Source organism: Mercenaria mercenaria, chromosome 2 (assembly GCF_021730395.1).
Source record: "Mercenaria mercenaria strain notata chromosome 2, MADL_Memer_1, whole genome shotgun sequence".
NCBI lineage: Eukaryota > Metazoa > Mollusca > Bivalvia > Venerida > Veneridae > Mercenaria > Mercenaria mercenaria.
Window position 1 is genome coordinate 1,196,402 of NC_069362.1, and position 144,179 is coordinate 1,340,580.

The 144,179-nt window shown below is 34.8% G+C and overlaps 1 long non-coding RNA gene across 5 annotated transcripts; it reads left to right on the plus strand.

The window, feature by feature from the left end:
• Window positions 1-38,211: 38,211 nt before the first annotated feature.
• LOC123532910 (uncharacterized) lies at window positions 38,212-98,191 on the plus strand. Of its 5 annotated transcripts, XR_008368054.1 has the most exons (13): window positions 38,212-38,610; window positions 39,664-39,810; window positions 40,581-40,745; window positions 41,399-41,512; window positions 50,368-50,530; window positions 50,833-50,927; window positions 68,584-68,652; window positions 69,789-69,857; window positions 79,375-79,500; window positions 90,530-90,674; window positions 94,622-94,712; window positions 95,359-95,469; window positions 97,023-98,191. It is a non-coding gene; the product is annotated as an uncharacterized LOC123532910 (long non-coding RNA). The 5 variants fall into 5 exon arrangements; XR_008368050.1 differs by lacking the exon at window positions 94,622-94,712 and having other exon boundaries at window positions 38,236-38,610; window positions 79,375-79,505; XR_008368049.1 differs by lacking the exon at window positions 94,622-94,712 and having other exon boundaries at window positions 38,238-38,610.
• Window positions 98,192-144,179: the final 45,988 nt, after the last annotated feature.

Genomic DNA, 144,179 nt, shown 5'->3' on the forward strand with positions numbered 1-144,179 from the left:
TACAGGTTTTTGCAAAATGTAAAGGATATATATTCGACAGAACCACCTTTGCACATATTGTACTGTTACGGTAAACATCAAGAATTGTTTGACGACATGGAAAGGTCTATTCCACACTTTTATAGTAAACAAGGACTGCCAACGGGTGAATAAGTGGACGACTTTACCCGTAACAAGAGGCACAAAATGATTATTATCGATGATCTCACGCACAAAATCTTGTATCCGGGAGGTAAACTCGCCAGGACTATTGCCATGAATACGTGGTATATGGTACTCATGAAAATTTTGAGAGATGTATCGCAAGTAGGAATATTGGGACGATAAATCTACACTGGTAAAACAAAAGGGCTCATACCCACAAAAATCCGTGTTTCGTGATTAATGCGTATTCACACACTGCTATTTCATCCTGTCTACACTCGAAATTACAAAAATAAACTTTCGGATGTGATCTTCTTTCGCCGGTTGGGCTCTTAAATAACACACATGTCCTTCTAACACAAAGCGTAACAACACGAACTACAAATATACTCACCGCACTGGTGTTTCATCTTTCTTAGCGTTGATCAAATCTTAAAACTTTGTAGCATGAAGGGCTATTCCACAATTTTAATCGCATGTGACGTTCCACTGGGTTTTCCTTTGTTTTTTTTTCCTTTCTTTTTGTATAGAAACCTTGTTTTTATTATGTTTTTGTTACACTCTTCCTGATCTACAGTCCATAATTACACTCTCCGCAAGTCCCTTCATTTTCCGTTTGGGGGGGGACATTGTCTGTTTTACCCGGATGAAACAGTGTATGTATCGCATTAGTATCTTTCTTTGTGCTCGTAATGTTTTGCGCAATTTTCGCAAAAAATAACATGCGCAAAGAAACCGGTGAATACGCTGATACCATTAGGATTGCCCATCCACTAAGTAATAATGTAAATGCATGGGCGTTCGTCGGACACTGTGGCTTTTTAATCATTTAATTGGCCAGCGTGGCACTAACCACCAATCACTCGTACACCAAGGACTTTTCAAACCCGTTAAATCTTCTAAACCTCGCTGGTCTTGACCAAAGAAACTCCTGCAATTCACTAATGGATATTGCATATTGTTGTTGTTTACTTACGATTCTTCTATTTGTGAGGACCTTATAATAACTTTCTGGCACTTTTGATGTCTAGTACAGCTGGAGATTACTTTCTTTGTCGAATTTTGGTTATTCTTCCATTCATCTTGAGGTAACATCTTTAAAAAATGCCCAGCTTACTCCAATCGCTCTTGCCATACACAACTGGACCGTCCTTTTCTATGACTTATTGATGTATTTAAACTTTAACGAGTTTATTTTTTTTCCTTGAGTTTAGGATATCATCATCTAGTCCTCCGATTGCTAAAATCAATGAATACTACCTATATTTCAAAACTTCATCATTGCAATAGTCATCATCACATTATCGCATTAAGTTCGTCCCTAGGGTGGAGGGAACGACGATCAATAGGTAATTCCTTGTGATGTATAACAACACGCCCAGGAAACTTTACCAGCCAAATCGCCCCGGCTTCCTCTAACTATGTCCGTCAAATATTTAATGGAGACCTTGTCCCACATTTTCTAGTCTCTCATCTCAATACTGTTCATTGATCTTGACTTGAAACGTAAGATCTACAGCAGCGCTTTTCCATACGTCTTTCCCTTTTCTTCGTATGGTATCTGAATCCTGTGATTCGGTCTATGGGAAGGGACCGGCTAAGCTCTTCTCTCCGCCCCTGTATCCCTGGTGAAGTAGGTTCCACATCCCAGCGTTTATACATGTTTGCTATCTCGTTCATTCTTCATCAAAGAGTAAACGCTTTAATACACTCTTCATCTTCTCCATCTTTCTTACTTATTCCAGGCCAACTCCAAATCGTTTGTGTTCTGGTCGTTGGCTCTCCAAAATGTAGAAAGAATTATTCAACTCTTCGTCGACAAAGTCATACCGTAATTGTGGGTACCTCACTGAAACAAACGGAACCGCACCCCGGGGAATCCTGTATCCCGCACACGCGCAAAATTCATCACACATCTGCGTCGTGAAAGTAATCACCCATCCATTCTCAACATATTTTATGTGCCGGAAGAATTATAAAGCTATACTGATTTAACTGCCTCGTGCGCGTTCTTATATACTCGCCATAAAGCCTCGTTTTCAAAAGGAGGATTGTATTTTTAGTTTGAACGTCATTAAATCTCAATTCTGATTGGTGCACTTAAAATAGTAATACTAGATAAAACGTAAAAAACAGAACAAGAGCACTACAACACTTGTTTGCAATGATCCTGTTTATAGTGCAGATAAAAACTCTCCCTAGCGGTTTTTTATACTTAGATTGGAAAACAAGTCGATCCGTGCTATCGCTTGTCAAATTCTGCTCGCTGGTTGGGCTGTTAGGTAGCTTAGTGTAATAACTGGAGTTATAATACCAGGAAAAATAACATTCGATAAAGGGATACTGTTAGAGCTTTACGTATCACACGGTTTATGGCAGTATGAACGATTAACTTTTGGTATTTCTGTTTCATTATTGTATCAGGATTATTAAAGAAATTACTGACATTTTGCTATAATCATTTCTAAAATTATGTATAAAGCGTAAACGCGCTGTTTATACCAATATAATAGATTGATATATATATAATGATAGTAATTATAAATATATATATATATAAATAAAAATTATATGTACACATAGCGCGGAGTAGACGTAAAGCGAAACTTTTTTACTGCCAGTGTATTGGTAGAAGTGTTACCGCTTGTCCAAAATTATGTTTCCTGATTGGCTGATGAGTAGCGACGAGTATATAATGAAGTTCTACAGGTAAAAAATATTAGATTACAAAAATCTGGTATAGCGCACAACACTGTTTATGCTAAATGAACGGGATTTTTATTTTTTAAATTAGGTCAATTTGGTTTCATTTTTGTAACAGGTTTATTAAAGAAATTATTGACAATATGCTATAATCTTCTATAATGATGTCTAAAAGCGTTTAACGCGCTGTTTTAAAAATAATATGTACACAATAGCGTGGAGTGACGTAAAGCGATTATGTGTCATAAAACCTTGCGAGGTGTATTGGAAAAAAATGTTACCGCTTGTCAAAATCTGCATCTAATTGCAGTGAAACCGATATTCTATACAACCAACCTAGATGTTAGGCGGTATGGATCCGACAGGAACTTGTATGAATAATTTCGTTAATTTAAATCGTTTTCAATTTCGTATCTGGTTTTATTAAAGAAATTATATCATTTCTATAATTATATCGAAAATCAATGCGCTCATAACCGCGCTATGTAAAATCATCGTATTTGGGTACGCTATAGTACGGGTTTAAAGAGCCTGTTCAAAAAACTTTATATGCTCAGATCATTATCAGACATACCGATGTCATTTACGGTAAGATGCGAATAACGCCTGACTGAAATCTTGTATCCGCCGCAAAATTTATCTGCGCCGGTGAAAGTGTTAAACGTTAAAGTCAAAGTGTTCCATTCACCGTATGAATTCCAATGGATGACGGCTGTGCACTCTCTTATATACAAATCGCTCTCTGAATTCGCGATGTCATACGCCAATAAATGAGCGATGATTGTTTAAAATCTCGACGTTTCATTGGCCAAAACGACTTTATTGCGATGTTTCATTGGTTCGTTTCCCGGGCCCTTCTGATTGGCTATTTTATGTTAGAAACGAAGGAATTAACTGTATTCAAAACAGTGGCGTACAAGTGTTGGTTCATTTCACGTGGGATATCGAAGAGTTAAAACATCGTTGAGTGGGTAATATGTTGTCTTATAATTTTCATTTATAAATAGATATTCTGGTATAGTTTTTATTTTTAACGATATGGTCACCATACGTAAATTTATTATACATTTTCCTTCAAAAGTTTATACTAAATTCTTTTTTACACATGCGTATAGTTTGTAATCGTGTTTACTCTCCGAGTGTAGGCCTGAACCTCAATGTGCGCGAACACGCCCTAATAGTACAATAACATACCTAGTAATTCATAAATACGTCATTTTAAACTTAGACTTCAAAATGGCCGCCGCACATGCGCCCTTGATATGAATACTATAAACGCAAAAGATTTACTATTAATAGTAACTAGTCATCCAAGATGCGCCCTTTTGTTACAATTTAAAGAGCGCTTTTACACCCTACCCTCATTCAAGTCTGGTATCTTCATTTCATTCAGATATGGAACGTAGACAATGCAGAAACAACGTAAACTGTGTATAAGTACGCAAAATCGTCTATTTAGATTTTCCTTCAAGACGATACATGATTAAAGTCATACTTTGTTTGCAATGATCTCACAGTACATAACAATTAATTAACTCATTAAAAGGAATGAAGACTGATTTAACAGCACCATTTTGTTACCTCCTTTCATTATATAGTCATTTATATCAACATATTTTTTAATTATTATAATAGGCCCTTATTTTCTAGACTTTCAATGTTAATCCTTATTACTATCGAGATATTTTACTGTATCCTATGTACAGTGGGAGCATCAACTGACAGATTTTACCTTCAAGGTTGGCCACAATTTCTGTGCATTTGCACTGTAACTTGATACCCCTAGAAGCTGACAACCTCATTAAGCATTACAATCGAAGTAAGTCAAACAACCGGGGCTATTCAAATAATAACTAAGTTGGGTAAATGCAAGTTTTTCGAAGCTGATGTTAAGTCAACACACGTCAAAGACTATATGATATTGTAACCCAGATGTTATTCAAAGGCGCTAATCTAAATAGTTCCGTAAAACTACATGGTCCGTGAATTAACTGAGACCAGTATATTTTCTTTATTTCCCCTGGATATATATATTCCGGAAAAAAAAACTAAACTACATTCATTTTGACGTGGTGTATAGAATGTAAACATATACATCAACTAAAACCCGTTTGCTTGTAAGAAGCATTCGACCGAAAGAGCTCAAAATAAAGACTTTTATTTAAAAAAGATCGAGAAAGAGTTAGCAAATAGTTCAATCTTAAGGACACTTATTCTTGTATGCCAGGTATATGGCTTATGGGGATGATGTCTGCGCATTACGGAAATCGGCCAATATACAAGACTGGAACCATTGAAAAGATCTTGCTTATGTTAACACAATCAGCTTACTCTCTACTATTGTACTGAAAACATAAATTGCATGATATTTCTTACCTTTAAAGCAAACTAATTCTCACCTTTATAACGTGTTTAGGAAGCCTGATTAAATTAGTGCTAAAGCCGGCTTAAATTATGGCTAAACAAACTAAAGTGACAAGAACAGCTTGTCCTAGTCAAAATATTCAATAAAGTGAGAGACAGGCATTTTGTTATTATTTCGTCTCCATAAACTTTTAAGTAAAATTTGGATATTACTGAAATTAAAAAATATAATTGGCCATCTGATCAATGATAATTTTATAGGACAAAATGGCGGAAAACCAAAATGACGGCCAATTATGATATTTCTAATAGAAAGGGTAATATATTACAATTAACCGAAATATGTGGTTTCTATGTTAGTATTTGGACTACATACTTTTTAGTAATCTTTGGGTATGCTGAATCCAAAAATAATGTTGGCTCCTCTGACAAATGAGTTTACTAAGTTAAAAAGGCAGAAAACAAATGGCCGCCAAGTTATATTTTTCCTAATAGAAAAGATATTATTATTACAATTAACCAGAATAATTGTTTCTTAACAAAGTGTCTCAAATAACAAATGAAAGAAACAACACTTTTGTTCAAAAATAGATACTTTTTAATCCAAATGTGTGCTCTGTTTAGAAAAAAAAAACTAATAAACTTTAACCAGATTTTTTTATATTGTTTCAACACTCAAATTGTTATATTTGCAGAGCTATTTTTGATACAGTACACTAATTTTTCAATGTTAGGATCAGTTCACAGTTATAAAACTGTTATCATAACTTATATCCAAAATCATATAGAATGAAAAATTGAACCAAAGGTATGTCGTTTTACAGTCCCATTCATAAATAAATTTAACTCCCACGAGTCATACAGCCGGTAAAGCTTTAATCGCCTTGACCTACATCAGTGCATAAATCGCCAGACTTTTACATACTACATCTGAGATTCCTACATCCTCGAATGTACACTTGCAAGCAATGACCTCTATACAAGCATGAGGAATCGGATCAACGGGTAATAAGAACTGGCTTACGTGTAGTCTCTGCCACCCTTCCATCCCATGTCGGAAATTGCGCAGGATCTGGATTAGGAAACATTGCCTTGGTTCCATACCATAAGACTTGGTAATGACTCTTTTTAATGTGAAATGACATCACTGGCTGGGGGGGCAAGAGTTCAGGACTTGTAGACCTGCCACACATAACATTTCGAGCTCTGTCAGTACTAACAGTATCTTGCCATACATCTTGCAAATAAAGTATTCAACCAGTATTTCATTAACTTCAACAGAGAGTTGTCCTTATCCGAGACCTTCTAACAGTTTTGCATTGCCTATAAAAGACCTTAAATGCAAATCTTTTAGAGATTCCCCAAATACGATGTTGAGATCCACAACCAGTGAATGCCTGGAAGGCAAGTAAATATTCTAACAATTCAGTTATTGAAATTTATCCAAACACTGTGTTGACTTGAATGTTTTTTTGCTGTTCCAGTTCCGTTCCAGACACATCCCATGCATTTATTTTCCTGCAGAGGGCACAGAAAGAGCAAAAACAAATCCTGTACTCATGAAAAGACAACAACAGTGTTGCAACTTGATCGTAACCGGCAGGACAGCATGAAGAATGATTCATGTGTCACTTTCTTCATTATTAGCTTTAATTCATCCAAATTTAGGTCCCTGACATTGCTTTCAACAATGTCTTCTTCCTGAAAACCACAATGAATAACCAGTCTTTTCAGTAGGGGCTTGCATGTTTAGCTCCTCTGATAAAAATCTAGCCAGGCCAATTTTATTTGCAGGAAGTGCTAAAAAGTTACTCCAGACTTTTGGTAATGGTACATCCCTACTTTCAATTACTCACCTCACTGGTTGATATGTCTTTGTGCCTTGTTGTCCGGTGTTTGATTTTGCAACAGCGGGTGTTATGTGCTGTGTGGCGGCCGTAAAAAGTCGACCCGACTTCATCTCAGTGTTGTTATATTTTCTGGTCCTTCGGGATCATTGATTTCAACTCATTTATATTCGAAGATTGAATACCGCTTAAGCCGGTGCTAGGAGCGTGGGCAGTGTTGCCTATCCATTCTGCTCAATGAACAGACTCAAACAAACCGAGACCTGCAATTTTCACTGTAGGTCTTTGTTTTCGTGCTTCCGATGGATCTTTTTTTCCCCAGATTTATATTTTCACTTCACAACAGCGGTGTAAGAGCTATGATGGCGGGCCGTAAAAAGTCGCCCCGACATCATCTCATGTTGTTAAATTTTCTGGACCTTCGTAATCATTGATTTCAAACTCCTTAGATAATAAGTTTGAAATACCGCTTAAAAGCCGGTGCTAGGGGCGTGAGCAGTGTTGCATTTTCCATTACTGCTCAAGAAACATAACTCAATCAAACCGAAACTGCAATTTTCACATGTTTGCTTTGTTCTCGGGTGCTATCCGAGGAATCTTTTTTCAGATTTTATTTACTTCAAACCGCGGTTTTAAGTGCAGTTGGCGGCCGAAAAAAAGTCGCCCCGACTTCACTCAGTGTTGTTTATATATTCAGGTCCCATCGGGATCAATAATTCAACACCCTCAATTAGATTTGAAGACTGTATACCGCTTAAGCCGGTGCAGGGGCTTGGGCAGTGTTGCATTTTCCATTACTGCTCATGAACAGACTCAATCAAACCGAGTCTGCAATTTTCACTGTTTGCTTTGTTCTCGGTGCTTCCGAGGGATCTTTTTTCCAGATTTTATTTATTGAGTGATACCTATATCGGTCAAACACTACATCTATTCTTTCATACTTGTTTTCCTTTGTTTAAAACTGCAACAACAAATAAATCAGCATACTGACTAAATGTTGTTTCTCCTTCTATTTTCAGACTTTGTTCTAACGCTTGGGTATCGACAATATATGCAGACTTTCCTTGTATGTTTATTCGGTCACTCAACTAAATATCCTTGACAAGCTCATCCAGCAATATGGATTTTTTGCCCATTGGTTTCGGAAATGAAAAAGTGGAACTGGCAACAGATTTTAATATGTCCTCCATATTAACATCTCTGCCTGCCTTATATCATATATGCTGTCACTAAACGATGTAGTGTATTTCGATCTGCTCTTAATATTTTCCTCTTTTTAACTGTTGACTTCAATGCTTTTTTACTGATGTACAAAGAAGCAAATGTAGATGGATTATTCTTTTTGATGTATCACCTAGCTGAACTTTTGATACATTATCACTGTTTTCAAACTGTAGTTTCTCTCTTACAAAATAATCAAGTTTTTCCTGGCCTAATTGCAGGGCAGACAGTAGTGACTTTTCTGTGGTATCAGTTACTTTGTCTTTAGTTGCTACATTCAGCAAACTTTTACCTTGCAGATGTGGATCAGCCACATAATATCTTTGTAATACATTTAGAACTGCTTCTACAGCTTGCTGATCCACAGCTTGCCTGCTCTTTGATGTTTCCTTATGCACAAAATGTCTTCGTCATTGACTTTTACAACACTTGGTAAGAAGTTTATAGAACCTCGGGTTGTACAAAAGCCCTCTATCAAAGCTAGGTTTTTCTCGATAAAAAAAAACCAAATTTTCCCCACTTTTCCCCCCGTTAATTCACCCCTAAATTTTTGATCAGGACCGCCTATTGAATTTTGAGTTTGACCTCAAAACAACAAAGTTGCCATTTCAAACCCCTTGCAACACTTCTTGGGGAAGCTGGTCATCGCCAGAAACTTTTCCCCAACGTGCATAATTCTTGATCAACCTAGAAAGAAAGCGACAGCCCAAAAACCATAAGGTATAGATTCAAAAGACCACCTTAAGCTCCGGAACATCAAAGCACGGAAACCTTTTCCAGGTATGCCCACCAAAACGGGAAGTTAGGATTTTGAGATTTTTAAGAGGTTTTTGGACGGACCACAAGATTAAAGTTTTTAACGGCGTTTGAAGAAGTCTTTGGAACGAGTGATGTGCTTAGCGCCGCGCTGGCCAAAAAAATGATAAGAACCCCAAGTTCCACAAGCCCCATGCTTTTTCTAACAAATGAGGCAATCACAGTACCCCGGGTTTTTTTTAGCGCGATTATTTTTGCGAAAAATGCCCAAACATTAAACCACAAAGAAAACCCCAAAAAGCGATACACACCTTTTCTAAAAACAGAAAAATTCTCAAAAGGGAAAATAGTAACTGCGGAGATTGAAATATACTGTAGACAAAGAGTGCTATCAAAAACAAAACAGTCCCAAATACAAAAGAAAGGAAAAAACAAAGGAAACCCCGTGGAACGTCCAATGCAAAATTGTGAATACCCTTCAGCACAAAGACCCCGGGTTTCTTTAGCGCCATGTATTTTTGCGAAAATGCCTAAAACATTACACACGAAGAAGAACAAACGCGAACACACGAATCATCGTAAAACAGACCAAAGTCCCAAAACGGGAAAAAGAAGTAACTTGCGGAGATTGGGAATATGACTGTAATCAAAGATTTCTATCAAAAACGAAACAGGTACCAATACAAAAAAAAGGAAAAAAAAAAAGGAAAACCCCGGAACCCGAAAAGCACAAAAGGGGAATGCCTTCATCTACAAAGTTTTAAGATTAATCAACGAAAGAAAGATGGGCACCATGCAGAAGTAATGTGTATTCGTGTAACAACTTTGTATTAGAAGGACATTTTTGTTTTTTGAAGGGGCCCCCCCGGCGAAAAAAATCACATTTCCCAATTTATTTTTTTTTAGATTTCGAGTGTACCAGGAAAATCAGTGTATGAAAAGGAATTTAAAAAAATGATTGTAAAGAATGCCAATTGCAACAGATATTAAATCTTTCTCCCCAAAAGCAAAATTGTTAACGTCATGGGCTAAAACCACCATCGCCCAATTTTTTAGTGCCAACTGTGTTCCAGAAGCATTGAAAAGAATTTACGCCGACTGAAAGTAAAAAAATGCGGGACCCCCCTTGCGACGAATTGACAGCCAATTGCCTGCTAATGAAGAGAAAGCCATGACCCGGGAAAAGCGGGGTTTTAGAGAAGCACGTTTTAAGGGAAAGGGTACCGCGGAAAAAAAAGGGCAAATGTTTTCTGAACACATCAATGTTTAAAGTTTGTTCACCCAATATAAAGGCTACGACGGGTATTTCCTTTTAGAATATCTTATAGACCAAAAACCCTAGACCCGAAAATAAAACATATAGCGATCCAAAAATTTTGATCACCGGGCGAGATTTACATATTTAAAGATTTTCATCTAATTTTTTTTCCATGAAATTATCTGCGTTACCGAAGCTTTGGGGTTGATGAATTGAAAAAAGGGTTGGGTTCCTCATTATTTTAAACAAGGAAAACCAAAACAAAATAGGCTACCCAAAGCAAATATTTCGGAAGATTTTTTGAGGGGAAAAAGAGAGATCATTTTTAGCATGGTTTAGTGAGAGAAAGAAATGATAGGTTTGATTTTAGAAAAGAAATGTTGGAATATTGTAGAAGCGATGTTGATATTTTGAGACAAGCGTGTTAAAAATTAGAGAATTATGATGAATGCTACGGTAAAAGAGAGTTTGAAATAAATGAGAAAGGGCAGGAAGACGAAAAGCTAGTACGGGCCGTTGATCCATTCGATTCCGTGACTATAGCTTCCGTATGCATGAACGTATTAAGAACCAATTTTTAGAAGAAGAATGGAAAGTAAAAATATTGGGTACCCGCAAAATTGTAGACGAGTGTATGTATGTTGACGAAAACGAATGGATCCGCGAAACCGTACTGACGGGAAAGGAAGTGAAGAGAAAAATGTTTGAACATACATTGATAGCGAAAAATTCCTCCCGGCGGTGACAAGATCAATACAGTAAAATCTCTATCGAATGGTTAGAATGGTTGGCGCATACTAAAAATATCAAAATTAAACAAGCCCATAAATATTTGCGAAAATTCTTTAATATTAACCGATAATAAATTAAGGATACTCGCGAAGAAACAAACACGAAGTATGAGTACCAAAGTTGCATCTACCACGGATGTAGAGATTGTTTCACTGGTAATCGCAAAAATATGTGTCATCCGCTCATCAATCAATCATTAGACGAACTATTCGCGTTGACAATGATCACTAAAGCTTACATAGAACAATTAGAAATGAAATACGTTTGTATTTGGGACCCACGAATTCAGAAAACGAAAGAATCAAAATTCTGAGATGAAACGTTCATTATAATTTAGATTAACAGACAGATTAGATCCTATGAAAGTTTCTTGGGGGACGCACCAATGCGGGGAACTCTACTACAAATTTGATGAAGGTGAACAAATCAAGTACTTTGGGATTTCACTAATTGTATCCTTGGGTTCAACAAGTATTGCCAGTATCCTGCGGGTCACCCCGTCATAATAACGAAAGATTTCAGTGACAAAAAAGAGTACTTTTGGCATCGCCAAATTTAAAAATTGTACCACGAAGGGGTTTCTAGACCATCCCGTTCTTCCAAATAGGTCAAAATGGCAAACTGAAATTTCCTTTTAGGGTTAGCACCTGCGCGGATACTGAAAACCAAAACCCTTGTGATTGCCCGATGATATAGAGCGGTAACTGGCACGGGTGTACCCGGAGATTCAGACCGCTTTTAAGGCTGGGTTATACCATTAAGAAAATATACGAAGTATACCACTGGGAGAAACTACTCAATATGACTCAAGCCAGCGAATGGGACTGTTTGCCAAATTTCATAAACCCTTTTTAATGTTTAAGGGGGCGCATATTGCTACCTTCACAGTTCATACAGAAATGCGGAAGGGGTGCATATTCAAGAAAATCGGTGTGGGAAAAAAAAAAAACAGATACCTAAACGATATAATACTGATGGACACCTGAATATTAGTATTTTGTGGATAAGGATGTGGTACTATGAAAGTTATAGAAAACAGAGTCTTTTTGGGAAAGTACATCAAACACAAAATATTAAGCTTTTGTATAGGAAAAAACAGGTTTTTTACAATAACAGTGTTTCCAAATAATGTTGAAGGGATAAAATTTTCTTTCTAACACACCAGGTTTGCTTAAACATGTAAAACTTAACGCCACGTCAGTTCATCTCGGATGGACGCCATATTTCTCATTGATAAAAAATGTAAACAAAAAATCAGAGTGGGATTAGCATTGCAAGGGCATAACATGACATTCTACACAATGAATACCTTAGAACAGGTATCTAGAATGCTACACAGGTCAGGCGGTTAAATGCATAACGTCGATCACTTGAAATTCATCTTGAAAAGGTGGTTTAATTTAGTTTATTAACATGGTTTTTAATTTCCCACGATTTCTCGGCGATTCACTGCAAATGTATTATCGCGCCGGACGAAAGGTAACTCTAAAAACAACGGAGACAACTAGGTGTCAGCACGTGTACGACTTTTTTAAAAACATTCGATGATTATAATGTCTTTTCAAATAATGAATCCTATTCAGATATTCATCTTAATATTAGAAAATTATTCATTTCTGTTGACATTTGACAAAAAATATTACTTACAGTGGACTACTTTGCGCATCAAACAGGTTTCCGCTTCAGTTGTGAGACACTTCCGTTATACTTTTTGACAACAATAACAAAACACAGAATGAATCATAAACGTCACTTATAAACAGACTCCTACTTAAATCATTGTAAGTAAAGTTGTTGTTACAATATTATTCATGTTCGTTACGTTATGAGATAAAGTTTATCTTGAACTGCATAATCCATTAATTGCGTTTAGATGATATTGCATTTACAACTTGTTTGATCCTGCTTTTAAGTGAATGACAGCATATCTACGTGCAACTCGTGCAAACAGAGTTATGAAAAGTATGGTAGAGAATCAAGGACAAATTAAAATGACATTAAATGAGGATAACTGTATATTCCCAGTTTTGATCATTGACATTCCTGCTGTGTCTTAGTAACTTTTGTGAACAAGATTAGAATGTTACTTTTGCACTTATACACATTGATTGGACTTCTCAACCAAATTTCATACCTTATTTTAGGGATTTTTAAGACAATACATTTTCAAAAGTTTGTTGAATGTGTTTTGATATTTAAGTGCATTGTACTTCATGAATACCAAGTTAAAAATTAATAATGGCAAAATTTCTAGGCCTTTATTGTAAGCAACTAGACTTCTGTAACGATAAATGTTTAATGTAAAAGGGAATATACTCTTTTAGTTTTGGAATTGGCATTCCTTGACCACCGTATCTTTCTTATGCACTACTTGTAAACAAACTAAATAATGTTTTTAGCTCACATATGCGAAATGAAAAGCAAGACAGTGAACATTATTTCAGATTCTTTTTTTAAATTAGAATCTGTATGACTTTGATAAATGTTTGGACAAGGTGAAGCACTATTATTTTCGCACCAAAAAGTTTTAATTGCTGATTTTTAAAATGTACACAAAAGTCTTATGTAATTCAACAATAACTTTCTTTTTTCGTGTTTCTCATATTTATTTTAGTGAGCAATCCTTTGTGAAACTTAAAAAGTTGAAACATATTCATTTTTTTTAAACCAAAACCTTGTAATTTTTTTGCATATAAATTTTTATAATCCCCCACCCAATTTTTTCTAATTTCAAAGTATGCGTCCCCTTAAGCAAGAGGCAAGCGGCACCCTGACTGGATACAAAATGAACAAGACATAATGAATTAAATAACACAATATATGGAAGAGGGGTTTGTTTCGTTGGATCGGTCAACCATCAGGAAGAATTCGGGTTTGAGAGCGCTGGCTAAACTTTGTCTCAATAGTTTTTGGAGTAAGTTTGGTCAACGTCTCAATATGCGCCAGAGTTCTTTCACGAAACGCAGGCAAAAACCTTTTCTTCCAATTGTGTTCCGATCCGACGAAACAACCGCCTATTTCAAACCCTTTCAATGACATTTTACGAGTAGAACGCAATTCAAACGAGACTGTCAACCCGAAATAATAAAACGAATATCTTTTAGTTATTATTTTTTATAACTTGTTGGCCAGACTTAAACTTTACAGTGTGCTCAAAAAGCTCGACTGGAGGGTATATTATTATGATACAGACAGTGTGATATATGTAAGTCGACCGGGACGGTATGATCCTCCATCAGGTGATTACTGGGAAACTTAGGGATGAGCTAGACGGGGTAGTAAAATTGTAAGTTTGTATCGGGCCCGACAAATTACGCTTTCCAAACTAGTAAAATCAAAGAGACGTGAAGGTAGGGGTTTTACTTTGAATTATAAAAATAGTCAGTTTTATCAATTGATAGTGTGAAAGACATTGTTGTCGATCCAAAAATTTGTTCCGAGCATTACAGAACAAATCCGCGTTTAAAATTTTGTAGAGATACGAGAAAAAGGAAATAGTCAATCGGAAAAAACAAACAAATATCAAGAGGGGTATACAAAACGTAGATAAAAATTTCAGACTTTGACACTGAACCGTACGATATTAGTTAGATTGATGTTAATACGTTTTAAAATTAAATTTTTGTGTAAAGGTTTTGCATCGTATTTTAAATTTTTGTATCTACGTTCAGCTTTTGCCCTTAACATGTAAATTACGGGTTTTTTCAGTGCTGTTTCAAAAGTGTAACAGCTGTTAAAAAAAAAATGTTACAGGCGTATAGATAATTGCCAAAGGTGATTCGGTTTTTGTACATTAACATATACTTTTCCATTGGGTCTGTTATAGATTTTGCCATCTGTGTTAGTGTTTCTGTGATCTTAATTTTAGGTTATGTCTACACTGTTTCAATATTTGTCTATGATGAGTCAAACAATTGTATAACTTTGTTATTGTCTTATATCATGAATAAAATCCTGTAAAAATATGATGAGTTTGTCATTTCATGGAAAGAACACCCATTCTCGCCTTAATCAACGTAAGAATATGAATCTCGCAGGTACTCACACCCCTGAAAGGGAAACGTTTATACGTTTTCCGCATTCTAATGAAGAAGAAAACAGGCCCATTAGTGATCGTTGGCATTGATTAGGCACTCGAGTACCTCAAGCTGAGATCGTGTAACTTTTGTCAATTATCATTTTTATGTGATCATCATAAACCTCCATCAAAACTTATCTTTCAAAAACGGTGCTAGCGAATTGTGGATCAGTCTACTCATAGTTGTACGGATACGCTTACCAAGTCCAAAACCCCAAGAAATAATGAAAACAATCATTACTTTTAACCTTCCTCCAGTAAAGTGTATTTGTTGCCAAACCGGAAGCGGTAAACGCAATGTTTTACAGTTTTTGCAAATTGTAAAGGATATAAATTCGAGAGAACCACCTTTGCACATATTATAACTGTACGGTAAACATCAAGAATTGGGTTTTACGACATGGAAAGGTCTATTCCACACTTTTATAGTAAACAAGGACTGCCAACGGGTGAATAAGTGGACGACTTTACCCGTAACAAGAGGCACAAAATGATTATTATCGATGATTTCACGCACAAAAACTTGTATCCGGGAGGTAAACACGCCAGGACTATTGCCATGAATACGTGGTATATGGTACTCATGAAAATTTTGAGAGATGTATCGCAAGTAGGAATATTGGGACGATAAATCTACACTGGTAAAACAAAAGGGCTCATACCCACAAAAAACCGTGTTTCGTGCTTAATGCGTCTTCACACACTGCTATTTCATCCTGTCTACACTCGAAATTACAAAAATGAACTTCGGAATGTGATCTTCTTTCGCCGGGTTGGCTCTTAAATAACACACATGTCCTTCTAACACAAAGTTACACGAACTACACATATATTCTCCGCACTGGTGTTCATCTTTCTTGCGTTGATCTAATCTTAGAACTATGTAGCATGAAGGGATATTCCACAATTTATCGCATTGTGACGTTCCACTGGGTTTTCCTTTGTTTTTGTTTCCTTTCTTTTGTATTAGTACCTGTTTATGTTTTTGATAGCACTCTTCTGATCTACAGTCCATATTACAATCTCCGCAAGTCACTTCATTTTCCGTTTTGGGACATTGGTCTGTTTTACAGATGACACAGTGTGTATCGCGTTAGTGTCTTTCTTTGTGCTTGTAATGTCTGAGGAATTTTTCGCAAAAATACATGGCGCTAAAGAAACCGGTGATACTGTTGATACCATTAAAGTGATTGCCATCCACTAAGTATATGTAAATGCATGGGCGTTCGTCGGAACTGGGACTTTTTATCATTTTATTGGCCAGCGCGGCACTAACCACCATCACTCGTACACCAAGGAATCCTTCAAACGCCGTTTAATCTTCTAAACTCGCTGGTCTGTCCAAAGAAACTCCTGCCAATTGACTAATGGCTATTGCTAATTGTTGTTGTTGCTTAAGGTCCTTATAATAACTTTCTGGCACTTTTTGATGTTCTAGTACCAGCTTGAGATTACTTTTCCTTTGTCAGTTTTTGGTTATTTCTTTCCATTCATCTTGGGTACATCTTTATAATTTGGCCCAGCTGACTCCAATCGCTCTTGTCATACACATCTGGTCGTCATTTTCAATGGCGAGTTTAGATGTTTTTTAACTGTAACGAGTTATTTTTTTCCTTTGAGTTTAGTGATTCTTCATCTAGTCCCTCCGTTTGCTAAATCAATGGATCCTACCTATATTTCAAAACTTTCATCATTGCAATAGTCCTCATCACTTTATCGGCATGAAGTTCGTCCCAGGGTTGGCGGGGAACGAAAATCAGATTGTGTAATTGTTGGTGATGTATAACAACACGCCCTAAATAGTTACCCGCCGAATCGCCCCGGGCTTCCTCTAACACGTCGTCAAATATTTAATGGAGACCTTGTCCCACATTTTCTAGTCTCTCTTCTCTACACTGTTCATTGATCTTGACTTGATACGTACGATCTACTGCAGCGCTTTTCGCATACGTTATTTCCCTTTTCTTTCATATGGTATACTGAAGTCCCTGGGGTTCGGGTCTATGAGAGGGACCGGGCTAAGGCTCTTCTTCGCCCCCTGTATCCCTGGTGATGTAGGGTTCCACACCCCATCGTTTATACACGTGTTTGCTATCTCGTTCATTTCTTCATCAAAGAGTAACGCTTTAATACACTCTTCAACTTCTTCCATCTTTCTTACGTATTCCAGGGCCAACTCCAAATCGTTTGTGTTCTGGTCGGTTGGCTCTCCAAAATGTTGAAGTATGTTATTCAACTCTTCGTCGACAAAGTCATTACCGTATTGTGGGTTCCTCAATTGAAACAAACGGAACCGCACCCCCGGGGAATCCTGTATCCCCACGCGCAAAATTCATCAGCTCATCTGCGTCGGTGAAAGTATTCACCATCATCTCAAACATTTTTTATGTTGCCGGTATGAATTATAAAGCTAGAATGATTTAACTGTCTCGAGCGCGTTCTTATATACTCGCCATAAAGCCTCGATTTCAAAAGGAGGATTGTACTTTTAGTTTGAACGTCATTAATCTCAATTCTGATTGGTCAATTAAAAAAGTAATACTGGATTAAACCGGTAAAAAACAGACAAGAGGCACTAAAACACTTGTTTGCAATGATTCCTATTTAAAGTGCAGATATTAAACTCTCCCTGCGGTTTTATCTCAGTATTGGAAAACGAAGTCGATCCGTGCTATCGCTTGTCAAAATTCTGCTCGCTGGTTGGCTGTTGGTAGCTTAGTGTTATATACTGGAGTTTTACAGGTAAATATCATTCGATTAAAGGATCTGTTAGAGCTCGTATCACGGTTTATGCTGTATTAACGATTAAATTTGGTATTTCTGTTTCATTTTGGTATCAGGTTTATTAAAGAAATTAATGACATTTTGCTATAATCATTTCTATAATTATTATAAAGCGTTAACGCGCTGTTTAAAATCAATATAATATATTGATATATATATATTATATGTACACTATAGCGTGGAGTAGACGTAATGCGAAACTTGTTTTAACCTGCCAGGTATATTAGTAAAGTGTTACCGCTTGTCAAAATTATGTTTCCTGATTGGCTGTTGGTAGCGAAGAGTTATATAATGGAGTTCTACAGGTAAAAATCATTAGATTAAAAAAATCTGGTATAGCGCACATCATGGTTTATGCTAAATGAACGATTAAATTAGGTATTTTGGTTTCATTTTGGTATCAGGTTTATTAAAGAAATTAATGACATTTTGCTATAATCATTTCTATAATGATGTATAAAGCGTTAACGCGCTGTTTTAAAAATATATGTACACTATAGCGTGGAGTAGACGTAAAGCGATATGTGTCTTAACCTGCTAGGTGTATTGGAAAAAATGTTACCGCTTGTCAAAATACTGCATTCTAATTGGCAGTGAAACGATATTTCTATTCAACTATATAGAGTTTGGCGGATTGGTCCGGACTGGTAAGTTGTATGAATAATTTCGTTAATTATTTCTGTTTCATTTTCGTATCGGGTTTATTAAAGAAATTATAATCATTTCTATAATTATATCAATGCGCTCATAAATCGCGCTATGTAAAATCATCGTATTTGTACGCAATAGTACGGGTTTAAGCCAGTCAAAATATTTTTTCTCTGATCAAATATTCAGACTTACCGTTGTTCATTTGACCCAAAGATGCGGAAGAGAACGCCTGACTGAAATCCTGTATCCCCGCAAAAATTTATCTGCGCCGGTGAAAGTGTAAAGGGAAAAGTCAAATTTTTCCATGTCCCCGGAGATTCCAATGGATGACGGCGGGCACCATTTATAAAAATTTTCGCCCCTTGAATTCGCGATGTCTTCCCCAATAATATGAGCGGTTTGGTTAAAATTTCGCGTTTCATTGGTCAAACGACTTTTTGGAATTTTTCTTTGGGTTCGTTTCCCTCCCTTTGTTTGGCTATTTTGTTTAGAAACGACGGAAAAATCGTTTCTAAAAAGGTAAAGATGGCGACAAGTTTTGGGTCATTTCACGGGGGATATCGAGTTTTAAACATCTGTTGGGGGTAATTATGTTTTTAAAATTTTTCATTTTAAAAAATAAAATTCGTATATTTTAAAATTTTAACGATGGAAAAAAAGTACGTAAAAAATTTTAAATTTCTTCAAGGGGTTTTAATAGAGTTTTTTTTTTACGCATGCTTATTTGTTATGTGTTACTCTCCGTGTGGGTTTGCCCCCAAATTGCGGAACACGCCCAGATAAGTATAAAAGACATTCCAAATTTTCAAAATACTCATTTAAATTTTAATTAAAAATGGCCGCCGCACATGCGCACTTTTTTTGAATTCTTATACCAAATGATTACTATTATAGTGACTAGGTCACCCAAGAGGGCCCCCCTTTTTTTACATAAAGAGACGTTTTTACTACTACCCCATTAAATCTGTTTCTCATTCATTCAACTGGAACGTAGACAAATGCGAAACATAACGTACAAGGACATAAAACCACTTTTTTTTTTTTCCCTTCAAGACGGAACATATTAAAGTCATCTAATTGAAATGAATCAACAGTAAAAACATTAAAAAATCAAAAGGGGAATAAAACTTTTAACTTCACAGTTTTTGTACCCCCTTTTTTATTTTTTGTTATTTAATTCAAATTTTTAAAAATTTTATAAATGCCCTTTATTTTCTGATTGAATGTTTTTTTTATTTTTATCGATATTTTTTTACTGTACCTATGTAAGGGGAGCATAAAAGACAATTTTTTCCTTAAAGGGGCCTAATTTCGTGCAGTGCACTGTAACAAATTTCCCCCCTAAAGCTGACAATCCTCATGAAGCTTACACGAAGAAGTTAAAACCAACCGGTTTTCAAAAAATAAATAATTGGGTAATGCTGGGGTTTTCAAAGCTATGTGAAGTCAAAAAAAGTCTAGACTTAAAAAATGTACCCGAGTTATCCAAGGGCGAAAGTTAAAGGGCATAGAATTTAAAAGGCCCGGAAAACACAGGGGGCCGGGAACATGAGAATCCATATATTTTTTATTCCCCGGAGGGAAATAAATAAAAACATAAAAAAAATAAAAAAACTTGTTCAATGTACGTCAACTTGTAATGGCCGCCTTTTTGGGTTAAAAAACTATAGGGGGGATTAACCGGAAAAAAAACTACTTTCATTTTTAGGGGTTTAAGAATTAAACATTACAAAACTAAAACCCGTTTGTTGTAAAAAGTATTCAAACCGAAAGACCCAAAAAAAAGAGTTTTTTTTAAAAAAATCAGAAAGATTTAGCAAATAGTCAATCAAAAGGACACTTATCGGAATGCCAGTATAGGCTTTTGGGGAATTCTGCGCATTACGGTAAGGGGCCAATATCAAACGGGACCATTGAAATTTGTTTATGTTATCAAAATCAGACTCCTAGCTTTTGTGCATACATAAATTGCATGTGAATTTTTACCTTAAGCAAAAATTCTACCTTTATAATTTTGGGAACCTGATTAAATTGGGGCAAACCCGGATAAAAATTAGGCTAAAAAAACAAAAGTGACAAAAACAGCTATTAGCAAAATTTCAAAAAAGTGAGGGGAAGGCATTTTTTTTAGTATTTCGTCCCATAATTTTTTTTTAGTAAAATTTTGGGGGATGCTGATTTCAAAAAATATTTTGGCCATTGAAAAATGTTTTTTTATGGGTAAAAATGGCGGAAAACAAAATGACCCCCAAAATTATGAATTTTTAATAGAAAGGGGGATTGTTATTACAATTACTGGAAAATGGGGGTTTCTTTTTTAGATTTGCCACATATTTTTTTAGTTTTCTTTGGGTATGTGAAAAAAAATACTGTTGGCCCCTTGAAAATGATTTAAAGGGTTTTAAAAGGCGAAAACAAAAGGCGCCAATTTTATGATTTTTCTAAAAATGAGTAAAATATTACAATTACCAGAATAAGTGGGTTTCTTTAAAAAAAAGGGTTAAAAAGAACAAAGAAAGAAAAACACTTTTTTTCAAAAATAAATCCTTTTAATCCAAATGGTGCCTTTTTTTAAAGAGAAAAAAACAAAAAATCTTAACCGATTTTTTAAATTTTTTAAAACTCAGTTTGGTTTTTTTTTTCGGAGCTATTTTGTACAGTAAAAACAATTTTTCAATTTTTGAATCAGTCCATTTAACGTTATCATAAATTATTTCAAAACATAAGATAAAAATTTTAACCCTAAGGATCGTTTACGTCCCATTTCATATTAATTTATTCTCGGTTAAAAAACGGGAAATGCTTATCCTTTGACTTTAACTTGATAAAACCCATCTTTTTACTCTACACTGAGGTCCTACATCCCGATTTTACATTGCAAGAAATGAACTCTATAAAGCTTGGGAATCGGATCAGGGGTAAGAAGAACGGCTAAATGTCATCTGCCCCCCATCCCATTTGGAAGGTGCGGAATCGGATTGGGAAAGTTGTTGTTCCCAAACCCAAGCTTGAAAGACTCTTTTAAGTGAAAATGACACCCCACTGGCGGGGGGCATTTTTTTTAGGATTGTAGCCCTGCCAAAATAACATTTCGAGCCTTCGACTAACAATCTTGGCCTACATTTGCAAAAAATATGCACAGTTTTTCATTACTTCACAGACAGTTTTCCATATCCGAACCTTCATCTTTTTGCTCCCTAAAATACCTTAAAAAATCTTTTAGGTTTCCACAGAAAAACGATGTTTTTACAACCAGTGAGGCAAAAGGCAAGAAAAATTTCTATCTTCAGTTATTGAAATTTATCCAACACTTGTTTACTTGAATTTTTTTTGCGTTCCAGCCATCATCCATTCTTTTTTTTTCCTGCAAGGCATATAAGAGCAAAAAAATCAGGTTTGGAAAAAAAAACAAAGTGTTGCAACTTGATCGTTTACTGCAGTAAAAAGCATGAAGGAGATTCTGTGTACTTTTCCCAATTTTTAGCCATAATTCATCCAAATTTGGTCCGACATTGCTTCAACAATGCTTCTTTCCCGAAAGCCACCCGGGGAAAAACCCAAAAACTTTCAGTAGGGGGTTTCAGTTTACTCCTGAAAAAATCTACCCGCCAATTTTTTCAGAAGGCAAAAAAGTTATCCAACTTTGGAAGGGACCCCTCTTAAAAATTTCTCTCCCCCGGTTGATATGTCTTTGTGCGTTGTTCTGGGTTTGATTTCACACCGTGTGTTAAGTGCTGTGTGGCGGCCCGAAAAAATCGCCCCCACTTAAAAGTGTTGTAATTTTTGGGCCTTCGGGATCATTATTTTAATCATTAGATTTGAAGATTTAAAACCGCTTAAAACCGTGTAGGGGGGGGGGCAGTTTTGATTTCCCTTTTGTCAGAACGACTCAAACAAAACCCATTGCCATTTCACTGTTTGCTTTTTTCTCAGTGCTTTCCCAGGGACTTTTTTTAGATTTTATTTCTTTACAACAGCGGGTTTAAGGCGTGTGGGGCCGTAAAAAAGTCGCCCCCTTTATTTTGTGTTGTTTTAATTTTTGGGCCTTGGGATCATTTATTTTAACCAAATTTTAATTGAAGATTGAATACCGTTAAACCGTGCTAGGGGGAGTGGCATGTTCCTTTTATTTCTGTTGAACAGACTCAAATTTAAAACCGAGTCTGCAATTTTCATGTTTTTCTTTGTTTTCCGGGGCTTCCGAGGATCTTTTTTCTAGATTTTATTTTCTTCACAACAGCGGGTGTTTTAATGCGTGTGGCGGGTGTAAAAATCGCCCCGACTTTATCTCAGTGTTGTTAATTTTTGGGGCTTCGGGGTCATTTATTTCAACTCATTTAGATTGAAAATGAAAACCCCTTTTACCGGGCTAGGGGGGTGGGCAGTGCGCATTTTTCCCTTACGCCATGAACAGATCAACAAACCCAGTCTGTAAATTTTTACTGTTTTTCTTTTCTCGGGGCTTCCCCAATCTTTTTTTTCCCGATTTATTTATTGAGTGATACCTATATCGTCAAAACTACACTATTTTTCATACTTTTTTCCTTTTTTAAAAATGCAAAAACAAAAAAATCAGCAACGCAAAAGTTTTTTTCTCCTTCTATTTTTTAGACTTTTACTAACGCTTGGGTATCGGGCAAAATATTCAGCTTTCCTTTTATTTTATCGGGCACTCAACTAAAATCCTGACAAGCTCATCCAGCAATATGGATTGTTTGCCCCTTGGTTTTTGGAATAAAAACTGAACGGCAACAGTTTTGATTTTAATTCCCCAAAACATCTTGCCTGCCAAAACATAATTTCTGTCACTAAAAAGTAGGATTTCGACCACTCTTAAAATTTTTCCCCTTTTTTTAAATGTTACTTCAATGCTTTTTTACTGAGACAAAGAACAAATTAATGGTTTTTCTTTTTTATGATCCCTAGCTGAAATTTTTAACATACATGTTTTTTAAACTTAGTTTCTCCTTTCAAAAAAATCAAGTTTTTCCTGGCCTAATTGCGGGGGATAGAACTTTTCTGGGTATCATTACTAGTTTTATTGCACATTCAGCAAACTTTACCCTTTCAGATGGATCAGCCACATAAATCTTTTTAAAATTTAGAACTGCTTCTACAGCTTGCTATCCCCCGTTGCCGCCTTTTTATGTTTCCTTTTGCAAATATGTCTTCGTCAGACTTGACATACACTGGTAAGAAGGCTTTGAAACCCCAGGTTGACGATAAAGACCCCTCTGTCAAACTGTAGGGGTTTTCCCTTTACCATTATTCCCATTTTTTTCCAATTTTTTCATCATCTTTAATTTTTTATCAGGGTCCACCTGATTTAATTTTAGTTTGACCCTTAAAAACAAATTCCATTTTTGAAAACCCTTTAAAAAACTTCTTGAGGAAGCTGATTTTAAATTTTCCCCGATAGACAGTTCCCCAAGGGGATAATTGTATGATCAACCTATGAAAAAAGGGACATGCACCAAAACGATTTTGGTATAATCCAAAAACCACCCTTAAACTGCGGACCCAGAAGCACGGAAACATTTCCAGGGAGCCCACCAAAACTGGGGTTAGGATTTTTATGATTTAACAAAAAGGGGCATGGGATTTTTATTGAATTTTTCAAATTTAGTTACAAAATTTTTCTCCAAACATTTTTTTCTAAATTTCCCATACAAAAATTTATGTCTCTTTTTTTGTAATTAATAATTGGAACAAATAAATCCAGAGACCTGTTTGTTATCTTGTCACCCTCATTCCTTTTTAGTGCTTTCCCCCCCAAACCTGACTGCGGCATAGACCCCAGAAGATTGGATTCAACCCCTATTTCATGTAAACCTGACCCCTTTTATGGCACCTATTTTTTTTAGATATTTTACTGATAAAATGAAACCACCCATTAGGTAAAGCTTGCCTTTTTTCAGCACGCCCCTTTTCAAATCCTAACTTTAAAATAAAAAGGGCCGGGACAGTTTAAAAATTTTATGTGCTGCCCCACTTTTTAAAAATGCATAATTTGAACAACAGGTTTTGTGCGAATCAGGGCTTGCTTTAAATCGGATGTAGCCAAATTTTAAATCAGTTTTTTTGAGGACGGTTGAAAGAGGGCAGGTGGCGAAACTTATTATTCCCCAAAAGGATGGGAAAGCCAATCGGGGTTCTTGCTTGTTTTTCGTTCTCTTCAGATTCTTTCAATAAAATTGTTTTTATCAACTTTTTACGAAAAACGGATACACAAAAATTTTAAAATTAAAAAAAATTAAATTTTACCAAAAACCAAATTAAAGATGTAATAAACAAAGCATTACTAAAAATTATAGAAAAAATACTATAAATTGTTCCCACCTGCAAAATATCCGCAAAAAGCATTTATTCCATGAAGTATTTTTGACACCCTAAACCGTAATGACAACAAAAATTTGCCGTCAAAAAAAATGTAAATTAAAATTTAAAGTTTAAAACTTCAAGTTTTAAAAAAAAACTTTTCAAAACATGATCAACCCCCGTTTAGTAACAAGACCTGGATTGTTTATATTAATTAGTTTACATAAGCCCTAATCTTAACTTGTAAAACTTAATTTTTCCCCTTTTTTATATGCTTGGGATAAAATGTTTATTTTTCTAAAAACTACAAGGAAAAAAAATTTTAACATGAACTTTTTCTATTAAAAGACAAAGCTATGAAATTTAAATTTAATTTCCCATTAAAGTTTCTTTAAAGATTTTTTAAGAAATCTTTTACAAAAAAATTATTTTATTTTAACAAAATTTTAGCAAAGCTTTTAAACTTTAACTTATACTTTTCTCTTTTTTCCTATTCTAGAATGAGGTTGAATATTTTTAAAAAAAAATAAAATTCCAAAAAACCCATTTTTGAGCCCCGAGTAAAATTTTTAACTTGTAAAAAATTTTCTGATAATATTACCCCCTTGTACAAAATAGAAAAACAAAAATTTTTCAAAACATATCTAAAAATAAACATTTGTATCATAAAATATGATCAATGGAAATAAAAATTGTAAAAACAGTGGTCATTTTTGCCTCTATCTTTAACCCTTTCAGACGCATTTGTTTGATAGCCAACATATATTTTTGCATTCAGCATACCCAAAATATGTAATAAAAGTATGTTGGACCAAATACTAACAAAATGCTCGTAACTTCTTAAATAAGCATATATCTGCAAAATCGGACTAGACTAAGCAACGTTTTTGTTATTTGTTTTTTATTTAATCATTTTTTGTCTTACAGTTATATCTCATTATAGCTTGATTTTTTAATTGGCAATGCATTCAGGAACCTAGCTTTTATAAATAATGAATTATGTCTATTCTGAACAATGATATCTCTTTATTGCTGGATTTTAGATAAGATAAAGTGTATTTAGGTCACACAAGGGGAATTATATATTCTCAGAACACATTTCTTATACTATAATCAGAATTATCTGCAATTAAAGACGTTTTCTTATAGGTCAGTTCACATAACACATTTCACATTTAATAGTGTGTCATAAGAAAGGTCTCCAGTCAAATATTTTAGTAATCCATCATGCCCATATATTGTTCTTTCTGTCTATATTCCTTTTCATTTATTAAGAATGTATCTGAACGCTTCTTTATTTTCTAATAAAATCTAGCAATGATCAATATTTCTGGTTTTATTTTGTTACTTAGATAAAATACTAAAATAAATTAACAAAAAATCTTGTTATTACTCTTATGAAGTTTTAAATAATTATTTTGTTTCTAATAAAAATGTGAGAGTTTTCTAAAAGGGGTGAGAATTGCTTTGCTGTAAGAATTACAATTTAATTGGTCGGTACATTACTCAACATGACAGAGCAATCAAAGTTTGTAAAAGAAAGGAAAAAAAACTGCATTACAATCAATTAAATGCAAAACACAGTAAATAATCAAATTAATCGTTAATATCAATAAAATTTATGATCCTCTGACAATTATAAGACTACATGTCAAGTCTAAAGGGGTTTAGTGGACTCTTATCTGACAAGACATGACGGAATGTTGTTTATTGTAGATTATGATCTCTGGTATTTGTGGGGGGAGGTGACCACTTATATAGGAGATTTTCTTTGCCTTTAGAAACTTTAAAACAGACAGAGATGAAGGAATTTTATAGAATGATAAAATAGACAAATTAAGAAGTAAAATAAAAAAGATGATCTATGGAAAATAAATATTGAAGTTTTTGAAGAATCTAGAGTGATCGTTAAATTACTTGGCCATCCTAACAATATCTCTTTCAAATATCTGCATAGTTATATGGCTCAGCTTTTATTATATTAAATGTAATGTATATGTAATACAGAACGGCTACCTTGTGCATTTAACAAAGGTTGTCCAATTAGCCAATAGTTGCGCAAATCACAGATTGGTTATTTACGTTAAGAGATTTACAATAACGCAAAGATTCTACGAAATAAACGATAGGAATTTGAAGTTATATGCTTTATTCAGTAACTGAATATAACAGTGCTTCTAAACTTTCAAAGATGTTATCAATTTGCTTATATGCAAAACAATACTGACAGCGGGACTTAATTGGATAAAAAATTCAAGTGTTGCTTTGCATGTCATACTATTTTATCATATCAAAAAGACTAATTTAACTTTAAACTTGAAATTAAAGGATGTTCCAGCTTCCTATTAAAGAGTATAATCATGCTTTAGTACTGCATAACGGAAATGTAGGCACTGATAGTATTGGAAGTAAATTATTAATTGTATATAAACGGCAGCTTCAGGTTTCAATTGACTGTTCTCATGGAGCATCACATTTTCCTTCATCTACTTTTCAAAAAGCTCTCAAAACGAAATGGACAGTTGGACAAGTAAATTTGGAAGGTACATGCGTTTACGACGTAAACTATTATTTTAAGATCATTCATAGCACATTCATTTTTAGTACCGTTTACACTGTAGAAGCTTAGAACATTTTCATTTGACCTGAAAATTACCATTTTTCAATTTTCAATGACATTTACACTGTTAAGGCTCATTTAAAATATCAATAACTTGCAGCCTGCAACATTTTCATTTTTGCCATATTTGCTTTTTTAGTTTGATACCTTTCTATTACATGTAACGTTTACATTGTGATCACTAAACGAAAATACTTCATCTCAGACCGAAACCTGGGACCTTTCGTACACAAGGCAAATGCTCAACTATTGCACCACATCGCTACCTTTGGGAGCAAAATAGTAAAAAACAAAAAAAATCTTTCAATATACTAAACAATTATAAGTGTCCAATATTGACTATCGGCTACCCGTGCCGGAAGTTGTCTGATCATTGTGTTCGAAGTACAGATATGCTGAATGTATCGTAACAAGGAATCAAATTAACTTTCATTTCTTCTGTTCAGTGTCCAAGGTACAAGGTTTTACAGCTAAATTTTAGCTTGACTGTTCATAGAATAACAAGGTCCAGTGTCGGTTCCTGCATCTGCATTAGATATTTCTTTGCCCCTTCTAAACTTAGATTTTTCATGACATAAGATATTCAATTGAAACTTGCTATACTGGTCATCATGACAGTGTACATCAGTGTGACAAGATGTGTAACTCTATCTTTAATATTCCAGAATCAGGCCCCTGTAGATTAGGGTTAAGATATTCAGTTGAAACTTGCTGTACTTTTTCAGAGTGACAATGCAAGAAGTTACAGTTTGTAGCCGTAATGTTCATTCCGCGAGATCGCATGCGCTGTAGTCACATGACCAGTAGCTGATCTAAATGGCGGCTGCAAAGGGCACAAAAATGTATTCTTTCTGCAGAATCGTATTTTTAGCTCACCAGAGCCAAAGGCTCAGGGTGAGCTATTAGGATGGGTCACCGTCCGGCGGCCGTCGTCAGTTGTCCGTAAACTTTTACTTCAAACGTCATCTCCTCATAAACCGCTAGGCAAATTTCATCCAAACTTCACAGGAATGTTCCTTGGGTGAAGCTCTACAAAAATTGTTCAAAGAATTGAATTCCATGCAGAACTCTGGTTGCCATGGCAACCGAAAGGAAAAACTTTAAAAATCATCTTTTCAAAAACCAGAAGCCCTAGAGCTTAGATATTTGGTGTGAAGCATTGCCTGGTGGACCTCTACCAATTTTGTTCAAATCATGACCCCGGGATCAAAATTGACCCCGCCCCAATCGTCACTTGATTTTACATAGAAAAATCTTAAAAAATCTTCTTCTCAAAAACCAGAAGCCCTAGAGCTTAGATATTTGACATGTAGCATTGCCTAGTGGACCTCTACTAAAGTTGTTCAAATCATGACCCCGGGGTCAAAATTGACCCCGCCCCAGGGGTCACTTGATTTTACATAAGAAAATCTTCAAAAAATTTCAAAAAATAAACCAGAAGGCCTAGAGCTTAGATATTTCACATGTAGCATTGCCTAGTGGACCTCTACAAAATTTATTCAAATCATGACCTCCGGGGTCAAAATTGACCCCGCCCCAGGGGTCACTTGATTTTACATAGGAAATTCTTCAAAAATTTTCTAGAAATAAACCAGAAGGCCTAGATCTTAGATATTTGACATGTAGCATTGCCTAGTAGATTTCTACAAAATTTGTTCAAATCATGACCCCCGGGGTCAAATTGACCCCGCTCCATGGGGTTACTTGATTGTACATAGAAAAATCTTCAAAATTTTCTAAAAATAAACCAGAAGGCCTAGAGCTTAGATATTTGACATGTAGCATTGCCTAGTAGATTTCTACAAAATTTATTCAAATCATGACCCCCGGGTCAAAATTGACCCCGCCCCAGGGGTTACTTGATTTTACATGGAAAAATCTTTAAAAATTTTCTAAAAATAAACCAGAAGGCCTAGATCTTAGATATTTGACATGTAGCATTGCCTAGTAGACTTCTACAAAATTTGTTCAAATCATGACCTCCAGGTTCAAATTGACCCCGCCCCATGGGGTTACTTGATTGTACATAGGGAAATCTTCAAAATTTTCTAAAAATAAACCAGAAGGCCTAGAGCTTTGATATTTGACATGTAGCATTGCCTAGTGGACCTCTACAAAAGTTGTTCAAATCTTGACCCCCCAGGGTCAAATTGACCTAGCCCCAGGGGTTACTTGATTGTACATAGGGAAATCTTCATAAATTTTCTAAAAATAAACCAGAAGGCCTAGATCTTAGATATTTGATATGTAACATTTCCTAGTAGACTTCTACAAACTTTGTTCAAATCATGACCCCCGGGGTAAAATTGGCCCCGCCCCAGGGGTTACTTGATTGTACATCGGAAAATCTTCCAAAAAATTTCTAAAAATCATCAGTTTGACATTTGAAACATGTAGCACATATTATTCTGGTGAGCGATCCAGGGTCATCATGACCCTCTTGTTCTGCTTTCTATTGATGTTTTTAATGATAATTTTTGTGACAGAGTACTCTAAAAATACTGAGAATGTTTGGCAGAAACTTCATGTTGCGTAAATCACTTTTATTTTATTAAAATCCGTCAAATAATGAGGAAACATTGCAAAGTACCTGCCGTCTATACGGTACCAAAGTCACACGCGTTGGCTTTTAGACTAGTTAGGTAACACAGTGCATAGAAAACAATGCCTCAGCAATTTTATCCCAGCAAGTATTTTCTCGGAAAAATATCGAAATTTGAACAAAGTAACGATCACAATAATTATAACACTACATGACTATTTTCATTATATGGTGACTTGCAGTTATTGTTAAATCATTTTCAATGAATGACATACTAATTTCTTTACTCTGTCATGTTTTGCAAGTATTTGTATATATGTATAAAATGATGGGTGGGGTAATGCCTATGTCTATGTCATGATCACAGGCACTTGGTTGCACTGATGGTATTTTTCCTGACTTGGCCTGTACCTAATGTTTGTTGGTTTTAATATGTGCAAGGGCAACTGAAAGGAAAAACTTTGAAAATCTTCTTCTCAAAAAGCAGAAGCCCTAGAGCTTAGATATTTGGTGTGGAGCATTCCCTAGTGGACCTCTACCAAATTTGTTCAAATCATGACCTTGGGTTCAAAATTGACCCCGCCGGAGGGGTCATATGATTTTACATAGGAAAATCTTAAAAAATCTTCTCAAAAACCAGAAGCCCTAGAGCTTAGATATTTGACATGTAGCACTGCCTAGTGGAGCTCTACTAAAGTTGTTCAAATCATGACCCCGGGGTCAAAATTGACCCCACCCCAGGGGTCACTTGATTTTACATAGATTTCTATAGGAAAATCTTCAAATTTTAAAAAAAAATAAACCAGAAGGCCTAGAGCTTAGATATTTGACATGTAGTATTGCCTAGTGGACCTCTACAAAATTTGTTCAAATCATGACCCACGGGGTCAAAATTGACCCCGCCCCAGGGGTCACTTGATTTTACATAGGAAAATCTTCAAAAATTTTCTAAAAATAAACCAGAAGGCCTAGAGCTTAGATATTTGACATGTAGCATGCCTAGTGGACCTCTACAAAATTTGTTCAAATAATGACCCCCGGGGTCAAAATTGACCCTGCCCCATGGGGTTACTTGATTGTACATAGCAAAAATCTTCAAAATTTTCTAAAAATAAACCAGAAGGCCTAGAGCTTAGATATTTGACATGTAGCATTGCCTAGTAGACCTCTACAAAATTTGCCCAAATCTTGACCCCCCCAGGGTCAAATTGACCTAGCCCCAGGGGTTACTTCATTGTACATAGGGAAATCTTCATAAATTTGCTAAAAATAAACCAGAAGGCCTAGATCTTAGATATTTGATATGTAACATTGCCTAGTACACTTCTACAAACTTTGTTCAAATCATGACCCCCCCGGGGTAAAATTGACCCCGCCCAAGTGGTAACTTAATTGTACATCAGAAAATCCTCAAAAAATTTCTAAAAATAAACCAGAAGGCCTAGAGCTTAGATATTTGACATGTAGCATTACCTAGAGGACCTCCACAAAATTTGTTCAAATCATGACCCACGACATCAAATTGGCCCCGCCTCGGGGGTTACTTGATGGAACATAGGAAAATCTTCCAAAAAATGTTTAGAAATAAACTAGAAGGCCTAGAGCTTAGATTTTGGTGTGTAGCATTGCCTAGTGGATTTCTACCAAGTTTGTTCAAATCATGACCCCGGGGTCAAGCTTAAATGCAAATCTTCATAGCAACCATTTAACCAGGTGATCGATATAGGGCCATCATGGCCCTCTTGTTTAAGATACGGCCTTGAAATTCGGATAACACGTACAGTTTTGCACACTGATCGTAAAACTGACTTTCATTGACCATGAATATTACCTTCTGACCTACTTTCTAATATTTTAACATCAGTTTGCCATTTTTAACATGTGGCTCATATTACTCAGGTGAGCGATTCAGGGTCATCATGACCCTCTTGTCTTAAAAAATCTTCTTGAAAACCACTCGGCAGAATTACACCAAACTTCACAGGAATGATCCTTGGGTGGTCCCCTTTCAAAGTTATTCAAAGAATTGAATTCCAGGAAGAACTCTGGTTGCTATGGCAACCGAAAGGAAAAACTTTAAAAATCTTCTTGTCCAAAACCACAAGGCCTAGGGCTTTGATATCTGGTTTGTAGCATCATCTAGTGGTCCTCTATCGAGATTGTTCAAATTATCTCCTTAGGGTCAAATATGGCCTTGCCCCAGGGATCAGATGGTTTGTATAGACTTACTTAGGGAAAACTTTAAAACTCTTCTTGTACAAAACCACATGGTTAAGGGCTTGGATATTTGGTATGTAGCATCATCTAGTGGTTCTATACCAAGATTGTTCAAATTATCCCCCTAGGGTCAAATATGGCCCCACTCCGGGGGTCTGAATTTTTACATAGACTTATATAGGAAAAAAAGTTTAAAAATACTTTTATTTGCAACCACAAGACATAGGCCTTTGATATTTGGTTTGTAAGTCTTATGGTCCTCAACGAAAATTGTTCAAATTGTACTCCTGGGTTAAAAAGAGAGCCTGCCATGGGGGTCCCAAATTTTAAATAGACTTGTATAGGAAAAAACTTTTAAAAAATCGTCTTGTCTGAAACTACAAGACCTAGGCTTTTGATATTTGCAATGATGCATTGCCTAGTAGTCCTCTAACAAAATTATTCAAATTATGCCCCTAGGGTTAATAGAGGCCCCACCCCGGGGTCACTTAGTTATTATATGGGTTATGTAGTAAAAACTATTTAAAAAATTATCTGATCCTATTTCCAAGACTATTTATTTATAATTACCTGATGACCCCAAAGTAATATGTCACTTGACTGACCTTGATCTTGTGACCTACTTTCTTGTTTTTTCAAAGATACAGCCTTGGAATTTGGATGACATGCACAGTTTTGCACACTGATCATAAAACTGAATTTTATTGACCATGAATGTGACCTACTGACTTTCTAAATATTTTAGCATCAGTTTGACATTGAAACATGTAGCTCATATAACTCAGGTGAGCGATCCAGGGTCATCATGACCCTCTTGTTAACTTACTTGTTCATAATTGCAATAGAAATTTTGTCTCTAGCCATTTTAAATGGAAAAAAAAAAGGTATAACAATGGCAGGTAAGGAAATGAAAAACTCATTATTTGCAGACGATGCAACATTTATAACAGATGGTTCAAACCAATGATTCTCTACACTTATCAGTGTCATTGAAAATTTTAGTCTCATATCAGGGCTTAAACTAAATTTTGAAATATCAACAGTGTTAAGAGCAGGTCCTTTGCGTTACTCTGAAAAAAATATTCTGTAAAATGAAACCATTTAAATGGACATCAGACCAAGCTACAACTCTAGGAATTGTTTTTACAAATAAAAAAACTGTACAAATAAAATTAAATTATGATAAAAAATTTGAAGAAATGTATGCGTGTTTAAGTAAACGGAAAAAAAATAAATTGAGTTTGTTAGGAAAAATAATAGTAATGAAGACGTTTGCTCTCCCAAAAATTGTTTTCCCCTTAACAGTGTTAGAAAATCCACCAGATAATTATTTTTCTGAATTGACTAGACGCCTCTACTCGTTTCTTTGGGATGGAAAACCAGACAAAATATCTCAAAAACAATTGTAAAAGACTATAAGGATGGTAGTCTAAAAATGATTGATGTGCAGTCATTTGTAAATGCGATAAAAGCTAGCTGGGTGAAACGAATTTTAAACACAGACAATAAAGGTGCTTGGAAATCATCTTATTTAGTGGAAATTAATAATTTCGGTGGAAAAATGCTTCATGGACTCCGATATTACTTCTAAAATTAAGAACACATTCCTTAAAGACGTTATTTCAAGCTGGTCTAAAATTAATTTTGAAAAAAATATTAAAAACGTATCCACAGAAATTATTTTGAATAATTTATTGATCAAAATATCGGGGAAAACTATTTTCTTCAAAACATGGTGGGAGAAAGGGATAAAAATAATTAAAGATTTGTATAGCTATGAAAATAAACGATTCTATAAACTTGAGGAATTTCAAAATCTTTATGGAATTGGAAATAAATAATCTTCATTACCATTCCCTTATATTAAATATTCCCTCTGCCTGGAAAGAAAAAAAAATCAGAAAAGGTAAATGTAAACGTGGGAGACGCACACTATCTTATTAATAAAATAATGCAGTTGAAAAAACCTAACAAAATCTTGTACAATAAATATTTAGAAAATAATAGTAACAATAAAATCATAACAGCAGAACAAAAATGGAACGAATGTTTTGTAAATTTAAATTGGAAGAGTATCTATTATATGATACCCTTTAAGACTACTACATTGTATTTAGGCTAAGTTGAGTATTTCAGTATAAATATGTTATGCGGATTATTCCTACCAACAAATTTCTTCATAAATGTAATATTGGGATTGTACATATATACAAAATTTTTGGTCAAACTTATTAAACTTTCTTTCACAACATAATTTGAAAATCGATTTAAACTTCAGTAGTATTAGTTTTGGCCTTTTTAACATCCCTCAAGCTCAAAAACGTTGTTTGGTAAATTATTGATAATTTTATCAAAATACTTTATTTTCAAAAATAAATTAACGTATATTGTCCCTAGATTTGAGAACTTTTTAATATTCTTTCAAGAAAGAAAGAGCTAGAAAGACACATTGCAACATTAAAAGGAAAACTTGAGTGTAGGACAAAATCCCCTGCAGACAAAACCCCCTTCGCTGATTTTTGCATAGGCGGACAAAACACCCTTTATGTTTTTAGCCCACCATCATCAGATGGTAGGCTATTCAAATCACTCTGCGTCCGTGGTCCGTCGTCCTTCCGTCCGTCAGTCCGTCCGTCCTTCCGTCCGTTAACAATTTCTCGTTATCGCATCTCCTCAGAAACTACTGGGGGGATTTTGACCAAACTTTGTCAGAATGATGAATTGGTACCCTAGTTGTGTCCCCCTGAAAATCAGACTGGTTCAACAATTTTTTAGTGAGTTATGGCCCTTTGTTTATTTCTATAATTTACATAGATTTATATAGGGAAAAACTTTGAAAATCTTCTTGTTCAAAACCACAGAGCCTAAGGCTTTGATATTTGGTATGAAGCATCATCTAGTGGTCCTCTACCAAGATGATTCAAATTATTTCCTTGGGGTCTAATATGGCCCCGCCCCGGGGGTCACATGGTTTATATAGACTTATATAGGGAAAAACTTTGAAAAACCTCTTGTTCAAAACCACAGGGCCTAGGGCTTTGATATTTTGTATATGACATCATCTAGTGGTCTTCTACTAAGATTGTTCAAATTATCCCCCTAGGGTCAAATATGGCCCCGCCCCGGTGGTCACATGGTTTACATAGACTTATATAGAGAAAAACTTTGAAAATCTTCTTGTCCAAACGACAAAGCCTAGGGCTTTGTGCATTTGTAATGTAGCATCATCTAGTGGTTCTCTACCAAGTTTGTTCAAATTATCCCCCTAGGGTCAAATATGGCCCCGCCCTGGGGGTTCACAATGGTTCATATAGACTTATATAGGGAAAAGATTTTAAAATCTTCTTGTCAATAACCTACAACATTCAAATTTGGACCACATGTATGGTTTTGAGTGGCAAGATGAACCTTTACATGAGTTGACCTTGATTTTGACCTAGTGACCTACTTTCACATTTCTGTAGCTACAGCCTTCAAATTTGGACCACATGCATAGTTTAAAGGTATAGACAGATTTTCAAGAACTGTAAATTTGTCAAGATCGGTTACAATACCTGGGCTAATGTCGAATAATTCATTAAAATAATGATCAGTTTGGGTAAAATCGCTTAACTCGGCGGTTCTTGCATTAATATCTCCAGCGAGCCATATATATTTATACTCACTACACATTGAAGTTATTTCATTTTCGAGACTATTAAGATCATCCTCATTTAAAAATCTAGAAATTTCAGGCGGTAAATAAACTGCCCCAATAACGGAATTTTCTAGATAATTAGTAAATGACTTATCAATAGAAATCCAAAGTACGTATTCAGAATTATTATCTAAAATTTTAATAAATGGTGCTATTTTTTCATGGACACATATACCAATGCCTCCCGATTTTCTCTTATACACTTGAGATCTGTGTTTAGCAAAATAAACATAGTTATCAATTTCAACAATATCCGACTGGTCAGTGTTAGTTTCTGATACACAAACTATATCATAATCTTTAATGAAACTTAAAAACTCAGGGTAAAGTAATCTACGTTTCAACCACCGCACATTTAACGCACAACATTTAATGTTTCTTACTGTCCTGGTAGTTTCCCCCCTAGTGTTCTAATGGTTTTGTGGTCTCGGTGAACGGGATTCTCTGTGGATTGATCATCGGCTGCTATCCAATGAAAATGATTCATGGGAACCGTTTGACTGCATAGAACTATTTGATTTACTACGCACCGTTGTGTCTGAAGCCACTTGCCGTGACGGATTACCTTGCGGATTACTGCGCGCAGGTGACTCATGCTTTGAAATGTCATTTTTGTTGATATGCGATGACAGGTCATTATGACCTAGCCGATTTTCCTGCATGATATGACTCCATTCCGGGAACGCATTGCGCACTACTCGTCCGTCCTGAATGATTTTTGCAGGATATACAAGACTTATTTTGCTTTTTGGATACATCTGTCTTCTAGATTTAACATCAGGCCAAAGTCTTTTCCGTGTGTTTACAATCTCTTGTGGGTAGTCTCTATTTATATTATAGTTGGTGTTTTTAAGCTTGTTTGCATTTGATAGTATATTTTGAATTTCTGAGCTGTCTCTAAACGCCACAATGATGGGTCTATTAGAATCTCGGCTAAATTTGCCAAGGCGGTGAGCTCTCTCCATACCAACTGAGGTTTTAATCTCTTAATGTGGTTTTCAGAAAAGTACCAATAACACTAAAACAGTCCTCACCTTTGGCCTCTTTAAAACCTCCAAATATAAGATTTTTCCTCCTAGCTCTGGCTTCTGAATCGATGGATTTGTATTCCAGTAGAGTTATTCTATTGTTTTGTATGTGCATTTCCGTTTCTATATTTTTTACTTTATCTTGCATATGTAAACACTGGTCAATTTTCATTTCAATTTCGGACAATTTACTTTTTGACGTGGTGACAGACTCAAACAGCACAACCATTTTATCGTCAAGTGACAATTGTTTAAATTCATCCATAAATATTCCACTCCCGCTTGTGCCACCCGTACTTTTCCTGTTACGCTTTTTACTATTTCCAGTTTTTGACCACTCGCTAACACCTTCACTTTCACTGAACACGAGGTCGCCATTGTCCGCATTGTCCACTGCCACGTCACCAAGTATTGAAAATTTATTCAAGGACATTATTTCCAAATTTGAGAGTCTGTTAATCCTTTCAAATGTTAGGTAACACTTTTTAGAAATTTAAAAATGCTTTTTAACAGTTTTTTGAAAAAAGATGACAGAGTATAACGAAATAAAAACTTCAGAAATATACAGGTCGAAAAATGTCTGCCATCACACCTTGACCGGAACCGGAAAAAAGCGGAACCGGAACCACAAAGCCTAGGGCTTTGATATTTGTAATGTAGCATCATCTAGTGGTTCTCTACCAAGTTTGTTCAAATTATCCCCCCAAGGGTCAAATATGGCCCCGCCCTAGGGGTCACGTGGTTCATATAGACTTATATAGGGAAAAGCTTTTAAAATCTTCTTGTCAATAACCTACAACATTCAAATTTTGACCACATGTATGGTTTTGAGTGGCAAGATGAACCTTTACATGAGTTGACCTTGATTTTGACCTAGTGACCTACTTTCACATTTCTGTAGCTACAGCCTTCAAATTTGGACCACATGCATAGTTTTGTGCACCGAAAAAAACTTTGACTTTCACATTGACCTAGTGACCTACTTCCACATTTTTGAAGGTACAGGCTTCAAATTTGGACCACATGCATAGTTTTGTGTTCCGAAATGAAATTTGACCTTGATTTTGACCTAGTGACCTACTTTCACATTTCTCAAGCTACAGCCTTCAAATTTGGACCACATGCATAGTTTTGTGTACCGAAACAAACTTTGACCTTGACATTGACCTAGTGACTTACTTTCACATTTCTGTAGCTACAGGCTTCAAATTTAGACCACATGCATAGGATTGTGTACCGAAACAAACTTTGACCTTGAAATTGGTCTAGTGACCTACTTTCACATTTCTCAAGCTACAGCTTTCAAATTTGGACCACATGCATGGACCACATGCACAGTGTTGTGTACGGAAATGAAATTTGACCTTGAGCTAGTCAATAAGTCTTGAAATTTGGAACACTCAAAAATGGCACATTGGTGGGCGCAAAGATCACTCTGTGATCTCTTGTGTTTCAGAGAACATGATGATTTGTTGGTGAATACGGATTGAAAATTATAAGTTTGAAAATGAAATAGAGTAGAACAGTGTTTGTGGTCTTATAAACCAGTGAAACCTAAAAAAGGTTATTCCATAACTCCGCATAATGCTGGTAAGTAAAAATTGACAGACTATCTCCATAGCTGAGGGGTTACATGCTCTTCACCGATGTGGATTACAAGTCCTGCTTTGGTGTAGAAATCTTTCAGTTGAAGAATCTGTCCTCGGGCTGGTACATGGAAGGTAGGTGGTTCTACCCAGGTGTCTCAATGAAGGTGGTTCTACCCAGGTGTCCAATGGGATAATACCTGCAGGCACACCTTATGTATTCCTCCAACAACATCAGAAGTTTGAAAAATACCAGTAACACTTTAATTCTGTGAATGTGACTCCGTTCACAATACAAAGAAAAAGAAACTTTCCAATGTAATGTTACTGAATATTCGTGAATAATCACAAAATTAGGTCCATGTCCATGTCAAGAGACAAGAAAAAATAAGTGTTCAGCAATAGACCAAATCAGTTATTACCATTTCTGGAGCCCCATCATGAAGTCTGGGAAAAAACTGTAATGACAGTTCTTGTACAATTCCTGTCAAAGTGGCTTGTGTTATGGTTCTCGCTGTGTAGGCAAAGAGCGACATGTACTCCGGTTCGTTTTATAGTCTGTTCCACTGATCTGTCTTAGCAGTACAGAGTTAATATGTAGTATGAAGGCATGGAAGAGTCTAGCGCGCCACAATAAATTAGTGGCTTACTACTGTTTGCGAAACCAGTCAAGCTTAGTCAGCTGTAGTTCAGTTGCCTAAAATGGCGGAATGCAATACCTTGTAATTATATCTATCCTTAGACCAAATTTTTAAGATTCTTTAAAAAGCGAATTTGGGACATACCATCAGTGCAACCAAGTGCCTGACTGGTCATGATTTCGTTCGGACAGATTGAGTTTTCAAAATTTCTAAAGCCCTGTCTATTGGATGTTGCTTGACAAAATAGATAAAATCCTTTTCTGTTGGATATTGCTTTACAGAATAAATACATCCTTTTTTGTTCGATATTGCTTTACAGAATAAACAAAAGCCTTTCCTGTTTGATATTGCTTTACAGAATAAATACATCCTTTCTGTTGGATATTGCTTTGCAGTTTCTATTGGAATTTTTACAGGAGAGATGGTATGGTACCATGAGAATCCAAAACTATGCACTATTGTATTCCATCATCTCAAGACGCTGGTAGAAATGTTGAGGGCTATATTTAGACATGACTTCAAGGAAGTCGTCAGCTAAGTAGACGCTCTTGGACAGATGGCAGGTTTGTTTTATGTACATTTATTCTTACATTTCTTTACTGGCACTGTGGGGCAGAGTGGCTGAGCGGTTAAGGTTGCTGACAGTGGATCGCTTGCCCCTCACCAATCTGGGTTCAAAACTTGCTACAGGTGTAAAATTCTTCTAGTGAGGAAGACATCCAGTTGGCTTACGGAAAGTCTCTGGTTCTACCCAGATGCTTGAGCATGATAGAATAATGCCTTGAGGAGCACCAGTCCTAGGATTTTTCTAAGGCATCAAAAGGTGGAAAAGTTTCCATATGACCAAGTTTGTGTCCATGTGACTCTAAACATAGCAAAAACAACAATAAAAAAAAACTGTTGACAATGTAAATTGATGCTCTGTAATTCTGACGATAACATACATTCAGGAAATAATCAATTGGCTGGCCATTGAAAGGTCAGTGGTTCTACTAAGAGGCCTATGAATTCATGAAATTTTGCCTGTTAGAGAACCTAATAGTATAGTCTTCCTTCACCATAAAAATTACATCATATATTGCCAGTTGACCTAAGTTAAATGGAAAAGGGACTTGTAATCCCAAAATAAAGAATTGCATTGCACTTGGAACTTTCATTGAAAGAGCATTTAACACTTTGAAAAAAACTTTTTATCATTAAAAATGAAAACAGTAAAAGACAAATGTCTTATCAATACATTTTGAATTATCTTATATCAAAAGTAATTTTATATCAAATTATTGTGCACTGAAAACGTACTTTTGTATTATATAACATGTTTATGATTTTACAGGTCTATCCGAGGGGCGATTTGAAAGTTTGAAGGAGGAGTTCTTATAGCGAGGGTTGGTGACAAATGAGTTGTTAAGTTACTCACGGTCTCCAACATTTCAGTCTTAGTCTGGAATCACAGGAAATCTTTATGGACTTGATGCTGAAGTTTGATCTCTGCTATCAGGTATATCTTGCATGGTATATTTGTATATGCTTAAGGTAGTTATGTAAGTAGGTGATGGATAGTTCTGGCTTACTTTCTGGTATTAACTTATCCATGGTCAGCACATACCTTGAAAAATCCTTGAATTTAATGTAGGTCTTTGAAAACATACTCCTTGAAAATGGATGAAATAGATAAACATCTGAAAAAAAAAAATGTGAAAAAGAATTTAATTTTTAAAGAAACATTTTGAATTTCACCCAAAACTTAAAAGCAAATAATGGTCTTTAGTCATTTATTGATCTGAAAACAGTCTTAAATAGCAAATTTAATAGAGCACAGTTACCGTTTTGGAAATAGTTGATAAAAGTTGTTGAAACTAAGTTTTCAATGTGTAGTTTCAAGAAAAATGTTCCTTGAAAGGTGCTTGAATTTATTCCATGTGACAAAAAGTCCTCTTTATATGCCTGGTGTTCAATAACTTTAGATTCCATAAGGCTGGTTGGAATGTGAAATTTAAGATTTTTTACTTTAGAAACATATAGCTTTGTTCCATATTCCTTGTGATGTATTTGTGAAGAAAAACTGTGGAAAATATTGGAAAAATATATCATAGATTTAGCTGTTAATAATGAGTAGGGTAATTGTGTATTATTTTCTTTGACTTCTCACAGGTGAAGAATCCTACAAGTGCGCCAGGAACTTTGGGTTCAAAACAAATTCTCCAGTTTCCATGGTTCCTTACATTTACTCCGCCTGAAGATTTTGCCACAAGATGGCCAGAAATGGTAGGAAAAGTTTTAAGTTCAAACTGCCTTACTGCGGGTAATGAATTATTTTCTAACTAAGTCAGGATGGATTAGAATGCCTCATTCCAGCAGCAGGGAAACCTTAGGTCAGCTGGACGGGGATCTCGTGATATTGGGCCTCTTTAGCTAAGTGGTTAACGTCCCAAACTTTTGATCAGTTGTCTGGCACTGTGGTGCTTTTGAAACCCCACAAGGAATGTAGAATTCTGGTTTGAAGGCTATCCATCTGGCTTAATATGAAAGGTTTATGGGTTTACCAAGGTGTCCACCTGGTGTCTGGAATAATGTCCAATTTATTTAAAAGAACATTATTTCGGACAAGGGTGGACACCCAAGGTATTTTTCTATCATTAAATGTAAGACAATCTTGAACTTTTTACATAAAAGCCAAGAAAACAAGCTCAGCTTGACATAAAACCTGAAAACACAGTATCAGAGGTGTCTAACAGTTGTGTTTCTTTTTCTTTAAATACATCTTTTTGATTCAATACCAATACAATATCAATACTCCCAATTGTATCTAAACTTATAGAAAGACATGTATCCAATCAAATGAAGAACTTCCTGGAAATAAATAATCTTCTCCATTCAAAACAATGAGGCTTTTGTTCAAACCATTCTTGTGAAACTGCCCTCACTAACATAATTGATGAATGGATTACTACTATAAGTAATAACTCGTATGTTGGAACTATTTTCTTAGACCTGACCAAAGCCTTCGATCTAGTAAATCACTCTCTGTTAATAGACAAATTAAAATTGTTCAACTTCAGTGAATCTTCTATAGCATGGTTATCATCATATTTAGAGAACCGTTCCCAAAAAGTTTGTGTAGCTGGTCAGCTATCTTCTGCCCAAGGTATTTCTGCTGGTGTACCCCAGGGCTCTGTTCTGGGGCCAGTATTGTTCATGCTATATATCAATGACCTTCCACTACACACAGGCAAATCATCAATTGACATGTTTGCAGGTGATACAACAATATCTGCCTCGGGTAAATCAGTAACGGAAGTACACAATACACTACAGGCTGACATAAATACTGTTGGAAATTGGTGCACTGATAACTCAATGCTTCCTAATACATCTAAAACAAAAGCTATGTACATCACTGCCATATATAACAACAATAAAATAACAAATCACACAACCTGTAATACTATTCAAATGCAGGGTCAAGCACTTTCATACTCATCCACTGAGAAACTTTTAGGAGTGCATGTTGATAAACATCTAAACTGGAAGTATTAGGTTGAACAGACCATGAAAAAATGCAATACATATTTATATCTTCTCTTACGAATAAAATCTTTCCTTAACTTACACTCCCGAAAGCTATTTTTCAGTGCCTATATTTTGCCACATCTTGATTATTGCTGCACTATATGGGGAAACTGCAGTGACAAGCTTCTAGAAACTGTTTTGAAATTCCAAAAACGTGCTGCAAGAATTATTCTTGACAAAAAATTTGATGCCCCATCTGCTGAATTATTTACAAAATTGAAATGGATGACTTTTTCTGAACGAATTAAATACAAAAAAGCAATCCTAGTATATAAATCAATTCATGATCAATGTCCTAATTACCTTACTTCAAAATTTACGCAAAAGCAAACATCTGATTGTTAACTTAGATCTAGAGAAAATGATGAACTAGTAGTACCTATGCCAAAAAAAAAAAGAAGGATTTTTTTCGCAAATCTTTGCACTACTCTAGAACAGTTATCTGGAATAATATACCTAAACATATATGTTCTTCAGACACCCTTGAGAAATTTAAAGACTGTACCCTCAGTGGCAATACTATATAATAAGGAAGACCCAAGGTGCCCCTCCGTGCATTATTTCATCACGAGCGGGCACCTGGGTAGAACCACCGACCTTCCGTAAGCCAGCTGGATGGCTTCATCACATGAAGAATTCAACGCCCCGAGTGAGGCTCAAACCCACATCGATGAGGGGCAAGTGATTTGAAGTCAGCGACCTTAACCACTCAGCCAAGGAGGCCCCTAATTGCAATTAAATGCCAGGAAATACTGTCTCTACCATCTCTCTCCATTTCCATTGTAAATAGTTACTCCAATTATTAAATATAGTGTCCTGTAATGTATATAATCTTTCATTCTCATATTACTTTTCTGATAACATATAACTTTGTGTGTTTTATTTTGTCATAATTTTATCCATGTTTGTAAATTGGCCTAGCCAAATATGTTATCCACTATAAATAAAGTCGTCACTAGGCCAAAGGACATAGTCACAAGGACCTGGAACAGTTAAACGGTTTCCGGATAATAACTCAAGAACGCTTTGGTCCAGGATCATGAAAGTTGATAGGGAGGTTGGTCATGACCAGCAGATGACCCCTATTGATTTTGAGGTCAGTAGGTTTAAGGGCAAGGTCACATTGACCAGGAACAGTTTAACTGTTTCCAGATGATAACTCAAGAACACTTTGGGCCTAGAATCATTAAAGCTGATAGGGAGGACCAGCAGATGACCCCTTTTGATTTAGAGGTCAGTAGGTCAAAGGTGAAGGTCACAGTGACTTGGAACAGTAAAACAGTTCCCATGCGATAACTTGAGAACATTTAGACCTGGGATCTTGAAACTTAAAAGTAGGGTGGTCATGACCAGCAGATGACCCCTTTTAATTTTGAGGTCAGTAAGTCAAAGATCAAGGTCATAGTGACTCGGAACAGTTAAAAAGTTTCCGTACAATAACTTGAGAACATTTGGACTTAGGATCACGAAACTTAATAGGGAGGTTGGACCAGCAGATGACCCCTATTGATATTCAGGTAGTAGGTCAAAGGTCAAGGTCACAGTGACTAGGAACAATTAAACCGTTTCTTGATAATAACTTGAGAACACTTTGGCCTAAGATCATGAAAGTTGATAGGGAGGTTCCTCATGACATGCAGATGACCCCTATTGATTTTGAGGTCAGTAGAACAGAAGAACTTTAGTATACAGTGAGCAGTTTATTTCTGATCCTTGTGCAATTACTGAATGCATCAAGAGGGGTATTTCGTGTTCTACAAGCTCTTATGTTTGGAGTAAATTTCAAGAATTGATTCAGCCATGAAAATAAAGTCTCCAAGAATATTAATGACTTGTGTGTTTGCAAATACAGAAGCTCTGGCATTTTTTGGGGTCTCAAATTCATACATGTGATCTCCCGCGCGGGAGGGTCAAAATCCCGATTTTTTCACCTTGCCTCCCGTCTCCCGACCAAAACCATATTTCTCCCGCTTTTCAAAAAATAAAAATCAGTATTATGACTGGGTTGATAATTACCGAGGAGTGCCAAACATGTTTACACAGTAAATCAAAGTGTCACCGACTGTTGTGTATTATACATGTTTGCCACACATGTTCCTGGAGGAAAGAGTTGTTTTTCACAGGTGAATTATTAATTGTTTGTTTTGATAAGGGATTAGACAAGCAGGGCCTTTTCCACCTGTCTCACGGGGCCGAATATCTGCCCATTCTCAATGCCAATTAAGCTCCATTTTTACCAATTTGAAGCAAAAAAACTCCCAGTCATAAGAAATAATTCTCAACTGAAATGAATTTTGATTATTCAAAGAAAAATTTTGCTCATAAATAATTGTTGGAAAAACCAAAGAGCTATAAAAATAAATAGATTGGCAACTTGAAAGGCATATAGAGCAAATCTCGCCAAACTCCCGTGACAAAAAAACGAGATCTCGTTTACCCGAAGTGGCGCTTTCTCCACGCGCCATTTTGTATGCGAAAGCAATTATTCATCGGTAAAATAATTATCACCATATGACCACGCTTCTTTCGATGGCAAAAAAAAAACGTGTACTTCGTGTCTTGAGACCATTTCAGATTAAATTAATTTTGTTTTAGAAGATAACATGTATTTTAAATGTAGTTTTAAAGGTACAAATTGTAACTCCATGCTCGCCGATGTTTGTTTTTAGTAAGATCACGCCGAATCACGCTTGACACGAGCTCACGCGAGATTACAGCCAGTTGCCATTCTGTGTATTTTATACTTCTTTGGAAAAACCAAAGAAGTATAAGGCTGAACACCACTAAATCCAGCTGTTCTTTATTTCATATAAAATCCACTCACTTCATAACGGTGTTTCGACATTTTCTAGCATATCAGATTTTCAGACACTTATATTCCCATAAAGAACTAGATCGCTACTTTAGAAAAACAAAAAGAAAAAGGGGTGTTAACTTTTATATAAGAAAACTACAGTTCGTTAAATACAACCCGCTGAATTTACTACTTTTCGCTTCTTTCAATTTCTCTTTTCGTGACATTAAATTCTTACGCCGCCATTTTTATCTAGCATGCGATAGGAACATGCCGATTTCATTAGAATGCAAAGTGATACATACTGAAACGCGGTAGGGTAAAAGTAAGCACGTTGCTGCCGAGAAAATGCACTAGGAAAGGAAAAAAGATTAGTACTATTTATATTTGGACTACTTGTGACTAGACCAGCGGAAGCTTACATTCTATTTGGTAGTGATCAGCCTATAAGAGAAAATTTTTGTTTGATTTTTCCATGAATTTGCATTCATTCTCAAGGTACACCTATTTCACAATGATTCTGCTTTGTTTTGGTGCCAAATATTGAGAAAATATAGAGAAATGACAATTCATTACAGGTCACCCCCATCCCCAAAAATATGCAAAATTTAGCCCTGTGCAAGCAATATTTCAATTAATTTTACCTTATTCGTGGAATTTACATTTAACATCCATTTAATCGTTATGATGTTTGTCATTTTCATTCAGAAACATGCTAATTTCAATATTATTTAGACAACTGAAGTGCTAAAAAGCGAGAAAAGACATTTACTAGGTCCTAAAACGAACCAAAATAGTGCCACCTGGTGGAAAATTAGATCTAAATTCCAAAAACACAAGAAATTTAAGCGTTTTCAGCCATTTGTTACCGTTTTACATCATAAAGAATAGATTAATGGCATTTCCATTCATTTTCGAGGGGTTTCAGAAAATAACATGTATTGCCCCTTATAGGCTGAACACCACTAAATCCAGCTGTTCTTTATTTCATATAAAATCCACTCACTTCATAACGGTGTTTCGACATTTTCTAGCATATCAGATTTTCAGACACTTATATTCCCATAAAGAACTAGATCGCTACTTTAGAAAAACAAAAAGAAAAAGGGGTGTTAACTTTTATATAAGAAAACTACAGTTCGTTAAATACAACCCGCTGAATTTACTACTTTTCGCTTCTTTCAATTTCTCTTTTCGTGACATTAAATTCTTACGCCGCCATTTTTATCTAGCATGCGATAGGAACATGCCGATTTCATTAGAATGCAAAGTGATACATACTGAAACGCGGTAGGGTAAAAGTAAGCACGTTGCTGCCGAGAAAATGCACTAGGAAAGGAAAAAAGATTAGTACTATTTATATTTGGACTACTTGTGACTAGACCAGCGGAGGCTTACATTCTATTTGGTAGTGATCAGCCATAAAATACACAGAATGGCAACTGGCTGTAATCTCGCGTAAGCTCGTGTCAGAGCGTGATTTGGCGTTATCTTACTAAAAACAAACATCGGCGAGCATGGAGTTACAATTTGTGCCTTTAAAACTACATTTAAAATACATGTTAGCTTCTAAAACAAAATTAGTTTAATGCGAAATGGTCTTAAGACACGAAGTACACGGGTTTTTTTTGCCATCGAAAGAAGCGTGGTCATACGGTGATAATTATTTTACCGATGAATAATTGCATTCGCATACAAAATGGCGCGTGGAGAAAGCACCACTTTCGGTAAACGAGATCTCGTTTTTTTGTCACGGGAGGTTGGCCAGATTTGCTCTATATGCCTTTCAAGTTGCCAATCTATTTATTTTTATAGCTCTTTGGAAAAACCAACCCATAACTATTTTTAGAACAGGAGTGTTATTTCCCCTTTACGGAGTTACGCCATTTTCTTCCAATGTTTACCAAATTAATTTGCTAATAAACTGGACTTATTTCATTGAAAATTGGATGAAAACACACACTCATTTATTTGATAACATCAATCTACATTATTTTGGTATGGGTAAATACATGTTGATGCATTTCTATTTTCTATTTTTCATGTGAAAATCATCAGTATTTTTATACGAGAGTGGGTGGGGTAAGGAATTTACATAATTTATGAGTTGTGTTCAGACCAATTTAGAGCTTCGTTTTTAGCTCATCTGATTTTTTGAAAAAAAATGATGAGTTATTGTCATCACTTGAGCGGGCGTCGGCGTCGGCGTCGGCGTCTGCGTCGGCGTTGCCTGGTTAAGTTTTATGTTTAGGTCAGCTTTTCTCCTAAACTATCAAAGCTATTGCTTTGAAACTTGGAATACTTGTTCACCATCATAAGCTGACCCTGTATAGCAAGAAACATAACTCCATCTTGCTTTTTGCAAGATTTTTGGCCCCTTTTGTACTTAGAAAATATCAGATTTCTTGGTTAAGTTTTATGTTTAGGTCAACTTTTCTCCTAAACTATCAAAGCTATTGCTTTGAAACTTGGAATACTTGTTCACCATCATAAGCTGACCCTGTACATCAAGAAACATAACTCCATCTTGCTTTTTGCAAGATTTATTGCCCCTTTTGGACTTAGAAAATCAGTTTTCTTGGTTAAGTTTTATGTTTAGGTCAGCTTTTATCCTAAACTATCAAAGCTATTGCTTTAAAACTTGCAACACTTGTTCACCATCATAAGTTGACCCTGTATAGCAAGAAACATAACTCCGTCCTGCTTTTTGCAAGATTTATGGCCCCTTTTGGACTTAGAAAATATCAGATTTCTTGGTTAAGTTTTATGTTTAGGTCAACTTTTTCTCTTAAACTATCAAAGCTATTGCTTTGAAACTTGCAACACTTGTTCACCATCATAAGCTGACCCTGTACAGCAAGCAACATAACTCCATCTTGCTTTTTGCAATAATTATTGCCCCTTTTGGACTTAGAAAATCATTTTCTTGGTTGAGTATTATGTTTAAGTCAACTTTTCTCATAAACTATCAAAGCTATTGCTTTAAAACTGCAACAGTTTTTCACCATCATAAGTGGACACTGTACATCAAGAAACATAACTCTATCCTGCTTTTTGCAAGAATGATGGCCCTTTTTAGACTTAGAAAATCATGGGTAGGACAATATTTCTATTACACAAAAAAAATCAGATGAGCGTCAGCACCCGCAAGGCGGTGCTCTTGTTTTAAGTCCTCGAGTAGAATAATGTTAATGCATGTTCACCTTCATTTCAGACCTAAATTGAGACTTTGTTTCTACAAATTTAATCTGTTAAGAAAGTTTAAAGTTAGAACAAGAGGGAGCTTCTGTAAGATAGCATGCTCGACTTTTCTCAGTGATTGACTCTGAATTAAAGTTTTGCCAGTTAAAGGGGCATAATAGGCAATAGCTTTGTATGTAACGGAGATATTAGACATTATATAAAACTTTAACAAAAAAACTGAAATTAAAAAGTGGCATAACTCTGTCAAAATTCAAATCAAGAGTTATGAGGATTGTTTCTTCTGGTGTAGACTTATATACATTATTGTGTGGCCAAAAATGTTGGATTTTGCCTCTAAGTTATGTGTCCACGCGCTTAATATATGTCGATAAAAACCTCCAGTTTTGAGACCCCAACTCCAGCTGAAAAATGGCAATCCTCCAGTTTTGGGATTCTGAACTTATCACATGTATGCTCAAATTATTTAATCAAGTCTGAAGCCCAGTCTCATAGTCCTAGCATTTGATTGGTTGCTTCTGAGCAAAATTTTAAAATCTGCCAATGGCAGTGTTGCATCTTTAGACTGGTAACCTAATATTTAGCTTGACAATTCAAAGAATATGTACAGCTATCCTACTCATCACGGTCTCGGCGTCAGAGTCGCACCTTGGTAAAGTTTTTCTTATCAGTCTACATTTTGACAAAACCTTTTGACATATGGCTTTGAAACTTTCAACACTTGTTCCCCATCATCATTTCCAGTTTTAGACAAGAGTACATAACTCCTTCAGGCATTTTTCTGAATTATGGCCCTTTTTGGACTTGGAAATATTGGTTAAGTTTTTTGTACCAGTTCATATTTTGTGTTAACTGTTTGACATATGGCTTTGAAACTTTTATCTCTTGTTTATTATAACAATCTCTACCTTAAGAGTACATAACTCTGTCAAGTATTTTGTCTGAATTATGGCTCTTTTTGGACTTGGAAATTGGTTCAGTTTTCGTACAAGTCCCATGTTTTGTCAAACCTATTTGACATGTGGCTTTAAAACTTTGAACACTAAGTCTTGTTTATTGAAACAATTTTTATGTGTAAGCAAGAGTACATAACTCTGTCAAGTATATTGGCTGAATTATGGCCCTTTTTGGACTTGGAAATTGGTTTAGTTTTCGTACAAGTCCTTATTTTGTCAAAATCATTTGACATGTGGCTTTGAAACTTTGAACACCTGTTCATCCACATGATCTCCATCTGTAGTCAAGGGTTTATAACTATGTTAAAGATATTTTGCTCAGTTATGAACCTTTTTGACATAGAAATCAGTTAATGATAATAATAAGTTACACATTGCCATATAGTATAAGACTTATCCAGTTCCACAAATACAGGTACATTGTTTGTCTTATCCATTTTACTTCTTTTCTCTGAAAATCTCTGGTTATATTTTGACACCATACTTACATCGATTCTTCCAATAGTCAAGCACGCTGTCAACATACAGCCCTTGTTATAAACATTTTAAATCTTAGGTCTGGTTAATGATATTGTTAATTGCTTCTCTGTCTATTGCAGGATTATTGTCAGACCTTGTAATGGCACGGATTGCAGCTAAGTTAGGGTTTTAGCAGAACAGAATGGCATTAGAGCTCAGACTGACCCAGGCTAATATAGAACAAATCCAGATCAGCCATAAATATGAGGGAGCTCACAAAATGATACTTAGCACCCTGCTTAAGTAAGAACTATATAAAATTAATTTGTAATACTTCATTATTGTAGGTTATCTCTCCATTTTCAAAACAAACATATTACGGGAAAGTCAGAAATCTTTTCAAAATACCCCTAAGTTGCCAAGATATCAATATTTTTCAAAGAATTTGCTGTTAGCTGTAAGCCAGTAATCAAAATTTTTGATAGCATTTTTCAGTAAGAAAATTAAACTTTTGGTAGAAATATTTCTTTTTCTTGGAGGGAAGGAATGTAACATTATATTTAATTCCTTATTTTGCACATGCAAATGGCTTGATAATAATGCAGGTACTGATGAAGAGAAGATTGAGATTCTGATGCAAGTTATATGAGATAGCGACTGGAATGATCTGGCTGATGAATTAATGGCTCAGTATATACATGTAGGTATGCCAGGGATATATGATCTGATATGAGAAGAAAAGAATGCATCATGGCATGAGATTTTTAAGTCATCTGATTTTTTGAAATAAAACGATGAGTTATTGTCATCACTTGGTCGGCGTTGGTGTTGCCTGGTTAAGTTTTATGTTTAGGTCAACTTTTCTCCTAAACTATCAAAGTTATTGCTTTAAAACTTGCAACGCTTGTTCACCATCAATAGCTGACTCTGTACAGCAAGAAACATAACTCCATCCTGCTTTTTGCAAGAATTATGGCCCCTTTTGGACTTAGAAAATCAGATTTCTTGGTTACGTTTTGTGTTTGTCAGCTTTTCTCCTAAACTATCAAAGCTATTGCTTTAAAACTTGCAACACTTGTTCACCATCAATAGCTGACTATGTACAGCAAGAAACATAACTCCATCCTGCTTTTTGCAAGAATTATGGCCCCTTTTGGACTTAGAAAATATCAGATTTCTTGGTTAAGTTTTATGTTTAGGTCAACTTTTCTCCTTAACGGTCAAAGCTATTGCTTTAAAACTTAGAGCAGTTATACCCCATTAAATGCTGATTCTGCACAGCAAGTACCATTACTCTACATTGCTTTTTGCAAGAATTATGGCCCCTTTTGGACCAAGAAAATCATGGTAGGACAATATACAGAGACAAAATAATCAGATGAGCATCTGCACCCGCAAGGTGGTCTTGTTGAATTTCAAAGTCAGACTGAGATATCACAGGCTTACTAGTCCTTTTCCTTTACCAGACCAAAGAGTTGTCATTCATTAGTCAAAAGATTCTGAAAATACTTGGCACTATTTTTTTCCAAAATGTGATATGCCACTTCCAAGACCAAGGTCCATATCTCCAAGGTTAAGATCACACATAGAGGTCAAAGGATTCATTGATTATGTTTCATATATGGACCATCACTTGTACTTTTAGAATACTTTGCCTACTTGTTCCACTAAACATGATGATCCATTTCTTGTTCAGACCATAACTCCTGATTCATCAAAGGTAAAAAATATTTGACATAAATTTCTGTGCTAACAGGACATGTTAGTTACAAGACCTAGGTTCGTAGTCCAAAAATCGTCAGATCTGGAGATAAGGGGCCCATAATGTTCTAGGCTTTTGAAGAGATTGTAACTAAACCATTCATCAAGTAATATGCAAATACTTTGCACGAATGTTCACCAAACAAGAAACAGACTTGTAGATTTAAGTTCAAGGTCACACTTTTATGTTCATATTGATTATTGCCTTTGATGTAGTTTTTTAGCTCACCTGTCACATAGTGACAGGGTGAGCTTTTGTGATCGCCTTTCGTCCGTCGTCCATCCACAATTTCTTGTCTGCACGATAGTGGTTTCATTTATGATTTTATTTTAACCAAACTTGCACACAACTTGTATCACCATAAGATCTTGGTTCCTTTCTTGAACCGGCCAGATCATATAATGGGTTTCAGAGTTATGGCCCCTGAAAGGGCCAAATTTAGCTATTTTGACCTTGTCTGCAATATAGCAGCTTCATTTATGATTTGATTTTAACCAAACTTGCACACAACTTGTATCACCACAAGATCTTGGTTCCTTTCTTGAACTAGCCAGATTCCAATATGGGTTCCAGAGTTATGGCCCCTGATAGGGCCAGAATTAGCTATTTTGACCTTGTCTGCACAATAGCAGCTTCATTTATGATTTGAATTTAATCAAACTTGCACAAAACTTGTGTTACCATAAGATCTTGGTTCCTTTCTTGAACTGGCCATATCCCATTATAGGTTCCAGAGTTATGGCTCCTGAAAGGGCCAAAATTAGCTATTTTGACCTTGTCTGCACAATAGCAGCTTCATTTATGATTTGATTTTAACCAACTTGTATCACCATAAGATCTTGATTTCTTTTTATAAGCCTTAAGGGACGTATTATGTTATTGCCTTGGTGTTCGTCTATCTGTCTGTCTGTCTGTTGGTTAGCAATTTCCCTTCTGCTCTGTAACTCTTGAACCCCTTGAAGGATTTCAAAGAAACCTGACACAAATGTTCACCTCATCGAAACGATGTGCAGAGCGGCATTTTCGGTTGGATCAATTCAAGGTCAAGGCCACACTTAGGGGTCAAAGGTCATATGACTTTGTTTTGTGTGTATATTGCTCTGCATTTGCGTTGCATTGCAGTGCTCTTGTTTTTATTTGGCAGATCCTTCTTTTGTTCACTTAAAATAATTTCTTTTTTAATTACTTCCCTTTTATGTTACTATAAATAGCTTATTTAGTAACTTTTTTATTATTGGCCTTAGGGAAAAACCGAGACCACTTTTCTGTGGTACAACATGGATGGTACCTCCAATTTATAGGTGTATTTTGATATATCTGTACCTTTAAGAAAATTTCAACTACATTGTATATTTTCTCATGATTCTTTTGATTATGTTTTTTTGACCTTCTTGTCCTAAAGTGCAGTGATAACAGGTGAGCGATATAGGGCCATTTTGGCCCTCTTGTTCGATTTATTTCATGCAGACCTTCCTTTCGATATTCATTGAATCTTTTCAAAAGAGTGCAAATTTAGTTTTCAGACTGCCTTTCTAACTCACATAAGCCAAAGGCTCATGGTGAGCTTTTGTGACCGCTCAATGTCAGTCGTTCATTGTGCGTAAGTTGTTGTGCATCCGTCAACATTTTCTAAAAAAATCTTCTTGAAAACCACTGGACAGAATTACACCAAACTTCACAGGAATGATCCTTGGGTGGCCCCCTTTCAAAATTGTTCAAAGAATTTATCTTATCTGGGCCTGCAGCCATTTGATACATTTGACACTAACCTGAAAATGATTTAGATTGTCTGGATCTGTGTCTTATTAGTAATAGTGTATATTCAAAGGGGTTAGATACTGACATAATACTTTTTCCTAAGCCCGCCCACTTAGCTCAGTAGGGAGAGCATTGGTCTAAAGATCGTGGGGTCGCGAGTTCGATCCCCGGGCGGGGCGTATGTTCTCCGTGACGATTTGATAAAAGACATTGTGTCTGTAATCATTCGTCCTCCACCTCTGATAATTCATGTGGGGAAGTTGGCAGTTACTTGCGGAGAACAGGTTTGTACTGGTACAGAATCCAGAAGCACTGGTTAGGTTAACTTCCTGCCGTTACATGACTGAAATACTGTTGAAAAAACGGGCATTAAACCCAAAAACAAACAAAACTTTTTCCTAAAGACCAACTTGGTTTTTGTTGTCTCAGAAACACAATTTTGCTCCATTTCTCTCCAATAACCAGTTTGATCATGAAGTAGTATTCCATTATTATACTATGCAGCCTATCTCTCAGACTGTACTGCTCTGGAAATAACTCTTCTGGTTATTTAAATATCTATACACATTTTAGTCTGTCAGCTAACTTCCCAAACTGTAAGCATTCAGGTTGTGCCGCTGCCTTGACTGTCTGGTACTACAAAATTAACAAATAAAGTGAGATGTATGTCGATACCCCCACTTGTTTTCACTATATGGTAAATGATACGTGTTGAACACGCAAGACTAGATGGACTTTCATATTGCCTTGTGTTAGGTGTTGGGGAACACATCATCAAGGGGAGGGAGTATGCATACTACAAAACATCAGCAAGAAACACAAGATAAAAGAAACTGAAAGGGTTAACAGTTATTTTTCTGAGAGTGTATATCCCAAAAAATTTCCAAGGTGTACAACTTCACAACATTCCTGTTAAGTTTCAAGATTCAAGGTCAAATAATTTTGAGATATGTGCAATAAAAGTTTGTATGCCTTTTATGCATATTTTTGACAAAATGTTAAGGGCCATAACTCTGGTCTGGCAGAGTGAAATATCAAACAAAACTCCACATGCTATATAATAATCCTTTAATGTTTTAAGACACTATGTCAAACACATTTTAGATATATATGCTACACAAACTTTTAGACCCTTGCATATTTTGACTGTGTCAGTTGTAATTTGTCGGGTCTGCAAGAGTAAAATACCAAACATTACCTCAGGTGCACAAATACACTACACTAATATATACTACAGTTGAATATCGTTACCTCGATATCGGTTAGCTCGATACTCCGGTTAGCACGATGTGTTTTAGTCGGTCCCGATTTTTCCCTATATATTTTAATGTAATTATTTATCATTACCTCGATATGATTAGCTCGATATTTTTTTTAGCTCGATAAGATTTTTTCAGTCCTGTCAACTTACCTGTACTGTTTTTGCACCTGGTTTCGTCGATATCACAGCTTCTCTAAAAAATATCCATGTTATTTGTAAGGTGTGAAAGTCAACCTATTGTTGTCTGGCGATGTATTAATCATGATCAAGTTAGTTGTCTGTTTGTTTTGTTTGTTATTTAATCTTTAATCCAATTTAAATGTCAGGAAGTTTGCATTTAATTCCCAATAATTAGTCTTATAAAACAGCGTGCAGGTAGGCAAGCTGTTTTCCAATATAACAACTAATTTGGATGAAATATTTTTCGTTTGACAGTGCAGAAATTTGCCATTTAGAATTGAGTAACAATATGCGTTTTAACTGGCAAATTTTAGTTATCGAAGCACAGTCAAAATGACTACTCAGCTAGGAATATTACGGCCGCATTCAGACTTGTTTAAGGACGAAATAAAAATACTTATATTTACACGAATATTTTAAACATTGAAAAGTTGTATGTATGTATGTATGTACTATTTAATTAGGATGTCTTATTTGTCAATAATAATGTTAAAATCGTATTTACGTTTTATATTATTTCTTTCTCCTTTCAAACCCTCTGAAAATCAAAGCACTGAGAGGACTGATGTGGGCAGCGGTTGACAGATTTTGGGAATGGGCATGAACAGTTAGCTTAAGTTTGGTGATTCTAGTTAAACTGCTTTTGATTAAAAACATTTTCAACCTTTCTTTTACCAAAATCAAGGGGTAAAACTTTGCTTTTACTGTGTCAAAGTGGATAAAATAATATATGAGCAAAGCTCGTGTGCTTATTAAAAATTTTGTGAGGTTTCGTTAATTTTGCTCAAAACCTTTTTAGCTCACCTGTCACATAGTGACAAGGTGAGCTTTTGTGATCACCCTTCGTCCGTCGTCCGTCCGTCCGTGCGTCCGTCCGTCTGTCAACAATTTCTTGTCTGCACGATAGTGGTTTCATTCATGATTTTATTTTAACCAAACTTGCACACAACTTGTATCACCATAAGATCTTGGTTCCTTTCTTGAACTGGTCAGATCCCATTATGGGTTCCAGAGTTATGGCCCCTGAAAGGGCCAAAATCAGCTATTTTGACCTTGTCTGCACAATAGCAGCTTTATTTATGATTTGATTTTTACCAAACTGGCACACAATTTGTATCACCATAAGATCTTGGTTCCTTTCTTGAACTGGCCAGATTCCATTATGGGTTCCAGAGTTATGGCCCCTGAAAGGGCCAGAATTAGCTATTTTGACCTTGTCTGCACAATAGCAGCTTCATTTATGATTTTATTTTAATCAAAATTGCACACAACTTGTATCACTATAAGACCTTGGTTCCTTTCTTGAACTGGCTAGATTCCGTTATAGGTTCCAGAGTTATGGCCCCTGAAAGGGCCAAAATTAGCTATTTTGACCTTGTCTGCACAATAGCAGCTTCATTTATGATTTGAATTTAATCAAACTTGCACAAAACTTGTGTTGCCATAAGATCTCAGTTCCTTTGTTGAACTGGCCAGATCCCATAATGGGTTCCAGAGTTATGGCCCCTGAAAGGGCCAAAATTAGCTATTTTGACCTTGTCTGCACAATAGCAACTTCATTTATGATTTGATTTTAACCAAACTTGCACACAACTTGTATCACCACAAGATCTTGGTTCCTTTCTTGAATTGGCCAGATTCCATCATGGGTTCCAGAGTTATGGCCCCTTAAAGGTCCAAAATTGGCTATTTTGGCTTTTGCAGCCATATAGAGACTTCATTTATGGTTTTATTTGATACAAACTTCCAAAATATCTTCAACAACAATAAATCTTGGATTCCATGACAAATCAGATCCAATTGTAGGTTCCAGAGTTATTTTATATCTGATTACCTCCCCTGATTGTAGTCAAAATGGATTTATATCAGTAAGTACTTATAGGACTTATTTGAAATTTCATTATTGTCATTAGTTGGACTGAGCCAATCAGGGTAGATAACTATGGACTGATTTTATGTCAAATTACCTCCCTTTATTTCAAATTAATATGGGTATATCTCCGTAACTAATGAAGATACTGATCTGAAATTTCATTTATGTCAACAGATTTATTTGGCAGATCCTTCTTTTGTACATTTTCTTTTTAATTACTTCCCTTTTCCGTTACTATAAATAGCTTATTTTTAGTAACTTTTTTATTATTGGCCGTAGGGAAAAACCGAGACCACTTTTCTGTGGTACAACATGGATGATACCTCTAATTTTTAGGTGTATTTTGACATATCTGTACCTTGTAAGAATTTTTTTTCTTTTTGGTTAAATTTCTTTCCTTTGTTGTTCCTATCCTTTGGACTTAGATATTTTTTCTGAGGACCTTCTTGTCCTCAAGTGCAATGATAACAGGTGAGCGATATAGGGCCATCATGGCCCTCTTGTTTGAATTATAAGCGTTTTTTAAACAAATCAGTGGGAAATACCCTGCTTTTACCGGAACAAGGGGAATAACAGTAAATGTGAGCAAAGGTCATCGACTAATTGATAATTCTGTGTTATTTGGAGATTATAGTGATAACAAGAGCTTGTAGAACACTTGCATGACTTAACTGACAAGGAACAGAAATTATTTGGTCACTGCGTACTGGACAATTAACGTACTGATCTTAAATCAATAATCATGGGTCATTTACCAGTCTTAAGTGACCTCCGTATCAAATGTAATCTTAGACCAAAGCATAATCTAGTTTTCTGGCAAAAAAGTTCTATTGCCAATGTGATATTGACCTTTGACCTACTGAACTCAAAACCAATAGGGGTCATTTGCTGGTCATGACAAATCTCCCGATCTCATGATCCTAGGCCCAAGCATTCTCCAGTTATCATCCGGAAACTGATTTGTCTACAGACCGACCAACATCCATCATCAAACATTAATATTTACAATATACCCCTCCTCCTTCGAATGAGGACAATTAAATTTCAAATAAGAAGATGCCCATGTCTCCCTAGTCCCCCAATGCATTGTCGTACTAGGCAAGAAGTCAATAGAGGATAGGAGCGAAAGACAAAGAGACACTAATGTTTGGCTGCAATAGATATCATCTACTTGGCATGTCCAATCACCCTATGAAGTTACCAAATTCTGGGTCAAATGGTTCTCAAGTAAACCATGTTCTATGTTCAGGCCCCTGTTACCTTGATCTTTGATCGAGTGAGTCCAAAATCTACAGGGGTCACCTACTCTGCATGTCCAATCATCCTATAAGTTTCAACATTCTGTGTCGAGTGATTCTCAAGTTAGTGATCCAGAAAGAGTCTTTCCATCTTCATGCCTCTGTGACCTTTCCCGTAAGTCAAGTGACCCCAGAACATTAAGGGTCATCGACTTTCTAATTCCTATCATCGTGATTGAATGTTCTGTCTCAAATGATTCTAAAGTTATTGGTTGGAAACTGTTTTCATATGACCTTAACTTTTGATCAAGTGATTCAAAAATCAATAGGGGTCATCTACACTACATGTCCAATCATCCTATGAAGTTTCAACATTCTGGGTCAAGAGGTCCTCAAGTTATTGATCAGAAACGGGTTTTCCAGGCCCCTGTGACATTGACAGGTGATTTTTTTTCCAAATGAGATCTCATCTTGGTAAAAGCAGGCTATGAATATATTATACATAAATTACATAGATAAAAGACACTTCAGAATAGTTCTTAAACTAAAACAACCATAAAAGAATATTTACAATGAAATTAAATGTTTCATTCAATTTTAAAACAACCAAAACAACTACTACTATCTCCAATATCAGCACACATCATGATCTTTGGGTTGCAATTAGTCAATTTTCAGCTGTAGATTAATATAATATGCCTCATAATCATGCCAATATGCATGTTTTAGTGTTGTTATATTTTCTGGTCCTTTGGGATCATGGAGTCCATTCAACATATGTGTAATAAAGTTCTACTTAAGCTGGCGCTAGGGGCACATTTCATTACCTCTCATGAACAGACTCAATCAAACCGAGTCTAGCTGCTATTATTCTTCTTGGCTGCATTCTATGCATCCAGAGGATCTTTTTACGAATTTTATAGTTCAAATTCAAATATTAAAAACTGGAATTTTTCAAAATTTGTTTGAATGATCTCAAATTATTTCATTGCAGTTTTCTAAATCCCGCTTTTGTATAATTATCCGAGAAGAAATCGTACGCCAGAACGTGAATATTTGGGGACGAAAACACCGCAAATCTACCGGCGTTTAAAAAGGCGAATTTGTTAAAAATAATGTTTTTTTCGAATTAATTATTCTCTTTAATGATATGTCAATCACAAACACTAGCTGGAATGTAATACTAAATCAAATTGAAGTGCATACGACCGTATTTTCGGGAAACAGGTACGAATTTTTCGCCCCCTCCGTTACGGCTGCAATTATTTTCCTAAGTCGTGCAAATAAAAATTATCTATGTAAATATTATGAAATTATCTTATCTTTCTCTATGAAAAATAAATAGGCTAACACCTCTTCTGTTGATTTCATGCAATATATCTTTCCATAAACCCATTTCTATGCTACAAAGTTCAACGGATGCTTGGGTGCAATTTTATCCGAAAATAGAACGCACGCCGTGCTAGTTAGTTGTTTTCCGATCATGTGACCAAAACAAGCTCTTTGGTGCTGTTATGATAATAAAATTTCGATTAACTTTTCCAGCAGGAACTATGTTTCAATTTAAAACGTTCACAGAAGACGCAACTTGGTTTTAATACCGATTATAGATGTACGCGGATGGTGCTAAAGTAGTCTACTATACTATGTTTTCGTAGGTTATTTATAGTTTATTTTGGTCACGTGATGAAGAATTGTTTTGGTCATGTGAACAAAGCAAGCATGCTCATTTTCATACGCGTTGTTTTTGTTATAAAATATAGATTACGGCAGATTTGTACTTAAGCAGTGCATTTTTTGATAAAGTTGAATCTCAGAAGCTTTCTGAAAGTTAAACAGACTTGAATTACGTAAAATTTATGGAGGACATGGAACTACTTGTTCTTCGGTTTCGGATAAGCATTTTGACTGTAAATTTGTGGTATGGTAAATCTGTGGTCACGCTTCGCTGCCCACAAAAACAAACAACCTTGGATATAATGAGTACAACAAGTACAAAGTAGCCCCAGATAGTCGATAGCGTTACGTCGAACTTCGGATATGTCGATGCAATTTTTACAGTCCCTTGAATATCGAGCTAACGGTTTTCGACTGTATATTATATTTCTTTAAGATTTCAAGATGTTAGATCAAATATGTTTTGAAATACATGTGAAACTAACTTTTAGGACAGACTCAAAGACAAAGGTAAATGGAAGTGCACCTATTCTAAAGAAAAATGTAGGAATGGCAAAACAAAAGAGATTATCATGTCGATAGCCAGAAAACGCCAACAGCTTAAACATGTTAGGATCAGGTCTTTTTTCGTTAAATGTATCTAAAGGCTGTAAAGCGGCATATGTGTGTGTGATATCATATTGCTTCCAAAAATCACCATATTGCATAACCCCTTTGCAGTGCTTCATAAAGGGAGTCATTGATATTATGATAACACACTTTTCTAGACCAAGATTTTATGCTCCCGCAACCCCAGTAATTTGGGTTCCATTAGATTTTCTTTTGTCTGTATGTCTGTCCACCCAAACCTGTAGTATCCGTTTACCCTCTCTACCTCCCCCCTCCCAACAACCACTCCCATATCAACCCAAAGTAATATGAAAGTTTAGCGTTGCAGTGCCAACAATTCAAACACGACCAGACTTATTTTCTTTTTAAATAGATGGGACTGGAAACTGTGTGTTATTATGCAAGAAATAACTTTGTACGCCACAATAATTACACCATAGTGTAAATCGTCACAGCGGCGTGCTGGGAAAGAAAACCACACAAAACAGACTCATACCGTATAGCGGGTTATTTCTAGGGGTGGAATACTTCTGTGTTTCTGTGGTCTCTCGGTGTAATCGCAAAAATATTTCCAGCAGAACATTTACCAAGCAAAAATTTAAACCGCAAAACAATGTGCATTTTGTTCACCATTTTTTCATGCTTTGTTACCAGATGTAATCCGAAGTTCACAATATCTAATTATTGAAAATTAGCATCACCATCTATCAATTACCGAGTGTGATGGTCAGTCAAAGTTCAAACTGTTAATCCAACAGAAAACGTGAATAAAATAAACTGAGTGAATTTCACATTAATTGTTCTTAATAGCGCCTTGTGAAGATATTACTACCTATGCTATAGTAACATTTATATAACCTTTATACCGGATATACCGTAGTTTGCAGTTGTAGATTGTACAAGTTAGGTTGAACTTTTAAAAACGGTAGAATCAAAATTTTACGATGAATACATCTGTTGTTCTGGAAAATGATAGAAAAGTAAAGTATTTGACTGGCGAGAGTGTGCTTCAGGAAGAAATTGATAAATTACAAAATTGTAATCACTTCTCTGTCCACCCCGGGAACTTCTGGAACTGCAGGGACCCTTAAATCTAAGGACAAATATGCATCATACACACCATCTGACCGCGCTAGCATCGGAATATACTCTGCCGAACTAATGTAGTTTATTGTTTTCCAAACGCTAGTCATTCTCTCGATGACGCATAATGCATGAAATTACCTCTGCTTTAGCATCGAAAACGCAGAATTTTCTTCTTCTTTTTATTCAAAAACGCAGAAATAAAACAAGCAGAAATTTATTCAGCAATTTTTAGGACCAAAACGCAGAATATTTTGTCCGCAGAAATAACCCGCTATACGGTATCTGATATATGTTGTCAAGGATGAACATAATAAAAATTAATAGTTGGAACTAAAATGATATGTTTCAAACCGTGATTTTCTGTTGAATAACCTCATTTTCGTTTAATGCACATTATTATATCACTTGGGCTGCACCCTTGTGATATATATTTCCTTTGCATCTTAACCCAAAACAATGATTTAATTCAATGACAAATAGCTGTTTGGGATATATTATTTCTTAAGTAACATGACCATACAGTGACAGGGAGTTAGGACACCAGTGTCTTCTGTTCTATGGACATGCATCAAGATCAGTTTTACAGTGCACAGGAACAATGGTATTTGGAAAGGGCCAGTTCTGTTTTTCCATATTTTGCATAAGTCCTAAAAGGATATCAAGTAAACACGTCAATATCATGTTGATGGGGAAAATCGCTATAATCAGTGAAATTTGCAAAATGGTTAAATATTAAAATACGTTCTAATACAAAATGACCTTGTGTTTTTCATGAGAAAATTCAAATTTTAACTTAATACCTGACAATTTAGAAGTTAGTTTCAGAGATGTTATATGCTGTTTCGGATCTGAACTTTGTTAAAAATTATTTTTAAGTCAATTGAAATATAGTCATTAAATATAAAAAAAATAATCCTGAAATTCAAAAATAACCATAGTGCCACGAACTTCGCATAACATCATCACGAGAGTCAGTGCACAGATGTTGCGGTTTGACCTGGTTAGGTAAACAAATGGGGTTAGGACACAACCATTACGGTGTGTATGCATATCGGATCCCTCTCTGTGGTAAATGAAAATATGGATCTCTCTGTTCGCGCAAAGGACACTGTGGTTAACTATGAACTCCGTCAGTCCAGAACTCATTTTTGTGCATAAAAAAACATACAAACCACGGGAAGATGTAGCTATAACCCATTGCGTTCAAAGCTGGGTCACGTCCGATCCAAAACTAGGTCAGTAGGTCAAATAATAGAAAAACCTTGTGACCTCTGTAGAGGCCATATTTTTCATGGGATCTGCATGAAAATTGGTCAGAATGCTCATCTTGATGATATCTAGGTCAGGTTTGAAATTGGGTCAACTGCGGTCCAAAACTAGGTCAGTAGGTCTAAAAATAGAAAATTCTTGTGACCTCCCTAGAGGCCATATTTTTCATGGGATCTTCATTCATGAAAATTGGTCAGAATGTTTACCTTGATGATACCTAAGTCAAGTTTGAAACTGGGTCATTAGGTCAAATTATAGAAAAACCTTGTGACCACTCTAGAGGCTATAGTTTTCATGGGATCTGTATGAAAGTTGGTCTGAATGTTCATCTTGATGATATCTAGGTCAAGTTTGAAACCGGGTCAACTGCGGTCAAAAACTAGAAAGACCTTTTGACCTCTCTAGAGGCCATATTTTTCAATGGATCTTCATGAAAATTGGTCAGAATTTTTATCTTGATGATATCTAGGTCAAGTTCAGAAGTAGGTCACATGAGCTCAAAAACTAGGTCACTATGTCAAATAATAGAAAAAAACGACATCATACTCAGTTCATGTGGGGGCAGGTGAGCGATTCAGGACCATCATGGTCCTCTTGTTTATTAGTTTTTGTGATCGCTCGATGTCCAGTGTCCGGCGTCTGTCTGTCGTCTGTCTGTCTGTCAACATTTAGCTAGTGTATGCAATAGAGACTGTATTTTTCAACTGATCGTCATGAAATTTTGTCAGAATAATAACCTTGATAAAATCTAGCCCAAGTTTGACAATGGGTCATCTGGGTTCAAAAACTAGGTCACTAGGTCAAATCATAGAAAAACTTTGTGTATGCGATAGAGGCTGTATTTTTCAATTGATCTTCAATAATTTTGGTCAGAATGATTCCATTGATAAAGTCTAGGCCGAGTTTGAAAATGGGTCATCTGGGGTCAATAACTAGGTCACTAGGTCAAATCAAAGAAAAACCTTGTGTATGCCATAGAGGCTGTATTTTTCAACTGATCTTCATGAAATTTTATCAGAATGATTACCTTGATGAAGTCTAGTCCAAGTTTGAAAATGGGTTATCTGGGTTTAAAAACTAGGTCACTAGGTCAAATCAAAAGAAAACCTTGTGTATGCGATAGAGGCTGTATTTTTCAATTGATCTTCATGAAATTTCTTCGGAATGATTGCCTTGATGAAATCTAGCTGGAGTTTTAATATGGGTCATCTGAGGTCAAGAACTAGGACACTAGGTCAAATCAAAGAAAAATCTTGTGTATGCGATAGAGAATGTATTTTTCAATTGATCTTCATGAAATTTAGTCAGAATAATTGCCTTGATGAAATCTAGATTGAGTTTGAATATGGGTCATCTGGGATTAAAAAGTAGGTCACTAGGTCAAATCAAAGAAAACTTTGTGTATGCGATAGAGACTGTATTTTTCATTTGATTTTCATGAAATTTGGTCAGAATGTTTGTTGGATTTAACGTCGCACCTACACATGATAGGTCATATGGCGACTTTCCATCTTAAATGGTGGAGGAAGACCCCAGGTGCCCCTCCGTGCATTATTTCATCACGAGCGGGCACCTGGGTAGAACCACCGACCTTCCATAAGCCAGCTGGATCATCCAGGCTTCCTCACATGAAGAATTCAACGCCCCGAGTGAGGCTCTAACCCACATCGATGAGGGGCAAGTGATTTGAAGTCAGCGACCTTAACCACTCGGCTATGGAGGCCCCTGGTCAGAATGATTGCCTTGATAAAATCTAGGTCAAGTTTGAATATAGGTCATCTGGGATCAAAAACTAGGTCACTCGGTCAAATTATAGAAAAACCTTGTGTATGCGATAGAGGCTGTATTTTTGATCCAATCTTAATGAAAATTGACCAGAATATTTGTTTCCATGACATCACTAGGTCAAACATGTTTACACTGTTATTTTGTGTTACTCAAGTGAGCGACCTAGGGCCATCTTGTAACGATCTGTTTCCTCATTTACCACAGGGCGATAATTTTTTTATTCTTTGTCTTACAAACCCTCCTATGACAAAATAAATTGGGGAATTTTATTTTTCTGTCGGGGAATTTCTGTCAGTTTATTTTTTTATTTCCTCCTTTGTCATTATTCTTTATTTTTTACTCTATACTCCTTTCCTACAGTAAAATAGAATTGGGATTTGAAATTTTATTTTTAATTTTATTCCCTCCTCCTACAACACTTGGGCAATTCCACGGTTTGTAAAACGAACATTCAAAAAATAAAGGCCCAGAGAGGGATCCAATATGCATACACACCGTGACCATCAGATTATATAAATAGTGTCAGTTAAGTTTGGAAGCCAGAACAATTTAGAAGTTTGACCTTGAATTTGACTTTGACCTTTAACTTCCTTAAAATAATTAATGGCAAGATTTTAATAACCATTCTACCCATTTGTAGTTTTAACTAAGTCTAAAATGTTTGAATGTTAATGAATGTAAATAAAAAAAGCATATATTACTATACTTTAAAATCTCCGTAAAAGTTTACGAAAATGTCGGCCATCTTGGACGCCATCTTACATTTGTTCTAGTAAATTTTTGTTATTTAATAACTTATTAACACAGTATACCACTCTTTTTGATGTTGCTTTCAACCACAACAATGGTAAACAGTTACATGTTTTCACTTGCTATGAAAATATAGAATCTAGGTAATAATAGTTTTCAAGAAAATCTGTGAAATATTCTTTGGAAGTATACAATATACAATGAAAAAAGACACAGAAAAAAGGACAAATTCGAGATACGACCTTGAATTTGACCTTGACCTTTACTTTCTTATAATCAGTTATGTCAATAGTTTAGAATATGCTCACCCTTATATAGTTTTTAACTAAAATGCTTTGACCGTGGAGATATTCACTACAGAGAACCATATGAACTAAATAGTAATTATTTTGCTTTTTAAGATAATGTCAGCCATCTTGGACACCATCTTGGATTTTCCTTTTGTAATTATTTTGTTTAATTTCTGCTATTAATGTATTATATCATACTTGTTAGTGTTTCTTAAAATGAAAAAGATAACACATTTTTCCAATTGCATTAAAATACCGGCAATAATGTGTACCTAAAAGATGTAAAAATTACTAATTTTCAGCTTTGACCTTGAATTTGGCCTTGACCTTGAAAACTTTTTAGCATTTTTTCTTCAGTTTTTATTCATTCTTAACCTTTTCATTGACATATATGAAATACAAGCTGTTTATTATATTTAAAAGAAAAAAACATATATTTTAAGATAAATTTGATCATATCTGACAAAAATGGCAGCCATCTTGGATGTCATCTTGGATTTCTCGAACCGCACTAGCTTGAGAAATATATTTTTGCCAGAATTATACACTTCAGACATTTGCCAACATTTTGGTATATAACATCCTTTGGTATACTTTTGTGACCACTCCATGTCCATTTTTGTCCTGAAAGTCACCCTACTACAAAGATTTGCAATATAAATTTCAATCTGGCTTTAGGGGCAGCTTTTCCACTGATACATATATACTCCACCTGACAGATTTTATCAGGAATGAAAATGAAAAAGGCAATATTGTAGGTATGTTGCTGCTAGATCTGCAGAAGGCATTTGATACAGCAGACCACTCAATCCTCTTGATGAAGCTGAAAGCGGCTGGCCTGTGTAATGATATTTTAAGGTGGTTCAGCTCCTATCTTTCTGATAGACAGCAGCTTGTAAATGTTTCTGGTACATTTTCCTCTACTGCAGAAGTAACCTGTGGTGTACCCCAAGGTTCTATACTAGGGCTTTTGCTCTTTGTAATATATGTTAATGACATGTCAGCAGTGGTAAAAAACAAACTGTTACCCAATTCACATTACACGTTTTTCGTTAAATCTATCTATCTAGCTATCTACCAGAGTTCTCTCAAATGGGCCCTTTAGAGCCACTACAGTTAAGGTATAAGACTTGTAATAGAGTACCTCCTTCTTGAAGAGTATTCAATTCCTATAATAAACCTACTTTTGACTGAAATTTTTCAGGGGGCGTAGGTTCAAGCCTCGCTGGGACCAATTTTTTTTCCTTATTTTCCTTTTTTCCTAATAAGCTTTTACTTTTTTCAAGACTTATTATTTATTATACAAAAGTGGAAATATTTCATTTGGTAAGCAACTTTTTGCTGTTCAAAGTGAATTTACATTTGAAACAGAAGGGGGTGGAGTTAGACCTTTAAAAATACTGAGTTACATGTGGTAAAAGTTCTCTATTTTGCCTTTACTCTTTAGATTACATATTGTGGAAGAAATATAGGTAGGTTTTACATCTGCTCCAAGATTATTTTTGAATGAAGTTAGCAAAATTTAAAACAGCCCTACAGGGCTCGACCATAATTTTTCAATGTTAAGAGTTAGAATTCTTTCTTGTTAAATCCGTTTACTTGAGGCACCCTAGATAAAATGATATTGACAGTTGTTTTTTTTATGTTTTATTATTGTTTACCAATAGTTTGGTGTTTCTTTTATTAGATTTAATGGTGTAATGAGTTCTCTGCAATTTGTCTCTACATGAGCTTGAGGAAATACCATATATTATACAAAACTTATTTTTAAAAAATGGCACGGTAAAAGTTGTTTAAAATTTGCAACACAATAGAAAAAACAGTCAACTTTAAGAATATATATAGCAAATACAATTTTTCAAACATTACTATTAGGGGTTCAATACCTTAAAATAGAAATACCTTTAAATGAATTCTCCTCGACATGATTATGCATTTTTATGCGTGACAGTAAAATATAGAAGAAAACCTAGAGTTATAATCAAAGTCAGATGGTTAAGGTTTTCTTCAGGTGAGCGACTTTGGCCCAAATGGGCCTCTTGTTCAAAATTACTTTCAATAGTCCAGCATATGGGCATAGACAATTCTATTAAAGATACATAAAGTTATTTGTTTTGACTGCTCTAATTTGGGATTTTGCTGTGGTTGTGTAAAGAAATAAACAAGTAGATCAAATAGATAATCTCGGTCCAGACACTGGAAATTTCTGAGATGCTCTTGAGTGTCTCCCACCTAACTTAGAGGCCTGTACTTGTTCTTCCCAAGAAAGACTGCTTCACGTGTATAAGTGCTACACACCGGGCACGTTAAAGAACCTGATCTGTCTATTCGCAAAGAGCTAGGCTACTTAGCCGGACAAGTCTGTATCTGAAAAGGATTTCTCTCTATCTGTTCTGGGGGCTTTATCTCACTCTGTCCCTCTGGTCAGATCGCTCTGTGTCTGTACTAGTAGAGGATGAATTTCGCACCTTGTGTGGCTGTGTTTGCTAAATGTAAAGCGCCTTTGAACGCGTTTATCATGAAAAGGGCGCTATATAAATCTGGTATAATAATAATAATAATAATAACAAATATTTTGAATTGGCAATGTTTTTGTCAAGATAATGTCCCAACATTTATTCTGGTCATTTTGTATCAATTTTGACCACATTTTAGGGGTCATTGGTGGCATAATACAGCTACAAATGGCTCAGTTCAGGCATTGGTGGCTGAAATCATGACATTGTGCTTGCATGAGCATTTTTTACTATATTATAATTTCTTTCTGACTCCATTCAAATAAATCTTATATTGAATTGTTCAACTTTTATTTTAGATCTGTATGGAGAGGACCACACTGGTTGTGATCATGAAGACCTGTGCAGGGATAATGATGTTCGGGAGGGTAAGATCTTGAGCAGAATTTGTTTCAGTTTTTGTTTTAACAAGCATTGGTATAATTTTTATGCTTCCGAAGGAGGGGGATGGGGGCATATAGTCACCACCTTGTCTGTCCATTGGTCTGTCACACTTCTTGTCCAGAGGATTGAAGGTACCAAGTTGTAGCTTTATACAATGATAGAATTCATTGAGAGGAAGTGCAGTGTTAAGGAACCATGACTGTATGTGATCCATATTTTTAGCTCATCTGAGCCAAAGGCTCAGGGTGAGCTGTTGTGATCGCTCACCGTCCGGCGTCTGTTCGTCCTCACTTTCCTTTAAACAACATCTCCTCCTAAACCATCATTGCCTTTTGGTTCCCTACCAAAATTGTTCAAATGATGCCCTTTGGGTGAAAAGAGGCCCTGCCCCGGGGGTCTCAAGTTTTACATAGACTTAAATAGGCTTTTTTTAAAAAATCTTCTTGTCTAAAACCACAAGACTTAGACCTTTGATGTTTGGTATATAGCATTGCCTTGTGGTTCTCTACCAGGATTGTTCAAATTATGCCCCTGGGGTGAAAAGAGGCCCTGCCCCGGGGGTCCCAAGTTTTACAAGTTTTACATAGACTTACATAGGAAAAAACTTTAAAAATCTTCTTGTCTAAAACTGCAAGGCCTATAGGCTTTTTATTTTTGGTATGTTGCATTGCCTAGTGGTCCTTTACCAAGATTGTTCAAATTATGCCACAACTCCTGCTGACCACATTTCTTGACTGAAAAGCCTCTTATGCTACAGTAATTTCAGGAAGCAGCCATCGATGTTACACATCCCCTTGTTAAAAAAAATGATCCTATATTAAGTTTGCCGATGCTGTTCTGATTTGTAAGACTGTCGTGATTAGTCGAAACTCTTTTGTAATATGATAGAGTTGGGACAAAAATGTTGCTCATGCTGTTTCAAAGTACATTAATTCAGCACTTGCTTAGTCAAGTTAATTGAAACTAGTCTATATCTAACTACTGTCATTTTTAAAACTTGAACCTATATTACCTAAAGATAAATAAGGGAGAAGATTAGTAAGTCATTTAAATAGGTATTGGTACTTCAGTGCTCATTTCATTTTAATCATTTGTATACATAGTCAACTTTTCATTACAGTATCAGATGAAGGCAGTATTCATGTATCAAAAGCAGATACCACCTCCTCAAGTACAAGACCTAGTTATGGTAGGTATTGTTTTGTTGAATTAAATAGAATGTGTTCAAGTTATATAAATTTAACTAAAAGGGGCTTAAGGGCATTTTGTGATTCAAATTTCTTATACTGCAGCGATAACATGAAAAATTGGTACCAGTAATTCTCTTGCCTAGCACATTACATAGCATTAAAACGGAATCTGGACTCTTATCTCATACTTGCGTGACAATGGATTTCATCAGGACAGAGATGTCGAATGTGATTTATATTTGTTATTTATACATTTTAGAACTTGTTTCACAGTTGATCTAAAATAAATTTGTATTAACTAATAATGCAACTTTTAAGGAGTAAAACCTATATTACAGGAGACTGTGTATGATAACTTTGATAACCAGTTGATTGATATTACCTTCTCAAACAGTGTTTATGGTTCAGATTTAGGAGTCATTGTGCCTGTCTTTTGGGTTTTTATTATTGCCGATCCTGCTTGCGGTGAGCTTGATACTGTAAAATCATTAAATTTCATGGCATGAAATTTCGTGGTTTTGGTCAAAATGGCAATTTCGTGGGGATATGATTTGTAGATTTAAACTTTTGAACATAAAATGAATGGAATTTTGCTTGTTCGTTGGGATTAAATTTCGTGGATTGACTCAACCATGAAATCCACGAAAATTATCCCCACGAATATTAATGATTTCACAGTATACATGTAGTTGCCTTAATACCAGTTCTGTATGTGTGTACAATCCATCCGGATTTGTTATGTTAGGACAATAACTTCCTTAAACAATGAAAAAGAAATAGTTTTATTTGGCAGAACTGTGTGCCTCAGTGAAAAAGTACTTTGCACACACTCCAGGTCCCGATCTTAATGGTCAAGGTTACACTTTGCCTTTGGGCCAAAGATCAATTTAGAGCTTGTCTGTGCCATAATCTTGACATTGTGGAACAGTCTTTGGCACCAATGTTCACCATGATGATATGGTATATTTCATGATCTATGTCAGTAGCTCAAAGGTTAAGGTCATACTTAAAGGTAAAAGGGTAAAAAGAATATTGGTATAATACATTTTGTCAGGATTTAGACACACATTTAAACATTGACTTTTTAGCAATGGACATGGGTATTGCACAGTATGCACTGTATAGCATTACATAACCCTGTTCTCTTCAACTCAGTTGTCAATTGGTGGGGTCAACATGCTGCCTTTGGACATCTGTCTGCCTCATGGGTAGAGCTATTGAAGTCACTCAATCGTTGGCATCAGCTTGTGGAAATGAATTGAAACACACACTTATTCACTGTGATAAGCTCACACTGCACAGGTTCCATAACTATAGTTTGCTTTTTAGCTCACCTGAGCCAAAGGCTCATGGTGAGCTTTTGTGACCGCCCAATGTCCGTCATGCGTCGTGTCCGTCAACAATTCCTAAAAAAATATTCTTCTTGAAAACTACTGGGCAGAATTACACCACGAATGATCCTTGGGTGGCCCCCTTTCAAATTGTTCAAAAAAATTAATTCCAAGCAGAACTCTTGCCCTAGTAACCAAAAGGAAAACCTTAAAAAATCTTCTTGTCCAAAACCACAGGGCCTATGGCTTTGATATTTGGTATGTAGCATTATACAGTGGTTCTCTACCAAGATTGTTCAAATTATTCCCCTAGGGTCAAATATGGCCCCGCCCCAGGGGTCACATGGTTTGTAAAGACTTACATAGGAAAAAACTTAAAAAATCTTCTTGTCTGAAACCACAAGACCTAGACCTTTGATATTTGGTATGTAGCATTGCCTTATGGTTGTTTACTAAAATTTTTCAAATTATGCCCCTAGGGTGAAAAGAGGCCCTGCCCCGGGGTACCAATTTTTACATAGACTTACATGTATATAGGAAAAACTCTAAAAATCTTTTTGTTTGAAACTGCAATTCCTAGGATTTTGATATTTGATATGTAGCATTGCCTAGTGGTCCTTCACAAAGATTATTCAAATTATGCCCCTTAGGTGAATAGAGGCCCCACCCAGGGGGTCCCAAGTTTTACATAGACTTATATAGGAAAAAAACCTGTAAAAATCTTCTTGCCTGAAACTGAAAGGCCAAGGCATTTGATATTTGGTATGTTGCATTGCCTAGTGGTCTTCTACCATACTTGTTCAAATTATGCCCCTGGGGTGAAAAGAGGCCCTGTCCGGGGGCCCCAAGTTTTACATTTCATAGGGAAAAAAATCTTGTCTGAAAGTTCAAGGCGCAAGTCTTTGATATTTGGTATGTAGCATTGCTTATTGGTTCTCTAACAAAATTGTTCAAATTATGCCCCTTTGGTGAAAAGAGGCCCTGCCCTGGGCGTCACTTGTGTATGAGTTATATAGGAAAATATACTTCAAAAGTTATCTGATCATATTTCCTAGACTGTTTAATTATAATTACCTGATGACCCCGAGTAATTAGGGGTCACTTGACTGTGACTTTGTCCTTCTGACCTACATTTTTAGCTCATCTGATTTTTTTGAAAAAAAATGATGAGTTATTGTCATCACTTGATCCGCGTCGGCGTTGCCTGGTTAAGTTTTATGTTTAGGTCAGCTTTTCTCCTAAACTATCAAAGGTATTGCTTTGAAACTTGGAACACTTGTTTACCATCATTAGCTGACCCTGTACACCAAGAAACATAACTCCATCCTGCTTTTTGCAAGAATTAAGGCCCCTTTTGGACTTAGAAAATATCATTTCTTGGTTAAGTTTTATGTTTAGGTCAGCTTTTCTCCTAAACTATCCAACATATTGTTTTGAAACTTGCAACACTTGTTCACAATCAATAGCTGACCCTGTACAGCAAGAAACATATGTCTATCCTGCTTTTTGCAAGATTTATGGCCGCTTTTTGAAAAAGACGTTAAACCCGAACACACACACTCCCTTTTGGACTTGGAAAATATCAGATTTCTTGGTTAAGTTTTATGTTTAGGTCAACTTTTTCTCTTAAACTATCAAAGCTATTGCTTTGAAACTTGCAACACTTGTTCACCATCATAAGCTGACCCTGTACAGCAAGAAACATAATTCCATTCTGCTTTTTTCAAGAATTATGGCCCCTTTTGGACTTGGAAAATCTGATTTCTTGGTTAAGTTTTAAGTTTAGGTCAGCTTTTCTCCTAAACTATCCAACATATTGTTTTGAAACTTGCAACACTTGTTCACAATCAATAGCTGACCCTGTACAGCAAGAAACATAATTCCATCCTGCTTTTTGCAAGATTTATGGCCCCTTTTGGACTTAGAAAATATCAGATTTCTTGGTTAAGTTTTATGTTTAGGTCAACTTTTTCTCTCAAACTATCAAAGCTATTGCTTTGAAACTTGCAACACTTGTTCACCATCATAAGCTGACCCTGTACAACAGGAGACATTACTCCATCCTGCTTTTTTTTCAAGAATTATTGCCCCTTTTGGACTTAGAAAATCAGTTTTCTTGGTTGAGTATTATGTTTGTCAGCTTTTCTCATAAACTATCAAAGCTATTGCTTTAAGACTTGCAACATTTTTTCACCATCATAAGTGGACGCTGTACATCAAGAAACATAACTCTATCCTGCTTTTTGCAAGAATGAGGGCCCTTTTAAGACTTTGAAAATCATGGGTAGGACAATATTTCTATTATACAAAAAAATCAGATGAGCGTCAGCACCCGCAATGCGGTACTCTTGTTGTTTTTTGAGATACAGCCTTGAAATTTGGATGACATATACAGTTTTGCACACCGATCTTAACAGCATAGAAATTTGGACCATGTCAAAAACTTTCGATAAAGATTTCAATACTAATCTTTAATGTTTTTAGCCCTGACCTACTGACCTACTTTCTTGTTTTTGAAGCTACAGCAAAAAGATTTGGACCACATGTATTGTGTTTGATACAGATTTCAATACTCATCTTAAATAGTCTTAATCAGGTGAGTGATATAGGGCCATCATGGCCCTCTTGTTTATAAAATTATGCCCCTTTTTCAACTTAGGAATTTTTGGTTGTTTTTATGTGAGCTGGTATCAAAGTACCCACTAATGGGTACTGTGATGGCTTGAAATGCATTGAACAGGATCCATATCTCTGATTTTCATTTTTACAAAATAATGCCCCTTTTACAAAACATATGGCTTAAAGTTAAATAAAATGCGTGACATCACAGTTGATTTCATGAAATCTAATTGAAATTTTTGTTATGTGCCTTTTTCCTTCAGAATTCCAGTTTCCGAGCCATCTTGTCCACAAAGTAGGTTTCATTATGTCTCCCACCACACAGTGGTGTGGGAGACACATTGATTTACTCCAGTCTGTATGTGTGTCTGTCTGTCTGTCACAGAGCTTGTCTGCACTCTAAGTTGAATATTTCTCATCCGATCTTCACCAAACTTGAACAAAATGTGTTTGACCATAAGACCTCGGCCAAGTTCGATAACTAGCCAAATCGGCCAAGACACTTCAGAATTATGGCCCTTGACATTAAATAATGAATCACCTAGACTCATAAAAATGCTGAAATTTTCATTCTCAAACATGCACCAAAAACCATTCATCTTGTCCGCACTCTAAATCAAACATTTCTTATCCGATCTTCACCAAACTTGAACAAAATGTGTTTGCCAATAAGACCTTGGCCAAGATTGATAACTAGGCACTTAGGAATTATGGCCCTTGAATTACCAAAAATCAGCCTTTTTACACTTGTCTGCACTTTAAGTCAAATATTTCTCATCCGATCTTCACCAAACTTGAACAAAATGTGTGTGACCATAAGTGCACATGGTTTAAATAGACTTGTATAGGGAAAAACCTTTTAATATTTTCTTGTTGAAGTTACAGGATAGAAATTATAATTTTTGATACAGATTTCAATACTCATCTTGAATAGTCTTTGACCTACTGACCAACTTTCTTGTTTTTTGAAGGTACAGCATAGAAATTTGGACCACATGTATAACTTCTGATACAGATTTCAATACTTGTTTTTAATATTGTTAACCCTGAGCGACTGTCAGACCTACTTTCTTGTTTTTAAAGCCACAGCAAAGAGATTTGGACCACCTGTATAATTTTTTAACAGATTTCAGTAGTTATCTTGAATAATCTTTACCATGACCTACTCACCTAGTTTTTAGCTCGACTATTCGAAGAATAAGTAGAGCTATCCTACTCACCACGGCGTCAGTGTCTGTGTCACACCTTGGTTAAGTTTTTTCATGCCAGTCCACATTTTGACAAAGTCTTTTGAGATAAAGCTTTGAAACTTTCAACACTTGTGTACCATCATCATGTCCAGTTTTAGGCAAGAGTACATAACTCCATCAAGGATTTTGGCTGAGTTATGGCCCTTTTTAACTTAGAAATCTTGGTTAAGTTTTTCGTACCAGTTCACATTTTGTGTAAAGTATTTGACATATGGCTTTGAAACTTTTATCACTTGTTTATTAACAGTCTCTATCTGTAGGCAAGAGTACATAACACTGTCAACTATTTTGGCTGAATTATGGCCCTTTTTTGGACTTGGAAATTGGTACAATTTTTGTACAAGTCCATGTTTTGTCAAATCTATTTGACCTGTGGCTTTGAAAGTTTGAACAATTGTTTATCATCATGGTTTCTGTCTGTAGGCAAGAGTACATAACTCTGTCAAAGATTTTGGCTGAATTATGGCCCTTTTTGGACTTTGAAATTGGTTCAGTTTTCATACAAATCCATGTTTTGTCAAAACTATTTGACATGTGGCTTTGAAACTTTGAACACTTGCTTATCATCATGATTTCCGTCTGTAGACAAGAGTACATAACTCTGTCAAGTATTTTGGCTGAATTATGGCCCTTTTTGGACTTGGAAATCAGTTAAGTTTTTCTTACCTGTCGGTATTTTTCCTAACCAGTTTGTCATATGGCTTTGAAACTTTGACCACTTGTTTACCTTCTTAGTCTACTTACCTAGGACAAGGACTTTACCTCAGTTATGGCCCTTTTTTGGACATAGAAATAAGTTAAGTTTCGCATACTGTTTGATATTTTGTCTATTAACTTTTTGATATAAGGCTTTGAAACTTTGAACACTTGCTTACCAACATGGTCACACATTGCAATATAGTGCAAGACTTATCCAAATCCACAAATGCAGGTACATTGTCTTTTCTATTCCTTTTCTGTTGTCTGAAAATCTCTGGTAATATTTTGACCCTGTACTTCTATCAATGCCTCAAATAGTTGAGCGCGCTGTCAACAGACAGCTCTTGTTCGTTTTGAAGCTTTAGCAAAGAAATTTATTCCAAGTAAGCAACTAAACACAGGTGAGAAATAAAGGGCCATCATGGCCCTCTTGTTTGTGAGAAACAGTCTCTTGTTTTAGTTTTCTTTGAGAATCATTAGCTTAACGTGAACAGAAAGTACTTGAGTAAAGCTATTGTGATCACTCGACGTCCGCTTGCCCAGACTTTTCTTCAAACAACATCTCTAAAACCATTTAGTGGAAGTTGACAATCAACTTGATATCATATTTTGTGTTTGGATTGTAACTTAATAACCATTCAAGGGATTGATTTTAAACTTTGCTTATAGGTAGGTGGTAATGAGAAAATGTGCAGGGCATATGAACCAGGCTTGCAGGTAAAAAGATCAAGATCACAAACAAAGCTCGATTGTGAGGTTTCTTGATCATATTTCATGTGACAGCAAAACCATTTAAGATAACACAAAAACTGGGTTGCTAGGTCATATGTCAAGGTCATAAAGCGTGCTTAAATTTAAGGTCAAATTTGTCTGTCATATTTCATGTCCTGATCACAGCCTAATATCCATTGAAGCAACTGACTTCAGACTTGGCATATAGATAGGTATTGATTAGGAGATTTGCAGAGCACATGAACTGGGATGGTCAAAAGTCAAGTCACAAAGTGTGCTCAAGTATGTCTGTCATATTTCATGTCTGGAGCACAAACCCCACCTACCAAGCATTCCTCACTCAAAAATAACTTCCTTTCAGAATGTGCTTTTATTAAATTTTTCAACCTTTGTGGCTATCTTTCTTGTCGGTTGACTCTTATTTTTAAATTATTATGATATGGAATTTGGCAGAGGCATTTTACTATGAAAATATCATTTATAATTTTGGCCATAAGATTGATATGAATCAGCATTGCTTGAAAATGCTACCACTCCTGGAGACCTTAAAAACACTATGTTTCATGGTTCTTGCATGATAAGGAAGAAATTCATGAAAATTTCTGTTACAGATTTGGTGAATCAGGCTGGTATCTGTACTGAGTACATCTAGAAATACAACACTTGGTCTACAGTCAATATTTTTTAACCTGATAATTGACAAGAAAACTGCACTCAATTTTTTTTTTAGTTCACCTGTCACAAAGTGACAAGGTGTGCTTTTGTGATCGCGCATCGCCTGTCCGTCCGTCCGTAAACATTTGCTTGTGACCACTCTAGAGGTCACATTTTTCATGGGGTCTTTATGAAAATTGGTCAGAATGTTCACCTTGATGATATCTAGGTCAAGTTCGAAACTGGGTCACGTGCCTTCAAAAACTAGGTCAGTAGGTCTAAAAATAGAAAAACCTTGTGACCTCTCTAGAGGCCATGTTTTTCACAAGATCTTCATGAAAATTGGTCTGAATGTTCACCTTGATGATATCTAGGTCAAGTTCGAAACTGGGTCACGTGCCTTTAAAAAGTCAGTAGGTCAAATAATAGAAAAACCTTGTGACCTCTCTAGAGGCCATATTTTTCATGGGATCTGTATGAAAGTTGGTCTGAATGTTCATCTTTATAATATCTAGGTCAATTTCGAAACTGGGTCACGTGCGGTCAAAAACTAGGTCAGTAGTTCTAAAAATAGAAAAACCTTGTGACCTCTCTAGATGCCATATTTTTCACAAGATCTTCATGAAAATTGGTCAGAATGTTTTCCTTCATGATATCTAGGTCAGGTTTCAAACAGGGTCACGTATGGTCAAAAACTAGGTTCTACTAGTAGGTCAAATAATAAAAAAACCTTGTGACCTCTCTAGAGGCCATATTTTTCATGGGATCTTCATGAAAATTGGTCAGAATGTTCACCTTGATGATATCTAGGACAAGTTCGAAACTGGGTCACGTATGGTCAAAAACTAGGTCAGTAGGTCTAAAAATAAGAAAACCTTGTGACCTCTCTAGAGGCCATATTTTTCAATGGATCTTCATGAAAATTGGTCAGAATGTTCATCTTGATGATATCTAGGTCAGTTTCGAAACTGGGTCAACTGCGGTCTAAAACTAGGTCAGTAGGTCAAATAATACAAAAAACCTTGTGACCTCTCTAGAGGCCATATTTTTCATGGGATCTGTATAATAGTTGGTATGAATGTTTATCTTGATGATATCTAGGTCAAGTTTGAAACTGGGTCACGTGCCATCAAAAACTAGGTCAGTAGGTCAAATAACAAAAAAACCTTGTGACCTCACTAGAGGCCATATTTTTCATGAGATCTGTATGAAAGTTGGTCTGAATATCCATCTTGATGATATCTAGGTCAAGTTTGAAACTGGGTCAACTGCGATGATAAACTAGGTCAGTAGGTCTCAAAATAGAAAAACATTGTGACCTCTCTAGAGGCCATACTTTTGAATGGATCTTCATGAAAATTGGTCAGAATGTTCAACTTGATGATATCTAGGTCAAGTTCGAAACTGGGTCGCATGCCATCAAAAACTAGGTCAGTAGGTCATATAATATAAAAACCTTGAGATCATGAGATCTGTATGAAACTGGTCTGAATGTTCATCTTGATGATATCTAGGTCAAGTTCGAAACTGGGTCAACTGCGGTCCAAAACTAGGTCAGTAGGTCTAAAAATAGAAAAACCTTTTGACATCTCTAGAGGCCACATTTTTCAATGGATCTTCATGAAAATTGGTCTGAATGTTCACCTTGATGATATCTAGGTAAATTATTAAACTGGGTCACGTGCTTTCAAAACCTGGGCCATTAGGTCAAATAATAGAAAAACCTTGTGACCTCTCTAGAGGCCATATTTTTCAGTGGATCTTCATGAAAATTGGTCAGAATTTTTATCTTGATGATATCTAGGTCAAGTTCAAAACTGGGTCACATGAGCTCAAAAACTAGGTCACTATGTCAAATAATAGAAAAAAACGATGTCATACTCAGTTCAAAACTGGGTCACGTGGGGACAGGTGAGCGATTCAGGACCATCATGGTCCTCTTGTTTTGTTTTGGTTTTGGATGATATTCAGGTTTTACAGGACTTTACAATACTACTACACAAAATTCAAATATACATGTACAAGAAAAGTATGAAAAAAATCAAGAATTAAAATGTTGTGTTTCTAGATGTACTGAGCATAACTGCAACAAAATACTGCTATATTCAAAACGTAGTACCCTTTATTACTTAAAGACTATTAAGATTTATTATATTTTTGTTGGTTATACTAGAGATTAACTGTTGTTTTTGAGGATACTTTTTACTGGTATGTAATTATTTTGATTCCAGGAAAACACATCAGTCAGTAAGATGAATCAGAGTGAAATATATAACAGGATAGCAGCTGGGAGATTTGCCCTTCTAAATAGCAACAGCAGTGATAGTGGTACATACTGTCGACACAGGGATCTGTGGGTAAGGTAATTTATCAGAGTGGCATAGGTAACAATATGGCTGGTAGGCAATTTTAGTAGCTCACCTGTCAAGTAGTGACAAGTTGAGCTTTTGTGATTGCCCTTGATACGTCTGTCTGTCCACAATTTCTTGTGAACACATTAGAGACTATATTTTCCAATTGATTTTAATCAGACTTGCACACAACTTGTACTGGCATAATATCTCAGTTCCTTTCGAAAACATTTTAATAGAGTTATGGCCCCCTTAAAGGGCCAAAATTTGCTATTTAGCTCCCATGTCACAAAGTGACTAGGTGAGTTTTTGTGATCGCGCAGCGTCCGTCTGTGCGTAAACTTTCGTTTGTGACCACTCTAGAGGTCACATTTTTCATGGGATCTTTATGAAGGTTGGTCAGAATGTTCATCTTGGTGATATTTAGGTCAAGTTTTGAAACAGGGTCATGTGCAGTCCAAAACTAGGTCAGTAGCTCTAAAAGTAGAAAAACCTTGTGACCTCTCTAGAGGCCATACTTTTGAATGGATCTTCATGAAAGTTAGTCAGAATGTTCACCTTGATGATATCTAGGTCAAGTTCAAAGCTGGGTCACGTGCCTTCAAAAACTAGGTCAGTAGGTCGAATAATAAAAAATCTTGTGACCTCTCTAGAGGCCATATTTTTCATGGGATCTGTATGAAAGTTGGTCTGAATGTTCATCATGATGATATCTAGGTCAAGTTTGAAACTGGGTCACGTGCGTTCCAAAACTAGGTCATAGGTCTAAAAATAGAAAAACCTTGTGACCTCTCTAGAGGCCATACTTTTCACTGGATGTTCATGAAATTTCGTCAGAATGTTCACCTTGATGATAGCTAGGTCAGATTCGAAACTGGGTCACGTGCCATCAAAAACTAGGTCAGTAGGTCAAATAATAAAAAAACCTTGTGATCTCTCTAGAGGCCATATTTGTCATGGGATCTGTATGAAAGTTGGTCTGAATGTCTATCTTGATATCTAGGAAACTGGGTCACGTGCCATCAAAAACTAGGTCAGTAGGTCAAATAATAAAAAAAATCTTGTGACCTCTCTAGAGGCATATTTTTCATGGGATCTGTATGAAAGTTGGTCTGAATGTTCATCATGATGATATCTAGGTCAAGTTTGAAACTGGGTCACGTGCGTTCCAAAACTAGGTCATAGGTCTAAAAATAGAAAAACCTTGTGACCTCTCTTAGAGGCCATACTTTTCACTGGATGTTCATGAAATTTCGTCAGAATGTTCACCTTGATGATAGCTAGGTCAGATTCGAAACTGGGTCACGTGCCATCAAAAACTAGGTCAGTAGGTCAAATAATAAAAAAACCTTGTGATCTCTCTAGAGGCCATATTTGTCATGGGATCTGTATGAAAGTTGGTCTGAATGTCTATCTTGATATCTAGGAAACTGGGTCACGTGCCATCAAAAACTAGGTCAGTAGGTCAAATAATAAAAAAACCTTGTGACCTCTCTAGAGGCATATTTTTCATGGGATCTGTATGAAAGTTGGTCTGAATGTTCATCTTGATGATATCTAGGTCAAGCTCAAAACTGGGTCGACTGTGGTCAAAAACTAGGTCAGTAGATCTAAAAATAGAAAAACCTTTTGACCTCTCTAGACGCGATATTTTTCAATGGATCTTCATGAAAATTGGTCTGAATGTTCACCTTGATGATATCTATGTAATGTTCGAAACTGGGTCACGTGCGGTCAAAAACTAGGTCATTAGGTCAAATAATAGAAAAACCTTGTGACCTCTCTAGAGGCCATATTTTTCAATGGATATTCATGAAAATTGGTCAGAATTTTTACCTTTATGATATCTAGGTCAAGTTCAAAACTGGGTCACATGAGCTCAAAAACTAGGTCACTGTGTCAAATAATAGAAGAATATGATGTCATACTCAGTTCAAAACTCGGTCACGTGGGGACAGGTGAGCAATTCAGGACCATCATGGTCCTCTTGTTTGCCTTTTGCAGCCATATAGAGACTTCATTTATGGTTTGATTTGATACAAACTTGCAAAATATCTTTAACAACAACAATTGCTCTTGGATTCCATGATGAATACGTCAGATTCAATCATAGGTTTTGGAGTTATGGCTCCTGATTGACCCGTGAAAGAGCCTAAATGTGTTAATTTTTACCTTGTGAAGATGATAGAAGTGACATTTTACTTTTGATTTTAACCACACTTACACACAACTTTAGTTACAATAAGATCTCGGCTAGATTCCATCATGGGTTCTAGTGTTACTGCCTCTGAAAGGGGCAAAATTTTCTATGTTGGCCCTTTCATCTATATAGATGTTCCATTTATGCTTTGATTTGATACAAACTTGCACATCTTGATGATCTAACTGGGTCATGTGGGGTCAAAATTAGGTCACCAGGTCAAATCAAAGGAAAAGCTGGTTAGCACCATAAAGGCCACATTTTTGACCCTATCTTCATGAAACTTTGTCAGAATGTTTATCTTGATGATTCCTAGGACAAGTTCAAAACTTGGTCGTGTGGGGTCAGAAATTAGGTCACCGCTCAAATCAAAGGAAAAGCTTGTTAACACTCATGAGGCCATATTTATGGCCATATCTTCATGAAACTTGGTAAGATTGTTTATCTTGAAAATTCCTAGGCCAAGTTCGAAACTGGGTCATGTGGGGTCAAAAGTTAGGTCACCACTCATATCAAAGGAAAAGCATGTTGAAACTCTCAAGGCCACATTTATGACCACCCTATCTTCATAAAACTTGGGCTGAATGGTTATCTTGATTCCAAGGCCAAGTTTAACAGGTGAGTGATATAGGATCATCATGACCCTCTTGTTTAATAAATTGCCATAAAATTTGGACCACTTGTACAGTTTTGAACATACATCTCGAAACTGATTTTCAGTGACCTTTATTTTGACCTTCTTACATACTTTCTTCTTTTTAAGATACGACAATGAAATTTGGAGATCTTATACAGTTTTGCAGACAATTTTTGAGCATCTTTGTACATTATCTCCCTGTACAATATACAAATGCATTGTATCATATTTTCAATACCCCTGTTCCCCTGACAATAAGCTTGGGGGTTTTCATCACCATTAGTGATAGGTCTTGTTTAAAGTAGAAAAAAACATTTTCTGACTAAATTTGTTGTATAGCAAGCTTATTAGGTGTCACCCTGGTATTAAAATATTTCTGGGTTGTTGTAGGAGGAAGTTCTTTGTAACTTTGAAGTTCACAATTTGAAATTATCTCTACCTTGAATTGTTAAATTTTAAATGTATTTATTGATACTTTGTACATTTTGTGTAATTTCTGATGTCTTTAACAGGTGTTTTGTCTTATTTTTTATGCCCCCGAAGGGAGGCGTATTAGTTTTCAACTATCCGTCCATTCGTTAGTTTGTTTGTTCGTTCGTTTGTCACAACGTTAACTTTTTACATGAAGGCACTTTACTCACGAATCACTTCACCTAGGACCTTCAAACTTCACATGCTGATAGTACTTATTGAGTACACAACCCCTGTTGACTTTGGGGTCACCAGGTCAAAGGTCAAGGTCACCAGGTCAAAGGTCAAGGCGCTGCGGGGGCATTTGTCACCATTAGTGACAGCTCTTGTTTCAGGACTACATTTCCATGTGGAAGGGTTAAAAACTCCAGACTGGCCCCCTCGACAAATGTGTATTTGAAATTTGAGCAGTACTGTAACTTCGATGTGTAGCAAAAAAAAAAAATTGTTGATGATAGTGTTTTTCATGGCAAGATTCAATGAGTCATTGTTAATCTTTAGAAATACAGAGCTGCCAATCATGTAATTGTCTCCATGTCCAAATGTGCTTGATCTTCAATACAACAAAGGAGAAATTGTACCGGGCCGACACTTACATGCAAAATAGTTAATGTTGAATATCTCGGCAACTAAAGGATTTACAGCAGTGAAACTTACAGCACACTAATAGCTGATAACAATAAAAACCTGTAGCTAAAAAGATTTTATGAAGGTTTAGGAAATTTTTATTTTATTGATTTTTGAGTCTGCTAAATGCTGAAAGCATTTGACGAGTCCTTGCTATCGCCTGATTTCTCATTCTCATTAAATGGCCTCACAACACAGCGAATAGATGTAGTTCCATTAGATTGCCTCTAATTTCAAAGGGTTCATTGATCGGATGAAGTTCAGTATGTCAATCCCATTTGCTATGACCAATATACGATGTAATCTGTCAAATTTATTAAGTGTAATTGTGCAATACTCGAATAAAGCCATGTATTTTCTTCCGTGGTAACTCATTAAGCATAAACACGCATAACGATTCTGTGGGATTTGGTAATACATTTGCGCATATGATTATGGTGACTAATGTTTTGCCCTTTTGTCACAAAATAGCAATTATGATATTCACAAATTCAAATAAAAACTGCGTATTAACTTATAAGCCAAATTATCCATTTTTTACCCTGTCCGTTTCAAAAAATAATCTTTAAAATCATTGCTCAAATAACAAATTTATTGCGCTGTGCATTCCATGAATTGTGCAGGCTTACCAAGCTTGCGTAACATCCAGCGAATCCTAATTACATTCTGGGCACTTGTCGGCGAACACACTTGACCTGTCTATAACAACGCCTCTACGACGTTGCGCTTGAAAATATGGACCGGTTCACTGAAAAAATACTACAAAGATCGGCAAGATCAAAATGATGCAAATCTGCAAGTGGCGAAAAATGCAAACATCTACATACAACTTCTTTCTAAATCTTAACCTTTCTGGAATTTTGACTGGTTCGGATAATTTGCTGACGATTCAGGTCGCAAAAAAATGAAACGGTCACCCATTCTGCGTTTCATGATGACACATGGGTTGAATTTTGCAGTCAGTAAGCAGATAAATTATCAGGAAAAGAAGCTCTTACTGGTTTGTTTAATTACTACTGATTTTAAAAATGATTTTATTTCTTATTTTTCGAGAAATAAACAAATCGGTGAAACATTAAATTGTATTTTCTTGTAATTTTTTTAAATCAAAAGTAGATCGTCTATGTTAGACCGCTTTGACGAAACAAAATTTTTTTTATGAAATGATTTAGATAAGAGGTAATATCACCATAAACTTCAATGTCAGATACTGCCAATTGCTGCTAAACTGTCTTTGTGTCATCATAATTTGTAAAACATATTGTTGACACTGGAGATTTTGGCAGTATAAAGAAAAATGTAATCGTATCTGGATATAATATTTTGGGCGAATATTGAGCTGTGTTATGAAATTTTAACATTCAAGTAACAGACATGATAGATATTATTGTAACAGAAATGATTCTAGAATTTATTTTTATAACACATACATAGAATCTGTATCAGACTTATATTGATAATTGATAGTGCATGGACTTGGGGACTACTGACATGGTTTTGAAGGGGTTAACAGGTCTGAAGTAGCATAAATGATGGTTTTAAGTAAAAAAAGAACTGCATTTATTCATATTGGTCATCTTTTCCAAAATTGGTAGCTAGTCTGAGTAACTTCCCTTAGTTTCGAATGCGCAATTTTCCTGTCAGTGTAAACATTCATGACACTATATATTGACACTAAGCAACATTTACATATCTTTAAACACAAAAGTAAGTATACTTCAAATTCACATCACTTATAATATGATTGAACAATATCTGAAAAGTTCTTTCGTCCATCCGTTACAAATTGTATGTGACAGTCCACACTATAACTTACAAATTTCAATATATAAATTGTCATATTCAAATTTTATCATGTGCGAATATGTACCAGCCGATAATTGCCTGAGGCAAATGTTTACTGGAAAAATATATATAGTCATGGGCAGTATCTTAGTGTCAGCCGTAAAATTGTACTTTGTACATTCAACATTTTTATTTTTGCGAACCACTCTTCAATTTTAGAGAAATATATTGGTTTTAAATACTTGTATAATGTCATCAAAGTCTTACTAGGCATCGATTGAATGTCAGTTTCATCTATTGTAACAAAATCTCTGTTTAGTTGGGAAAAAAACTAAAAACAAACTGAAACTGGTAGACTATACTACCAGTACATCAATCATTAGCCGGCTCTCAGGCCCTTCAGGCCTTTGATTTTTTTGCGACCACTTGATGTCCATCATGTGTCCGTCGACAGTTTCTGAAATAATCTTCTTCAAAACTACCTGGCAGATTTACACCAAACTTTACAGGAGTGATCCTTTGTTGACCCCCTTTCAAAATAGCCCAGAGAATTTAAATCCAATAAGAACTGTGGTTGCCATGGCAACCAAAACGAAAATCTTCATAAATCTTCTTCTCTGAAACTGTTAGCCAGATTTCAAAAATATTTTGTAGAAATGATCTCAAGGTGACCCTCTGTCATAATTGCTTATAAGCCATTCTATTTCGGTAAAAAACATAGCCGCCAGGAGTGGGGCTTATTTTCCCTTCATGGCTTTATCATAAATTTCAAAAATATTCTTCAAAATTACTAGGCAGATTTACACCAAACTTCACAGAAATGATTCTTTGATGGCCTCCTTTCTGAATTGCCCAAAGAATTAAAATCCATCCAGAACTGGGGTTGCCATTGCAACGAAATAAAAAATCTTTATAAATCTCCTCAGAAACTTTTAGCTAGACTTCAAATATCTTTTGTTGAAATGATCTCTAGGTGACATTCATTGAATGACCCTTTTGTTAATTTTGAATTTCATTAAGTAATGATCATCTCCCTTTAATATATATTTTTTATACGCCCGTCTCTGAAAGAGTGGGGCGTATTATGTGAACACCTGTTGCTGGCAGCGTCCAAAAGCGTGTCTGCTGTCTAAGTTGAACAGTTTTCATCCGGTCTTCACCAAACTTGGTGACATTGTATGTGGGCATAATACCTCGGTCAAGTGTGATAACCAGCAAAATTGCCCCAGGCACTCTTGGGTTATGGCCCTTGAATTATTCAGAACCTGCAAATTTAGCTATGTCTGCCCTTTAAGTCAAATAGTTTTCATCCAGTCTTCACCAAACTTGATGACAATGTTTGTGGCCATAATATCTCAGCCAAGTTTGATAACCAGCCAAATTGCCCTAGGCACTCTTGAATTATGGCCCTTGAGTTACTCGAAAAACTGCAAATTTATCCTTGTCCACTGTAAATGAGTTGAAATGTTTTCATCCGATCTTCCACAAACTTGCAGGTAATGTTTGTGGGCATAATATCTCAGCCAAGTTCGATAATCAGCCAAATCGCCCCAGGCACTGTAGGATTATGGCCCTTGAATTACTCAAAATCTGCGAATTTAGCTTTGTCCGCTCTCATAAGTCGAACAGTTTTCATCAGATCATCACCAAACTTGTTGAAATTTCTGTGGGCATAACATCTCGGCCAAGTTTGATAACTAGGAAAATTGTCCCAGGCACTCTTGGATTATGGCCCTTGAATTAGGTCAAGTTTGATGGCAGGTGTATTTTGTGACAGTCTGCCACTCTTGTTAAATTTTTTGAAAGTCGCTATTTTTATTGTATTGCTTTTTCAAACAGTTCTTTAAGGATAGATGAAATTTTAGAACAATGCTGCAACTAACTGCAGATCAACAGTGTCTTGCATGAAAATGGAAAATGTCTTTTTTGGAGTGATTGCATTAACAAACTAGGTTAGGCTACGGTCAGTTTGTTACAGAGATCGGAGAGACCCACCGTCTGCTGGTTATAGAACATGAACCAGTCACCGTGTTGCATTATTGGTTCCTTTTAGAGATTTTGGTGTGCCAGCCAGTCAACAGGCATCACATTCATGCAATATAAACTGTACATTAAGGCAGTTCTGCACATTTGGATCGAAATTATTTCTACAATGTAAAATTTGATTAAACTCTGATTTTTCAAAACTTCAGAATATTACCTAGATAATTCAGCAAGTAAAAAAGATAGGGTCGTATGCTTGATTTTTTGCTAGACTGATTTGCAAGATAGGGACCTCTCACAATATTTCATAATGGGAGTATATGGGAAAATCATAACTTTCCGTGTGCTTATTTTTGAGATATTTGACCATGATTAAAGTAAGCCGGATATTTCATGCTAATTTTAAGACATTATTTTGAATTATCTAACTTGTGATATGTTTTAGTATCATATTTTGACCTTAGAAATATAGCAACAGTGCCATTGTAATAAATTTTCTCATAGGTTGCAATTTAATTCATAATATGATTTTCATTTATGTATGCCAAATCCTGTCTTTATATTCTACGTTTTCTTGAAAACTGATGTTACACCATCACTTCCGGTTTATCGAAAGTGTGCAGACCTACCTTAATGTTCAACACTTTGTGTTTGAGGGAAATAGTACAAATATTTTACAAAAAAAATGTTTTTCTCATTCTAGGTGCTAGGGGCATTTTGATGTTGAAGGGCATTGCTTAGCAGACTGTCAAATGCATCATTTGTCAACGCATTGACTATAGTTCTGTTCAGTAACTTTTTAGCTCACCAGAACACAAAGTGCTCAAGGTGAGCTAGATTGACGGGTCATAATGCCCGTCGTTGTGCGTCGTCCATTGTGTGTCGTCCGTCAACATTTTCCTTGTTAACACTCTAGAGGCCACATTTGTGACTCAATCTTTATGACACATGTTTGTATAGATGATCTTTAGGTTAAGATTGAAACTGGGTCATGTGGGGTCAAATATTAGGTCAGTAGGCCTGATCAAAGGAAAATCTTGTTAACACTTAGAGTCCACAGTTTAAGCTTGAAACTCATGAGAATTTGTCAGAATGTTTGTTGTGATGACCTCTTAGTCAGATTCAAATCTGGGTCATGTGGGGTCAAAAACTAGGTCACATGGTCAAGTCAATGGAAAAGCTTGTTAACACCCTATAGAGGCCGCAGTTAAAATCTAATCTTTATGAAACTTAGTCAGAATGTTTGTATAGATGATCTCAAGGTCAAGTTTGAAACTGGGTCATATGGGGTCAAAAACTAGGTCAATAGGCCAGATCAGAGGAAAATCTTGTTAACACTCTTAGTTGGAAACTCATGAGAACTGATCAGAATGTTTGTCTTGATGACCTCTAGGTCAGATTCGAATCTGGGTCATTTGGGGTCAAAAACTAGGTCACACGGTCAAATCAAAGGAAAGGCTTGTTAACACTCTAGAGGCCACAGTTGTAATCCAATCTTTATGAACCTTGGTCAAAATGTTTGCCTTGATGATCACTAGGTCAAGTTTGAAACTGGGTCATGTGGGGTCAAAAACTAAGTCAGTAGGCCAGGTCAATCTGGTGAGCTATATAGGGCCATCGTGGCCCTCTTGTTTATGCATTGGTGTCTTCAAATAACTTGGCATAAGTATTCACCATTACAAGACATTATGTCAATTGCAAAGGTCAAGGCCTAGGGCACCCATATTGTTTATACATGAAATTACCTCCCTTTTATATGATAAAGTACAATACAGGTGTTTTATTAGCTCACCTGAGGCTCAGTGTGAGCTTTTGTGACTTGATGTCCGTCCTGCATCTGTCAGCTATTTATTTCTTGTCTGCATGATAGTGGTTCCATTTATGATTTGATTTTAACCAAACTTGCACGCAATTTGTATCACCATAAGATTTTGGTTCCTTTCTTTAACCAGCTTTATCCAACCATGAGTTCCAGAGTTATAGCCTCTGAAAGGGCAAAAATAGCTTGTTGCCATATTTAAGACCCTATCTTATGAAACTTGGTCAGAATGTTTATCTTGACGATTCCTAGGCCAAGCTTGAAACTTGGTCATGTGGAGTCAAAGTCTAGGCCACCCGCTCAAATCAAAGGAAAAGTTTGTTTAAACTCTATAGAGGCCATATTTAAGACCCTATCTTCATGAAACTTGGTCAGAATGTTTATAATGATGATTCCAAGACCAAGTTTGAACCTTGGTGATGTGTATTCAAAATCTAGGTCCCATGCTCAAATAAAAGGAAAAGCTTATTAACACTCTAGAGGCCACATTTATGACCCTATCTTCATGAAACCTGGTCAGAATGTTTTATCTTGATGATCTCTATGAAGTATTTGAATCTGGGCCATGTGGGATAAAAAAACAAGGTCACATGCTGAAATCACATTAAAAGCTTTTTAACACTCTAGAGGCCTCATTTATGATCCTATCTTCATGAAACCTGGTCAGAATGTTTTATCTTGATGATCTGTACCAACTTCAGACCCCTAGATTAAAGGTCAAGGTCACACTTGGCATTCAAATGTTTACTTGATTTGAACAGGGTCTGTTTCCTGTCTGGTCCAGAATTCTGTCATCCATCAAGGGATTGAAATTTTACTTGGCATAAATGTTCCCCGTAATCAGACAATGTTTCATGTTTAACACAAAGAACCCTAGCTCAAAGGTCAAGGTCACACTTGGATATCAAAGATCAATAGTTTTTTTTTTCCTTTCCGGTTCATAACTTTATCAAGCAAAATAGGATTTGAATATAACTTGGCACAAAAACCCAGACCCCTGGCTCAGAGGTCAAGGTCACACTTCAAGGACAAAAGTCAATAGATTTCATTCCTGTCTGATCCATATCTTTGTCATCCATGAAGGGATTTTAATAATACTTGGCACAAATGTACCTCATAATAAGGAGACATGTCTTGCACAACATCCAACCCCTATTTGAAAGGTCAAGGTCACACTTGGAGGTCAAATGTCAATATTTTCTTTTCCTTTCCAGTCCATAACTCTGTCATTCAATAACGGATTTTAATACTCCTGGACACAAAAGTTCCCCATGACAAGACAATGTGTCATGCATAATATGCAGACCCATAGCTCTGAGGTCAAGGTCACACTTTAAGGTCAAAAGTCAACTTGATCTTGTCCTGCCCAGTCTGTAAAATATTTTAATATAAGCTCATGTGTCAATTAATTAATTGCAGAATTGTTGCTTGTCACACTCAAAATGGCACACCCGTTGAGTTTTATCTCAAGAATGGCTGACAAATGCTCAAGGTCATTTTTGTTCATTTGCAGGTAAAGAATTCCATGTGTTGGTAGAAACTTACAATGAAACCACCAATCACCAACACTCCCTAGACCAGAGCAAACTATTGAGTGAGTTAGGCAGAAGCTGCAGTTCCAGGCATATTATGCTGTAGAGTAGCTGCTCTCATTGCCGGTAAGCAATTTACTTCTTCTGTCAACTCATTGTCATTGATACGAAATTTTTCTGTGATAGCACTACATCTGGCCTCAGGGGTTTATTTTTACTAGGAAAGTGACGGCATCTTCCCTTCAGAAAATGTTTCCAAAAACAAATCAATTTTCCCTAATCTATCTCCAATTTTTATGTTTCAGGGATTAAATTTAGCGTTCGCTAATTCGGGAAATTCGAGTAAGAATAAAAACATTGGTGTTGGAGATCATGGCACTAGAATATTTTCGCGATCACGTTTGAAAATCAACGAATTCGCTCAAAATGTCCTTTGTTCTTTAAAAGCTCCTGTGGGTAGTTATTTTACCGATAATCATGTGACCACTTGTAGATGCTTGTTGCTGTTGTGCAAATGTAAGGTAGCAGGTACACTTAGATTCGCAAGTTTTGGGCTTGGTCACTTTCCTAATGAACAGAATCAGGGTGGCCATTTTTAGCTCACCTGAGCCAAAGGCTCATGGTGAGCTTTTGTGACCGCTCAATGTCCATCATCCGTCGTCCGTCCGTCAACATTTTCTAAAAAAATCTTCTTGAAAACCACTAGGCAGAATTACACCAAACTTCACAGGAATGATCCCTGGGTGGCCCCCTTTCAAAATTGTTCAAAGAATTGAATTCCATGCAGAACTCTGGTTGCCATGGCAACCGAAAGGAAAATCTTTAAAAATCTTCTTCTCAAAAGCCAGAAGCGCTAGAGCTTAGATATTTGGCAGGGCTCTCGCGACTGGGCGACTTGAGCGAAATAGGCGCTCTAGAACTTCAAACTTCGCTCAAATCTAACCTCAAAGCGAAATGCAAGTCGCCCGATTTTCTTTGATTTCCGCACTCTAATTACTGCTACCCAGACTGTTGACAATTTGCACCGTGTCATAATGAGTGTCGAATACACAAACACACGCCGGCAGCATAATTTAAGCTCCGCCTACCTCAGGTACTTGCGAGATTATGCCGAGAAGTGTGAAAGCGAATCAAATTATCCGATACACCAGAGTCTATTGTGTTAAGCCAATCAGCGCCGCGTTTACGTCTTTGACACTTCGCGTTAATTGTCAACATGTTCGAGTGCAAAAAAAACACAATGTTTTATTAAAGAAACTGCTGATTAACTATGCGATTAATTGGAATATGGTTCACAATTATTTGTTATCTATAATAAAAGAACGACATGTAATGTATTAACTACGTTAAATTGACTCCCATCGATGAATTTATTTGAATATGTATTTCTAGATTACTGTACACATTTTACTTTCAGTTTTATATTTCGAGTGAGATACTGACATTCTTCGGTGAATGACTCGGTGCAAAGAGCTATAAAAAATAAATACACTTCTACTTCTTTGCTCGGTGTTAATAATAAACACTTCATACATGTACAAGATATAACCAAAATTCGGCGTGTTACATTTATAGCATCGGCTTGAATTTGAAAACGACTTTTTTCAGAATTTTGTAAGAAAACGATAACCACTGTATGGGAAATGATCTAACTAAGAAAATGAACGGTCACATCAATGTTTTTTATCAAGAAACAAGAAAATTACAGCCACCTTTCGAATCACTCAAATCATTGCGGTAGAAAGTCTTCCCACTTCTCCCTAAAGTCTCCCCACTTCTCCCTAAAACAGCTTGAGGGAGAAGTGACTTCTCCCAAAAATTTGGACCTAGCTAGACCCCTGTTTGGTGTGAAGCATTGCCTAATGGACCTCTACCAAATTTGTTCAAATCATGACCCCGGGGTCAAAATTGACCCCACCCCAGGGGTCACTTAATTTTACATAAGAAAATCTTAAAAAATCTTCCTCTCAAAAACCAGAAGCCCTAGAGCTTAGATATTTGGTATGAAGCATTGCCTAAGGGACCTCTACCAAATTTGTTCAAATCATGACCCTGGGGTCAAAATTGACCCCGCCCCAGGGGTCACTTGATTTTACATAAGAAAATCTTAAAAAATCTTCCTATCAAAAACCAGAAGCCCTAGAGCTTAGATATTTGACATGTAGCATTGCCTAGTGGACCTCTACTAAAGTTGTTCAAATCATGACCCCAGGGTCAAAATTGACCCCACCCCAAGGGTCACTTGATTTTACATAGGAAAATCTTCAAAAATTTTCTAAAAATAAACCAGAAGGCCTAGAGCTTAGATATTTCACATGTAGCATTGCCTAGTGGACTTCTACAAAATTTGTTCAAATCATGACCCTGGGGTCAAAATTGACCCCACCCCAGGGGTCACTTGATTTTACATAAGAAAATCTTAAAAAATCTTCCTCTCAAAAACCAGAAGCCCTAGAGCTTAGATATTTGGTGTGAAGCATTGCCTCATGGACCTCTACCAAATTTGTTCAAATCATGACCCCGGGGTCAAAATTGACCCCGCCCCAGGGGTCGCTTGATTTTACATAAGAAAATCTTAAAAAATCTTCCTCTCAAAAACCAGAAGGCCTACATCTTAGATATTTGACATGTAGCATTGCCTAGTGGACCTCTACTAAAGTTGTTCAAATCATGACCCCAGGGTCAAAATTGACCCCACCCCAAGGGTCACTTGATTTTACATCTAGGAAAATTTTCAAAAATTTTCTAAAAATAAACCAGAACGCCTAGAGCTTAGATATTTCACATGTAGCATTGCCTAGTGGACTTCTACAAAATTTGTTCAAGTCATGACCCCCGGGGTCAAAATTGACCCCACCCCAGGGGTCACTTGATTTTACATAGGAAAATCTTCAAAAATTTTCTAAAAATAAACCAGAATGCCTAGAGCTTAGATATTTCACATGAAGCATTGCCTAATGGACATCTACAAAATTTGTTCAAATCATGACCCCCGTTATCAAAATTGACCCCGCCCCAGGGGTCACTTGATTTTACATAGGAAAATCTTCAAAAAATTTCTAAAAATAAACCAGAAGGCCTAGATCTTAGATATTTGACATGTAGCATTACCTAGTAGACTTCTACAAAATTTGTTCAAATCATGACCCCCCCCCCCCCCCCCCCCCCAGGGTCAAATTGCCCCCGCCCCATAGGGTTACTTGATTGTACATAGAGAAATCTTCAAAATTTTCTAAAAATAAACCAGAAGGCCTAGAGTTTAAATATTTGACATATAGCATTGCCTAGTGGACCTCTACAAAATTTGTTCAAATCATGACCCCCGGGGTCAAATTGTCCCAGCCCCAGGGGTTACTTGATTGTACATAGGGAAATCTTCATAAATTTGCTAAAAATAAACCAGAAGGCCTAGATCTTAGATATCTGATATGTAATATTGCCTAGTAGACTTCAAACTTTTTTCAAATCATGACCCCCGGGGTAAAATTGGCCCCGCCCCAGGGGTTACCTGATTGTACATCGGAAAATCTTCCAAAAAATTTCTAAAAATCATCAGTTTGACATTTGAAACATGTAACATATTACTCAGGTGAGCGATTCAGGGTCATCATGACCCTCTTGTATAAATAGTGTGCATGTTTTGTGCTTTTAATTAATGACAAGATCAGGACTCTCATAAAAGAATACAGAAAGTTTTAAACCATCCATTGAAAATAACGTGCCAAAATCATCAATTTTGCACTTATTTAACAGCCTGCAATGATCCTGTTGCAGGAACAATGTCCAATTTTATTGCATTTCTCAATTTAATAGTCCCTTCTGAACAACATGATATTAATGGAATGGGGGCCCATCCATCTTGTTTTTTTGACAAAATAGCAAAAATGTTCCTGAGTATCAATCAGCAAGCATGGAACCCTTCTATGATTTGAATTTCCCGTGCCAAGGTGACTCATCGATTCATACAAATCTGTCAACAGTTAGTTTTACAACTGACATCAGAATTTTACCTGTATCGGCTGTTTAAATTTTCTAAAAAATTAACAATCATTATCTCTCACTTTAATTTACAGATGTCCAAAATCTTGAAGTTCTAATTATAACAAATATTGATGGGGGCCAAAATTGAAGTGTACCCTGCTACCTTATTATTGGAATATCTAAGTAAGCATCTTGACAATATTTGTTTTCATTCTGCTTGGTGATAAGGAGTTTTTTTGGGCGGAAAAGGCCCATGGAGGCCTAAAATGCTAGTGACACCACAGACAATGACCTGAAAGAAATTAGTAAAAGTCCAATAAATCATTGAGTACTTTGGTTCCTACTTTCGAAACCAGAAAGTCCCAGCCTGTTGGAACCATGAAAAAGTTGGAAATGGAGCTGAACATTTAAATTTTATATGAAAAGCAAACAACAACAAAGCAACTCAATAAATTTAGCACATAAAACAGTCTTTAGATAATTGCAAGTGGAACCCACCATGTTGCTAGTGGAAAAAAATTGCTAGTGAGAAAAATGTTAAATTTGATCCCTGAAATATTGAATATGACAATAATGGCTGTATCCTGAAGGGCAGATGCAAGTAGCATATTGATTGCTTCTCCTTTGCAGTTCCAGAGTCTTTTGTAGTTTACCATTTTATTTGAAAGGAGATCTCAGGCAATGCACTTGAAGACTAGTCCATATTTCTCTTCCCTGGGTAGTGAAATATTCAAGTTTTTTCGCTTTCCAGAACTATGTTGTTTATAGACATTGTTCATAATGTAGATCAGTTGATCCAAATCCATAATGGTTTTAATTCAATTTTCAGATCTGGTTGTTGTAGCCAAAGCTCAGGTTTCTTGCAGCAGCCCTTATCCACCTGGTCTTCGTTTACATTTGAACTACATCCAGGATTTGTCACAGCTCTAGGAGGAAGAAGGTGATTTCTTATGTCTTGGCTTGAAATGTCCTCCAGCTAGATCTCTCTTTAAGTTTTCACTTTGACATGTTGAATTCTATACATGTAATGTAAATATTTGAGGCAATAGTATAACTAGTAGTAGTTTTTGTACCATCATTAACACATTTGTTCTTTGCTGTTTTTGTAGTGATAATATAATTATGCTAATTCAGCTATCAGAAACTCTGCTTGTAATGCATCAGTAAGAGGTGATAAGTCTTAGTTAATCACTTTTGATCTTAACTTATACTATAAGTAAACAGTATGGTATATAGGTATGATTTCCTTTCAGAAAATAGTTGTAATAATCATAATTGGTCTTTCTTTTGAAATTTTGTCCTTTAAGTCTTTGAAATATCAATTTTACTATATCATTTTAATCGGCAAATCTGATGGGGTAGGGGGGGGGGGGGGGGTTTACGAAAAATTCCCTATTTCTTGTAGTAATTTCTTATTTGATATACCATTTTACAAAAAAAAGAATAAGGCATACTGTTGCATAAAAGATCTTTCAAGACCAGTTGGGGACATCAAACTTTATTTCATGAAAATCCATCAGATATTTTCAAAGATGTGAACATTTTTCTAACGTACCTACTGGTACTGATGATAAACCCGGATATGAGGATTTTTACCTGTAACTTTTTTATTTCTGCAAATTGTTATCAATGGTTGGTATCAAAATAAATCTTAACATTTGCTGAAAACTTTACATAATTAAAAATCATATTTAGTAGGGGTATGTAAAATGGGGACTGTGCAAATGTTGACTGATGATAAATTCAACCACTTTGTCATTTACAAAATTTTCCTCATAGTATTATATTGAATCTTTCCCAAAAATGCTGCAACAGTCATTCCGGATCAAATAATGAAAAGTGACCCAATGTCAGGCCTTTATGTGTTGACAGTGAGCATGCGTAAAAAAACCCACCCTCTTCTCCAATAATTTTGGATAAATATTTTGTTATACTGATAAATGTAAGTCATTTATTTATACAGAATATTTACTAATTTTGTTTTTGTTTACACCAGTTGGTGTTGTAAGTAGTTGCTATTAGATGGTGTGTTCAATAATATGAATAACTGATTGCAATTGAATAATTCCAAGGTGGTTGACTTTATCATCTGTCCGGGTTTATCACCAGTACCAGTATTTTTAACTTGAAATACCAGTTTCCCAGCCAATTTTCCAGCAAAGTAGGTATCATGTTTATCGTGATACTGCAGTACAGAATTTGGATTGCAGTGAGAATGCCTTGTTTAACATTTCTCATAATACCCTAATTTACAAGAATATGTGTAAAAATTTTGGTTAATTTAAAATTTAGTAAGATTTGGCGTCACCTCTGTATTGAAGTACATCCGGGACGTTGTATCCTAGGAAGAGGAAGTAGTTCTTAGAAATTTTGAAGTTCCCAATTTGAAGCAATCTTTACGTTGAATTGTTAAATTTCAAATGTATTTATTGACACTATACAATTTTGGTCTTTTCTTATATCTTTCACTGTTATTCTGTCTGTGTTTTTCAGGACTACATATCTGTGGAAGAATCAGAAAACTACTCCAGACTTGTTGCCTTGACAGACGTTTATTGGAAATTTGAACAATGACTGAATACTTTGATGAGTAGCAAAAAAAAATTCATTGTTGATGAAAGTGTTTCTGTGGCAAGATTGACCGGGCCAATGTTAATCTTTAGAAATACAGAGCTGCCAATGCTGTAATTTTCTCCATGTCCAAAAGTGCTTGTCTTCAGCAGCAAAGAAAGAGAAATTGTACTGGGCCAACACCATAAGGAGACAATCTTGTTTGATTTGTGTGTCTGTGGTTGAAAGGGACTACCTCGCAGAAGGATGTTTTACATTAATATTCTTATAGTGGATTTTGATTACACTTGAAAGAAATGTGTATGTTCAAGAAACATTGATTAGTTAGAAATGTTGTTTGATTTCCTGTCTGTCATAAAAGTAAAAATTAGTTGTTTACAAACAACGGTGCACAATAACTGACATGATAAACTGTATTGATATAAGTATTATGATTAAGTACATTATATTAAATTCATATATTCTTTGGAAATTAAAGGATGTGTTAATTTCTAAAATTTCCATTGTTCTGTTGCTGACTGTTATAGGAATGGTCTCCGTCCATCCATCCTTCCGTCTGTCCGTCCGTAACACTTTCCTGTCCACTCCATACCTCCTTAACCCCTTGAAGGATTTTCATGAAACTTGGGTCAAATGGTCACCTCATCAAGATGATGTGCAGAACTCGAGTCAGCCATGTTGGCTCAAGGTCAAGGTCAGAACTCTGGGTCAAAGGTTTGAGCCTTCCATTTTGTGATCACTCTGAATCTCCTAAACCCCTTGAAGGATTTTCATTAAACTTGGGTCAAATGATTACCACATTAAGAACTCATGATTCAGCTATGTCAACTCAAGGTCAAGGTCACAACTCGAGGTCAAAGGTTTGAGCTGTGTATCTCGTAAACCCCTTGAAGGATTTTCATCAAACTTTAATAGAAGTCACCTTATCAAGATGATGTGCAAACTCATGAGACAGTCATATCAGTTCAAGGTCAAGGTCAAAGGTTTACCCTTTCACTATCCATAACAGTGACGGGATGGGGGATTTAGCTGTCTTTCAGACTGCCATGTAAAGATTTGAAAATATGAACAATTGTAGGGTTAACGAACGTTTTTTTGTGTAACAACATCTGCAGAATCCCAAGGGATTGGTTGGTGCACGAGCCCGTAGGGCGAGTGCACCAACATAGCCCGAGGGATTCTGCAGATGTTGTTTCACGAAACAAACGTGTGTTATCGCTATTCTTGCATAAAACACAACTAAAGTGCTGGAAATATCGAAAAAACAAGACTATTCAGCTGACATTAGCCGATCGAAGTCGGCCGTTTCAGGTTATGGACACATGTTTTATTTATGCATTTCCAGGGCCAACAGAAACAGTGCATATTTTATACATGCTGAACGGACATTCTTGATGTGGTAATTTCTATAAATATATGTAAAATAAGTATGATTCCTACTTTTTCCGATATATCGGTAGGAACTTTAGGTCTAGAGACTCGGAATTATGAGAAAAGGGCATACACGGCATCCTGTCTTTACACAATATTTGCAGGTGTAGTGAGATGCAGACAGAACAAAATTCTGCTTAGTTTAAATTGATAGTCTGTCCCTTACGCTTTTTTGTAAACATTATCGTGCAATAGAAATTGGTATCGATACCTATATTCTTCATATCGTTAGAAATGAAATCTCGTAGAAAATTTTGATTTGCACCCAACCCCATCGCGATCAAAGTTTGATAAACACAAAATTTTGAATTTTTCCAACATCGATATAATCAACTTATATTGAATTCATAAACTCAAACATGGTTGGTGAGATCTACAAATAAATTGAAAAATATATAATAAATACCTTCTGTTCATCAAATGTTCATTAACTATGGAAAAATCCTTCAAACTTAACGCTTCATCATGTTTATGCTTTACATTACACACCATCACTACATCAGTAGACTGCATAGATAGACACAAACATTTTTTTAAAGTTTCAATGTAAGATTTAAAGTACGCATGTCAACTTTCTCGATTCAAATTAATTTGAAAAACGAAATTGTATTTTTGTAAATATTGTTTGCATGTCATTTTCAGGGATTAAATCGCGGCATGTAAACTTACTTTGAGTCAAATACGCGTAATAATACAATAATAAGGAACGTCAGTGCAGTCGCGTATCAAGAGAGGTAGCACTTACTACAAGTTAAAGTAAAGTTAGATTGAAAAATGATATTTTTAATAAAAATGCAGATGAAGTCTAGGACCTTTCGACTTCGGCCAAAATTGATTCGGGATCCATAATTTGCTTACGTTGGACCCGCAACAGCATATTCAAAACGTTCACCAACAGCGCGTGCTCACGAGAATCTCCTTGTTTGTACACGTTTTTTTCCCTGTTTGTGCATGGTCGAAATCGGCAAAAAACAAAGGTTTTATGCAAGAATACTTGCTAGTATGTATGTAAACATACAATTAACTTGTATTTGTGTATAAACAGAACACTGTGTTAGGTAATAGTACACACATGATATACGCACAGTATAAATGTGTACTAACACTACAAATACTTGTACCCCTGTTTTGGAAAAACTGGATGTATTATGTGAGGAAGCCGCCATCCGTCTGTTCATCCATAATAATTTGTGCCTGGAGCATAACTTTAAAGCATTTATTGACTTGTAACTTGGCATATTGGTAGGTTGCAATGAGACGATAAACTGAGCATAAAAGAGTTTGTAGATCAAAGGGCAAGGAAACACATTGAGGTCGGAGGTCAAATCTGACATGCAATTTTATGTCTTGAACATAACTTCAAAGCATTGAAGTTTTTGACTTTAAACTTGGCATATAAGTAGGTGGTGACCAGACAAAATGTGCCGAGTTTAAGATCTGGGCCGGTGGGTCTAAGGTCAAGGTCACAGATTGAGCTCAGGTCAAATCTGACTGTCCTATATTGTGTTTTTCTGGAGAATGACTGGGTCTACAGCTGTTTGACTTCATAAGGTGATTGTTGTCAGTACATTGATCACTATTGATGTTGAAATGATGGTTTTCGGATTAATGACTGGAGCTAATATTTGGGTCCACAACCTTGAAACTTAATAGAATAATTGCACTTTTCATTGAGGTGTAGTAGGTTAAAGGTCAAGGTCACATTGCCTATGATTATAAAATGTTAACCTGTGGTTGTAGATGACATATGTTTTGATCTGTATGTCAAAAGCCAAGGTCATCACATAACGTGAGGCTGAACATAACCTCATACAGGCCATTATTGGGGGAGAGGGCATATACATGTGTTTTTCAAACAACTTTGTTTAAGTGTGGGTGACAACTTGTGAAAAATTGTTACATTTCTTGTTTGTGTACCAGTCAGCATTACAGTAGTTGTGGCAAATTCTGTATGAGTGTTATATGCTAGTAGATTGTGAGGTCATAAGTTGAGCAAATCTGTTTAGTTACATTATGATAATATGTTTTGCTTTTCTTAAGTTTAATTGAATTGTAAGAATAAAGACAAGTAATAAGTTTTCCTGTAAAAGTTTCTAAGTTGTTAAGTTTGATTTGAAATATCCTGATTATGGGTCATGCTTAAGCTTTTACCTAGGGACTGTTATTGAGTCTGATAATTGATAATTACTATACAAGGCTAATGCTAATTGTACAAATGCCAACTGGGAAATGTTATACCTGACCATATGTATTAAGAAACTTGAGAAAATATTGTACAGGGTGCAGTAGCTTATTTGATAAAGCATTGGAACAGTGTTTCAAGACTCCAGTTTCCAATTCCAGTCTGGCTGAACATTTTTCTCATTGTGTATCATTTTGGGCTCAATGTGGGGCGTCGCAGTTCAACAGTCTTCAAAGCCTGTAATTACTTTATTTTTAAGGTACCCACTGAAATTTGAGATAGAATTTCACAAACAGTTTTGTATAATGTAACCTATATATAGATCCTTTGGAAGCATGGAATGCAACCAAGCAAAATAATATACACGGTTAAGATTTCATAAAAGAAATAAGGGGAAATAGCCTGTTGGTAAAGCATTATGTTTTGACGTCTTGGTTCGAGTCTCAGTTTGGTTGCAAATTTTTAACACCAGCATTGTATACAGTAACATGTCAATGCAATGAATTGGGACAATATGAAAGAAAGTGTACCAAAGTTTCTGTATTTCTTTTAATCAACTCATTAATGGAGAGAGTTGTTTAAAGATATCCAATGGCTGTCTTTCAGTAAAATATTTCTTTTTAGCTCACCAGAGCACAAAGTGCTCAGGGTGAGCTATTGTGATCGCTCACCGTCCGGCGTCCGTCCGGCGTCCGTCCGTCCGTCCGTCCGTCCACACTTTCCTTTAAACAACATCTCCTCCTAAACCAACAGGCCAATTTTGATGAAACTTCACAGGGATGTTCCTTGGATGGTCTTCTCTAAAAATTATTCAAAGAATTGAATTCCATGCAGAACTCTGGTTGCCATGGCAACCGAAAGGAAAAACTTTAAAAATCTTCTTCTCAAAAACCAGAAGCCCTAGAGCTTAGATATTTGGTGTGAAGCATTGCCTAGTGGACCTCTACCAAGTTTGTTCAAATCATGACCCCGTGGTCAAAATTGACCCCGCCCCAGGGGTCACTTGATTTTACATAGAAAAATCTTAAAAAATCTTCTTCTCGAAAACCAGAAGCCCTAGACCTTAGATATTTGACATGTAGCATTGCCTAATGGACCTCTACTAAAATTGTTCAAATCATGACCCCGGGGTCAAAATTGACCCCGCCCCAGGGGTCACTTGATTTTACATAGGAAAATCTTCAAAAAATTTCTAAAAATAAAGCAGAAGGCCTAGGTCTTAGATGTTTCACTTGTAGCATTGCCTAGTGGACCTCTACAAAATTTGTTCAAATCAGACCCCCGGGGTCAAAATTGACCCCGCCCCAGGGGTCACTTAATTTTACATAGGAAAACCTTAAAAAATCTTCTTCTCAAAAAGCAGAAGCCCTAGAGCTTAGATATTTGACATGTAGCATTGCCTAGTGGACCTCTATTAAAGTTGTTCAAATCATGACCCCCGGGGTCAAAATTGACCCCGCCCTAGGGGTCGCTTGATTTTACATATGAAAATCTTCAAAAATTTTCTTAAAATAAACCGGAAGGCCTAGAGCTTAGATATTTCACATGTAGCATTGCCTAGTGGACCTCTACAACATTTATTCAAATCATGACCCCAGGATCAAAATTGACCCCGCCCCAGGGGTCACTTGATTTTACATAGGAAAATCTTCAAAAAATTTCTCAAAATAAACCAGAAGGCCTAGGTCTTAGATATTTGACTTGTAGCATTGCCTAGTAGACCTCTACAAAATTTCTTCAAATCATGACCCCCGGGGTCAAATTGGCCCCGCCCCATGGGGTTACTTGATTGTACATAGAAAAATCTTCAATATTTTCTAAAAATAAACCAGAAGGCCTAGAGCTTAGATATTCGACATGTAGCATTGCCTAGTGGACCTCTACAAAATTTGTTCAAATCTTGACCCCCCAGGGTCAAATTGACCCAGCCCCAGGGGTTACTTTATTGTACATAGGGAAATCTTCATAAATTTGCTTAAAATAAACCAGAAGGCCTAGATCTTAGATATTCGATATGTAACATTGCCTAGTCGACTTCTACAAACTTTGTTCAAATCATGACCCCTGGGGTAAAATTGGCCCCGCCCCAGGGGTTACTTGATTGTACATCGGAAAATTTTGTTTAGATATTTACTTCAATTGTATAACATCCTTATTAAATGTATTTAACTTTACTTATATATACATATATAAATCAATTTTCCAGATAGGGCTACATTCATAATTAAATGTCACAGTAACAGTTGATTCTTAAAAAAGCAGCCAGTTTCTAGCTCACCTGAGCATGAAGTGCTCAAGATGAGCTTTTGTGACCGCCCTGTGTCCATCGTCAGTCGTCCGTCCGGCGTCGTCAACATTTTAAGTGTTAACACTCTAGAGGTCACAATTTTGGCCCAGTCTTAATGAATCTTTGTCAGAATGTTACCTTCAATAAAATCTTGGATGAGTTCTATATTGGGTCATCTGGGGTTAAAAACTAGGACACCAGGTCAAATCAAAGGAAAAGCTTGTTAACACTCTAGAGGATACATTTTTGGCCCAATCTTAATGAAACTTGGTCAGAATTTAACCCTCAATAAAATCTTGGATGAGTTCAATATTGGGTCATCTGGGGTCAAAAACTAGGTCACCAGGTCAAATCAAAGGAAAAGCTAATTAACACTCTAGAGGTCACAATTTTGGCCCAATCTTAATGAAACTTGGTCAGAATGTTACCCTCAATAAAATCTTGGACGAGTTTGATTGGGTCTTCTTTGGTCAAAAACTAGGTCACCAGGTCAAATCAAACGAAAACTCTGTAGAGGCCACATTTATGACTGTATCTTCATGAATTTTAGTCACAATGTTGATCTTGATTATCTCAATGTCCAGTTTGAATCTTGGTCATGTAGGGTCAAAAATTAGGTCACCAGGTCAAATCAAAGAAAAAGCTAGTTTACATTCTAAAGGCCACATTTATGACCTTATCTTTATAGAACTTGGTCAGAATGGTAATCTTGACGATCTCAAGGTCCAGTTTGAATCTGGGTCATGTCGGGTCAAAAACTAGGTCACTAGGTCAAATCAAAGGAAAAGCTTGTTAACACTGTAGAAGCCACATTTAAGACTGTATCTTCATGAAACTTCATCAGAATGTTAATCTTGATGATCTTTAGGTCAAGTTCGAATCTGAGTCTTATGGGGTCAAAAACTAGGTCACCAGGTCAAATCAAAGGAAAAGCTAGTTAACACTCTACAGGTCACAATTTTGGCCCAATCTTAATGAAACTTGGTCAGAATGTTACCCTCAATAAAATCTTGGACGAATTCGATATCGGGTCATCTGGGGTCAAAAACAAGGTCACCAGGTCAAATTAAAGGAAAAGCTTGTTAACACTTGAGAGGCCACATTTCTGACTGTATTTTCATGAAACTCGGTCAGAATTTTAATCTTGATGATCTCAAGGTCCAGTTCGAATCTGGGTCATGTCAGTTAAAAAAACTAGGTCAGCAGGTCAAATCTAAGGAAAAGCTAGTTTACACTGTAGAGGCCACATTTATGACCATATCTTAATGAAACTTGGTTTGAATGTTGATCTCGAGGCTCTATAGGTGTAGTTCAAATCTGGGTCAGGCAGGGTCAAAAACTAGGTCACCAGGTCAAATCAAAGAAAAAAGCTAGTTAATACTCTAGAGGCCACATTTATGACCATATCTTAATGAAATTTGGTCAGAATGTTAATCTTGATGACTCCTAGGTCAGGTGAACGGTACAGGGACTTCATGACCCTCTTGTTTTCATGTTTATGTACATTTTGACAGTGAATACAACTAGAAAAGCACCATCCGTGTTTTTAGCTCACCTGAGCACAAAGTGTTCAAAGGTGAGCTTTTGTGATCGCCCTGTGTCCATTGTCAGTCATCGTCGTCAGCAATTTGACTGTTAACACTCTAGAGATCACAATTTTTAGCTAATCTTAATGAAACTCGGTCAGAATGTAACCCTTAATAAAATCTTGGCTGAGTTTGACATTGTGTCATCTGGGGTCAAAAACAAGGTCACCAGGTCAAATCAAAGGAAAAGCTTGTTAAGACTTTAGAGGTCACAATTTGGGCCCAGTCTTAATGAAACTTGGTCAGAATGTTACCCTCAATAAAGTCTTGGACTATTTTGATATTGGGTAATCTTGGGTCAAAAACTAGGTCATTGGGTCAAATTAAAGGAAAGGCTTGTTAACACTGTAGAGGCCACGTTTAGGACTGTATCTTCATGAAACTTAGTCAGAATGTTAATCTTATGATCTCAAGATCCAATTCGAATCTGGGTCATGTCGGTTAAAAAACTAGGTCAGCAGGTCAAATCAAAGGAAAAGTTAGTTTACACTTCAGAGGCCACATTTATGACCATATCTTAATGAAGCTTGGTCAGAATGTTGATCTTGAGGCTCTGTAGGTTCAGTTCAAATCTGGGTCAGGTGGGGTCAAAAACTAGGTCACTAGGTCAAATCAAAGGAAAAGCTTGTAAACACTCAAGAGGCCACATTTTTAACTGTATCTTCATAAAACTTAGTCAGAATGTTAATCTTGATGATCTTTAGGTCAAGTTCGAACCTTGGTTATGTCGGGTCAAAAACTAGGTCACCGGGTCAAATCAAAGGAAAAGCATGTTAATACTGTAGAGGCCATGTTTAAGACTTATCTTCATGAAACTTGGTCAGAATGGTAATCTTTATGATCTCAAGGTCCAGTTCGAATCTGGGTCATCTAGGATCAAAAACTAGGTCACCAGGTCAAATCAAAGGAAAAACTAGTTTACACTGTAGAGGCCACATTTATGAACATATCTTAATGAAACTTGGTCAGAATGTTAAATCTTGATGATCTATATGTCTTGTTCAAATCTGGGTCGGGTGGGGTCAAAAACTTGGTCACCGAGTCAAATCAAAGGAATAGCTTGTTAACACTCTAGAGGCCACATTTATGACTATCTTCATGAAACTTGGTCAGAATGGTAATCTTGATGATCTCAAGGTCCAGTTTGAATCTGCGTTATGTCGGGTCAAAAACTAGGTCACTAGGTCAAATCAAAGGAAAAGCTAGTTTACACTTCAGAGGCCACATTTATGACTGTATCTTAATGAAACTTGGTCAGAATGTTAATCTTGATGATCTTTAGGTCAATAGGTCAGCTGAGCGATACAGGGCCTTCATGGCCCTTTTGTTTTAATCTTTCTGGTGAAATTAATTGATACAATTTGAAGAAGTTTGAAGGTTTAAGTGTTAAATTAGGCTTGTTGAAAATAGGAGGTTAAAAAAAAATAAGCAAAATATAGGACTCGAACTTTTGATCTCATGCTTGTGAAGTCGATGTAACCTAATCATCTATATTTCATATTGGATTTTGCTTTCTTAATTGGGAAAAAAAATTATTGCCAATGCACAAAAATGACTCATTTTTATCTTTATTATGTATTTTTGGTAAATCATCTGGTTTCGACCGTCAAAAAGAGGAACTTCGAACTTAATTGGGGTCAACGTAGTTATTTTTTGCGTATTCACATTAGCTGCACGTGAAATCCCCCATGTGCAGAATGTAAACAAAAGAATTATAGAATGAACAATTCGAGTTTTCTTGGAAAGTTTATACCCTTTGTTGCTGAAATTTGACAGAGCTCTAGGGGCCTCAGTGGACAAGTGGTTAAGGTCACTGACTTCAAATCACTTGCCCCTCATCGATGTTGGTTCGAGCCTCACTCGGGGCATTGAATTCTTCATGTGAGGAAGCCATCCAGCTGGCTTATGGAAGGTCGGTGGTTCTACCCAGGTGCCCGCTCGTGATGAAATAATGCACGGAAGGGCACCTGGTGTCTTCCTTCACCATCAAAGCTGGAAAGTCGTCATATGACCTAAAATGTGTTGGTGCGACGATAAACCAAACAAAAAAAAAAAATTGACAGAACTCTGGATTGCAGGGTAGCGTTATGAAAACAATCTCAACTTCATTGTGAAGAACGTTATGAAACGTAAAATGACGCATTGTTGGATACTACTAGCCGACTGAAACTGCTTCAAACCAGTATGTGCTATTTTAAACCTAAAACATATGACTGTATACACATAAACATGTAAACATGTTTAATTTGCTTAAGATTTCAGGTTAAAGTTTTGATGCACTTTCTCTTTATCTCTGTTATTACCAAATGGATTTGATTCAAACTTAGAATAGAATGATACAAGGGCCATAACTCTTGCACCAATACTTCATGAATTATACTCCTTTTTATTTAGAATTTCAGGTTAATTGTGGTGCACTTTCACTATATCTTTGTCATTATCTGATGAATTTGATTAAATTTTAAATGAATTTTTCCAGATCGTCATCCTCATTATATGTCAGTATAGGTCAGTAACTCAGTAATTTGATGAGTTTTATCCCGTTTTTACTTTTCATCTGCATAATATTTATGAGTCATTAAATACTCCAGTGACAGCTACAGTTTCCTCAGATGTGCCCAGTTTCATTATCCAGCATGGAAGTAGTCGATCACACTATCGCCTGGGAAGCTCTTGTTTAATTTGTTTAATTAAGGCCCTTTTGATGTTCATTATGTATGCTTGTCCTCAGAAAATATTTAATATTTTTCTCATTTTCAGAAACCAACCATTAAATATGTGTAACCTAACATTCCATAAGTAAGATATGGTGCACACCATTAAATATTTAAATCCTTTCATTTCCATGAGTAAGGTATGGTCCACACCATTAGATATTTACAGCCTAATGCTTGCATGTAAGGTATGGTGCACACCATTAAATATTTATAGCCTAATGCTTGCATGAGTAAGGTATGGTGCATACCATTAAATATTTATAGCCTAACGCTTGCATGAGTAAGGTATGGTGCATACCATTAAATATAGCCTAATGCTTGTATGAGTAAGGTATGGTGCATACCATTAAATATGTATAGCCTAATGTTTGTATGAGTAAGGTATGGTGCACACCATTAAATATTTATAGCCTAATGCTTGCATGAGTAAGGTATGGTGCATACCATTAAATATTTATAGCCTAATGCTTGCATGAGTAAGGTATTGTGCATACCATTAAATATTTATAGCCTAACGCTTGCATGAGTAAGGTATGGTGCATACCATTAAATATAGCCTAATGCTTGTATGAGTAAGGTATGGTGCATACCATTAAATAAGTATAGCCTAATGTTTGTATGAGTAAGGTATGGTGCACACCATTAAATATGTATAGCCTAATGCTTGCATGAGTAAGGTATGGTGCTCACCATTAAATATTTATAGCCTAATGCTTGCATGAGTAAGGTATGGTGCACACCATTAGATATTTACAGCCTAATGCTTGCATGAGTAAGGTATGGTGCACACCATTAGATATTTACAGCCTAATGCTTGCATGAGTAAGGTATGGTGCACACCATTAAATATTTATAGCCTAATGCTTGCATGAGTAAGTTATGGTGCACACCACTAAATATTTATAGCCTAATGCTTGCATGAGTAAGGTATGGTGCATACCATTAAATATTTATAGCCTAATGTTTGCATGAGTAAGGTATGGTGCACACCACTAAATATTTATAGCCTAACGCTTGCATGAGTAAGGTATGGTGCACACCACTAAATATTTATAGCCTAACGCTTGCATGAGTAAGGTATGGTGCACACCATTAAATATTTATAGCCTAACGCTTGCATGAGTAAGGTATGGTGCATACCATTAAATATTTATAGCCTAATGTTTGCATGAGTAAGGTATGGTGCACACCATTAACTGGTTTAACCTCCACAGTGGTATTGTTTCCTAGGTGTGTTACACTTTCTTTCTTAGATTTTTCCTCTTTACCTTTTACCTTGTGTTGAGTATATATAAATTGAGACCGAATAGGTTACATTCTCAGAACCTGTTCATTTTTCTACAGGACCTTAATGTTGTTCTAACACAAAAATGAATCGTTTTTTTCTCAGAAAAGCTCATTTTCCCCATCCATTAACATCTTCAAGGTCTTCAGACAAATAACATGATTTGATGTTAAAAAGCAAAGAAAATCACTTCAGTCTGCCACTTTGGTGAGGATTATGGATGATATCCTTGATTTAATGGGAATGAACTGTCCGTGAGAGATGTTTACAATAATTATTTGTGTTCTCTCCCTTTAAACAGTAGAATGATTGTATTTGTAATAGCGTGAAACATCTGTCAAAACTACAATTATATTAAATTTCAAGAACATCCAGTAGTATGATTAACATTGTTACATAAAAAGAATCCTATTATTATAACCCCACAAAACGAAGTTTGAAGGTTGGGGTGTGGTATATAGGAGTGAGCTTGTCGGTCGGTCTGTTGGTTTTCATGGTTTCCGGACAATAACTCATGAAAGGCTTGACCAATTTAAATAATTTTTGGTACACAGGTGTAACATCAGAAAATACAAGTTTGACTTTGGGGTCAGTAGTAGGTCAAGGTCACAGTGACTCGGAACAGTTAAACAGTTTCCGGATGATAACTTGAGAATGCTTGGGTCTAGGATCGTAATTTTTGTAGAAAGATGTAACATGATAAAATACAGGTCAAGTTTGACTTTGGGGTCAGTAGGTCAAAGGTCAAGGTCACAGTGACCCTGAACAGTAAAACGGTTTCCGGATGATAACTTGAGAACGCTTGGACCTAGGATCATAATTTTTGTACACAGGTGTAACATGATAAAATACAGGTCAAGTTTGACTTTGAGGTCAGTAGGTCAAAAGTCAAGGTCACAGTGACTCGGAACAGTTATACGGTTTCTGGTTGATAACTTGAGAACTCTTGGGTCTAGGATCATAATTTTTGTACACTGGTGTAACATGATAAAATACAAGTCAAGTCTACTTTGAAGTTAGTAGGTCAAAGGTCAAGGTCACAATGACACGAAACAGTTAAACAATTTCCGGATGATAACTTGAGAACGCTTGGGTCTAGGATCATGAAAGTTAGGAGTTTGGTTATGACCAGCAAGTAACGCCATAGAATTTTGAGGCCATTAGGTCACAGGTCAAGGTCACAGTGACCTGGAACATTTAAAATGGTTTTTGGACAATAACTTCAGAATACTTTGGACAAGGATCACGAAACTTCATAGTGAGATTGGTCATGACCAGCAGATGACCCCTATTAATTTTGAGTTCCAAAGGTCAAAGGTCAGAGTGATCCAGAACATTTAAACCTTTTCCTGACAATAACTTGAGAACGCTTGGGCCGAGGATCATGAAACTTAATAGGGAGGTTGATCATAACCAGCAGATGACCTGTATTGATTTTGAGGTCAGTAGGTCAAAGGTAAAGCAAGTTCGGCTTTAACATTGGCTTAGTTCTGTGACATGGTTATATTGTGTGGGTATAATTCGTCACTCCTGTGACAACTCTAATCAGTAATGTCTTTTCAGAACATATTTAAGGAAAAATCAAAATGGAACTACATAATACAATATGTTGATGTTGGTATCATACCAAAATGTACACATCATAGAGAGCTTAACGATTGACAATGTGATTAAATACTTACAATTTAACACAAGGATTATAGTTAACTTCAGTATTGCAGAGTGAAAATAGATCCTCAGAAATCAAAGTATCTTTGTTAGGTAGATTTGCATCATATTTAGCCCACCTGAGCCAAAGGCTCATAGTGAGCTTTTGTGACCGCTCAATGTCCGTCGTCCCTCATGTGACGTGCGTCATGTGTCGTCTGTCCGTCAACATTTTCTAAAAAAATCTTCTTGAAAACCACTGGGCAGAATTACACCAAACTTCACAGGAATGATCCTTGGTTGATCCCCTTTCAAAATTGTTCAAAGAATTTAATTCCAAAGTTACGAACCAAAATTTATAGTCCTGTTTGTCGCCATATAACCTATACTGTGTTGGTGCGCCGTAAAACTCAAATAAATAAATAAAAATTAGTTACGTTTCGTTTAGTCTGTGATAACCTACCTGCCTTTATACGATAGCATTAAAAAATGTTGCTCTACATGCTATAATATCATCTCAGTTCTATATCACTACTTTTGCAGAGCAACCATCAAAGGAAGCATCTCTACTCTTATAATCGTTACGATTTCTTGCTATTTGGTAGCCTGTCTTGGAATATGCCTCTACAGTATGGGATCCTTACCATCACCAGCAGATCCAACAGCTCGAAAATGTCCAACGCCAGGCAGCCAGATTTACTACTGGTAACTTTTACTCAAGAGACCCTGGATGCGTCACCAGCATGTTACAACAACTAGAATGGGAATAGTCGGGAATAAGATAATCATGCTCGGAATTTTCAAACGTTTGTTCGCGTTGCGCTGGAGTAGCAACACTCATGTACGAGTTCACTCCATAACGGGAAGAAGAAGAATCGGTGTGGTAAGAGGAAGGTTACAATATATTGTAATTCCAGGTGTAAACACATCTGAATATAGCGTTTCTGAATCAGTTCACACGTTCTGCACTCATGTTTGTCATACTTATAAAAATGGTTGAAGTATAAATAAAAGAATGAGAAAAGAAATGAGAGCATGAGTCACATGTTTACCTGTTGTGCCAGTAAATGACCACATACCAGATTGTTTCGATAATGGATTGTGTTACTTGGAAAATTTAGACAATGACTTTATTCTTTAAAAGGCATTTGATATAACAATTCATATAAATGTTTAAATATTCACAACATTTAGATATAGACACCTGCAGCCAAAATTCGGATAATGACGTAAAACGAGGTATTGCACGTGTAAAAATATGGTGGTGTATTAAAAGAGAATAGCTTTATAGCTAAATATATGTATAATTTATTTCAGTATTTAAACACAGTTAACATAGGCACATATTTAGGGTTTTATCTTTAAGGGAGATAATTCTTTGCGACAGACTACAACATTGGCTTGTATGTTCTCCCTTTATACGCTTATTGGACACAAAGTGCTGCGAGAGTGAAGAGCAATTCCAAATCCGTGTTCCTACATAAATGCGTCCAGATTGTAAAGTAAGTAAATTGAATGGAAACTTATCAAACGAATTAGAATGACGTAATCACAGTTTAATGATAGTTGTATCAGGTCCGGTAAATTATTCCTTGCTACGTTATAGATATCAAATCAAATATACATCAGACAATTGTTTAGAAGCAAAAAAAAGTCAATACGGACGACAGCTTATACCAATGGCTGTTGGACAAGCTTTTAATAATAATCTTTTCGTGTCTTTCTATTATATGTGTTTGATCAGATCTGAAACGCTCGTGAAGAAGCGATTATGCTGGAATTACAATTAGAAGTTTATTTTCAATGCAATTTGGATTATACATGGTCATATTAAAGAAATATAATTATTGGTGATATATCGAATTTTCATTTGATATAGATAGATTGAAGGAGTGTTAGTTTTAGTCGGTATGTGTCATTGCAATTACTAATATTCAAACCGGAGTTAAATTTTATGGTGATGAAATGTAATTATTGTTGAGTACGTGTTATTGTTATTATTAATATGTATTCAAATAGGCCTTTATATTTTCCTATACATTGCCGGATGTACATAGATATGGTGACAGAAAATAATATTGGTGATATTCATCTTTGATTTAATTTTCATTGCATTTTTAAACAATATATATATATTGAGGGGTGTTCAAATCAGCTTTAATTTTCAAAACAGGTTCGAAATACATGTAGTGATGGAATATAATTTTAGTGAGCACGTTTTATGTAATTTTTAATATATATTCAAATCCGAATTAATTTTCGACACAAAACCAAATATACATATGGTGATGGAATATAAAATTTGGTTGGTACGTTTGGTACAAACTATTGATATGTTTTCAAGTCAGAGTGATTGAATTTCTTATTTCTAAAATTATTTGGAATATACACATATATAGTTAAGGAGTATAATTACTTGGAATATTCTCCTTGGATTTAATGTTCAATTCGATTTGGAATATGTATAGATATATCAAAGGAGTATAATAACTGGTGACATTGAAATCAAATTTAATGTTCGATTCAATTTGAAATATATATTGATATAGCGAAAAAAATGAAATTCTTGATGAGTATGCTTTACCTTGATTATTGATATGTATTCAAATTTGATTTAATTTTCAATACAGTTCTGGTGAAAATATAATTCTTAGTGGATACGTTATATTCTCACTATTAGATAAATTATACCACTAGTATGCTACAAGCTATCCAGTTTATAGACTTTAATGTAAAACTACGACAAAAATGCTGAATTACAGTAATGAAAAAAAAAATCATAATGGACTGGCAACAGAGGTCTTTCAGATCGCCAACAGTCATGATATATATTCCGTCAATACTCACTGACCCGTTGAAAAAAATACATGAGGGATATATGTTCATGACAACCTTGGAGTATAAAGGTAATCTATGAAATTCTACAGAATTGTTAATCTTTTTTTGCGCTTGTTTCTCTTACATGTGTATAATATGAATGGAGAAAAAAGGAAATCTTCTTAATAAGGAAAATACGTTTTTGGCAAAAGTTAAAAAAAAATAGAAGTATATTTGTTTTACTCTGTTTTTCATTACATCACCGACGGTGATTTCAAACTGCTGTGTTGTATTTATAACTTTTTTGTAAACTTTCAACAATTTTCTTTCATTTCAAAGCACACTTTCAGATTGTAAAATGTTAGGTACTTTACTTGGATCTATGGATGGACTGTCCTTCCCTGTGAAATTATTTTTCAAATTTTGCCTGATGCTGTCGTCATTTTACGTTAATGATAAAGTAATTAAAGGTACAGTTTGTAAAACTAAAGAAACCAATAAAATATTATTGTACAAAATTTTCCACTTTTCTTGAGAATGTGTTTTATTTTTAGGTTTTAAACTTTGGAAAAAAAATCTGATAATCTGCATTACTTGTCCTAGAAATTTCAACTAATTTTCGACTGATAAGAAACGGTTTTTATAAAAGAAAAAGAGTCTTTGAATTTTTCATTAAAGATATTCAGCATTACCTATGGACATTTAAGAAAGCGTCACGCAATACTTTCATTTATTTCAGGAGAATACCGACTAATTAAACATTCCTGAACTTTTTCACTTCAATCAATAGCTATTACCTTGATCCATTAAAGTATCCACTACAGAAAACAAAATTAAGATATTGAGGGCGCCATTTATTATTTATTATTATTATTATTTATTTATTTTAGGATATAGTACACGATACAATACCTATAAGACAAACAATTAATTAAGTTAAGTATCACAGACAAAAGTTACAATTATTAAGAATCTCCATTTAAACAAGATATTATAAAAATTAAAACATGTCAGGCGGTTTGCATATAAAATTTAATATCAAAGCGTACTTTTATGATCAAAAGGGACACGACTATTGAAGGTTAAGAAAAATTAGCATGTGAAAAGTTTTGTGTATTGTATATTACAACGTATTCATAGTCATACTATTTATTACATATTATTTTATGTCATGTATATGTGATATTTGAAAAGCGGCCATAAAATGTGTGTGTACATATATTTATTTATCCTCGCCACCGGATAATTCCATATGGGCGAGCATTTCTCTAAGTTTTCTTCTTCTAAATTTTATGCTATCCTGGAGTTGCATCGTCTCAAGTGTTGTGGTGTCTAAATTTGTTGATCATCTAATTGTTATGTGTCGTCTAACGTTGATTGTTCTCTCACTGGTAGCTTTTCTAAAGTTGTTATGGTCCTTGGATCATCTGTTGTCCGACTTTTAATGAAGTTCAGTCGCTGGTCGATATGTAGAACGCCGGCCTCTGCAGGTCTTCTTCCATCGTCGACGTCCGGCTCGGGGCTGTATTTTGACAATATACCCGTTTAGTATTAATGCCTCGTGATACTCCGTCGTCGATTTAGGGGGGTGCTCCTGCAGACACCAGCACCCATGCGATGTCCCCGTCGGTCGTCCATATTTCCCGCCATCTTCCCTTCATGTGCCACTATCGAGCTCCCGAAGTGTTGGTGTCCTTCGTCGTCGATGAACCAGCTGAAGGTCAAATCAAAACATCAATGATACATAATCCCTTTTTACGGCCACTACCGTCAATGTTCGTCATGTGTCGCTCACTAGGTCAGACTTGACCTAAAAAGCGACATATGACCCCTCGCCATGACGTGGACGTTTCGGCGGTTCCGGTGAAGCGGACATTAACGGCAAAGAAAATCTCCTATATAAGACCCCTCCCCACGAACCTCCCCAAAATGCAAGACATTTCAATCCCCAATAAACAGGGTCCTGTCTGGTCCGGTCTGATAAGGGTCCATAAAACCCCTGTAGAGTTGACATGTAGTCCATGTCAGAGGATCATAAATTTTATTGATATGTTCAGATAATTGGGTTATTTCCTGTGTTTTGCATTTTATTGATTGAAATGCAGTTTTTGTCAGAATATACACAAAAGTATTTTAGTTGATAGTATGATAATTGTAATTGCTCGATATGTCTTGATGAATTAAATTATAAATCTTACAGCAAAGCAATTGTCACCTTTTTAGAAAACCCTCACCTCTGTTTATATATAATATAATTTTAGTCTCATCCATTAACAAACATCAGTAAATACAAATATACAATAGCATCTATATCTGCAAATGGTCATTCTTTTACAGGATTACAGGAGACTTAAAATAAATTCATACTATTGACAATACATGTTTCAATTAAAACCCTATCTAAAATGGAAGGTTGATGTTTAATAATAAAATACATTAAAATACTTTATCCAAACAATATTAAAACATTTATCACTGTATAAATAAGTGGTAGACTGATTACTTTACTCATATAAATTAGTGATAGTCTTACCAAAATTAAGAGTCCCTTTCACTAAAATTTCTTATTAAATACACCTAACAGAAAATAAAATATTTATTTAAAACTGAATAAGAGAAATGACAAGTATTTTTTATTCATTTATTATTATTTTTATATCTAAGTAACAAAATAAGACCAGAAAAATTGATCATTGCAGGATTTTATTAGAAATTAAAGAAGCGTTCAGTTGCATTTTTAATAAATAAAAAAGAAATATGGACAAAAGGATAGTATATATTAAAAATGCATTCATGCCACACCACAAGAAGGCGCTTCTTATCATGGCCCACCTGGTTTTTTTTTTGGGGGTTTTTTGTTGTTTTTTTTTTATTATTTATTTATTTATTTTGTGTGTGTGTGTGTGTTGTTTCAGTTATGATTTATTGTTTATAAAAGGTGTCTGAATGCATTTTTTTATTTGTAAGAAAAATTCAGCAATAATGAGATATTAGTGTAATTAAACTTGATTTATTAAAAAATGGGGAGGGGACTGCACTTGTTTACCAACAATATTGTACGGAGCGTTTTTTTTTTTCGGCAAGCAGATCGTCTCAATTTAGAAAATGTTAAGGAATTCTGTTTCCAGTTTTCATGTTCACTTATTGTTTAATATTTTAATTTTGCAGACCCAGTAATCATAGTAGAAGAAATAATAATATTGAATAAATTATGTGGTGATTTCATTTTGAATTGTTCTGTTTTCTACAAATTTTAAGTATTTGTTATTTGATGACAATGAAACTAACGAATGAAGAACAATACACTTACAAAGCAACAATCAGTGCTTCTCAGACTGACCTCAGATGATTAACAGACCCAAACAATTTTAGCAGGAAGTATTGCAAACAATACTTGATAAAAAAATGAAAATGTAGGCGTGTGTTCATTGGCGTATGCGTACATGAAAGTCTAAAGCGATACAAATTCGGTACGAAATAAAATATAATGGTCTAATCAATTAAAAAGTATGTTAAATTTTTTTGAAAGCTTCATATTTAGACGTCTTTGGTACTTAAAATATTTCTTTATAATCATCATCTGCATGTGTGGTTACAATGTATCTTTATCGTCATCATCTGCTATAATAATAAATAAAACAAGTAGATAAAATAAATATATAATAAATATAAACCAGATAGAAATATAATTTCAGTTTAGCAAAGTCTTTCTGCTTTAAGCCCATGTAGCTTCATTGACTGTTTCTTTTCTGATATAATTTAAGTCAATCAAAATAAAGAATGTCAGTACCCCTTCCATACTCGAACTTTAACCCCTCTGAATAGAAGGGACATTTTATATCTTAGTGTATCTTCCTTAAATTAGAGGTCTATTATTGAGACATGAATTCATTTTAATGTCAAATCGCCGAATTTTCGAACGCGATGTCTTATGGACAGCTCTTGTTCATATTTCATATTTTGGTCTCCTATTTGCTTGCCAATGCTTTTTCAACTTCACTCAGTTTCTCAGTTGTGTAAATTTGTGTGCATGTATGTAAAAGCCGACACTTTTACTATCATTGGAGTAGTTATTATTACTTCAGACGTTTCTGTGAAAATAATAATTAGATGTTTTTCATATTTTGTATAATATCATATTTAAGTTATTTTTATGCCCCAAGTGTAAAAGAATAGCAATAATTTAAACCTGCAGGATTGTACCCTACAAAATCATTAGTTTTCAAAAGCACATGCATTATTTTTAGTTAAATAAAAGTAGCATACATTAATTCAAAAGTATATGATTTAGAAATTAAGTTAGTCAAAAAATGTACACTTATTTAAAATATCTTACTGTCAAAATTTGGAATATTCGTTAATATTTGCCAGTTACCATTTATTAGAGCTGAAAAGACATTTCTGTAAGAAAACTGCACCCTATTAAATGCTGCCATACACCTAGGTGACATGTCATTTATATTTTTGGACACAGACGCCTATAAAGTCAAACATGTCAAAAGTCATGTACACTTGGTACAACACATTAAATTTCAGGAAAATCTCATATTGCTTAACTATGTAAAATCTGTGTTAGGACTGATTTGTAGGGTATTTCTATTAGTAAGAATGTGCAAATAAATAAAAAAAAATCGCGTGAACAAGAAAAATATTTATTAATATTGCTATTTTGTACACTTGGGACATTTTTGTACATATTGTTCAATATTACAAACAATGTGCCGTTCAAAATGAATTAGTCAACGCAATAATGAAAGGAGAAACAAATATCACTACTAAATGAAGATAAAATACTTCATCTAATTAATATCACTTTTCAGTGCTGCGAAACTGGCCATTTTCGGAGCAAAATAAAACTCGACACCTTTTCATTTCTAAGAAGCCATGAAGAATAAATATTCATTAATGTTTTCTAAACTATTGCTAACTTAGTAACCAACGCATTACACTTCCGCATAAAGAAAACCTTTTCTTAAAATAGATGAATGAATTAAACTTAAAAGTATCTCTTAGACTCTTTTGATAATTATACCACCTTCGCCCCTTTCTCGTGAGTTTTCCTTTTAATCAACTTTAAGAAAATAAAAATAAAAATAAGAACAAAAATTTACACGAGGCAATTATAAAAATATAAATGAGGCAACAAACAAATTAATATTATATTCAAATACTTTAACCTTGTTAAGACCATTAATTTCTTCTAGTATAATTCAACACAATTGAATACACAAACTCAAGCATATATAAGTTTAATACATAATATAGTACGCATTCAAAGAATAACATAAAATATAGGTAATCGAAGATAGATTGTTTGTTTTTTTCACAATTTCAATTATTTTTGTTTCAGTTCAAGATTTTATCCGTTTTCTTTTCGTTTTATTTGTTTTAGTCCTAGATTGTTTCTCTTGCGTTCTGAAGTCAAAATTCTAATTTTCTAAAATATGTATGTTATACTATAGATATATATAAAGTCAGTAAATCCTTGTGCAGGTATAAAATATATAAAAGTTCAATTTCCAAGGAAAAACAGCAGTAGACTTCTATATATGTAAATACAGCATTACTAGCGAAACACATTTTTTTCACAACATTTTTCACAATGCTTTACTATAATCCAGAGCTAGAATGCACTTGTTCGTCCATTGCACACATTACATTTACATTCAAGACAGTAACTAAAATATGAAAGAATAATTGTTTGTACACAATATAACTGTCAGAAATATACCGGTCATAAAGAATATAATCATTAGGAAATAGTTCTAATTAGACGTGCGTTAATTACTGATATAATGAGATATATAAGTAAACAAATATCTAGAAAATACGATTAAATACATTTGTACTTGAAAATGATATTAATAAAACAATCCCTAGCCTGTTTCATATTATAATATTTTACTTAAGTATATAAAAAATCAACAATGTTCCAAAATCTTTTGTAACAACTAAATAATATGTGTATTTACTTAAGTGACATCCATATTCCTGTTCCGCGGTTGACATCTTAACACTACAGTTGATATAGTCGTATTGGTACGAGTGCTATCCCGTCGGCTTGTCGGTCTTTTTCAAACAACTATGAAATTCGCCTCCATAGTGAAATAATAGCGTTGCTTGGTTTCAGAAGGTCTTTGATAGATTGTTTTAAAGTGTAGCTCCAGGAAGTCTTGTAATTAAGTATTCCCTCGGTTTAATGAAGATACAAGCAATCATTTAACATTGTCAAAGTTTCGTTTGTCTAAGAATTTAACATAAGCGTAACATAAATTTCTCTTTTGTAAGTAGTTAACCTCATACGTATAGATCTAGGTCACACTATATATTCTATGTAAATGACGTCATCAGACCCAATGGAGGGAGGTTTTGAAAAAAAACTCGAAACGTTTGTAGCGGACGATTACCTAACAATAGGGAGCCCAACCCTTAGCGATTTCCAATGATTCACTCAACAGTCATATTTAACTTCTATTCATTTTTCAACAATGATTTTATATTATCTAGATATAAAATTGTTTATTCATTTATTATTTGTGTCCATTATTTTTAAAACTATGTTGTAAATCTATTCAAAATGCAAGCATTTTATACTGAACAATGATATAGGGCTATTGTTATACATTTATTGTATAGAGTGGTCATTGTTATGGCATGTAATGTGTTGCAGTATTATATCTTCTATTATCATTTTTTATCTTTATATATTTATTCAATGTCCTAAGATATTTATTGTAAAACAGAAATATGTTTTCATAATTTTTTTCTATGTTTTGAAATAATTATTGTAAAACTTAAAAAGTCTGCAATGCGCCAAAATATTTATTCAATGTTTTGAATTTATTTATTCGATATTATTTATACAATATATTGTTTGCAAAATAGAAATATTTATTGTGTATTACAAAATATTTATTATAAAACAAAATTTGTGTTCGATGCAACAATAATGATTTTGTGTAAAACGTAAATATCTATTGTATCTGCTTAAAATATTTGTTCGAAAGAATTCTGGGTAAATAGCTTTTTTGCGGACAATCTGCGGCCAATTGCTGCGCATTTTACTACGCTCGTTTTAGAAAAGGTATTACGTGCTGGTGCAAGAGTCCGCCTATTAGTCCGTCTGTCTTTCCGTCCTGCATATTTCGTGTCCGGAGCATAACTTTATAGCCATTGACTTTAAACTTAGCAGATAGGTAGATGGCGATGAGACAATGTATTAAAATCATTAAAATGCATTTAAATCGGCTCTGTAGGTCAAAGGTCAAGGTCACAAAGTGTGCTAAAATGTCAAAACTGATCATCATATTTCGTGTCCGAAGCATAACTAAATAACCATGCAAGGTATTGACTTCAGACTTGGCATGTAGATAGTGGACGATGGGAGGATGTGCAGAGCACTTAGGCTCTGTAGATCAAAAATTAGTTCAAAGATCAAATTGTTAAGTTTTAGTTCATGTCCGTAGGTAGCATTCTTATTAACCATTCAGATATAAACGTTGGGTGTAGGTATGTGGTGATGACACAATGTGCATGGTGTATGAACCATGGTGGTAAGTCAAAAGTCAAAGTCACAGCAAGGTCAATTATGCCCATCATATTCAATGTTCAGAGCATAACTTGAAAAAAAAATATTAAAGAAATTGACTTAAAAAATGGAAACCATGTGTACGCAGGTGTTTATGCAGATTGCAACAGTCTACATTGCTCCTCCCCGCCCCACCAAAATAAACTTTTTTTTCATTCAAACCCCGACCCTCAATCTACATTTCACACCCCCCTCCCACCTATTCCCATACTCGCCATTTTTTATTTCGTTTCTGATTATTAAATTCTGTCTACTTTCACCAGCACCGCGCATACACACCTCCCCCCCCCACCCCTCCTGATATGCCCCACCAAAATATATTCAAATATGTTTTTTTCTTTTTCCCTCCTCCTCTGATATAACCTTTCGGGCGTATATTGCCCCGCTTGGCGGAGCTCTTCTTTGGTATATTTTTGTCCTCGATGGTAAGATCTTTACGTCATAGCATTTTTCACTGTTGTAATCGGTGATAAGCATAAAAGAATTGAGATTTAGGGCACATCAAAGTTATATGAAATCCGGAAAAAAGCACACTAACATCAATAACTACTGGCCGCAGATTAGACCACATGACTGCAGAATAGGGATGTCTGCAAAAAAACAATTTACCAAAAATTCTTTTACCCAATTTTTATTAGCAGATAGAATGAATATTTACATGTAACACAGAATTATAAGTGTTTTATTTTTGTAAAAATGAACATAAATATCAAAATTCTCAATATATATTTTGTTATTTTGTGATATACAATATTTTTTTTTATTTTATGGAACAAATATATTTATTTTGCAAAAATATTTTGTAGGATCGAATAAATAATTTCAAAACATTGAATAAATATTTTGTCGCATTGCAGATCTTTTTAAGTTTTATAATAAATATTTCAAAAGCTAGTTGAATATATGAAGTCATTGAACAAATATTTCTGTTTAACAAGAGATAATTTAAGACATTTTATCAATATATAAAGACAGACAATAATTAAAGAAGATATAATATTGCAACATATTACACGCCTTACATTATAAGCTTGATCGCCTTGTTGTTAAATGTTACTGTTTAGTCCTACCTTTACGGAGTCAGGTGTAAAATCGTACGCACCTTTTGTGCGTAGACCGATACATTTTCTAAAGGTTTTGTCGTTTTTAATTATAATAGAAAATTATGAATAAGGTTTATTATTATTTATACTTTTATTTACCTTTTAATACACTGATACTAAACAGATTGTAAGAAAGACGCTCCCAAAATGCACTCCCGGCGCTTCCTAAATGCACTCCCGGCGCTTCCTAAATGCGCTCCCGGCGCTCCTAAAATGCGCTCCCGGCGCTGCCAAGATGCTCTCCCTAAATGCACTTCCGGCGCTGCTAAATGCGCTCCCAAAGTGGGCTCCAGGTGCTCCCAAAATGCGCTCCCGGTGCTCCATAAAAGTACACTAGGTACTCCCAAAATGTGCTCCCGGCGCTCCCAAAATGAATTATGATGTCAATGCAACAGCAACAAAACGATGCTTAAGTAGAAGATATTCGCTTGTCGAACTGTATAAAGGTTAACATTGACATAAACTACATAAACTACAATTTGACATACCTTCAGTTTTTCGGTATCATTGTTTTCATTACCACCTTCACTATAGTATTAATATTCTGTTTTTATTATTTAAGTCTTTAAACATGCACATATATTGTTAAATTATCAGCTAAGGGAGGCAGCCACGGTCATTTGATTTGTTCTGTTTTTATCGGAAATGTTAGGTACACGTTACCTCATGCCCGCCGTCTTAGCTGAGTAGTTAGAGCGTTTGTCTACGGATCGCGGGGTCGTGAGTTCGATCCTCGGGCGGGGCAAATGGCCTCCATGACTGTTTGATAAACGACATTGTGTCTGAAATTATTAGTCCTCCACCTTTGATTCATGTGGGGAAGTTGCGGAGAACAGGTTTGTACTGGTACAGAAACCAGGAACACAGGTTAGGTTAACTGCCCGCCGTTACATGACTGAAATACTGTTGAAAAAAAGGCGTTAAACCCAAGACAAACAAACGTCACCTCATGACCAAACACCATGTTTTAGAAACAAAGTGGAACTGGTAGGGTAATTTTTCCGTGGTCTTTATTAGATTAAGACCTGGAAAAAATAACAAACAAACAAATCGTTACTTTTCATAAAACATTAAAACCGAAAATGTATTTTACATGGTTCGAACATGGTTAAAAAAATTCTGAGAAGTAAACAATCAGAGTATTAAATTAAGGAATCTAAAAATCGGCATGAATTTTAATTTAAGCCAAGTATTATTTAAAATTTGTCATGGATGATAAAACATCAACTAACAATTTTGAGAAATTAAATGTTAGGCAGAGAATTTCATTTTTAGCAATGGGTTGACAACAGACCATAACACTTGTGTCAAATGTTTCGACAGTCTAGTATTTTGCCAAATTTTGTTATATTTTTAACAATGAACAAAGTTTTGTAATTACAGTAAATTTGAACTTTTGACAGTGATTAGTTGCAAATATTATAAAATCTGGAAAGTAGATCCCTCGGAAGCACCGAGAACAAGGCAAACAGTGAAAATTGCAGACTCGGTTTGATTGAGTCTGTTCATGAGCAGTAATGGAAAATGCAACACCGCCCACGCCCCCTAGCACCGGCTTAAACAGTATTCAATCCTCAAATCTAAATGAGTTGAAATCAATGATCCCGAAGGACCAGAAAATATAACAACACTGAGATGAAGTCGGGGCGACTTTTTACGGCCGCCACATATAGTCGGCATCGGAATGCTATGGCAAACATTATTGACATTGATGGAAATAAAAAAGAAATTTGGGAAATTTTTGCTGATGGAGGATTTTAAAACTTTTGACATTTCTGTAAGGAGCACTCGTTCTAGTTTTATCACTACCTATCAATGTATGTATCATTTATTAGGGAACTAAAAAAGCCAAAAACGACTTTGGAAATAAAATCATTGACAAAATTAATCAAGAAAATTTTGATACCAAAACATAGTTAAAAAAAGAATCTAAAAATCGGCACGTATTTTAATTTAAGCCAAATATTATTTAAAATTTGTCATGAATGATAAAACATCCACTAACAATTTTGAGAAATAAATGTTAGGCAGAGAATTTCATTTTTAGCAATGGGTTGACAACAGACCATAACACTTGTGTCAAATGTTTTGACAGTGTAGTATTTTGTCATATTTTGTTATATTTTTAACAATGAACAAAGTTGTGTAATTACAGTAAATTTGAACTTTTGACAGTGATTAGTTGCAAATATTTTAAGTCGGCATCGGAATGCTATGGCAAACATTCTTGACATTGATGGAAATAAAAAAGAAATTTGGGAAACTTTTGCTGAAATAGCTGAATTTAGATTATTTTCCTCATTGTTTGTGTCGTTTTTTATCCGTCTAACATTTCTGTATGTTTAATCACAAAGTTCCACCATCTCTTAGACATGCGTTTTTCTTACCAAGTATTCCGTTTATTTTAAAACAAATAGTAGAGGTTTTCAAGAGAGGTTGTTCTGCTTTGCGCAATATAAACTGCAACTGCCCATGTTTTGTAGAAAATATGAAACTCCATATAGAAGATTGATTTTTTTCTGACTGATTTAGCTGTGATTTATATACTTTCATATGGTTTCCTAGTAATGAAAAATGCTTAAACTTGCAAAGCAAGCATCTTTTTATGCACATGATAAATAGTTTGAATGTTGACGGTTTTCACGACGCTTCTATTTTGCCAATTTTTAGAATGTACATTTGCTATCGTTAAGTTTTCGCCACATATCACAAATCCACTTTGAAGTTAATTCTAGATATTTACCTCACTATCACCATCAGGTACGCGTATTACATGTTTGTAAACATATTTTCAGTTAAACCTAAAGACCTAAACGCACAATTACATTTATAAATGTAAGTTTTAAGGATGTCAGACTTTCTGTGTTGCTGTTGGGTGATTTCCTGTAGTGTAATGAAACACGCTTACTTCAGTAAGAATTCTAGGTTCAACTCCTAGCAGGAAACCCTGGCACATAGAAATAGAATATCTATGTTTATGTCTGTAAAACGTAAGAACTAGCTTGTTATTATCTAAAATACAAGTAGCTTTAACTTTCTTTGCCTGTATTTTGGTATGTTCTATATTGACTGAAAGGTAAAAGATCAGGAACAAATATCACACACACCTCTAAAATTGTCAGAGCACAGCAAACAAACATTTTCAAATAAAACATTTTTCATAAGAAATACTTAAAATCTTTCTTTTTTAAACTGCATTGAGTTTTTATTGGACTGTACTGCATATGTCTTAAAATGCGTAGTTATGAAAAAAAGCTATTAGTTGTTGTTCCTTCTAAAGGACATTTATGGTGTCACACTTGACTGAGCAGGTAATGGTTACAAGGGTATCATCTAAGGCATCCGAATTCCAGTACGCACCGTCACCGGATTACAACATTTTAATTACTTCCCTTGTTTTTATCCAAAACTGTATAATGCATTTTTTCACTTTATTGAGCTATGAAATGTTTCGAATTTTGTAATTTCTTGCCTCTTGATTAATTGTTTTCTAAGATTCAAGCTGTGAACTTTTTGTACGCATTTTTTTTTCAAATCCATTAGTTTCTACTTAAGAATATTTAATGTTATTTCCCACAAACATTTACTTAACTTATAATATTAATCAAACACCTTTAGATGAGCGATTCTACCTAAATATTATCAGCGGACAATAAATAATAAAGACCATCATTCTATCAAAATTTCGGGAACCAGTGTCGACAGCTTTCCTAGTGGCACAGATCAGAATTTGGTCCTATGTTTGCCTTTTTCTAACTTTAAAGTTTCGCATAGCAATACAATGACAGAAAAGTGCTGCCAAACGCCCGTAATTGCATCGCATGATTGATACTTTCAGCTCCAGAACGACTCAGCTAGAAGAAAAAGGGCCTTTAATTAAATAACATTAAATATTCTTAAGTAGATAAGAATGCACGTAAACTAACAAAACACATTTTTCATTCCTTAAAAAGAATATTTAATACGCGCTAGAAGGAACCTTTTGATAAGCTAAATCTTGTTTTATTAACCAATGTTGTATATAATTATGCTATGATACATTCACGGATCTACTGTGATATGCAGGATGCATGACCACAGATCCCCTCTCTAAATTCAATTGTTTTCTCGTATAGGGCAAACCCATTAATTTTACTGTGGACTATATGTCGTTTCTTTGTGTATCATTGACGTATCCATGTACATCGCCGTAGATTACATCTGCGGACGTCTGTAAATTGTATTTTGTACTTATTACATATACAAATGTTGAGTTATGCTCAATCCGGGGCAAGAGGACGTGATGACAGCTTACGTTTCTACAACCTTCAATGTACACACTTAATTTCAAAAACGAATCTGCAACATTTTCATTTTTGTTGTTTTGAGCGACCTGTGCAATTTCCGCTTGTCTTATTTTATATCTCTTTGCATTACCATATATAGTGCATATATGGTGTTTTTATTCTATTAATAATTCCATGAACACCCTCAATCAAACCGAACATGCAACATTTTAATTTTCAGGCGACCTTTGGTTTTCCGCTTTTCTATTTCATTGTAGCTCATTTTGAGTGTGAAAATCCTTTAAGTGTGACTGTAAACATAAAAGACGAATACCATTTTTGCTTGAATATAAGGAAACCAATTATTTTTGTTGCTGCCTTCACTTTCAACCTAAATGAAGATGCTTATGTCATCTTTATTAAACACCCGTCAACGGCAGACGAATATACAGGTAATTATTTGGCGTTTTACATCCGTCCATCTGGCCGTCCGAAGTCATATCTCTGACATTGTGTGGATTATTTAAATAAAATATGGTTGAAATGTAAACTACTATAGGGAAATACAACCCTACAGGTGTCAGTCAGATTACCCGCGTCAGACAAACTTTATGGCCCGCTGTCATGTATAATTTTCCATTTTATTTAGTTATGCCCATTGTTTTCTCGTTTAGAGCAAAGCCATTATTTTATCTGAGTACCATACGCCGCTTTTCATGGAATTGCTCACGATGCATCATTGAAGGGTCCGAGAGCACCACCGTATTAATACATCTGCAGATGTCTCTAAATTATATTCTAGTACTTATAATTATTATGTGTAAATGTTAAGATCTGTTAAACCCGGAGCTAGAGGATGTGGACGGTAGCTTGCATTTCCACTACCGTCCAAGAAGAGGCTCAATCCACTATTTTACTTGAAGAAGACAAGTTTTACATTAAATCAGAGCTGTTATATTTTGATATTTTCAGATAAGACATTTATGTTATGTTATTCGTACTCTTCAGTTTACAGCTTCGATGGTTCCAATACACCCGCTTTCATAGCTTTGGATATTGTAGAAATCAACCCTTGGATATAGTGTCTGCTTTTTAATTTTGTCCATTGGCAATTTCTGTGATATGCAGACTTCGTACCTTCCTATCCAATTTTCTAAATTCAAGGTTTTTTTAGTTTTGCCTATTGTTTTTTTGTGTAGGGCAAAATATAATAGGTAATGGTAGATTTCTCGGAACCACAGAGCACCAAAAACAAAGCCTTAGAGCCACACATTTGCAAAGTAGGCCCATAATAAAAAGAATGGAAAAATATTACAGACGGATTGCTTCAAACATGTAACAAGTACATATTAATTTTACCTAATATAGATAGACGGGACAGAAGCCCATTATTTCAACTGGGGACCATGCGTTGGTTTTCATGACATAACACACAGGTGTATAATTGAAGGTTCATATGCACCGCCGTATAAACACATCTGCGAATATGTCTTTAAATTATTTTTTAAATGTGTACATGTTGAATCGGGGAATGAAAGTTTGATTCTACTACTGTTCGTGAACAGGCTCAATCAAACGAGCATGCAATATTTTCATTTTTGACGTGTTTAGAGACCTGTGGAATTTCTACTTTTTCTATTTTATGTCTTTGCATTAACACTTATATTGCATATATATTGTTTTAATTCTAATAATAATTCAAACCCTCTATCATAGGCCGTGCTTGATAAACTAAACACTTTGAGACACGAGGAACATGTCAGGAAGTATTTAAGAATACAAGGCGGATGATCTATACATAAATACTAAAGAAATATTTAAGCATGTACTTAGTGATGTTTTCGTAGAGGGCATATAAATAAATGTTCAATAAAGGGGCATACGGAACAGGTCATAAGACACATGACAAACCAACGCTAACGCAGTGGAAAAATCGTTTACCCGAGAGTTTTAATGTTCTTTCTGTTTTGTATAGTTTAATGAAGACCAAACAAAAGAATAGAAAAGGCTGGCAAAATACTGTTTACTTGAAGTAATTTAACACAGTTTTATGGGTAGATGTTTGATTCTTTTAGATTGTTTTACCTATAGTTCAAAACAGAACTAAACAAAATACAAAGACAAATGCATATATTTGCATTTTAGGCTAATTAGTTAGTTTTATAGAAAGATATAAATATCTAGTTATTCTATGTGCCAAGGCATCCTGCTAGGAATTGAACCTAGAATTCTTACTAAAGTAAGCGTGTTTTCTTACACTACAGGACGTCATTCCACGGCTACACAGAACATTTGACAAATTTAAACTTACACTTAGGTTTCAAAAGCTAACACACATTTTTAGAATGTGGCCACATCCAAAATGAGAATGACTCGGTTCATTTAAAAATTAAGTCTGCGTGCAAAAATATCTCTATACATTATTTCTCAATTTACACTCCCTGTTCCAATGGCTTGTAGAAGTAAAACATACAATTTTACAAAAATGACATTAAATGATTTCCTAGACTCAAACATATTGTTTCCAAAGTTATAAATCTTGATATAGACAAAAATGGGAGCCAGACAGTGTTGTAATAAAATATGACTGATGGTGATGAACATGTGGTTAAGTTGTATCCAAGTACAAAAGCTAAACTGCCTAAACCAAAGTTTTTGTACAATGAGGAATGTTGCAGTTATTACCCGACAAGTATAAAGATTTGATGGGGCTCTGTAAGAGGAATTTTATTCCACCCGCCTACCACGGCTTCTGCAAAATGTTACCCCACGATTTAACTGTACTTTAATACATTTTCGAGAATCTATTACTTGGTGAAGGGTAAATAAAAAGAAATATGTGAATTGGCTGACTTGTTCCACTAATTATACTTCATATGACATGGAATTTAACAATAAAATAAATTGTTAAAGTTGGTAATGAACTAATGAGTTATTATTATTGTCTAGTAAGACTGTGTTTAAATATTTATAATTTCTGAAACTGCCAACAAATTAATATTTTGTTATAAGAAATTGTTTATTCACATGTAAAAATATTATTTCCACTACATATAAATTGCTGTATTGTACATAAAATTTATTAAATTATCGCAATAGTATTGCTATATTCTATTAGATATTAGAGCAAACATTGCAAAAGACAAGTAAGGTTTCAAAATTGTCAAACTTAAATTAATATTAACAATTTAATCAAGAAAACATTAAAATTATATTCCCAGAACTTAATACAGAATATTGCTCCTAAGTCAAAAAAGTTGAATGCAAAAACTTGGTTAAGTGCACTTTAAACTTAGTTTTTGCGTTTGAAAAATTCAGCGCATAACTAGCGTAACTGCATAATCCTTTGATTTATTATTTATGCTCTAAGATTTGATAATTTCAAAACGAATGTTAAAAATATGATCATATTATACCATTTTCTAATTAAATACTCATTAGCTAGATATTTAAAGGATTATCCACAAAGGAAAAATATCAGGGTTTTTTTTGCTTCTCCTTAAATTTTTTAGACTACTTTTAGCGCCAAGCAGACGATATTTCTTATATTATACTTATACATTTTTTTTTCGTACGAAATAATTCAGACTGTTCATAAAACTGGTCGGTATTCTCGTCAAATAAATGAAAGTATTGCGTGACGCTTTCTTAAAGACCCGCCACGACCCAGTGACCTACTTTTTCTCGCGCATGAACTTCGTGCAAATCATGCTGATAATACTGGTATAATGCAGCTATTTTACCAGATGACAGGTTTACAATTTATGCTCTCTCTGAATAAATGTGATCTTTTGAAATTTTAAAATTCTTTTGTAAAAATATATTTTCATTATTGAGACACTCCATTTTTTCACCATTTCCTAAACCATACGTGAATGAAAGTCGTATAAAATGAGACAGAAAAAAACGTTATTATGTATTTCATTATTATTTACCATTATCGTGCTATGAAACTCTGAAAAGCTTCGGTAGTGTAGTTTATTTCTAATTCAAGAGATGTGAGGAACGTTTACATGCAAAAGATGAATTGTTCTTGCTTATGTTTATTTAAATTATAACATTTCTTATCTCTACAAATTAAATTGAATACCTAAAGCACGTTAATTGTGCTTTTGAATTAACTAAGTTGTTTAAAAAAATCTAATACCAACTAAGAAGTAAATATAAAGACCCGTCCATCTACTGCCAGTCAATGTTTGTGTTATTCTTTGGCTAGCTTAAAAACCGCAATATTTTTTTGCAAATTAATATCAAAGTGTATAAAGTGGATAGCTAGTGCCAAATCGTTGGTATTACTAATCTAATATATAGAATAAAAGGACTTTGAATTGAACGTTAGATCCTGGTCGAATATCACAAATAATTATAACCCTTCATTATTTCTGTTTAAATATTTCAGCAGACTTGAGCATATATAAATTGAATGTATGAATTACATTCACACACAATTATATCCCATCACTATATGTATGTTCCGATCTGTGTTGAAAATAAATTTAACTACAATAAAGCGTACACACCAATAATTATATTCCATCACTACATGTATATTTCCAAATTGTTTTGAAAATTTTAAGTCCGACTGAAACATCAGCAAAGTATGTATCATTATATCTATGTATACCAATATTGCATTCAAAATTTAATCCGGTCTGAATACAGTATTCCGTCGCACTATCTTATAAATTAATAATTACAATACAACGTACCCATCAATTATTATGTTACCTCAACGTAAGTATACTACCAATTGTATTGCAATTTCTCTGCTTTGAAGCTGTATTCATATTAAATCTGACCTGAATGCATAATTATTGAAAAAAAAACGAAATCCTCTATAATTATATTTTTATATTTCTTCACAATGTCTAGAAATAGAAGTCGATTCATATATCACAATAATTATGCGTTACTTTTGCAATAATGCCACCCAACCTTTTCCAAAACAAAAACGAGACTTGAAGTTATAAGTAGTCTTTAGCACTATATAGTAGTGCTTAAGAAAGTATTACTAATTTTATCAAAAAACAGAAAAACAGGAACATTACCACATTTTATAAATATGCATCTCTTTGTTTGAACAAATCAGAGTGTATGTTTTGGTAACTACTATGTTAGTATAAATATGATTTTTATATACAGATGTAATATCTTTTTAACCATGTCCTTTATATACCAACAATATCTTACCTCTTGGTACAAAGTACAACTGAATAATTATAAATTTCAAAATGATATATTTAAAGTGGTAAGAACATGTTTTGAAGCCCAAATAAATATGTCTACTGCAGAAAGCATAAACAGCCAACATAAGTGTTCTTCCTTTTTAGTAAGTCTGAGAGTATATAAACAAACATTTTGTTTTGGTTTTTAAATTTGTATATTTTTTTATACTTTTTTCAGTGAATAATCTATAATGATGTTCAAATGAGATTATTCTGTATGAATGGATAGTACTTTTTGGTTATATCTATTTGTATGTTGCCGTGTTTAATGTAAAACATATCATGTTAGAAAAAAGGCTTAGAAAGGGACGAAAGGGAAAAGAAAAAGACAAAAATATGAAAAATATGAAAAAAAAGCATGATTTTCTGAGTAATTATAAGCAGCGTTTAATCCTATCCAAAACTAGGAAAATTGGTCATCTTTCTGTATTTAACACAAGCATATTAAATGAAATCACCAAAGATGTATTTTGTCAAATCAAAGCGTTATCATTTTTATTATATATATTTGAAGCCAGACAGTTTTGAACATTTTTACAATTATGGAGTGTGGAGCGAACCGAATGCAATATGTAATACATGTTGAAAATATTTCAAACGATAATTGTTACTATTCACTTTTTGGCGATTTCAATGCCCGCACTTCTACACTTCCAGATTTTGTAACGGATGATACATTAAATGTTGGTAATAATGATATTTTACCAGATGATTATACCGCAGATTTTACTTTAAAACGATTCTCACAGGACCATGGACATGTTAACAATAATGGAAGATTATTGCTTGATTTTTGCAAACAAACAGGTTATAGAATTATAAATGGCCGAAAAGGTGATGATGTAAATCTGGGGAAATATACTTTTGTTAATAACAGAGGTTGTAGCGTTGTTGACTATTTGTTATGTAAATCTAGTATGTTTGAGAATATACAAAAATTTTCGGTCGACTGCCCAAATATAGTTTCGGATCACTGCCTCTTGACTGTCACTTTTTCATTCAAAAGAATGGAAGAGGATGAATGCAGAAATAGCGATACGCAACATGAATTTATGTGTCCAAGTTATAAATATGTATGGAAATCTGAGTTAAAAGATCAGTACATTGAATTATTGTCGAATGATGAGAATACAGAATCCTTCAACATATTATCTAATGATATTTTGTCAAGTAGTTCAAGTTGTGACATTGATAATTGTATACAGAAATTAGAAATTATTTTTAGTAATGTTGCCTCCCCTTTTATGAAGAAAATAAAAATAGATAATGAGTCTAGCGTACATAACTGTGATTTCAATCAGCCATGGTATGACGAGGAATGTTATGAAAAGCAGCAAATATTTTATAAGTGCCTGAATAAATACAGGAATTGCCCAAATGATGCAAACAGAATATATATGGTGAATGCAAGATCTGATTATAAATCTTTGTTAAGAAAATGTAGATATAATTTTGATAAAGAAAAAACTAGTGAGCTATTGAAAACCAGATATAAAAATGCTCGTCTATACTGGAATATGTTAAAGGAATCGAGTGGTGTTAAACAATCCAATATTCCCTTATCTACTTTTGAACTGTATTTTAAAGCGGTAAATAACCCGCAAGACAGATTTTTCATTCCGGATGAAGACATTTTGAATTTTGTTAACCGTTATGAACACGAAGAATTTAAAATAATGTTTCAAGAATTAAATTGTCAAATAAGCATAGATGAGATAAATACTGCGATTAAAGAATTGAAAAATAACAGATCTGCCGGTCCTGATCTACTTATTAATGAATTTTTTATAAACGGTAAACATAATATAGTGCCTGTTTTGTTTTCTTTGTTCAATAAAATATTTGAAATAGGTTATTTTCCTGAGCGATGGTCAGAAGGTTACGTTATTCCGTTACACAAAAAAGGAAGCATAAATAACGTTGAAAATTATCGTGGCATTACTTTATTAAGCTGTATAGGTAAACTATTCACCCGTATGATAAATAATAGGTTAAAATCATGGGCTGAGAATTACAATGTATATGTTGAGGCCCAAGCGGGGTTCAGGTCAAAAATGAGTACTGTTGACAATGTATTTGTATTAAATGGTTTAATATCGCATTTTTTGAATCAAGGGAAACAACTGTATACTTTATTTGTTGATTACACGAAGGCTTTTGATTATGTGTAAGAGATAATCTATGTTATAAATTAATAAAATTAGGACTGCGAGGTAACATTTTAGATATTGTAAATCAATTTATGAATCAGTTAAGTCTAGAGTTAAATATTGTAATACCTTAAGCAAAGAGTACTCTTGTATGTTAGGGGTCAGACAGGGGGAGTGTTTATCTCCCTTTTTGTTCTCAATATTTATCAATGATTTGGAAGATGTATTTATCAATAGTGATGCAGCTGGAATAGATGTTAATATGTTTAAAGTATTTTTATTGTTGTATGCAGACGATATAGTTATATTTGCAAATTCTGCTGAAGAATTACAAAATAATATTAATCTGCTACATAATTATTGCATGCTTTGGAAACTTAAGGTAAATGTTACAAAAACAAAAGTAATGATTTTTAAAAAAGGAGGTAGTATTCCAAGAAACATAGAATTTCTATATGATGGTTTTAGGATTGAAATTGTCAATAAATTTTGTTACTTAGGTATAGTATTTACTTGTGGAGGGTCACTGAGTTCAGCCCAAAATACTTTAGCAGGCCAAGCACAAAAAGCAATATTCAAATTAAATAAATATTTGTATAAGTTTACTTATATATCACCAAAACATAAATTGGAATTATTTGATAAGCTTGTGTCACCTATTTTAAACTATTGCAGCGAAGTTTGGGGTTTTGTAAATGATTTATCCGTCGACAGGGTGCACATGCAATTTTGCAAGAAACTTTTAGGAGTTAAAAAGGTAACTCAGAATGACTTCATATATGGCGAATTGGGTCGAGTATCTTACAGAACAATTCACATGTATAATATAGTAAAAGGAAATGTATTATTTGTCAAAAATTAGAAGATGAATACCATTTTATAATAGAATGTGATTTGTATAATGATTTAAGAAAACAATATATACCAAGAAAATACTGGATTAGACCAAATATGTTTAAATTTATAGAACTTTTGAACTCCGAAAATAAGAAAATAATACAAAATTTAGGAATATTTATATTTAATGCATTTAAACTTAGACAGTCTACTCTGTAATACTCTATATAATTATGTTTTATATTATGGTTGTAGTTAAATGTGTGTGTTTTTTCAGGTCTTGTATTTCGTTTCGACAAGGCTGTGATTGAACTGATTGTTCTATATATGTTGTATGTATTTAAATGTATTGTTAAACGGTCCATATATATAGTGTCTATTTGGTTAATTGCTTCTGTTTTGAAGCTACTTGTCTAAGCATTAATTATGCTTCTGTTTGTTGATTTAAATAGATCTATGTCAAGTTGTACAACTCTTGTAAACTTGTCAAAGATGACCTTCTCCGCTTTTGTTTTGTTTGTGTGTTTTATGGTTGTGACTTTGTCTTTTCTGTCGTTCGTCTACATGTTATATAACTCTTTATAGTAACTTTTATATCGTGATGTACACCACTGTTTGCTGTATGTCTTGTATTATGTAACATTTATGTCATGATGGGCTTTTAAGCCTAAATGAGTTGCAATACAATTGTCTGTCTTGTGAAACTGGAAAACTTTAAAAAGATGTTTGCACAATAACCTAAAACCAGTGAAAGCATACAGTAATTGTTAACATAATTAACACGCAGATCTGCACATTCTCGTTTACTGCCATGAAAACCCTGAATGTGTCCAATTTAAACAACATTTGTGTCCAATCTAAACAACATTTTACGGAAATAAAATGAACAATATGCCTAAAGTCATAAAACTCGACATCCTAAAACCTCCAAAATAAGTCTATCGCCTCAGCAGCAATAGGCAAAATATGACAAATCCTCATCTTAAAGAAAACAATATTACGATCCGGCTTCTATTTAAAGATATCATTTGATATTATTAGCTTGCAGTGCAGACAAATTAAAACTCTATTCTCTTAAAAAGTGAAAATCTTAAGTATTTTTTATTGAAACCGTTTTATAAAAAATATTGTTTGTTTTCTGACGCAAGTTTGGCGGAGGTTGTGCGATTTCTTTTAGATTGATTTACCTTTCAGTCAATACTTAACTAATCAAAAACAGGCCAAGAAAAAAATGATACCTGTATCTTGAGCTAATGATGAATTAGTCCTTACTTTATTCATATATAAATAAATATCTACTTATTCTTTGTGTCGGGGTGTCCTTCTATGAACTGAACCTAGAATTCTTACTGAAGTAAGCGTGTTTTCTTACACTACAAGACGGCACCCACAGCAAGAATTAAAGTTTTGACACCTTAAAACGTAAATTTATACAAAACATTATTCATTTATTTCTCATATTTGACTTGACTGGAAATATGTATACAAGACAGTGATGCATGTTGCTGATACTGAAAAGGTAAATATTTGCTAAAATTGATGAAACAAATACTTCGTTAACTTTTTTGTATTGTGCCGATAAAATAAACATTAACGCATAAACATTTTTAGAAATAGCAAAATGAAAATGTGAGATCGTAGAGCTGTCAAAATTACAAATATTTATCATGTTTATACAGCATACTTGTTTTTCAAGTTATTTAGTTTTCATAATCTGTAAGCCCTATATAAAATTGTTTTTCAAACAACTAAAACAGTCGGATTAAGCAAGGAATGTTGCATTTTATATGTGGCATTAGACATAATGTCAAAACAGAACAACCTCTTTCAAAAGCTTCTTCCACTTGTGTCTAATTAATCCGTCTATACTTCTTATGAAAATCAAAGGTCTGTAGGGCCTTAAACATGTGCTTGACTTAAAATTCACGTGAATTTAATTATGACCCACACGATGTTTTCAACTGAATGCTGATTAACTTATCTATACACGTTTTATCATGTTACTCATTTTTTAAGTTTATAATTCATATGTGAACATTTTTAACGGACCCCTGCCCGATTATAACAATCGGAACACTCGCCAGAAACACCTAATTGTGCATATTGTATATACCGGTTTTTATTATTTTTGAATAATGATAAGACATACATTAATAAACAGTAGATAATACTAAATTTAATGTTCTTTATTGTGATGACATTTTTATCTAAATCTGCCTTCAGCAAAAGTTTCACAATTTAAATTTATATTTTTTATTTTTATAAATGACTATCATGTTTGCCGTGAAAATTCCGATACCGGTTTATAATACTCCGCCACATTTCACTGTCAAACTCATTAAATATAATGCAGGAAACAGTTTAAATCAAGTATCATTACTACGTTAATTTGTGCAAAAGATAACAAAATATTGTAAAATAAAGTCCCTCCAAAAGATGTAACGTTTTATTTCTCCATACTGTAAGTAAACACGATAAAATGCAGTAATGATCTAGTATAATTAGAAATCTTTGTGTAATACTTGGCTTAAATAAAAAAAAAATGTTGAGTTTTGGATTTGGATTTGTTAATTTCATACTCACTCCGTTTACTTGTCAGTATATTCATTCACGATCGTACCTTATGAAATTCCATTTTCAGGTTATTATGTTATGAAAAATAACGATTTGCTTGCTTATCATTAATATCAGACTTATGTCACGGGGCTATTTGTTTATTGCGGGTTCTTGTACATATGAGATGGGCGCTGTAAATATATATAATAATATATTTGGACAATGTATATTTATTGTTCATACAACAACAATAATGGCGGATGACATAACAAAGGGTTCATTACACATATGTCAACGGTGTTCAATAAATGTCATCAAATGTACTTTAAAACAATATATCAGTTACATTTAAAAGCCTTAGTTATTTAGAACACATATTTATGTAACTAACAATATATATTAGGACATCAGAACATACCTGTAAATATATATAATAATATATTTGGACAATGTATATTTATTGTTCATACAACAACAATAATGGCGGATGACATAACAAAGGGTTCATGGGAAGGGCCAAGGGAGATGATAAGTATAACTCTGGATTAGTGCAAGTGATACGACCTACGATAGTAATGTTACGGCTTACGAATTGACTAATGACTACTACTGACTGCTAACTACGTGACAACAAATAGATTCTAATACAGTACGTTCCTGAAAGTATAAAATAGGTAAATAATGGCATTTGAGACATGTTTCATGTTGATAATATTATTTGCGTCCTATTTTATACTTTAATCATGATCTTGATTATGACCTCGAAATTATTTCCTTACAATTTCAAACATATTGTGTAAGTATGAAGTAACGCACACATTGCATCAAAAAAAAACTTTTATTTTTTATTTTAGTTTTATTTTTTACTCTCTTTTCAATAAATGCTATTCATGAATTACAAAAAATATTTTTGATTCCGACGTGATTTCAGTTCTTTAATTAAATAATGACATACCTCTAGGAGGGGCACCTGGGGTCTTCCTCCACCACCAAAGCTGGAAAGTCGCCATATGACCTATAATTGTGTTGTTGTGCCGTTAAACCCAACAAAAACAAAAAAAGAACTTTTTATATTCATTATATATACAGATATTTTAGACTAAAGTGCAAATTAAATACTTTTCACCAAATATTTTATTCCCTTTCTGTATCTATATATATATTCCAAATTTTGTTGAAAATTAAATCCAGTTTTAATAAAACCAATAACTATATCTATTACTATGTCCTTATTCTAAATTGTGTTGAAAAAAAATAAATCTGACTGCAAAATATACTCACCAATAATCATACTGTTTCTCTATATCTAAGTATTTTCCAGATTGCTCGAGTTTAGCAAACATTTATTAAAATCTAACGAATTCATCAATAGCAGCATTTCATGGCAATGTGTAAATTCCAAACTTCTTGAAAAATTAATCCAGTCTGAACATCACTAATAAGACTATTCCCTAATCATATTGATGCAAAATTATATTGACAATTAAATCTGATTTAATAGCACCTTCATTTATATTCCTTCTTAGCATATTCCTTCTTCTAAACGGTATTGAAAGTTATATCCAAGAATATTTTTCTATATATTTTTGAATTCCTATATAATAATTTCTAACACATTACACATATTTGCAAAAGCACAGCCACGGCCACGTCTTCGCGATACTTTCAACTCTGGTGAAACACAAAGGTTTGAAAATATTTTAAAACTTGTCCGATGGTATTGGCGAAAGCTGTCGTCCATATGGATTCTGGAAGTAAAAAACAAGATTTCAATAGCGTTAAAACATTCAAGTGTTAAATGAATCAACGATGTGTATCTGTAAAAATGTTTGCAAAAGTTAGAAACTAAAGTAATACAAATTTCTGACTATATCACACTGCAACTCTTTGGCAATATATGCGAAATATGGATTTTATGTGTCGATAAGCTATAAAAGCTATCTCATTCAAACATTAAACAATGTAAAACGCATAATTAACGAAGAATACCGATATATAAATGAGTATTGTGGAGTACAAAACATGATCCTCAGTAGGAAAACAAATCGCTTTGTTTTAAACCAGTTGATGAGAACAATTTATCAGATTTGTCTTCGGAGTTACACAAACAGTTATCTATCTGACCAGGTTACGATATATTTTGTATTTCCTTTCATGGTTACCGTAATAGAACATCTCTATTAACAGATTTAAACTTTCCTATTAAATTCCACTTATTTTCTAATTTTTCAGGTTTTGGCATGGGCTGTACCTCAAATTTATACTGTAAATGTGAATGTGAAATTTTGAGGAAACATATGTAATTCAGAATTTTATTTATGTTATTGATATACGAAGCAATCAATGTTCACAATTATTATGTGATAGCGTATGTCGGGAAGAAAAAACATACTCTTGATAAATAAAAGGAATCTTACAGAAAAAATATTCTTATATCGCATTTTACATACATAAAAACGCATTATATATAACCGGTCAGGTAATCTTTCATTCAAGGACATGAAAATGATTTCACAGAGATAAATTAATGCTAATGATGAAGAAACTTCATTAATGTGATGCAGTTTAAACGTCTATATGGTAAAGTGTCCTTTAACGGAATACGTTTTGCGTATAGGGAAGGCCAATGCAGGAAGAGTGATTTTCTAGTCCTTCGGTATCATATACTATTCAATATATATCTATAATAGAAATCTGCTTAATCGTTAACCTTACACTTTGAGAAAAAAAATTCAAACAACACCAAATCATTGAAAGGAAGAGTCATTTCACTTGAACGTTGAACAGCGTATTAAACATGTATATTACTTTTACAATAGTCCTGACACTTTCTTACATTTTTCTACCTTCATATTGACAAGTTGATAATATCAGAAACTCGTTGAATACCAATTAACACTAATTGGGATCTTTAATGCATATATATTAGGTGTGATTTGTTCTGACAAAGCACAAATATTATCAACGGCTTCTGTGGCTACTTTTACAAAATAATTGTCAGTTTTCTGATATATACATTGAATTCCGGGGAAGGACTGCATAAAGTGGCCACACTTTTGGACAGTTCACCGCATTTAAAAACTCATCATTTTTAAAGAACTGTTACATATCTTCGTTTTTATGCCTTTGCAATAATGTACCAGTGCTGAAATTTCACATACCTATGTGGAAATCAGTTTTCAGCATTTATTTCTTTACAAATGCTTTATGTTTTCAAGAGGGACAACTTTTTAGAATAGTTTAGTAATGTTACATGACCTAGCTGCAAATCTTATCTGCTATAGAAGGTAGTAATTAGAACTTAGTTGCATGGAACGCAACCATGCAACTATAAACTGAAACTGTTTATTTATTTTTTATTTTTTTTTTTTTTCAAAAAAAATAAACAGTTTCAGTTTATAGTTGCATGGTTGCGTTCCATGCAACTAAGTTCTATTTATTACCTTATTACGATTATTCAAGCACACGCAATATTATACCATCATGCACATTACCTGACAGGTCTGTTATTGCCGGCTAACACAGCCTTTTCCTCTTTAAAGGCCTAGATCTTGGAAGTCCTGCACCAGGTAACTAAGAATCTCTTATCGACATGTTTCTATTTCTGAACATTTTAAATAATCATGTAATAAAATGGTCAGTGAACATTTGTTTTCTCAATTGTCCTGAAATAGAATCTCTCTCTCCTACTAGACATTGGACAATCACATTAAAACACATATTCTACATTACAGGAGTAATTGTGAATTATAATTGCATTACTACATAGAGATTTTAGTTATAAGTATATAATCATAAAAATGGTTGGTAAACCGTTTATATACCAATTATAAATTAATATAATTGAAATAAATAGGAATTGACCTAATGAGTGCGTATGGTAATTTAGAATATAGTTTTCCTCTACATAAGAAGGCAACTTTTACCTAGTTTTAAAAATAATTAAATATAGTTTCAAAATATAATATTCTAGCTTGTGGTACTGTTTTTAACATCTTCAGAAAGTTTAAAAGATGGTCAAGTCAATTAGTTTAAAATATTTCAATAAGCAAGACACTCTGAATTTAGAATGTTTTATTCATTTATATACACATCAGTATGAACTTGTTCAAAGTGGAAATAATATGAATTTCAGTGGTTTCAAAATTATTCCCTTTTCTTCTAGTACACAAGATGATTGCAATTAGTCAACATTCATATTCCATGTATATGGTATGCAAGTGCCATTATTACGATTGACAATTTAGTGTATCAATTTTGTTTTCGAATTTATGTATGATCTTGGACTGAACGCCTTAAATTTAGATTTGATGGATTTCTTTGTTTTCGTTTTGTATATTTTGAAGAAAAAAATGCCCATCTTTACGGTTTTTTGTGTTCTTACTTCAATGTCATTGATCTGCCTTTTTTTAAAATATCAGCAAGTTATTTGTTAGAACGAAACTTAAGCTTGAAAAATGGCATGGTAGAGGACAATTAAATGAGCAGATCTTTACACAATCAGTCCCCTGTCTATATCAGGGATATGATAGAAGTGTATAAACTAGTTAGAAACCTAAGATCAGAAGACACGCTGTCACTGGTTATGCCAAAAACTAAACTAAAACCATGATGTAAGGTAATCGCAGCTTTTCGTTCACTGCTCTAAGGCTTTCGAACTCCCTTCCCGTCAATATCAGGCAAGCTCAAACGCTAGCTGCTTTCAAAAGCCTGCTAAAACACTTCTTTGTACAACATTTCGTTAACTGACCGATATTTTTCTCTTTTCATAAAACAACGTAGAACAGTATTTTATCCTAGGGTCACTTAAATACTTTTGAATAAGTATGTATGTTTGTCGTGTTTATCTATACTTTTTGCATTAATGATTTTTGATAAAGTGGAATGTATTTTTGTATGCGTATTTGTTTATATTGTTTACAATTTATTCTGTAAAGCACTTTTGAACGTGTATATGTGCATGAAAATAGTATAATGATAATAATAATAATAATAGTAATTGGCAGAATTACTGAAAATGATTTCTACGAAATTGTAGACCTTGTTTACTAAAAATGCAAATGCTCTGAATTTGATCTAAACTATTTGTAACAATGTATATACATTAAGGTTCAATTGCAATAAGCATGCTGAATGTAAGCACTCTCTACGCACAAACTACTGATAAACTTTGATAATGTGGCAGTTGAGTCCAATAAGTCCAGGGGTTTTCAAAGATAATCCGTCAAAACATTATCTGGGGCTATATTGCAAAGTAATTATTAGTTACCTGTATTTGAAAATAAACAGTGTCGATTGCATTGAGGTCAACTGTCACATTATCAGTGTATTAATTAATACATCAATTTATATTCACAATTAGCGGCATTATGCAATTGCTTGTGAAAAGTAGTTCTTATCTTATTCTGGCACTTAGCGATGATATACTATGTCTTGTGAAATTTGGTTCCAATCATATACTGACACCTACCGGCGTTTTTCAGTTTCTGTTGAAAATACGTTATAATCGAGTGTTTCTTGAAGTTTTAAACAAGTACTTTTCGATCTGTTTATAACGATGAAACGTTAACAACGCGACTAACTTAAATTCATCATAATAGACAGACGATCACTATATTATATTTATTGACATGAACAATCTTATTTATTGACATAGGCTTTACACATTTCTCGTGATCCTGTAATAAAAATATAAAACGGCAATTCACAGTCATCAAAATAACTTTGAAAATTTTCTAAACCTCAACCAAATACATACAAATGTCTTCGATAAAAGGATATAAAGTTTAAGATAGATATACGAAATGAAAAAAAAATCGGAATTCATGTGAAATGAATGACAAAATAAGCTTGCCTCATATATTTTCTGTTTATAAATTATGTCGTTCATTTCGCACTAACTCAGAGAAACATTTCTTAGGCATATCTTGGAGGCTGCGTTCTTGGACCACAAATTCATGTTAAACAAGAGATTATTTTCGGTATGAAATCTCAAATTTTACAAAGCAATCATATAATTCTTAATTCCTTAATTTAAATGTGTGATCTTGTAAGCTAAATTTATAGTTGGAATGTCGTCATGTTATTTTTCCGTCATGTTAAACATTAAAAGAAAAACGTGTATATCTTAAGCAATTTTTCTTCCTTCATTTTTCAACTAATATTTTAATTTTAAAAAATGACCTCATTTAGCATACTTAACATTGCGTGATGCACCTAATTCGGAAAGTTGCATGAATGCTAAGGATAGAGTAACAGAATGTATGCGTTTTCATGTGTAATCATTAACCTTAACAACCAATTATTCTTATAACATTAGTTTTAAACTTAAACGGTTCTCTCACTTTTCGTAACTGAAAAGCTTTGATTGCAACAATTTTTCTGATAATAATGTTATACGTAGTTTTCGCTCAGTAGCAAAATACGGTAAATAAGCATATTTTCACAAGAGTAAAACTCATGGCGAAACAATTTTTGTTTGTATGCTATTCGTTCGGTATGTTGCTGTACTATTATCTTAAAAATAAAATTTATGTCTTTCATAAGAACCCTAGCTAAATACCATCCTTCTTTGACGAACACCTCATCACTAGCGATTTGATTGTCGGCAGAATATTTTATTAAACTTTTGGCAACTTTAAATCTGTCCTTCGGCTGTCTCTGTGTCATCTGTTTCTACGTTCCTTTCTGTTTACTTGTTTTGATTTGAATTTTATTATATATTCAATCTCAGTATACTGAGCAGCTTATACGTGTATATATCTACACTATTATTGTGAGAAGCCTGTTTGTAGGTGATTGTGTTTGTCTATCCGTAGAACTTAATCTGAAAGTTTTTCAAGATTGTATAGTAAAGTTTATTATCTTGGTAGACAAGGGTACATTGTATTTGATAGCTTAAGTAAACAAAATACTCACTAATCACTATATTTCTACACTATGCTGAGGTATATTCTAAATTTAATTGAAAATCAAATTCGATTTGAATTCACTTGTTCTAACTCACGTTAACTTGAATTCCACAACCACAACAGTTTCTAAAACAATTGTATTAAAGTATATAGTTTAAATAGAAAATGTATATTTTATATACACATAATCATATTACATCACTCTATCTATGAAAACTCTAAAGTGTATTGAAAATTAAATCCAATTTGAATGTATACTCTATCAAATGTAAGACTTAATTTCAGAAACACAGTCAATTCTCCATCAACTTTTCCAAAATGATTAGATACAAATAATAGAAAAACGTGAATCGATTGTTTGAACTTGTTTGAAAGCCATTAGCTACAACAGTCGTCCGTATTGATTGTTGTTCAACGATAATGCATGTTTAAAATTTAGAACGAAATACTGCCTTTACCGTTAAATGATTTCAAGATTTTTTATATAAAGAG